Raw genomic sequence first — 144,179 nt, 5'->3', positions numbered from 1 at the left:
TTATTTTCCCACGTGTAAGAGAAGAAATTGGACCCCAAAAGTTGTTGTATAATTTGTCCTGAGTACGCGGATACCCCATATGTGGGGGTAAACCACTGTTTGGGCGCATGGGAGAGCTCGGAAGGGAGGGAGCGCCGTTTGACTTTCCAATGCAAAATTGACAGGAATTGAGATGGGACGCCATGTTGCATTTAAAGAGCCACTGATGTGCCTCGGAAGGGAAGGAGTGCCATTTGGAATGCAGACTTAGATGGAATGGTCTGCAGGCGTCACATTGCGTTTGCAGAGCCCCTAATGTACCTAAACAGTAGAAACCCCCCTCAAGTGACCCCATATTGGAAACTAGACCCCCCAGGGAACTCATCTAGATGTGTTGTGAGAACTTTGAACCCCCAAGTGTTTCACTACAGTTCATAATGCAGAGCCGTGAAAATAAAAAATCTTTTTTTTTTCCCCACAAAAATTATTTTTTAGCCCCCAGTTTTGTATTTTCCCAAGGGTAACAGGAAAAATTGGACCCCAAAAGTTGTTGTCCTATTTGTCCTGAGTACGCTGATACCCCATATGTTGGGGTAAACCCCTGTTTAGGCACACAGGAGAGCTCGGAAGGGAAGGAGCACTGTTTTACTTTTTCAACGCAGAATTGGCTGGAATTAAGATCGGACGCCATGTCGTGTTTGGAGAGCCCCTGATGTGCCTAAACAGTGGAAACCCCCCAATTATAACTGAAACCCTAATCCAAACACACCCCTAACCCTAATCCCAACGGTAACCCTAACCACACCTCTAACCCTGACACACCCCTAACCCTAATCCCAACCCTATTCCCAACTGTAAATGTAATCTAAACCCTAACCCTAACTTTAGCCCCAACCCTAACTGTAGCCCCAACCCTAACCCTAACCCTAGCCCTAACCCTAGCCCTAACCCTAGCCCTAACCCTAGCCCTAACCCTAGCCCTAACCCTTGCCCTAACCCTAGCCCTAACCCTAACCCTAACCCTAGCCCTAACCCTAGCCCTAATGGGAAAATGGAAATAAATACATTTTTTTAATTTTTCCCTAACTAAGGGGGTGATGAAGGGGGGTTTGATTTACTTTTATAGCGAATTTTTTAGCGGATTTTTATGATTGGCAGCCGTCACACACTGAAAGACGCTTTTTATTGCAAAAAATATTTTTTGCGTTACCACATTTTGAGAGCTATAATTTTTCCATATTTTGGTCCACAGAGTCATGTGAGGTCTTGTTTTTTGCAGGACGAGTTGACGTTTTTATTGGTAACATTTTTGGGCACGTGACATTTTTTGATCGCTTTTTATTCCGATTTTTGTGAGGAAGAATGACCAAAAACCAGCTATTCATGAATTTCTTTTGGGGGAGGCGTTTATACCGTTCCGCGTTTGGTAAAATTGATAAAGCAGTTTTATTCTTCGGGTCAGTACCATTACAGCGACACCTCATTTATATAATTTTTTTATGTTTTGGCGCTTTTATACGATAAAAACTATTTTACAGAAAAAATAATTATTTTTGCATCGCTTTATTGTCAGGACTATAACTTTTTTATTTTTTTGCTGATGATGCTGTATGACAGCTCGTTTTTTGCGGGACAAGATGATGCTTTCAGCGGTACCATGGTTATTTATATCTGTCTTTTTGATCGCGTGTTATTCCACTTTTAGTTCGGCGGTATGATAATAAAGCGTTGTTTTTTGCCTTGTTTTTTTTTTTTTCTTACGGTGTTTGCTGAAGGGGTTAACTAATGGGCCAGTTTTATAGGTCGGGTCGTTACGGACGCGGCGATACTAAATATGTGTACTTTTATTGTTTTTTTTTTTATTTAGATGAAGAAATGTATTTATGGGAATAATATTTTTTTTTTTTTTCATTATTTAGGAATATTTTTTTTTTTTTTTACACATTTGGAAAAATTTTTTTTTACTTTTTTATTTTGTCCCGGGGGGGACATCACAGATCAATGATCTGACAGTTTGCATAGCACTCTGTCAGATCACTGATCTGACTTGCAGCGCTGCAGGCTTCACAGTGCCTGCTCTGAGCAGGCTCTGTGAAGCCACCTCCCTCCCTGCAGGACCCGGATCCGCGGCCATCTTGGATCCGGGGCTCGAGCAGGCAGGGAGGGAGGTAAGACCCTCGCAGCAACGCGATCACAGGTAAGCCCGCAGGGAGCCCCCTCCCTGCGGGAAGCTTCCCTGTACGGCCGGCACATCGCGATCATCTTTGATCGCGGTGTGCCGGGGGTTAATGTGCCGGGGGCGGTCCGTGACCGCTCCTGGCACATAGTGCCGGATGTCAGCTGCGATGAGCAGCTGACACCCGGCCGCGATCGGCGGCGCTCCCCCCGTGAGCGCTGCCGATCGCATATGACGTACTATCCCGTCGGTGGTCATAGGGGCCCACCCCACCTCGACGGGATAGTACGTCTGACGTCAGAAAGGGGTTAAACTTTTTAACATCTGTCATCCTCTTTTTTTTTACAATGGTTAAAATGTCCAAACAAATGAAAATGTTCGTCATAGAAATAAAGTATCCGTTTGATCTATAACCTAAGGGTGTCCCAGCATTGTTTGACACTTTTTGTCTTTTTTTTTTGTTCCATGCTTATAATTATGCGCTCGACAAGTACGCAACATTGTATTTTTCCCTTTCAGTTAATTGTATTTTTTTTTGTTTCCCTCTTAGAACAAAAGAGCCACTCCAGAACAGTATAATAGCTACCTACGAAGAGCATGAAGACAGTGTGTATGCGGTGGAATGGTCCTCCGCAGACCCCTGGCTCTTTGCTTCCTTAAGTTATGATGGAAGGCTGGTTATTAACCGTGTCCCAAGAGTGCTCAAATATAAAATACTGCTGTAGTTTGTTTGAGCTGAAGTGATTGCATGTCACTGACAGCTTATTTCCTGTAATTTGGAGACTGGAGAGATAGTTACATAGTAACATAGTTATTAAGGTTGAAGGAAGACTTTAAGTCCATCTAATTCAACCCATAGCCTAAACTAACATGCCCTAACATGTTAATCCAGAGGAAGGCAAAAAAAAACCCATGTGGCAAAGAGTAAGCTCCACATTGGGGAAAAAAATTCCTTCCCGACTCCACATACGGCAATCATACTAATTCTCTGGATCAACGCCCTATCAAGGAATCTAGTGTATATATCCTGTAACATTATACTTTTCCAGAAAGGTATCCAGTCCCCTCTTAAATTTAAGTAACAAATCACTCATTACAACATCATACGGCATAGAGTTCCATAGTCTCACTGCTCTTACAGTAAAGAATCCGTGTCTGTTATTATGCTTAAACCTTCTTTTCTCCAGACGTAGAGGATGCCCCCTTGTCCCTGTCTCAGGTCTATGATTAAAAAGATCATCAGAAAGGTCTTTGTACTGTCCCCTCATATATTTATACATTAAAATAAGATCACCCTGTGGGTTGATGGCTGATCAGGCCAGTTTTAAAGATGCTATGATCCGCTCCCTACAATGGTGCTCGTGGAATGTTAACGGGTTAAATACTCTGATTAAGAGGAAAAAGGTTTTAAATTTTTTACATAAACAAAATTTCCACGTCATTTTCCTACAGGAAACACACTGGATAAAAAACAATCACCCCTCTCTGCTTAGTAGGAAATATACGTTTTGCGCCGAGGCTTCATACTCAAAAAAACAGTGAGGAGTAGCCATACTAATACACGATGGCATTAAATACGAGGTACTCGATACACTGGAAGACCCGCAGGGTAGATTCCTCTTGGTCAAAATCGTGATTGAGGGGATGAGTTTCAGCCTGGTTAATATCTATGCCCCTAATGCGCCTGAGGCACAGTTTCAAGTAAAAATATTGGAGAGCTTGGCAGGGTGGGATGCATCCCGGGTGGTCATGGGTGGCGACTTTTAACGAGGTGGCAGACGCTTCCATGGACAGATCTAGATCAAATGCTGCTCATCAACTAGTACAGGGAAATGGCATTCAATCATTGTCAGACCACCTTGACCTAGTTGACATATGGAGAATGCAACATCCCTTGGAGAGGGACTATTCTCACTACTCCCATGTACATGACTCCCACGCTAGGATTGACTGTTGGTTATTGCACTTGTCACTAATACCTTTAATAACACAGACAAATATACAAAATATTCATATATCAGATCATGCCCCAGTAACGTTTAATTCTAATCTAACAATCCCAATACATCAAGAGAAGAGGTGGCGTTTTCCTTCATACTTCTATCAATCGGACGATTTTAAAAAACATCTGCAGTTGTCATGGGAGGTCTATAAAAATGACAACCGCACTCATTGTGATGACGCACATTTGTTTTGGATGGCCACTAAGGCCGTGTTAAGGGGCCAAATTATTTCCTATGTTAGTCATAAAAGAAAAGATATAATGAAAAGATTGGTAGATACACAAAAATCATTGACCCAAGCCTACAAGGATTTTAAACTAAACAAAATTCCACTGACAAGGGAAAAGTTTTTGAGGGCTAAGCAAGAGGCGGATGCTCTGGCACATGAGACGGCCATGCTCAATCTAGACTACCAAAAACATAAATATTTTAAATGGGGCAACAAGCCGGGGAGGGTGCTGGCGTCCCTTACGCGTTCATACAGGAAAGCGACGAAAATACACAAAATACAACAACGCAACGGTCACATTTTAACAAACAACGAGGAGATAGTAAATGAATTTAGATCATTCTTTGGCGAGTTGTATAGATCAGAGTCTGGGGAGGGAGAGGGGAGTGGGGAGTACCTCAAGGATCACCTAGCGCCGACACTCACAGAGGATGAGAGGGGGTCCATCAATTCCCCCATAACACCCTCGGAGATTCTGCAGGTCATAAATAAACTCAAACTGTCCAAAGCATCGGGCCCAGACGGGTTCAGCAATGAACACTAAAATTCTGGGAACCTACCTAGCTTCTCACCTGTGTGAGTTGTACAACAATATAGTTAAATATGGCCACCTTCCTGATCAGTTCAACGAGGCAGTTGTCATCATTCTTCCAAAACCAGGCAAAGATCACATGCAGGTTGAGGGCTATAGACCAATATCACTACTTAATTTGGACTTTATGATCTTTATAAAAATTCTGGCTGACAGATTACAAAGAATTATCCCAAATTTAATTTTGCCACAGCAAACTGGATTTATACATGGGAAATCTATTACATATAACATCAGAACGGCTCTGGGAGCCATATCCTATAGTAGAGTGCATAAACACATGAAAACTATCGTGGTTAGCCTAGACGCCGATAAAGCGTTCGATAGGGTGGCGTGGGGCTACCTGCATGATCTGCTATCATTTAGAAAATTTGGCTCGTGGTTCTGTGAGGCCGTCAAATCAATTTATAAAAACCCGATATCTAGGATGTCCGTAAATAACACTTTATCTAGGCCCTTTGAAATCCAACGGGGAACACGCCAGGGCTGCCCTTTGTCTCCCCTGCTATTTAACTTAGCATTAGAATCATTCCTGAGGACTCTGCAAAATGAGGCGACATTTGAGGGGGTAAGAGTGGGTGCTGCATCTATAAAGATTTCGGCCTTTGCCGATGACATTCTTTTATTTATTGCTAACCCAGCTCAGGCAATCCCGGCCATCATGAATATTTTAGAGAAATTTGGCAAATGCTCTGGCTTTAAGGTTAATTATGGCAAATATGAGGCCCTGGCGGTTTTCAGGACTGGGAGGTTGGGTGATCCCTTGTTCCCATTTCACTGGAGTCAGGAATCTATTAAATATTTGGGGATACGGTTGCCTGCGGACCCATCCATTCTATATAGAGTCAATTATAAACCACTAATTTCCTCCATAATTAGTCTTCTTCATTCGTGGAAACATTTCACATTATCATTCTCCGGTAGATGTCATTTAATTAAGATGATAGTGTTTCCTAAATTGTTATATGCTTTTCAGACGCTGCCCCTCCTCCTGTCTAGAACAGATCTTAGTTTATTAAACTCAAATTTCCGTAAATTTGTTTGGGGGGTTGGAGGTAGAACGCGCATAGGCCTTGTAAAACTGCACGTGACAAGGGCAGAGGGCGGAATTAATTCCCCGACATAGGAAGATATAACCTGGCAGCTAATTTTAGATATGCCATTGATGGATAAGGGGTATTTCTCATTTCGCTAATGTTGGCCTGGAACAACAAATCTACCCACATATCTCGTTGTCGGCTTTGTTGCATCTGAATGGGGAGGGCCTTCCAGCGGAGATACAGGAAAACCCGTCATTGTGGCAAACGATACTGACTTGGAGACGCTGTAGAAGGCTTTGTAATCTACGGACTGGTCTATCCCCATATCAACCATTCCTGGGTAATCCTGGATGGGTTTATCAGAAATACAAGATCCTAACCGGCCTCTATAAGTAACATTTACTAAGGTGATAAGCAAAAAATGGTTATGGGAGGGGAAAACCACAGGATTAGCAAGGTGGTTAGGGGACATGTGGCTCGCGGTCCCATGAATTGTGGCTCGCGGCTGTCTGTAAGCTTGGTGCATTAACTCCAGTTGTAGCAAACAGGTATGAAGAGCACATCTGAAAATGGTGAATTTTGTGAGCAGCCCTGAACAAAAGAGCATATCTGGATGCACATATACTGGACTTAGGGGTTTTGAGATGATTTAAGTATGGTACGCTGGACACAAGATGACACCACCTGTCAGAGGAGGTGTTTGAAGCTGGATGTGACAGTGTCTTGGGAGTGCTTTATAGGAGAATACTGAATGGGGGTATTGTAGGAACCCATTGATCGATCTTTGAATACTGCTTTAGCGTGATTGATTTTTTGTGGAAAAGCTTTGGTTACCATTATTGTGAGGTGAATGTAGCTCGTGACCTTCTCTGAAGTCTGGATGTGGCTCACGACCCTCTCTCAGAGCTGAATGTGGCTCTCAAGGTCAGAAACCTTGGGGACCTCTGCTCTATAGAGTAGGGAAAAGTTGAGAGCGCAATTTGAAAACACCCAATGGTATTTGCTACAGCGGATAGGTGGCAATACACCAATTCCATAACACATCTCGATTGTTGTGCGCATGCAGAGAAAGGGTTTTGGGGAGGGTATGGGGCGGGACACGGGTTACAAAAAAAATTTTTGTTACTACTGTTTATTTGTCTTGTTAAAAATTTTAAAATCTAATAAACAGATTTACAAAAAAAATAAGATCACCCCTTAGTCTTCGTTTTTCCAAACTAAATAGCCCCAAGTGTAATAACCTATCTTGGTATTGCAGACCCCCCAGTCCTCTAATAACCTTGGTCGCTCTTCTCTGCACCCGCTCCAGTTCAGCTATGTCTTTCTTACACACCGGAGACCAGAACTGTGCACAGTATTCTAAGTGTGGTCGAACAAGTGACTTGTATAGAGGTAAAATTATGTTCTCCTCATGAGCATCTATGCCTCGTTTAATGCATCCCATTATTTTATTTGCCTTAGTAGCAGCTGCCTGACACTGGCCACTGAATATGAGTTTGTCATCCACCCATACACCCAGGTCTTTTTCATTGACGGTTCTGCCCAGAGTTTTAGAATTAAGAACATAGTTATACATCTTATTACTTCTACCCAAGTGCATGACCTTACATTTATCCCCATTAAAGCTCATTTGCCATTTATCAGCCCAAGCTTCTAGTTTATATAAATCATCCTGTAATATAAAATTGTCCTCCCCTGTATTCATTACCCTGCAGAGTTTAGTGTCATCTGCAAATATTGAAATTCTACTCTGAATGCAACAAGGTCATTAATAAATATGTTAAAAAGAAGAGGGCCCAATACTGACCCCTGTGGTACCCCACTGCTAACCGCGACCCAGTCCGAGTGTGCTCCATTAATAACCACCCTTTGTTTCCTATCCCTGAGCCAGCTCTCAACCCACTTACACATATTTTCCCTATCCCCATTATTCTCATTTTATGTATCAACCTTTTGTGTGGCACCGTATCAAAAGCTTTTGAAAAGTCCATATACACTACATCTACTGGGTTCCCTTGGTCCAGTCCGGAACTTACCTCTTCATAGAAGCTGATCAAATTAGTCTGACATGAACGGTCCCTAGTAAACCCGTGCTGATACTGTGTCATGAGGTTATTCCTCTTCAGATACTCCAGCATAGCATCCCTTAGAATGCCCTCCAGGATTTTACCCACAGTAGAGGTTAAGCTTACTGGCCTATAATTACCGAGTTCAGTTTTTGTCCCCTTTTTGAATATTGGCACCACATTTGCTATACGCCAGTCCTGTGGTACAGACCCTGTTATTATGGACTCTTTAAAGATTAAAAATAATTGTGAATCAATTATCAATAACTGTACTTAATTCCTGCAGTACTCGGGGGTGTATCCCATCCGGGCCCGGAGATTTGTCAATTTTAGTGATTTTTAGACGCCGCTGTACTTCTTGCTGGGTTAAGCAGGTGACACTTAATGTGGAATTTTTGTTATAACTGATCCTATTGTCTGCCATGGGATTTTCTTTTGTAAATACTGATGAAAAAAAGTAATTTAACATATTGGCTTTTTCCTCATCCTCATCCACCATTTCACCCAGACTATTTTTAAGGGGGCCAATACTATCATTTTTTAGTTTCTTACTATTTACGTAGTTAAAGAATATTTTGGGATTATTTTTACTCTCTCTGGCAATGAGTCTCTCTGTCTCAGTCTTTGCTGCCTTGATTTGCTTTTTACAGACTTTATTTAATTTTCTGTATTTATTTAATGCCTCATCACTACCTACTTCCTTTAATTCTCTAAATGCTTTCTTTTTGTCACTTATTGCACACCTTACAGCTCTATTTAGCCATATTGGTTTCCTCCTATTTCTGGTATGTTTATTCTCATACGGTATATACTGTGCACAGGTCCTGTCCAGGATGCTAATAAACGTCTCCCATTTTCTTTGTGTATTTTTATGTCTCAGGATATCGTCCCAGTTAATTGCACCAACATCATCTCTCATCCGTTGGAAATTTGCCCTCCTGAAGTTTAGTGTCCGTGTAACCCCTCTACTACACATCTTATTAAAGGATACATAAGATGGGGATCTGAAATATGCCATTATATTTGTTTATTGTAAAGCTTTGTAATAAATGACCAAATCTTGGGCCAGGCTTGACCTTTTTTAGGTTGTTTTTGTTTAGACACTGGGATCCTAATGAAATAGATGTAATCCGAGGATTGTCATCTGCGTATTTGTTCTTTTATTGGAGACTGGGCGTTTAGCCACTGGAATATTTCTATATATTTGATGCAGCTATTTTTTTTATATGATGGTGCATTCTGTAAAAAATGTATTAATAATCATGTGCTCAATGTTTGCTAGCTATGTCTGAATAGTCATCTGAAGGTGCTGTTCCTGTGAATAGTCACACAGTCAAGTCTAAAGCCGTATCTCCTGAGCTTGTGCAGGGAAGTAAGGTCTGCTTGCTCTAGCTTTACATGCACACTGTGAATGTGTCGGGTGACTGATTATCTATTTCGCGGAAAGCTGATGTAGCCAAGGCAAATATAATGTTTGAGTAGCTCAACTACTTAAATATCAAGCTTACCCCCAAGTTGTCTGTAGATAAAATGGACCACCCTTTACTTTTCAGATCCTTCTGAATAAAAAATAGAAGAATGGCCTTGTATCGTCCACTAGCGTAAATTCTTCTAAAAATGTTATACCTTTTTAGAGTCGTTCTTATTTCTGTTTTTGATTACTTCATTTAAATTGCTCAACAGCGATTAATGATGTTTGTGTAGGCATGGAATTTCCTCTGTAGACACAAATCTTATGGTGAACTTGGGCTTCTTTTTTTTTTTACTCTCCAAGCTGTTAAGATTACACTATATTAGATCCCTCTGGAAAAAACACTTTGGCTTTCAGTGGAAACCTCAATCCTTTTGATTCGTCCCCTCTTCTGAACATGTATCCCCATCTTGTTGATGAAATATTCCTAATCTGTGTGGGATAACTCTTCAGGCCTCATATCTCGCTATGTAAGCCAAGCGGCATTGCTGGGAAGCAAGCCAACTTTCTGGTGTCTTTTAGGGCTTGGAAGATTGGCCTTCGTCCACAAAACCTTTCAAATAATTTGAATGGAAAAGAGGTGAGGCCTTTCGTGACTTATATGAGCAGCTAATTTTCCCCAGATTTTTCTGGTACCTTCTGGTTAAACATACTCCAAAACAATTTAAATCAGTTTTCCAGGATTTACATAATTTGCCCAAGATTAGGACATTATATAAAATGGTTGAATACTCAGCTACACTGGTGATCCTCCCCAGTTGTACAGTGAAGACATCATTATGACCTTTATAGTCAATTTGTGGCCTCATTGGTCATGCACAACATGTGCCAAGTACCTGCTGAGGCTAGTAGTTGCATATAGCAGTTATGTGAATCATGAATGAATTATCATCACTGCAGAACTGGCAGGGACCACTGGATTGGGGGTGGGGAGGGCTTCAACTGATAAATAAGTTATTTTTTTACTTTCTCATTCTTATGGTCGATGTATATAAAATCACAGAAAACCTTTTTAGATGGTTATTCTCAAGTTGTTTCTTGAGCAGCACACAGGTTTCCAGTCTCTCTAACTTCCTTGCTGTAGAGGGGAGGGGCGGCACTCCTCCTTGAGTAACAGTTCTGGTCCAGTAGCTTCATCCTACTGCTGAGCTTGTGCTACTGTGACATATTAATGGTCTGTAAGTTTTTGATCAGACGTCTACACTGTTATCACAACATTTTTATATAGAGAGAACAAGGCCTTTGAACAAAGCACATGGCTCAGGAAAGTGATAGCAGTGATTAGGAAAACTGACCTGGAAAATTCTGATCAAGTGGGCTAGTGTTTTGCAGGATTGATAACAGCAGCTTGGTCAGAAGCTGAGAAGGGGGAAGTACGATGTTAACTGATGTATAGAAATCAATGGCCAGAGATAGGTGGCTGATTAATCAGGAGTTAACTCCACAGCCTAGAATGCAACTACTCGGCATACTAAGCCAGGGTCTGTTGGCTCATCTCTTTGCCAACAAGCTGAACTGTTATAACCTGGTTGTCAGGACGATAATGGACCTGGTGGTTAAGAGCACACGGAATGACCTGATAGTTACTGATAATAAAGGACGAGCTCTGGGACGTGGGAACTCTGCTGACCGCAATCCCTAATCCTATCAAACACACTAGAAATAGCCGTGGATTGCGCCTAACGCTCCCTATGCAACTCGGCACAGCCTAAGAAACTAGCTAGCCCTGAAGATAGAAAAATAAAGCCTACCTTGCCTCAGAGAAATTTCCCAAAGGAAAAGGCAGCCCCCCACATATAATGACTGTGAGTAAGATGAAAATACAAACACAGAGATTAAATAGATTTAGCAAAGTGAGGCCCGACTTACTGAACAGACCGAGGATAGGAAAGGTTACTTTGCGATCAGCACAAAAACCTACAAAAAGACCACGCAGAGGGCGCAAAAAGACCCTCCGCACCGACTCACGGTGCGGAGGCGCTCCCTCTGCATCCCAGAGCTTCCAGCAAGCAAGACAACAATAAAATTGCAAGCTGGACAGAAAAATAGCAAACCAAAGAAATACAAGCTGGAACTTAGCTTCTGATGGGAAGACAGGTCACAAGAACGATCCAGGAGAGAACTAAACCAATACTGGAACATTGACAGGTGGCATGGAGCAAAGATCTAAGTGGAGTTAAATAGAGCAGCAGCTAACGAATTAACCTCGTCACCTGTGGAAGGAAACTCAGAAACACCCACCAGAGGAAGTCCATGGACAGAACCAGCCGAAGTACCATTCATGACCACAGGAGGGAGCCCGACAACAGAATTCACAACAGTACCCCCCCTTGAGGAGGGGTCACCGAACCCTCACCAGAGCCCCCAGGCCGACCAGGATGAGCCAAATGAAAGGCATGAACCAGATCGGCAGCATGAACATCAGAGGCAAAAACCCAGGAATTATCTTCCTGACCATAACCCTTCCACTTGACCAGGTACTGGAGTTTCCGTCTCGAAACACGAGAATCCAAAATCTTTTCCACCACATACTCCAACTCCCCCTCAACCAACACCGGGGCAGGAGGATCAACGGATGGAACCACAGGCGCCACGTATCTCCGCAATAACGACCTATGGAACACATTATGGATGGCAAAAGAAGCTGGAAGGGCCAAACGAAATGACACAGGATTGAGAACTTCAGAAATCTTATACGGACCAATGAAACGAGGCTTAAACTTAGGAGAGGAAACCTTCATAGGAACATAACGAGACGACAACCAAACCAAATCCCCAACACGAAGTCAGGGACCCACACAGCGCCGGCGGTTAGCGAAACGTTGAGCCTTCTCCTGGGACAATGTCAAATTGTCCACCACATGAGTCCAAATCTGCTGCAACCTATCCACCACTGTATCTACACCAGGACAGTCCGAAGACTCAACCTGCCCTGAAGAGAAACGAGGATGGAAACCAGAATTGCAGAAAAACGGCGAAACCAAAGTAGCCGAGCTGGCCCGATTATTAAGGGCGAACTCAGCCAACGGCAAAAAGGACACCCAATCATCCTGATCAGCAGAAACAAAGCATCTCAGATATGTTTCCAAAGTTTGATTAGTTCGTTCGGTTTGGCCATTTGTCTGAGGATGGAAAGCCGAGGAAAAAGACAAATCAATGCCCATCCTAGCACAAAAGGATCGCCAAAACCTCGAAACAAACTGGGAACCTCTGTCAGAAACGATGTTCTCCGGGATACCATGTAAACGAACCACATGCTGGAAAAATAATGGCACCAAATCAGAGGAGGAAGGCAATTTAGACAAAGGTACCAAATGGACCATCTTAGAAAAGCGATCACAAACCACCCAAATGACCGACATCTTTTGAGAGACGGGGAGATCCGAAATAAAATCCATAGAAATATGCGTCCAGGGCCTCTTCGGGACCGGCAAGGGCAAAAGCAACCCACTGGCACGAGAACAGCAGGGCTTAGCCCGAGCACAAGTCCCACAGGACTGCACAAAAGAACGCACATCCCGTGACAAAGACGGCCACCAGAAGGATCTAGCCACCAAATCTCTGGTACCAAAGATTCCAGGATGCCCAGCCAACACTGAACAATGAATCTCAGAGATAACTCTACTAGTCCATCTATCAGGGACAAACAGTTTCTCCGCTGGGCAACGGTCAGGTCTATCAGCCTGAAATTTTTGCAGCACCCGCCGCAAATCAGGGGAGATGGCAGACAAAATTACCCCCTCTTTGAGAATACCCGCCGGCTCAGGAACACCCGGAGAGTCAGGCACAAAACTCCTTGACAGGGCATCAGCCTTCACATTCTTAGAGCCCGGAAGGTACGAAACCACAAAATCAAAACGGGAGAAAAATAACGACCATCGAGCCTGTCTCGGATTCAACCGTTTGGCAGACTCAAGATAAGTCAAATTCTTGTGATCTGTCAAGACCACCACGCGATGCTTGGCTCCTTCCAGCCGATGACGCCACTCCTCGAATGCCCACTTCATGGCCAACAACTCTCGATTGCCAACATCATAATTGCGCTCAGCAGGCGATAACTTTCTAGAAAAGAAGGCACATGGTTTCATCACCGAGCCATCAGAACTTCTTTGAGATAAAACAGCCCCTGCTCCAATCTCAGAAGCATCAACCTCGACCTGAAACGGGAGTGAAACATCTGGCTGGCACAACACAGAGGCAGAAGAAAAACGACGCTTCAACTCCTGAAAAGCCTCTACAGCCGCAGAGGACCAATTGACCACATCAGCACCTTTCTTGGTCAAATCAGTCAATGGTTTAACAACACTAGAAAAATTAGCGATGAAGCGACGGTAAAAATTAGCAAAGCCCAGGAACTTCTGCAGGCTCTTCACAGATGTAGGCTGAGTCCAATCATAAATGGCCTGAACTTTAACAGGGTCCATCTCGATAGTAGAAGGGGAAAAAATGAAACCCAAAAATGAAACCTTCTGAACTCCGAAGAGACATTTAGACCCCTTCACAAACAAGGAATTTGCACGAAGGGCCTGGAACACCATTCTGACCTGCCTCACATGAGACTCCCAATCATTCGAAAAGACCAAAATATCATCCAAATATACAATCATGAATCTATCCAGGTACTTTCGGAAGATGTCATACATAAAGGACTGAAACACAGATGGAGCATTAGAAAGCCCGAATGGCATCACCAGGTACTCAAAATGGCCCTCGGGCGTATTAAATGCTGTTTTCCATTCATCGCCCTGTTTAATACGCACAAGATTATACGCCCCTCGAAGATCTATCTTGGTGAACCAACTAGCCCCCTTAATCCGAGCAAACAAATCAGACAGTAGCGGCAAAGGGTACTGAAATTTGACCGTGATCTTATTAAGAAGCCGGTAATCAATACACAGTCTCAAAGAACCATCCTTCTTGGCCACAAAAAAGAACCCTGCTCCCAACGGTGATGACGACGGGCGAATATGCCCTTTCTCCAAGGACTCCTTTATATAACTCCGCATAGCGGCGTGTTCTGGCACAGATAAATTGAACAGTCGGCCCTTAGGAAACTTACTACCAGGAATCAAATTAATAGCACAATCGCAATCCCTATGAGGAGGTAGGGCACCGGATTTGGGCTCATCAAATACATCCCGGTAATCCGACAAAAACTCAGGGACTTCAGAAGGAGTGGAAGACGAAATTGACAGCAATGGAACATCACCATGTACCCCTTGACAACCCCAGCTGGACACAGACATTGATTTCCAATCCAACACTGGATTATGGACCTGTAGCCAAGGCAACCCCAAAACGACCACATCATGCAGATTATGCAACACCAAAAAGCGAATATCCTCCTGATGTGCAGGAGCCATGCACATGGTCAATTGAGTCCAGTACTGAGGCTTATTCTTGGCCAAAGGCGTAGCATCAATTCCTCTCAATGGAATAGGATACTGCAAGGGTTCCAAGAAAAAACCACAGCGCCTGGCAAACTCTAAGTCCATCAAATTCAGGGCAGCGCCTGAATCCACAAATGCCATAACAGAATAAGACAACAAAGAGCAAATCAGAGTAACGAACAAAAGAAATTTAGACTGTACCGTACCAATGGTGGCAGACCTAGCGAACCGCTTAGTGCGCTTAGGACAATCAGAGATAGCATGAGTGGAGTCACCACAGTAAAAACACAGCCCATTCTGACGTCTGTGTTCTTGCCGTTTAGCTCTGGTCAAAGTCCTATCACATTGCATAGGCTCAGGCCTCTGCTCAGAGAATACCGCCAAATGGTGCACAGCTTTGCGCTCACGCAAGCGCCGATCGATCTGAATGGCCAAGGACATAGACTCATTCAGACCAGCAGGCATGGGAAATCCCACCATAACATCCTTAAGGGCTTCAGAAAGACCCTTTCTGAAAATTGCCGCCAGGGCACACTCATTCCATTGAGTAAGCACAGACCACTTTCTAAACTTCTGACAATATATCTCCGCTTCATCCTGACCCTGACACAAAGCCAACAAGATTTTCTCTGCCTGATCCACTGAATTAGGTTCATCATAAAGCAATCCAAGCGCCAGAAAAAACGCATCTACATCACGCAATGCAGGATCTCCTGGCGCAAGGGAAAATGTCCAGTCTTGAGGGTCGCCATGCAACAAAGAAATAATGATTTTTACTTGCCGAACGGGGTCACCAGAGGAGCGGGGTTTCAAAGCAAGAAACAGTTTACAATTACTTTTGAAATTCAGGAACTTAGATCTATCCCCAGAAAACAAATCAGGAATTGGAATTCTAGGCTCTAACATCGGATTCTGAACTACAAAATCTTGAATGCTTTGTACCCTTGCAGTGAGATGATCCACAGAAGAGGACAGACCTTGAATGTCCATATCTACACCTGTGTCCTGAACCACCCAGAGGTTAAGGGGAAAAGAAAGACAAAACACACTGCAGAGAAAAAAAAATGGTCTCAGAACTTCTCTTATCCCTCTATTGAGATGCATTAACACTTTTGGCCAGCTGTACTGTTATGGACCTGGTGGTTAGGAGCACACGGAATGACCTGATGGTTAAACTAACACAGGACAAGCTCTGGGAAGTGGGAGCTCTGCTGACCGCAACCCCTAATCTTATCACACACACTAGAAATAGCCGTGGAGCGTACCTAACTCTGCCTAGACGCCTCTTCACAGCCTAAGAGCTAACTACCCCTAGAGAAAGGAAATAAAGCCTACCTTGCCTCAGAGAAATTCCCCAAAGGAAAAAGGCAGCCCCCCACAAATATTGACTGTGAGTTAAGATGAAAGTCACAAACACAGGAATGAAACAAGTTTCAGCAAAGGGAGGCCAGACTTACTAAACAGACTGAGGACAGAAAAGGTATCTTTGCGGTCAGCACAAAAAACTACAAAAAGACCACGCAGAGTGTGCAAAAAGACCCCCGCACCGACTCACGGTGCGGAGGTGCCACTCTGCATCCTAGAGATTCCAGCTAGCAAGGCAAAATCAAGATAGCAAGCTGGACAAGAAAACAATGAACAACAAATAAACTAGCAGGGACTTAGCTTCTGCTGGAGTAGACAGGTCACCAGAAAGATCCAAGAGCGAACTGAACCAGTACTAGAACATTGACAGCTGGCATGGAGTAACGATCTGAGTGAAGTTAAATAGAGCAGCCAGCCAAAGAATAAACTAGGTCACCTGTGGAAGGAACCTCAGAACCAGCAGCTCCACTCACAGCCACCAGAGGGAGTCCATGGACAGAACTCGCCGAAGTACCATTCATGACCACAGGAGGGAGTTCGATAACAGAATTCACAACACATTATTGAAGAAAACCTGTTGGAGTCTGCAAAAGACCTGAGACTGGGACAGAGATTTGTCTTCCAACAAGACAATGATTCCAAACATAAAGCAAAATCTACAATGGAATGGTTCACAAATAAAGGTATCCAGGTGTTAGAATGGCCACGTCAAAGTCCAGACCTCAATCCAATCGAGAATCTGTGGAAAGAGCTGAAAACTGCTGTTCACAAACGATCTCCATCAAACCTCAATGAGCTTGAGCTGTTTGCCAAGGAAGAATGGGCAAGAATATCAGTCTCTCGATGTACAAAACTGATAGAGACATACCCCAAGGGACTTGCAGCTGTAATCGCAGCAAAAGGTGGCGCAACAAAGTATTAAGTTATAGGGGCCGAATAATATTGCACGCCCCACTTTTCAGTTTTTGAATTTCCACAAAAATTTAAAATAACCAATACATTTCCTTCAACTTCACAACTGTGTTCCACTTGTTGATTCTTCACCAAAAATTTACATTTGGTATCTTTATGTTTGAAGCATGATATGTGGGAAAAAGTTGAATAGTTCCAGGGGGCCGAATACTTTCACAAGTATCATCAGTAACCTTCTTGTGTTTACGTGAGTTTCCTCCAGGGTCTCTGGTTTCCTCCCACACTACAAAGACATACTGATAGGGAATGTAGATTTTGAGCCCCAATGAGGACAGTGGTAATGTCTGTAAAATGCTGTAGAATTTTATAGCGCTTTATAAGTGAGTAAGAAGCTGGCGGCAAAATGCGCGTCGGGGTGAGGGGATGCCAGGATCATCCACTTCATAGGTAACTACTAACTCTTCACATTGCATTGGCTATGTCATATCGCTTTCAACAGCATTTTATACTAGGAGAATTATTTGGCATGTATTTCAAGGGCCACTAGGCAGTGTGGACAGAAAATAATTTTTCCTTATGTCCCTGTATGTTAATTTTAACACAGGGAATATTTGCTAATACAGACTACATTGGGGAGATTTTGGCCTGATTTATTTATCTGTGAAGGACCGTTGTGGTCAGTGATATAATAAAATGTATGTGATCAGTGTTACATGTGGCGAATTTTCCTATTGACGTTAATCTGGCGTCCCCTAGACGGCATTTTGCTTTTTTAATAATTTTTTATAGTATTTTGTCATTTGTGGATTTAATAAATAAAATTATGTTTTTTAATATGGCATGTGGATCTCTTCTTCATCCCTAATATTTAATGATGTGGGATCTTTGTTGTTTTGGACACATAATGGTACAGACACGTCATTAAATCTTCCAAACATGTCAAATTCAATGTACAAAAAATACTGCATATGAATCAAATCCACCGAGACTGTTGTAAACTGTCTATATGTAAATATATATAAATATATTTTTTAGCCAAGTGCATGTGGTCCTCAACTCTTCCCCATGAGTTTCTTCTCGAGAATCACACCCCCTTGCTAAATAAAGATGTGTTTCATACAAGGAAGAGGAGGTCATAGCTCAACAATGGAGATACGGTATGTAGGGACAAAAGAAAAACGACTCCAGATTCAGGCAAATGGCAGCATTTAGATCAGGTAATAACACGTACATATATATGGCAAGAGGTGGGTCCTCTTTAAATCCTCCTTCACCTTTATATATTGTACTAGATGGTGGCCCGATTCTAACGCATCGGGTATTCTAGAATATGCATGTCCACGTAGTATATTGCTCAGTCACGTAGTATATTGCCCAGCCACGTAGTATACAGCACAGAGTCACGTAGTATATTGCCCAGCCACGTAGTATATTGCCCAGCCACGTAGTATATTGCCCAGTGACGTAGTATATTGCCCAGCCACTTAGTATATTGCCCAGTTACGTAGTATATTGCCCATTTACGTAGTATATTGCCTAGCCACGTAGTATACAGCACAGTCACGTAGTATATTGCCCAGCCACGTAGTATACAGCAGAGCTATGTAGTATATTGCCCAGTGACGTAGTATATTGCCCAGCCACTTAGTATATTGCCCAGTTACGTAGTATATTGCCCATTTACGTAGTATATTGCCCAGCCCTGTAGTATACAGCACAGAGCCACGTAGGATATTGCTCAGTGACGTACTATATTACCGAGCCACGTATGTCACAGGTTAAAAAAATAAAAAATAAACATACTCGCCTAACGATACAAGGGCCCCTTGTAGTTGAACATACTTGCCATTCTGGTTGCTGGTCCTCAGCGTCCTGTCTCTCCGCTTCCTGGGATCCAACGGCGCTGTGCAGATGGGCGCGCGGCTGCCGCCATCTTGCGTTGGTGGCGGTCCGCCCCGGGCGGCACAATGCGGGGGGCGGCCGGCGCTGCAGGAGGAGAAAGAAAGAAAAAAAAAAAAGACGCCCCTTTAAATCTTCGGGCGGCGCCGTCCGCTGCCACGACCAGGCTCCCTCCACTCCCAGGCCCCCGCCCCCCGCTCTAATACTCACCTCTCCTGGTTCCTGCGGCAGCTACAGCGTCCTCTGACTCTGCGACGTCTCAGAGCAGAGGGCGCGATGTCTGTCCTGAGCGTCGCAGAGCCGGAGAGACGCTGACTGCACCGGACCTGCGCTAGGAACGGGAGAGGTGAGGATTTTACTTTTTTTTTTTTTCTTTATGTCTGACTCTGGGGGCAATGCTGGACACACTGGGGCAATACTGGAGACCATGGGGCAGATTGCTGGACACACCGGGGCAATACTGGAGACCATGGGGCAGATTGCTGGACACACCGGGGCAATACTGGAGACCATGGGGCAGATTGCTGGACACACCGGGGCAATACTGGAGACCATAGGGCAGATTGCTGGACACACTGGGGCAATACTGGAGACCATGGGTGGGGCAGATTGCTGGACACACTGGGGCAATACTGGAGACCATGGGGCAGATTGCTGGACACACCGGGGCAATACTGGAGACCATGGGGCAGATTGCTGGACACACCAGGGCAATACTGGAGACCATGGGGCAGATTGCTGGACACACCGGGGCAATACTGGAGACCATGGGTGGGGCAGATTGCTGGACACACTGGGGCAATACTCGAGACCATGGGGCAGATTGCTGGACACACCGGGGCAATACTGGAGACCATGGGGCAGATTGCTGGACACACCGGGGCAATACTGGAGACCATGGGGCAGATTGCTGGACACACTGGGGCAATACTGGAGACCATGGGTGGGGCAGATTGCTGGACACACTGGGGCAATACTGGAGACCATGGGGCAGAATGCTGGACACACTGGGGCAATACTGGAGACCATGGGGCAGAATGCTGGACACACCGGGGCGATACTGGAGACCATGGGGCAGATTGCTGGACACACTGGGGCAATACTGGAGGCCATGGGGCAGATTGCTGGACACACAATCTGAGAAGATAGTATTCTGCTACAGATGGATCTGGATAAGTTGGAAACTTGGGCTGAAAGGTGGCAGATGAGGTTTAACAATGATAAATGTAAGGTTATACACATGGGAAGAGGGAATCAATATCACCATTACACACTGAACGGGAAACCACTGGGTAAATCTGACAGGGAGAAGGACTTGGGGATCCTAGTTAATGATAAACTTACCTGGAGCAGCCAGTGCCAGGCAGCAGCTGCCAAGGCAAACAGGATCATGGGGTGCATTAAAAGAGGTCTGGATACACATGATGAGAGCATTATACTGCCTCTGTACAAATCCCTAGTTAGACCGCACATGGAGTACTGTGTCCAGTTTTGGGCACCGGTGCTCAGGAAGGATATAATGGAACTAGAGAGAGTACAAAGGAGGGCAACAAAATTAATAAAGGGGATGGGAGAACTACAATACCCAGATAGATTAGCGAAATTAGGATTATTTAGTCTAGAAAAAAGACGACTGAGGGGCGATCTAATAACCATGTATAAGTATATAAGGGGACAATACAAATATCTCGCTGAGGATCTGTTTATACCAAGGAAGGTGACGGGCACAAGGGGGCATTCTTTGCGTCTGGAGGAGAGAAGGTTTTTCCACCAACATAGAAGAGGATTCTTTACTGTTAGGGCAGTGAGAATCTGGAATTGCTTGCCTGAGGAGGTGGTGATGGCGAACTCAGTCGAGGGGTTCAAGAGAGGCCTGGATGTCTTCCTGGAGCAGAACAATATTGTATCATACAATTATTAGGTTCTGTAGAAGGACGTAGATCTGGGTATTTATTATGATGGAATATAGGCTGAACTGGATGGACAAATGTCTTTTTTCGGCCTTACTAACTATGTTACTATGTTACTATGTTACACTGGGGCAATACTGAAGACCATGGGGCAGAATGCTGGACACACTGGGGCAATACTGGAGACCATGAGGCAGAATGCTGGACACACTGGGGCAATACAGGAGACCATGGGGCAGATTGCTGGACACACTGGGGCAATACTGGAGACCCTGGGGCAGATTCCTGGACACATTGAGGCAATGCTGGAGACCCTGGGGCAGACTTCTGGACACACTGGGGCAGATTTCTGGACATACTGGGGCAATGCTGGAGACCCTGGGGCAGATTTCTGGACACACTGGGGCAATGCTGGACACTGGGGTAATATGCTGGACACACTGGGGGTAATATGCTGGACACACTGGGGCAGACTGCTGGACACACTGGGGCAATGCTGGACACTGGGGCAGATTGCTGGACACACTGGGGGTAATATGCTGGACACACTGGGGGTAATATGCTGGACACACTGGGGCAATGCTGGACACTGGGGGTAATATGCTGGACACACTGGGGGTAATATGCTGGACACACTGGGGCAATGCTGGACACTGGGGCAGATTGCTGGACACACTGGGGGCAGTGCTGGACATACTGGGGCAGATTTCTGGACACACTGGGGGTAATATGCTGGACACACTGGGGCAGATTGCTGGACAACATGGGGGTAATATGCTGGACACACTGGGGCAGATTGCTGGACACACTGGGGGCAGGACTTGAGGCATGGGCAGAATGTAGATACGGGGCATGATTGGAGACACGGGGCAGGATTGGATCATGGGGCAGGACGGATACGATGGAGGCTGGTGGGGCAGCATGGGGAGATCATATGGGGTAGAATGGATACTCATGAGGGCAGGATGCGAGAACATATGGCTGGAGCCAGGAATGAGATAAACGGGGCCAGGGTGGGGAATAGTGTTACCATAGGGGCTAATTAAGGGATATTATTACTGCAGTGATGTATTTATTTTATTTTTTGAGTATACTGTTTTAAATGGGGGGGGCGGTCCTGTTACTGTGCAGAGTGACACTATATCACCTTTTTTTCTTCATGTGATGTAATGTAGAAGTTGTGAAAAATTAAGCAATGTGTTCTGCAAGCGGAGCTCGAGATAACTGTGTTATTTCCTGCAGAAACGAGTCCTGGCTGGAAGGAATGATGGCGGTCTGTGCTGGATGAAAGATGAAGGACTTCACCTAGAGACGTCACTGGTGAGTCAGTGTTACCTATACACTGACACTATACACTGTATACTATATACAGCGGTCCTGTGTACAATGTCACCAGTGATCACTGTATTATCTATACATTATATACAGAGTTCCTGTGTATAATACCACCAGTGATCTCTGTATTACCTCTACACAGACACTGCATACTAAGTACAGATCTCCTGTGAATACTGGCACTTATGGTGATAGTATTGTGTTTTTTTTTCTTTTTATTACTGATCAGTATTGTAGTATTCAGTCACTATGTGGTGGTAATATGTGGTCTGGAAATGGTGTTGTGGTATTTGTCCCTTGTATGTAGTATTATTCGGTCACTATGTGGTCTGGTCATGGTGTGGTGGTATTAAGTCACAGGTTTGGCATGTGGAGGTGACACCATTAGGCCCAGTTTAAGTTCTACAAAACAGGAAAACCATTTTTGGTAACCTTTGTGTGTATTGAGCCGGGGGGGGGGGGGGCGCCAAACTCGGGAACAGCCCCGGGCGGCAAAAGCTCTAGCTACGCCTCTGTGTTGAGGGCAGAGCAAAGTACTGCAGTGCGCAGGCGCTGGGCCTCTCTGACCTTTCCGGCGCCTGCGCACTGCAGTACTTTGTTCTGCCCTCAACAGGGCAGACAAAGTACGCCTGCGCCGGAGCCGTGGCTGAAGATCAGAAGAGGACGTCTTGGAATGAAGATGGGAGGCGCCGCAGCGGACCAGAGACACCGATCCGACCGGACCAGCAGCGGGACCGCCCCTGGGTGAGTATAATCTAACGTCTTTTTCTCTTTCAGGTAACATCGGGGGCTTATCTACAGCATTACAGAATGCTGTAGATAAGCCCCTGATGCCGGTGGGCTTACCTCACCCGCGATTTTCGGGGTGACAGGTTCCCTTTAAGATGGTGACTTACAGCTGACGTTCTTTCTGATGGAATTATCCACTTTTCACATCTTTTCCATCTGGCCCAGACCGACATGACAACTTCTTCCAGCCAGGACTCTGCTGCAGAGAAAACAACAAAGACACATTTCACTTCTGATATTTTCAGCACTTTCCCCAATTAGACTATTCACAACCTGCACAATCTCCTTATTATTTTTTTTTGTATTATTATGATTTATTTAACAGGATCATGGGGTGCATTAAAAGAGGTCTGGATACACATGATGAGAGCATTATACTGCCTCTGTACAAATCCCTAGTTAGATCGCACATGGAGTACTGTGTCCAGTTTTGGGCACCGGTGCTCAGGAAGGATATAATGGAACTAGAGAGAGTACAAAGGAGGGCAACAAAATTAATAAAGGGGATGGGAGAACTACAATACCCAGATAGATTAGCGAAATTAGGATTATTTAGTCTAGAAAAAAGACGACTGAGGGGCGATCTAATAACCATGTATAAGTATATAAGGGGACAATACAAATATCTCGCTGAGGATCTGTTTATACCAAGGAAGGTGACGGGCACAAGGGGGCATTCTTTGCGTCTGGAGGAGAGAAGGGTTTTCCACCAACATAGAAGAGGATTCTTTACTGTTAGGGCAGTGAGAATCTGGAATTGCCTGCCTGAGGAGGTGGTGATGGCGAACTCAGTCGAGGGGTTCAAGAGAGGCCTGGATGTCTTCCTGGAGCAGAACAATATTGTATCATACAATTAGGTTCTGTAGAAGGACGTAGATCTGGGGATTTATTATGATATTATAGGCTGAACTGGATGGACAAATGTCTTTTTTCGGCCTTACTAACTATGTTACTATGTTACTATGTATTTATATGGCACCATTAATTCCATGGTGCTGTACATAAGAAGGGGTTACATCAAAATACAAATATAACTTACAGTAAACAAAACTAACAATGACAGACTGGTACAGAGGGAAGAGGACCCTGCCCTTGCAGGCTTACATTCTACAGGATTATGGGGAAGGAGACAGTAGGTCGAAGGTTGCAGTAGCTCCAATGGTGTTGAGGTGGCTGTGTGCTCATTACAGGCTGTAAGCTTCTTTGAAGAGTTGGTTTTTCAGGTTTCTTTTGAAGGATCCAAATGTGGTGGATAACCGGATGTGTTGGGGCACTGAATTCCAGAGGAATCCTGCTGATACCCCAATGCTGAGCCGCTGCTGTATGTGACCCTATTACTGCACCTGCTGTGTGGTATTGTGTGCCCCCGAGATTCTAGTACAACCCTCTAGAATATAGTAATGCCATGTGCAAGTGCCGTAGAAAACAGTGCCCATATATTGTCCCCTAAAAAGTAATAATGCCCCGTGTGTCCTTTTGACAGTCACAGTAAGCTGAGTTCCCCTAAAACAATGTGTCCACTTTACATTAAATAATGTCCTGAGTCTCCCCCTGTACAGCTCCCCTACACAGTACGATGCTCTCTTATACACAGTATAATGCCCCCTCACTGTATAGTACCACCCACACAGTATACTGACCCCTTAGTAACCCCAAAACTGTTTGATGGCTCCAACCCTGTATGATGCCCCCTCACTGTAATCTCTACACTGTATGATTGTGCAGCGCCCCAGAGATCTGGTCGTTGCAGTATGACACTCTGCCACTAAGGGGAGTGATGGTACGTCTGATGGCACTGAAGGAATTCTCCTGACCAGGTATCACCAGCACACATTACACTTCACACTCCGGCCACTAGGGGGAGCAAAAGGCTTTATTTATTGGGCCCCTCCTCACACTGGTAAAACTAGGGGTTGGATAGGAAGTTAGTCAGAAGCTGACTGGGTTGGATCCAGGCAACATCCCATGGCAGGGGGTGTTGCAGGGAGAAGACATAGGGGGGTCCCTGTCAGGCGTGGGAACCTGGCAGGTGCCTAGCGAACAGAACAGAACGTTACGGAACCGCGCCTGCACTACCTTGCGGCGGTATCCTAAGAAAGAGACAAGAAAGGAAGGATATTGTGGAACAGTGTAAACAAGATCTAGCAAAAAGGAGTACCAGTAGGAGTCGTGCCGTGAGACCGAGGCAACATCCTACTGAGGCGCGTAGCCGGTGGCCGGAACACCGCGGGAGTAACTGACTTCAGGCCTTACTTCAAACTCCGCAGGACAGTTAATTATAGGTTGGCTGTCTACCTTAAATTTCCTAAGAAGACATAGGGGGCAACATTGGGAGAGGGGCGTCTCTAGGGTTCCAGAAGACCTCCAAGCCTTCCCGTCATACGGGTGCGTCCTAGCCAAAACATACTGGGGGACGAGAAACTAGCAACATCTGGAACTAAAGAGAGAGAGAGCTGTAGAGAACGGTTGTAAGGACTATTCAGAATGCTCAGCAGGGTAGGACTACAACACACAGGCGCTAGTGGTGGGCAACGATTTCCATCTGCGAGGGAAACTCTGGAAGTGCCCATCGGACCGGCCGGTCTCAGACAGCCCTGTTAAACGTGCTCTGGATTGAGGATCCTGAAGTCTTCAGTAAAGAGGTAAAGAGACTGCAACCTTGTGTCCTCGTTATTGCCTGCACCTCACACCATCACCATCTACCTTACTGGGAAGCCCTGGGGACACACTTCACCTGTGGGAAGGTATACCATGTAGCTGCCATTCCATCACCCCAGCGGACCCCACAGCAGCGTCGGTCATCCTGACCGAACACCACAATTTGGCGTCACGAACCCCTGACAAACTGTACCACCTTTATTGGACGCCCCTTAGCAGGGTCGCGGACCGGGTCTAGCCACCGTGACAGCCTCAGAACCGAACCAGAGAGGCCCGGTACCGAGAACGCTTGGCCCTGTGTCTGGGGGCGATCCAATTGCCCCTTAGATAGCTGCCATATAGCATAATGCACCAGATAGTCCTCAATATAGTGTAACAAACTCCCCATAGGCATACCCTATATAGTATAATGCACCCCCATAGGCAGACTCTATAGTATAATGCACTCCCCATAGGCAGACTCTACATAGTATAATGCACGCCACCCCCCATAGGCATACTGTATAGTATAATGCACTCCCCATAAGCAAACTCTTTAGGAGGGGTGGGCAATTAATATTCTCCGAGGGGCCACATGATGGACCGTGACTGTTGTGGACGGCCGAACTAATAGGCTGAAATTAATTCTACTCAATATTAATATCAATGTATTATAATTATTATATTATTGATAGTTATTTTAAAGGGAATCTGTAACCCCCCATGCGTTGTTAACTAAAAGAGCCACATTGTGCTGCACTAATGCTGCATTCTGACAAGGTGGCTCTTTTAGTTCTGATCCCTGCCATGCTGCAATAATCGCTTTTATAATGTGCCCATCATACCTCGAATTAGACCTGGGGGCAGGTCTTTCCCCCCCTAACACAGACGCACCACAGCCGTCACTCAGGGCCTCTGCGCACTGGGCGCCGCCTCCTCTTTCTTCATTAGCGTCCTCGGCGCCTGCGCTGTAAGTTTTTTTTCGGGCATGCGAAGTTGCGCTACCCTTCGAACTTACAGCGCGGGCACCGGGGATGCTAATGAAGGAAGAGGAGGCGGGCGCCCGGCGCGCAGAGGCCCTGAGTGACGGCTGTGGTGCGTCTGTATTAGGGGGGAAAGACCTGCCCCCAGGTCTAATTCGAAGTATGATGGGCACATTATAAAAGCGATTATTGCAGCATTGGCAGGGACCCGAACTAAAATAGCCACCTTGTCAGAATGCAGCATTAGTGCAGCACAATGTGGCTCTTTTAGTTACAAATGCCTGAGGGGTGGTGACAGGTTCCCTTTAATATTAATTGTATCACTTAATATTGAGCAGAATTAAGTATGCTGAAATCCCCCTATATATCGTTTAAACCCAAGTACAGGCCCTTCAGTACATTGTATGAGCCCCCACAGCCCCTTATATACTGTGAGAGCCCTCACACAGCCTCCCTTTACACAGTATGAGCCTACACAGCCCCCTATATACAGCATGAGCCCCACACAACCTCCCCATATACAGCATGAGTCCCACACAACCTCCCCCATATGCGGCATGAGCCCCACACAACCTCCCCATATACAGCATGAGCCTCACGCACCCTCCCCATATGCGGCATGAGCCCCACATAGCCTCCCCCATATGCGGCATGAGTCCCACACAACCTCCCCATATGCGGTATGAGCCCCACACAGCCTCCCCCATATGCAGCATCAGCCCCACACAGCCTCCCCCATATACAGCATGAGCCCCACACAGCCTCCCCATATGCGGTATGAGCCCCACACAGCCTCCCCCATATACAGCATGAGCCCCACACAGCCTCCCCCATATGCAGCATGAGCCCCACACAGCTTCCCCATATGCGGTATGAGCCCCACACAGCCTCCCCATATGCAGTATGAGCCTCACACAGCCTCCCCATATGCGGTATGAGCCCCACACAGCCTCCTCCATATACAGCATGAGTCCCACACAGCCTTCCCATATGTGGTATGAGCCCCACACAGCCTCCTCCATATACAGCATGAGTCCCACACAGCCTCCCCATATGCGGTATGAGCCCCACACAGCCTCCTCCATATACAGCATGAGTCCCACACAGCCTCCCCATATGCGGTATGAGCCCCACACAGCCTCCTCCATATACAACATGAGCCCCACACAGCCTCCTCCATATACATCATGAGCCCCACACAGCCTCCCCATATGTGGTATGAACCCCACATAGCCTACCCCATATGTGGTATGAGCCCCACACAGCCTCCCCATATGCGGTAAGAGCCCCACACAGCCTCCCCATATGCGGTATGAGCCCCACACAGCCTCCTCCATATACAGCATGAGCCCCACACAGCCTCCCCATATGTGGTATGAGCCCCACATAGCCTACCCCATATGTGGTATGAGTCGCACACAGCCTCCCCATATGCGGTATGAGCTCCACACAGCCTCCCCATATGCGGTATGAGCCCCACACAGCCTCCTCCATATACAGCATGAGCCCCACACAGCCTCCTCCATATACAGCATGAGCCCCACACAGCCTCCCCATATGTGGTATGAGCCTCACATAGCCTACCCCATATGTGGTATGAGCCGCACACAGCCTCCCCATATGCGGTATGAGCCCCACACAGCCTCCTCCATATATAGCATGAGCCCCACACAGCCTCCCCATATGTGGTATGAGCCCCACACAGCCTCCCCATATGTGGTATGAGCCCTACACAGCCTCCCCATATGTGGTATGAGCCCCACACAGCCTCCCCATATGCGGTATGAGCCCCACACAGCCTCCCCATATGCGGTATGAGCCCCACACAGCCTCCTCCATATACAGCATGAGCCCCACACAGCCTCCCCATATGTGGTATGAGCCCCACACAGCCTCCCCATATGCGGTATGAGCCCCACACAGCCTCCCCATATGCAGTATGAGCCCCACACAGCCTCCTCCATATACAGCATGAGCCCCACACAGCCTCCTCCATACACAGCATGAGTCCCACACAGCCTCCCCATATGCGGTATGAGCCCCACACAGCCTCCTCCATATATAGCATGAGCCCCACACAGCCTCCCCATATGTGGTATGAGCCCCACACAGCCTCCCCATATGTGGTATGAGCCCTACACAGCCTCCCCATATGTGGTATGAGCCCCACACAGCCTCCCCATATGTGGTATGAGCCCCACACAGCCTCCTCCATATACATAACAACAAAGCCATGCAGAAGAAAAATTACACGTGGCTCATGGAATGCAAATATATATCAATTTTATTAATAATCAAATAAACATAAAATCATAACACCCGAGTACCTCAAAATGCAACAAACACCGTACGGCTAGGGCATAACAATATTGATAACTTAATGCTGCATCCTACTTTGATTGACCCATATATATATAACGTAGCCTGATGCTCAACACAGTGACACTTGCTTAAATAGCATTACCAAAACCAACTGGACCATATGGACCTAAATGGGAAGTATGCTGAAGGGATACTAATGTGTCAATGCTACTGTACTTAGAGTCACTAACCAGAGTAAGAGTCCATAGCATGGAATAAACAAAAATGTATTACCCGTGGTTTGCCTTTGCCTCGGTGAACGTCCCACCCCGACGCGCGTTTCGCCTGTTCTTCTTCCGGGGGCGTGTATGGTAAGAGAGGTAGGCGGTCTATTTAAATGCCCGGTGGCCAATGAACATTCAGCTTGGTAAGCAACAGTATCCAGGAAAAGAACAAAGGCCAATCACCAGTTAGTGTTGTTAGTGATGGTAACCATGGGTCCCTAGCGTGAGTCGCAGCTGCCGGGTATGACGGCGCATCCGGTTCTTAGTCCGTCTCCAAACAGGAACGTCCGAGCGCCGGTCAAGGAGACGCCGAGTTCCGGAGAGCAGAATGCCCAGCGGAAGTCCGGCGTCCCCACAGACGACCGAAGCAGGACGCTCCGGAGCGGACCAAGCCGCGCATGCGCACAACCCAGTGACGTGAACATATGACACATAAGTAATAACACGGGGAGGTTAAATCGTGGTACAGGGCGCAAATTAGATATATTCAATATGACCGTATATATAACGTGCATGGCCGTAAATATAAAGTGCATGGTGCATATATTATTGGTAATAATTGCAAGAAATCCTATTGTACAATAAGTGAACATTTACTACACTAAATTATTGGCCCCTAAAAATTGGGATAATTAACCCCTTATTAGACCAAATACAGATGTATTTGTCTACATAACAGTGCAAAAGACAAAAGAGACTGACAATACATTATATATATAAAAACCCGTACATATAAAAATTATACAAAACCAAAAACACATTTGTATCGCTGCTTGACTATCATATCGATCTATGATCTGTGCCACCCACTATTTCTATAGATACTGTGATGGTAACCCACACATATTCTTGTTCTTTCACTTTTCATCCACTTGCTCATTTCCTCCCAATTCTTCATCATATTTCTTGCCGTAGCACTTTTTCATGGAACTAATGGGGGTATAATTGGGCAACTTGATGAAACAACATCATCACCAGACAATGAAGACCGCAGTAGGAACAACTCTAGAAAAATAAAATACTGTAAATACACAATAAACAACAAATACAATGAAATAAAAACCCCTCCCATAAAAGACTTCATGTCTGAACAAGGAGACAACAAGAATTTACACTGGTTTCCTACAAGAATGATCCAAAGCCAAAGCTTTCGTTAAGACCCTGAGGTGCAATCGTACCCAATCGGTAGATCCACCGGCTCTCCATTTGTGCCAGCAATTTGCCAACATTGCCCCCTCTAATTCCCAGGGATACCAAATCTATACCTTTAATTTTCAAACCATGTGGGTTGCATTGATGATGCTGTCTGAAATGCCTCGGTATAGTTTTGAGTGTTGATACTTCCTGTGCAGTTTTAGCATTCATTATGTCCCTACAATGTTCACGCGTCCGAGTCTTCAATTCCCGTGTAGTCAGCCCTATAGAGACCTTGTTACACGGGCACGTGGCGTGGTATACAACGCCACGAGAAGCACATGTGATTCTCTTTCTAATGGTGAATGTTTTCGTACCATTGAAATTAGAGAAGGTTTTAGTTTTGGTATGGTTTCCGCAGGCCTTACACAGACCACACGGATAAAACCCAGTTCCAGTGCAGTCCTCTAATTGTCGCTGGAGGGTGTGCAAAATTTTTGTTTGTGATCCTATACCTCATGCCAGCCTGATTTCAGGCTGGATGAGGTATATTGATGACATTTGGTTCATTTGGGAGGGGTCCATTGAAGAATTGTCTACCTGTATGGAGGCATTAAATAAAAATGATTTAAACATCAAGCTCACGTTCCATAGTGGCAGAAGTGTCGAATTTCTGGATCTATCTATTAAAGTTGATGATAAAGGCTTTCTGTTTACAGATTTGTATAGAAAGCCCACGTCTACAAATGCCTTCCTCCATGCAACCTCTGCACACCCTCCAGCGACAATTAGAGGGCTGACTACACGGGAATTGAAGACTCGGACGCGTGAACATTGTAGGGACATAATGAATGCTAAAACTGCACAGGAAGTATCAACACTCAAAACTATACCGAGGCATTTCAGACAGCATCATCAATGCAACCCACATGGTTTGAAAATTAAAGGTATAGATTTGGTATCCCTGGGAATTAGAGGGGGCAATGTTGGCAAATTGCTGGCACAAATGGAGAGCCGGTGGATCTACCGATTGGGTACGATTGCACCTCAGGGTCTTAACGAAAGCTTTGGCTTTGGATCATTCTTGTAGGAAACCAGTGTAAATTCTTGTTGTCTCTTTGTTCAGACATGAAGTCTTTTATGGGAGGGGTTTTTATTTCATTGTATTTGTTGTTTATTGTGTATTTACAGTATTTTATTTTTCTAGAGTTGTTCCTACTGCGGTCTTCATTGTCTGGTGGTGATGTTGTTTCATCAAGTTGCCCAATTATACCCCCATTAGTTCCATGAAAAAGTGCTACGGCAAGAAATATGATGAAGAATTGGGAGGAAATGAGCAAGTGGATGAAAAGTGAAAGAACAAGAATATGTGTGGGTTACCATCACAGTATCTATAGAAATAGTGGGTGGCACAGATCATAGATCGATATGATAGTCAAGCAGCGATACAAATGTGTTTTTGGTTTTGTATAATTTTTATATGTACGGGTTATATATATATATATATATATATATATATATATATATATATATGTATTGTCAGTCTCTTTTGTCTTTTGCACTGTTATGTAGACAAATACATCTGTATTTGGTCTAATAAGGGGTTAATTATCCCAATTTTTAGGGGCCAATAATTTAGTGTAGTAAATGTTCACTTATTGTACAATAGGATTTCTTGCAATTATTACCAATAATATATGCACCATGCACTTTATATTTACGGCCATGCACGTTATATATACGGTCATATTGAATATATCTAATTTGCGCCCTGTACCACGATTTAACCTCCCCGTGTTATTACTTATGTGTCATATGTTCACGTCACTGGGTTGTGCGCATGCGCGGCTTGGTCCGCTCCGGAGCGTCCTGCTTCGGTCGTCTGTGGGGACGCCGGACTTCCGCTGGGCATTCTGCTCTCCGGAACTCGGCGTCTCCTTGACCGGCGCTCGGACGTTCCTGTTTGGAGACGGACTAAGAACCGGATGCGCCGTCATACCCGGCAGCTGCGACTCACGCTAGGGACCCATGGTTACCATCACTAACAACACTAACTGGTGATTGGCCTTTGTTCTTTTCCTGGATACTGTTGCTTACCAAGCTGAATGTTCATTGGCCACCGGGCATTTAAATAGACCGCCTACCTCTCTTACCATACACGCCCCCGGAAGAAGAACAGGCGAAACGCGCGTCGGGGTGGGACGTTCACCAAGGCAAAGGCAAACCACGGGTAATACATTTTTGTTTATTCCATGCTATGGACTCTTACTCTGGTTAGTGACTCTAAGTACAGTAGCATTGACACATTAGTATCCCTTCAGCATACTTCCCATTTAGGTCCATATGGTCCAGTTGGTTTTGGTAATGCTATTTAAGCAAGTGTCACTGTGTTGAGCATCAGGCTACGTTATATATATGGGTCAATCAAAGTAGGATGCAGCATTAAGTTATCAATATTGTTATGCCCTAGCCGTACGGTGTTTGTTGCATTTTGAGGTACTCGGGTGTTATGATTTTATGTTTATTTGATTATTAATAAAATTGATATATATTTGCATTCCATGAGCCACGTGTAATTTTTCTTCTGCATGGCTTTGTTGTTATGACTATTCTACGGAATGTGACCAAGCTGTTTTTGGCTTTAGGTCAATTGGATTAACATGTATACTCCTCCATATACAGCATGAGCCCCACACAGCCTCCCCATATGTGGTATGAGCCCCACACAGCCTCCCCATATGCGGTATGAGCCCCACACAGCCTCCCCATATGCGGTATGAGCCCCACACAGCCTCCTCCATATACAGCATGAGCCCCACACAGCCTCCCCATATGCGGTATGAGCCCCACACAGCCTCCTCCATATACAGCATGAGCCCCACACAGCCTCCTCCATACACAGCATGAGCCCCACACAGCCTCCCCATATGCGGTATGAGCCCCACACAGCCTCCTCCATATACAGCATGAGCCCCACACAGCCTCCTCCAAACACAGCATGAGTCCCACACAGCCTCCCCATATGCGGTATGAGCCCCACACAGCCTCATCCATATGCGGCATGAGGCCCACACAATCTACTCCATCCGTTTTTTGCCGGATCCATTCAAAATGTATTTTCCGGCGGATGGAGAAAACATCTATATGAACGTTTTTTCTGTCCGGCGAAAAAACGCCCAGTTACGCTTCTAGCAATAAACGGATGAAACGTGTGGTGTATTGACTGGATCCGGCTATCGATTCCGTTTTCTTTGCACTGAGCATGCCCCGTTCCTGCATTTTCCATTCTGGAGTCTCTCTCTCTCTCCCCCCCCCCCCCCCCCCTTCCCCGAAACAGGAAGTCCAAACTCTATCCCCGGGTTCACTTTAAAAAAAAAAAAAGGATCCAGCAAAAAACCGGATTGCAAAAACCTGATGTGTGAAAGTAGCCTTACCAGCCAACTGGCTTCCTTTGTTGGACTTGGACATATTGGCACCGCAGATTCCAGGTTCAGTCCTGTCTGCCCTTCCTTCAGTGATTTTACATACACCTAAAATGATGGTGCAAATGTGATATTTTAGCAGAGGAGTGACTAAGGGTATGTGCACACATCAGGATTTCTTGCAGAAATTTTCCTGACAAAAAACGGACATTCCTGCCAGAAATCCGCATGCATTTTTTTCATGCGTTTTTGATGCGTTTTTGGTGCGTTTTTGGTGCGTTTTTTTTCCAAATGCATAGAATAGCGGGAAAAACACAGAAAATCCTCAAAATTAATGAACATGCTGCTTTTTTTACCGCAATGCGTTTTTTTCGCGGAAAAAAACGCATCATGTGCACAAAACATGCAGAATGCATTCTAAATGATAGGATGCATATGTATGCATTTTTAATGAGTTTTTATAGCGTTTTTACCGCGAAAAAAACGCGAAAAAACCTAAACGTGTGCACATAGAATTTCTGCAAAGAAATCGCACAACAGGTCAAAGAGAGGAAAGGTGATGCTCCCAATTTCTTATCGCATTTCAGCCTTTTGTCTAGCTTTTGGCGTTTTTCGTGTGCACTTTAATCTTTTAATTTGCCGTGTGGTCAGATCCTCCACCCCCATTGTACATCCTGCTGTGCTGTCAGATCCTCCTCCCCCATTGTATAGCCTGCTGTGCTGTCAGATCCTCCTCCCCCATTGTACATCCTGCTGTGCTGTCAGATCCTCCTCCCCCATTGTATAGCCTGCTGTGCTGTCAGATCCTCCTCCCCCATTGTATAGCCTGCTGTGCTGTCAGATCCTCCTCCCCCATTGTATACCTGCTGTGCTGTCAGATCCTCCTCCCCCATTGTATACCTGCTGTGCTGTCAGATCCTCCTCCCCCATTGTATAGCCTGCTGTGCTGTCAGATCCTCCTCCCCCATTGTATAGCCTGCTGTGCTGTCAGATCCTCCTCCCCCATTGTATAGCCTGCTGTGCTGTCAGATCCTCCTCCCCCATTGTATACCTGCTGTGCTGTCAGATCCTCCTCCCCCATTGTATAGCCTGCTGTGCTGTCATATCCTCCTCCCCCATTGTATAGCCTGCTGTGCTGTCAGATCCTCCTCCCCCATTGTATAGCCTGCTGTGCTGTCAGATCCTCCTCCCCCATTGTATAGCCTGCTGTGCTGTCATATCCTCCTCCCCCATTGTATAGTCTGCTGTGCTGTCAGATCCTCCTCCCTCATTGTATATCCTGCTGTGCTGTCAGATCCTCCTCTCCATTGTATATCCTGTTGTGCTGTCAGGTTCTCCTCCCCATTGTATATCCTGCTGTGCTGACAGGTTCTCCTCCCCATTGTATATCCTGCTGTGCTGTCAGATCCTCCTCCCCCCATTGTATATCCTGTTATGCTGTCAGATCCTCCTCCCCACTGTATATCCTGCTGTGCTGTCAGATCCTCCTCCCCATTGTATATCCTGCTGTGCTGTCAGATCCTCCTCCCCTATTGTATATCCTGCTGTGCTGTCAGATCCTCCTCCCCCCATTGTATATCCTGTTATGCTGTCAGATCCTCCTCCCCACTGTATATCCTGCTGTGCTGTCAGATCCTCCTCCCCATTGTATATCCTGCTGTGCTGTCAGGTTCTCCTCCCCATTGTATATCCTGCTGTGCTGACAGGTTCTCCTCCCCATTGAATATCCTGCTGTGCTGTCAGATCCTGCTCCCCATTGTATATCCTGCTGTGCTGTCAGGTTCTCCTCCCCATTGTATATCCTGCTGTGCTGACAGGTTCTCCTCCCCATTGTATATCCTGCTGTGCTGACAGGTTCTCCTCCCCATTGTATATCCTGCTGTGCTGTCAGGTTCTCCTCCCCATTGTATATCCTGCTGTGCTGACAGGTTCTCCTCCCCATTGTATATCCTGCTGTGCTGACAGATCCTCCTCCCCACTGTATATCCTGCTGTGCTGTCAGATCCTCCTCCCCATTGTATATCCTGCTGTGCTGACAGGTTCTCCTCCCCATTGTATATCCTGCTGTGCTGACAGATCCTCCTCCCCACTGTATATCCTGCTGTGCTGTCAGATCCTCCTCCCCATTGTATATCCTGTTGTGCTGTCAGATCCTCCTCCCCACTGTATATCCTGCTGTGCTGTCAGATCCTCCTCCCCATTGTATATCCTGCTGTGCTGTCAGATCCTCCTCCCAATTGTATATCCTGCTGTGCTGACAGCCCACAGCGCTGACTACAGAGATCACAGCCGCACAGGCGCACACACAACCAGCATTGCAAGTCCTTACATAATACCATACATACATGCTAGCCACCTTAGGGAGAGACCCAAGTTGGGCTAAATGTAGCGGGACGAAAGAGACCGAAAAGCCCTCTACTTAAAGGAAATACATAGTGGATGCTTTCCTGAAACGGAAAGTACTTGCAAGCAGCATAATACAAAGAATAGCAGGTTTACCCAGAATCCTTTGCAGTAGGCGGAGCTATGCAAATCATCTCTTTCCACCCCTGTCTAATCCACAGCGCTTGGAATCGCCAAGCGTGCAATGCTGCGGATTAGTTTCTAAATTTACACAGCCAACCAATTCCTACCTGTGGACACGTGTTTCGGGCTTTAGGCCCTCATCAGCACAGGGCTGGAATTGGTTGGCTGTATGGAGTGGGGCTCGGTGAGCAAGCGATACATACATGCTAGCCACCTTAGGGAGAGACCCAAGTTGGGCTAAATGTAGCGGGACGAAAGAGACCGAAAAGCCCTCTACTTAAAGGAAATACATAGTGGATGCTTTCCTGAAACGGAAAGTACTTGCAAGCAGCATAATACAAAGAATAGCAGGTTTACCCAGAATCCTTTGCAGTAGGCGGAGCTATGCAAATCATCTCTTTCCACCCCTGTCTAATCCACAGCGCTTGGAATCGCCAAGCGTGCAATGCTGCGGATTAGTTTCTAAATTTACACAGCCAACCAATTCCTACCTGTGGACACGTGTTTCGGGCTTTAGGCCCTCATCAGCACAGGGCTGGAATTGGTTGGCTGTATGGAGTGGGGCTCGGTGAGCAAGCGATACATACATGCTAGCCACCTTAGGGAGAGACCCAAGTTGGGCTAAATGTAGCGGGACGAAAGAGACCGAAAAGCCCTCTACTTAAAGGAAATACATAGTGGATGCTTTCCTGAAACGGAAAGTACTTGCAAGCAGCATAATACAAAGAATAGCAGGTTTACCCAGAATCCTTTGCAGTAGGCGGAGCTATGCAAATCATCTCTTTCCACCCCTGTCTAATCCACAGCGCTTGGAATCGCCAAGCGTGCAATGCTGCGGATTAGTTTCTAAATTTACACAGCCAACCAATTCCTACCTGTGGACACGTGTTTCGGGCTTTAGGCCCTCATCAGCACAGGGCTGGAATTGGTTGGCTGTATGGAGTGGGGCTCGGTGAGCAAGCGATACATACATGCTAGCCACCTTAGGGAGAGACCCAAGTTGGGCTAAATGTAGCGGGACGAAAGAGACCGAAAAGCCCTCTACTTAAAGGAAATACATAGTGGATGCTTTCCTGAAACGGAAAGTACTTGCAAGCAGCATAATACAAAGAATAGCAGGTTTACCCAGAATCCTTTGCAGTAGGCGGAGCTATGCAAATCATCTCTTTCCACCCCTGTCTAATCCACAGCGCTTGGAATCGCCAAGCGTGCAATGCTGCGGATTAGTTTCTAAATTTACACAGCCAACCAATTCCTACCTGTGGACACGTGTTTCGGGCTTTAGGCCCTCATCAGCACAGGGCTGGAATTGGTTGGCTGTATGGAGTGGGGCTCGGTGAGCAAGCGATACATACATGCTAGCCACCTTAGGGAGAGACCCAAGTTGGGCTAAATGTAGCGGGACGAAAGAGACCGAAAAGCCCTCTACTTAAAGGAAATACATAGTGGATGCTTTCCTGAAACGGAAAGTACTTGCAAGCAGCATAATACAAAGAATAGCAGGTTTACCCAGAATCCTTTGCAGTAGGCGGAGCTATGCAAATCATCTCTTTCCACCCCTGTCTAATCCACAGCGCTTGGAATCGCCAAGCGTGCAATGCTGCGGATTAGTTTCTAAATTTACACAGCCAACCAATTCCTACCTGTGGACACGTGTTTCGGGCTTTAGGCCCTCATCAGCACAGGGCTGGAATTGGTTGGCTGTATGGAGTGGGGCTCGGTGAGCAAGCGATACATACATGCTAGCCACCTTAGGGAGAGACCCAAGTTGGGCTAAATGTAGCGGGACGAAAGAGACCGAAAAGCCCTCTACTTAAAGGAAATACATAGTGGATGCTTTCCTGAAACGGAAAGTACTTGCAAGCAGCATAATACAAAGAATAGCAGGTTTACCCAGAATCCTTTGCAGTAGGCGGAGCTATGCAAATCATCTCTTTCCACCCCTGTCTAATCCACAGCGCTTGGAATCGCCAAGCGTGCAATGCTGCGGATTAGTTTCTAAATTTACACAGCCAACCAATTCCTACCTGTGGACACGTGTTTCGGGCTTTAGGCCCTCATCAGCACAGGGCTGGAATTGGTTGGCTGTATGGAGTGGGGCTCGGTGAGCAAGCGATACATACATGCTAGCCACCTTAGGGAGAGACCCAAGTTGGGCTAAATGTAGCGGGACGAAAGAGACCGAAAAGCCCTCTACTTAAAGGAAATACATAGTGGATGCTTTCCTGAAACGGAAAGTACTTGCAAGCAGCATAATACAAAGAATAGCAGGTTTACCCAGAATCCTTTGCAGTAGGCGGAGCTATGCAAATCATCTCTTTCCACCCCTGTCTAATCCACAGCGCTTGGAATCGCCAAGCGTGCAATGCTGCGGATTAGTTTCTAAATTTACACAGCCAACCAATTCCTACCTGTGGACACGTGTTTCGGGCTTTAGGCCCTCATCAGCACAGGGCTGGAATTGGTTGGCTGTATGGAGTGGGGCTCGGTGAGCAAGCGATACATACATGCTAGCCACCTTAGGGAGAGACCCAAGTTGGGCTAAATGTAGCGGGACGAAAGAGACCGAAAAGCCCTCTACTTAAAGGAAATACATAGTGGATGCTTTCCTGAAACGGAAAGTACTTGCAAGCAGCATAATACAAAGAATAGCAGGTTTACCCAGAATCCTTTGCAGTAGGCGGAGCTATGCAAATCATCTCTTTCCACCCCTGTCTAATCCACAGCGCTTGGAATCGCCAAGCGTGCAATGCTGCGGATTAGTTTCTAAATTTACACAGCCAACCAATTCCTACCTGTGGACACGTGTTTCGGGCTTTAGGCCCTCATCAGCACAGGGCTGGAATTGGTTGGCTGTATGGAGTGGGGCTCGGTGAGCAAGCGATACATACATGCTAGCAACATGCTAGAAACTAATCCGCAGCATTGCACGCTTGGCGATTCCAAGCGCTGTGGATTAGACAGGGGTGGAAAGAGATGATTTGCATAGCTCCGCCTACTGCAAAGGATTCTGGGTAAACCTGCTATTCTTTGTATTATGCTGCTTGCAAGTACTTTCCGTTTCAGGAAAGCATCCACTACATAATACCAGACACGCCCCATCACGTGACGCAGGACGTCAGGCTCTAGCAGAGAGAGGCCTCTCTTCAGGCTGTTGTGAGCAGACCACGTGACTTCCGTACACAGCAGCGTTACCGCTCCGTCATCTCTGCTGTCTTGTTGAACAGACGCAATGGCAGGAGTGGGGCGGCTATTTTGCTCCGTGTGGAGTAGGTGTGCGACGCCAGAGCTCCGAGCCCCGTGTGCCGCCTATCACAAGAAGGTACCGTACATTGCCCGGCTGTGTTACGTGGGGTGAGGGGACGTCACCGCTGAGCGGCCGGCAGCTGTGTCCTGTCAGGTATCCTGTCAGGCCATTGGACCGTGCTGAGGCTGCTGGCGCTGCCTGTGGATGGGGGCTGTCAGGGGCGGACTGCTGCTGTCCCCCTAGGTCCCAGGTTCCCAGGTCAGGGCACCAGTGTTGGGGGCTGTCAGGGGCGGACTGCTGCTGTCCCCCCTAGGTCCGGGGTTTCCAGGTCAGGGCAAAAGTGTTGGGGGCTGTCAGGGGCGGACTGCTGCTGTCCCCCTAGGTCCCAGGTTCCCAGGTCAGGGCACCAGTGTTGGGGGCTGTCAGGGGCGGACTGCTGCTGTCCCCCCTAGGTCCGGGGTTTCCAGGTCAGGGCAAAAGTGTTGGGGGCTGTCAGGGGCGGACTGCTGCTGTCCCCCTAGGTCCCAGGTTCCCAGGTCAGGGCACCAGTGTTGGGGGCTGTCAGGGGCGGACTGCTGCTGTCCCCCCTAGGTCCGGGGTTTCCAGGTCAGGGCAAAAGTGTTGGGGGCTGTCAGGGGCGGACTGCTGCTGTCCCCCTAGGTCCCAGGTTCCCAGGTCAGGGCACCAGTGTTGGGGGCTGTCAGGGGCGGACTGCTGCTGTCCCCCCTAGGTCCGGGGTTTCCAGGTCAGGGCAAAAGTGTTGGGGGCTGTCAGGGGCGGACTGCTGCTGTCCCCCTAGGTCCCAGGTTCCCAGGTCAGGGCACCAGTGTTGGGGGCTGTCAGGGGCGGACTGCTGCTGTCCCCCCTAGGTCCGGGGTTTCCAGGTCAGGGCAAAAGTGTTGGGGGCTGTCAGGGGCGGACTGCTGCTGTCCCCCTAGGTCCCAGGTTCCCAGGTCAGGGCACCAGTGTTGGGGGCTGTCAGGGGCGGACTGCTGCTGTCCCCCCTAGGTCCGGGGTTTCCAGGTCAGGGCAAAAGTGTTGGGGGCTGTCAGGGGCGGACTGCTGCTGTCCCCCTAGGTCCCAGGTTCCCAGGTCAGGGCACCAGTGTTGGGGGCTGTCAGGGGCGGACTGCTGCTGTCCCCCCTAGGTCCGGGGTTTCCAGGTCAGGGCAAAAGTGTTGGGGGCTGTCAGGGGCGGACTGCTGCTGTCCCCCTAGATCCCAGGTTCCCAGGTCAGGGCACCAGTGTTGGGGGCTGTCAGGGGCGGACTGCTGCTGTCCCCCTAGGCCCCAGGTTCCCAGGTCAGGGCACCAGTGTTGGGGGCTGTCAGGGGCGGACTGCTGCTGTCCCCCCTAGGTCCGGGGTTCCCAGGTCAGGGCAAAAGTGTTGGGGGCTGTCAGGGGCGGACTGCTGCTGTCCCCCTAGATCTGGGGTTCCCAGGTCAGGGCACCAGTGTTGGGGGCTGTCAGGGGCGGACTGCTGCTGTCCCCCTAGGTCCCAGGTTCCCAGGTCAGGGCACCAGTGTTGGGGGCTGTCAGGGGCGGACTGCTGCTGTCCCCCCTAGGTCCGGGGTTTCCAGGTCAGGGCAAAAGTGTTGGGGGCTGTCAGGGGCGGACTGCTGCTGTCCCCCTAGGTCCCAGGTTCCCAGGTCAGGGCACCAGTGTTGGGGGCTGTCAGGGGCGGACTGCTGCTGTCCCCCTAGGTCCCAGGTTCCCAGGTCAGGGCACCAGTGTTGGGGGCTGTCAGGGGCGGACTGCTGCTGTCCCCCCTAGGTCCGGGGTTTCCAGGTCAGGGCAAAAGTGTTGGGGGCTGTCAGGGGCGGACTGCTGCTGTCCCCCTAGGTCCCAGGTTCCCAGGTCAGGGCACCAGTGTTGGGGGCTGTCAGGGGCGGACTGCTGCTGTCCCCCCTAGGTCCGGGGTTTCCAGGTCAGGGCAAAAGTGTTGGGGGCTGTCAGGGGCGGACTGCTGCTGTCCCCCTAGGTCCCAGGTTCCCAGGTCAGGGCACCAGTGTTGGGGGCTGTCAGGGGCGGACTGCTGCTGTCCCCCTAGGCCCCAGGTTCCCAGGTCAGGGCACCAGTGTTGGGGGCTGTCAGGGGCGGACTGCTGCTGTCCCCCCTAGGTCCGGGGTTCCCAGGTCAGGGCAAAAGTGTTGGGGGCTGTCAGGGGCGGACTGCTGCTGTCCCCCTAGATCTGGGGTTCCCAGGTCAGGGCACCAGTGTTGGGGGCTGTCAGGGGCGGACTGCTGCTGTCCCCCTAGGTCCCAGGTTCCCAGGTCAGGGCACCAGTGTTGGGGGCTGTCAGGGGCGGACTGCTGCTGTCCCCCCTAGGTCCGGGGTTTCCAGGTCAGGGCAAAAGTGTTGGGGGCTGTCAGGGGCGGACTGCTGCTGTCCCCCTAGGTCCCAGGTTCCCAGGTCAGGGCACCAGTGTTGGGGGCTGTCAGGGGCGGACTGCTGCTGTCCCCCTAGGTCCCAGGTTCCCAGGTCAGGGCACCAGTGTTGGGGGCTGTCAGGGGCGGACTGCTGCTGTCCCCCCTAGGTCCGGGGTTCCCAGGTCAGGGCAAAAGTGTTGGGGGCTGTCAGGGGCGGACTGCTGCTGTCCCCCTAGATCTGGGGTTCCCAGGTCAGGGCACCAGTGTTGGGGGCTGTCAGGGGCGGACTGCTGCTGTCCCCCTAGGTCCCAGGTTCCCAGGTCAGGGCACCAGTGTTGGGGGCTGTCAGGGGTGGACTGCTGCTGTCCCCCTAGGTCCCAGTTTCCCAGGTCTGGGCACCAGTGTTGGGGGCTGTCAGGGGCGGACTGCTGCTGTCCCCCCTAGGTCCGGGGTTCCCAGGTCAGGGCAAAAGTGTTGGGGGCTGTCAGGGGCGGACTGCTGCTGTCCCCCTAGATCTGGGGTTCCCAGGTCAGGGCACCAGTGTTGGGGGCTGTCAGGGGCGGACTGCTGCTGTCCCCCTAGGTCCCAGGTTCCCAGGTCAGGGCACCAGTGTTGGGAGCTGTCAGGGGCGGACTGCTGCTGTCCCCCTAGGTCCCAGGTCAGGGCACCAGTGTTGGGGGCTGTCAGGGGCGGACTGCTGCTGTCCCCCTAGGTCCCAGGTTCCCAGGTCAGGGCACCAGTGTTGGGGGCTGTCAGGGGCGGACTGCTGCTGTCCCCCCTAGGTCCGGGGTTCCCACGTCAGGGCAAAAGTGTTGGGGGCTGTCAGGGGCGGATTGCTGCTGTCCCCCTAGATCTGGGGTTCCCAGGTCAGGGCACCAGTGTTGGGGGCTGTCAGGGGCGGACTGCTGCTGTCCCCCTAGTTCCGGGGTTCCCAGGTCAGGACACCAGTGTTGGGGGCTGTCGGGGACGGACTGCTGCTCTCTCCCCTAGGTCCGGGTTCCCAGGTCAGGACACCAGTGTTGGGGGCTGTCAGGGGCGGACTGCTGCTGTCCCCCCTAGGTCCGGGGTTTCCAGGTCAGGGCAAAAGTGTTGGGGGCTGTCAGGGGCGGACTGCTGCTGTCCCCCCAGGTTCCCAGGTCAGGGCACCAGTGTTGGGGGCTGTCAGGGGCGGACTGCTGCTGTCCCCCTAGGTCCCAGGTTCCCAGGTCAGGGCACCAGTGTTGGGAGCTGTCAGGGGCGGACTGCTGCTGTCCCCCTAGGTCCCAGGTTCCCAGGTCAGGGCACCAGTGTTGGGGGCTGTCAGGGGCGGACTGCTGCTGTCCCCCTAGGTCCCAGGTTCCCAGGTCAGGGCACCAGTGTTGGGGGCTGTCAGGGGCGGACTGCTGCTGTCCCCCCTAGGTCCGGGGTTTCCAGGTCAGGGCAAAAGTGTTGGGGGCTGTCAGGGGCGGACTGCTGCTGTCCCCCTAGGTCCCAGGTTCCCAGGTCAGGGCACCAGTGTTGGGGGCTGTCAGGGGCGGACTGCTGCTGTCCCCCTAGGTCCCAGGTTCCCAGGTCAGGGCACCAGTGTTGGGGGCTGTCAGGGGCGGACTGCTGCTGTCCCCCCTAGGTCCGGGGTTTCCAGGTCAGGGCAAAAGTGTTGGGGGCTGTCAGGGGCGGACTGCTGCTGTCCCCCTAGGTCCCAGGTTCCCAGGTCAGGGCACCAGTGTTGGGGGCTGTCAGGGGCGGACTGCTGCTGTCCCCCCTAGGTCCGGGGTTTCCAGGTCAGGGCAAAAGTGTTGGGGGCTGTCAGGGGCGGACTGCTGCTGTCCCCCCAGGTCCCAGGTTCCCAGGTCAGGGCACCAGTGTTGGGGGCTGTCAGGGGCGGACTGCTGCTGTCCCCCTAGGTCCCAGGTTCCCAGGTCAGGGCACCAGTGTTGGGGGCTGTCAGGGGCGGACTGCTGCTGTCCCCCCTAGGTCCGGGGTTCCCAGGTCAGGGCAAAAGTGTTGGGGGCTGTCAGGGGCGGACTGCTGCTGTCCCCCTAGATCTGGGGTTCCCAGGTCAGGGCACCAGTGTTGGGGGCTGTCAGGGGCGGACTGCTGCTGTCCCCCTAGGTCCCAGGTTCCCAGGTCAGGGCACCAGTGTTGGGGGCTGTCAGGGGCGGACTGCTGCTGTCCCCCCTAGGTCCGGGGTTTCCAGGTCAGGGCAAAAGTGTTGGGGGCTGTCAGGGGCGGACTGCTGCTGTCCCCCTAGGTCCCAGGTTCCCAGGTCAGGGCACCAGTGTTGGGGGCTGTCAGGGGCGGACTGCTGCTGTCCCCCTAGGTCCCAGGTTCCCAGGTCAGGGCACCAGTGTTGGGGGCTGTCAGGGGCGGACTGCTGCTGTCCCCCCTAGGTCCGGGGTTCCCAGGTCAGGGCAAAAGTGTTGGGGGCTGTCAGGGGCGGACTGCTGCTGTCCCCCTAGATCTGGGGTTCCCAGGTCAGGGCACCAGTGTTGGGGGCTGTCAGGGGCGGACTGCTGCTGTCCCCCTAGGTCCCAGGTTCCCAGGTCAGGGCACCAGTGTTGGGGGCTGTCAGGGGCGGACTGCTGCTGTCCCCCCTAGGTCCGGGGTTCCCAGGTCAGGGCAAAAGTGTTGGGGGCTGTCAGGGGCGGACTGCTGCTGTCCCCCTAGATCTGGGGTTCCCAGGTCAGGGCACCAGTGTTGGGGGCTGTCAGGGGCGGACTGCTGCTGTCCCCCTAGGTCCCAGGTTCCCAGGTCAGGGCACCAGTGTTGGGGGCTGTCAGGGGCGGACTGCTGCTGTCCCCCCTAGGTCCGGGGTTTCCAGGTCAGGGCAAAAGTGTTGGGGGCTGTCAGGGGCGGACTGCTGCTGTCCCCCTAGGTCCCAGGTTCCCAGGTCAGGGCACCAGTGTTGGGGGCTGTCAGGGGCGGACTGCTGCTGTCCCCCTAGGTCCCAGGTTCCCAGGTCAGGGCACCAGTGTTGGGGGCTGTCAGGGGCGGACTGCTGCTGTCCCCCCTAGGTCCGGGGTTCCCAGGTCAGGGCAAAAGTGTTGGGGGCTGTCAGGGGCGGACTGCTGCTGTCCCCCTAGATCTGGGGTTCCCAGGTCAGGGCACCAGTGTTGGGGGCTGTCAGGGGCGGACTGCTGCTGTCCCCCTAGGTCCCAGGTTCCCAGGTCAGGGCACCAGTGTTGGGGGCTGTCAGGGGTGGACTGCTGCTGTCCCCCTAGGTCCCAGTTTCCCAGGTCTGGGCACCAGTGTTGGGGGCTGTCAGGGGCGGACTGCTGCTGTCCCCCCTAGGTCCGGGGTTCCCAGGTCAGGGCAAAAGTGTTGGGGGCTGTCAGGGGCGGACTGCTGCTGTCCCCCTAGATCTGGGGTTCCCAGGTCAGGGCACCAGTGTTGGGGGCTGTCAGGGGCGGACTGCTGCTGTCCCCCTAGGTCCCAGGTTCCCAGGTCAGGGCACCAGTGTTGGGAGCTGTCAGGGGCGGACTGCTGCTGTCCCCCTAGGTCCCAGGTCAGGGCACCAGTGTTGGGGGCTGTCAGGGGCGGACTGCTGCTGTCCCCCTAGGTCCCAGGTTCCCAGGTCAGGGCACCAGTGTTGGGGGCTGTCAGGGGCGGACTGCTGCTGTCCCCCCTAGGTCCGGGGTTCCCAGGTCAGGGCAAAAGTGTTGGGGGCTGTCAGGGGCGGACTGCTGCTGTCCCCCTAGATCTGGGGTTCCCAGGTCAGGGCACCAGTGTTGGGGGCTGTCAGGGGCGGACTGCTGCTGTCCCCCTAGTTCCGGGGTTCCCAGGTCAGGACACCAGTGTTGGGGGCTGTCGGGGACGGACTGCTGCTCTCTCCCCTAGGTCCGGGTTCCCAGGTCAGGACACCAGTGTTGGGGGCTGTCAGGGGCGGACTGCTGCTGTCCCCCCTAGGTCCGGGGTTTCCAGGTCAGGGCAAAAGTGTTGGGGGCTGTCAGGGGCGGACTGCTGCTGTCCCCCCAGGTTCCCAGGTCAGGGCACCAGTGTTGGGGGCTGTCAGGGGCGGACTGCTGCTGTCCCCCTAGGTCCCAGGTTCCCAGGTCAGGGCACCAGTGTTGGGAGCTGTCAGGGGCGGACTGCTGCTGTCCCCCTAGGTCCCAGGTTCCCAGGTCAGGGCACCAGTGTTGGGGGCTGTCAGGGGCGGACTGCTGCTGTCCCCCTAGGTCCCAGGTTCCCAGGTCAGGGCACCAGTGTTGGGGGCTGTCAGGGGCGGACTGCTGCTGTCCCCCCTAGGTCCGGGGTTTCCAGGTCAGGGCAAAAGTGTTGGGGGCTGTCAGGGGCGGACTGCTGCTGTCCCCCTAGGTCCCAGGTTCCCAGGTCAGGGCACCAGTGTTGGGGGCTGTCAGGGGCGGACTGCTGCTGTCCCCCTAGGTCCCAGGTTCCCAGGTCAGGGCACCAGTGTTGGGGGCTGTCAGGGGCGGACTGCTGCTGTCCCCCTAGGTCCCAGGTTCCCAGGTCAGGGCACCAGTGTTGGGGGCTGTCAGGGGCGGACTGCTGCTGTCCCCCCTAGGTCCGGGGTTCCCAGGTCAGGGCAAAAGTGTTGGGGGCTGTCAGGGGCGGACTGCTGCTGTCCCCCTAGATCTGGGGTTCCCAGGTCAGGGCACCAGTGTTGGGGGCTGTCAGGGGCGGACTGCTGCTGTCCCCCTAGGTCCCAGGTTCCCAGGTCAGGGCACCAGTGTTGGGGGCTGTCAGGGGCGGACTGCTGCTGTCCCCCCTAGGTCCGGGGTTTCCAGGTCAGGGCAAAAGTGTTGGGGGCTGTCAGGGGCGGACTGCTGCTGTCCCCCTAGGTCCCAGGTTCCCAGGTCAGGGCACCAGTGTTGGGGGCTGTCAGGGGCGGACTGCTGCTGTCCCCCCTAGGTCCGGGGTTTCCAGGTCAGGGCAAAAGTGTTGGGGGCTGTCAGGGGCGGACTGCTGCTGTCCCCCTAGGTCCCAGGTTCCCAGGTCAGGGCACCAGTGTTGGGGGCTGTCAGGGGCGGACTGCTGCTGTCCCCCTAGGCCCCAGGTTCCCAGGTCAGGGCACCAGTGTTGGGGGCTGTCAGGGGCGGACTGCTGCTGTCCCCCCTAGGTCCGGGGTTCCCAGGTCAGGGCAAAAGTGTTGGGGGCTGTCAGGGGCGGACTGCTGCTGTCCCCCTAGATCTGGGGTTCCCAGGTCAGGGCACCAGTGTTGGGGGCTGTCAGGGGCGGACTGCTGCTGTCCCCCTAGGTCCCAGGTTCCCAGGTCAGGGCACCAGTGTTGGGGGCTGTCAGGGGCGGACTGCTGCTGTCCCCCCTAGGTCCGGGGTTTCCAGGTCAGGGCAAAAGTGTTGGGGGCTGTCAGGGGCGGACTGCTGCTGTCCCCCTAGGTCCCAGGTTCCCAGGTCAGGGCACCAGTGTTGGGGGCTGTCAGGGGCGGACTGCTGCTGTCCCCCTAGGTCCCAGGTTCCCAGGTCAGGGCACCAGTGTTGGGGGCTGTCAGGGGCGGACTGCTGCTGTCCCCCCTAGGTCCGGGGTTCCCAGGTCAGGGCAAAAGTGTTGGGGGCTGTCAGGGGCGGACTGCTGCTGTCCCCCTAGATCTGGGGTTCCCAGGTCAGGGCACCAGTGTTGGGGGCTGTCAGGGGCGGACTGCTGCTGTCCCCCTAGGTCCCAGGTTCCCAGGTCAGGGCACCAGTGTTGGGGGCTGTCAGGGGTGGACTGCTGCTGTCCCCCTAGGTCCCAGTTTCCCAGGTCTGGGCACCAGTGTTGGGGGCTGTCAGGGGCGGACTGCTGCTGTCCCCCCTAGGTCCGGGGTTCCCAGGTCAGGGCAAAAGTGTTGGGGGCTGTCAGGGGCGGACTGCTGCTGTCCCCCTAGATCTGGGGTTCCCAGGTCAGGGCACCAGTGTTGGGGGCTGTCAGGGGCGGACTGCTGCTGTCCCCCTAGGTCCCAGGTTCCCAGGTCAGGGCACCAGTGTTGGGAGCTGTCAGGGGCGGACTGCTGCTGTCCCCCTAGGTCCCAGGTCAGGGCACCAGTGTTGGGGGCTGTCAGGGGCGGACTGCTGCTGTCCCCCTAGGTCCCAGGTTCCCAGGTCAGGGCACCAGTGTTGGGGGCTGTCAGGGGCGGACTGCTGCTGTCCCCCCTAGGTCCGGGGTTCCCAGGTCAGGGCAAAAGTGTTGGGGGCTGTCAGGGGCGGACTGCTGCTGTCCCCCTAGATCTGGGGTTCCCAGGTCAGGGCACCAGTGTTGGGGGCTGTCAGGGGCGGACTGCTGCTGTCCCCCTAGTTCCGGGGTTCCCAGGTCAGGACACCAGTGTTGGGGGCTGTCGGGGACGGACTGCTGCTCTCTCCCCTAGGTCCGGGTTCCCAGGTCAGGACACCAGTGTTGGGGGCTGTCAGGGGCGGACTGCTGCTGTCCCCCCTAGGTCCGGGGTTTCCAGGTCAGGGCAAAAGTGTTGGGGGCTGTCAGGGGCGGACTGCTGCTGTCCCCCCAGGTTCCCAGGTCAGGGCACCAGTGTTGGGGGCTGTCAGGGGCGGACTGCTGCTGTCCCCCTAGGTCCCAGGTTCCCAGGTCAGGGCACCAGTGTTGGGAGCTGTCAGGGGCGGACTGCTGCTGTCCCCCTAGGTCCCAGGTTCCCAGGTCAGGGCACCAGTGTTGGGGGCTGTCAGGGGCGGACTGCTGCTGTCCCCCTAGGTCCCAGGTTCCCAGGTCAGGGCACCAGTGTTGGGGGCTGTCAGGGGCGGACTGCTGCTGTCCCCCCTAGGTCCGGGGTTTCCAGGTCAGGGCAAAAGTGTTGGGGGCTGTCAGGGGCGGACTGCTGCTGTCCCCCTAGGTCCCAGGTTCCCAGGTCAGGGCACCAGTGTTGGGGGCTGTCAGGGGCGGACTGCTGCTGTCCCCCTAGGTCCCAGGTTCCCAGGTCAGGGCACCAGTGTTGGGGGCTGTCAGGGGCGGACTGCTGCTGTCCCCCCTAGGTCCGGGGTTTCCAGGTCAGGGCAAAAGTGTTGGGGGCTGTCAGGGGCGGACTGCTGCTGTCCCCCTAGGTCCCAGGTTCCCAGGTCAGGGCACCAGTGTTGGGGGCTGTCAGGGGCGGACTGCTGCTGTCCCCCCTAGGTCCGGGGTTTCCAGGTCAGGGCAAAAGTGTTGGGGGCTGTCAGGGGCGGACTGCTGCTGTCCCCCCAGGTCCCAGGTTCCCAGGTCAGGGCACCAGTGTTGGGGGCTGTCAGGGGCGGACTGCTGCTGTCCCCCTAGGTCCCAGGTTCCCAGGTCAGGGCACCAGTGTTGGGGGCTGTCAGGGGCGGACTGCTGCTGTCCCCCCTAGGTCCGGGGTTCCCAGGTCAGGGCAAAAGTGTTGGGGGCTGTCAGGGGCGGACTGCTGCTGTCCCCCTAGATCTGGGGTTCCCAGGTCAGGGCACCAGTGTTGGGGGCTGTCAGGGGCGGACTGCTGCTGTCCCCCTAGGTCCCAGGTTCCCAGGTCAGGGCACCAGTGTTGGGGGCTGTCAGGGGCGGACTGCTGCTGTCCCCCCTAGGTCCGGGGTTTCCAGGTCAGGGCAAAAGTGTTGGGGGCTGTCAGGGGCGGACTGCTGCTGTCCCCCTAGGTCCCAGGTTCCCAGGTCAGGGCACCAGTGTTGGGGGCTGTCAGGGGCGGACTGCTGCTGTCCCCCTAGGTCCCAGGTTCCCAGGTCAGGGCACCAGTGTTGGGGGCTGTCAGGGGCGGACTGCTGCTGTCCCCCCTAGGTCCGGGGTTCCCAGGTCAGGGCACCAGTGTTGGGGGCTGTCAGGGGTGGACTGCTGCTGTCCCCCTAGGTCCCAGTTTCCCAGGTCTGGGCACCAGTGTTGGGGGCTGTCAGGGGCGGACTGCTGCTGTCCCCCCTAGGTCCGGGGTTCCCAGGTCAGGGCAAAAGTGTTGGGGGCTGTCAGGGGCGGACTGCTGCTGTCCCCCTAGATCTGGGGTTCCCAGGTCAGGGCACCAGTGTTGGGGGCTGTCAGGGGCGGACTGCTGCTGTCCCCCTAGGTCCCAGGTTCCCAGGTCAGGGCACCAGTGTTGGGAGCTGTCAGGGGCGGACTGCTGCTGTCCCCCTAGGTCCCAGGTCAGGGCACCAGTGTTGGGGGCTGTCAGGGGCGGACTGCTGCTCTCCCCCTAGGTCCCAGGTTCCCAGGTCAGGGCACCAGTGTTGGGGGCTGTCAGGGGCGGACTGCTGCTGTCCCCCTAGATCTGAGGTTCCCAGGTCAGGGCACCAGTGTTGGGGGCTGTCAGGGGCGGACTGCTGCTGTCCCCCTAGGTCCCAGGTTCCCAGGTCAGGGCACCAGTGTTGGGGGCTGTCAGGGGTGGACTGCTGCTGTCCCCCTAGGTCCCAGGTTCCCAGGTCAGGGCACCAGTGTTGGGGGCTGTCAGGGGCGGACTGCTGCTGTCCCCCCTAGGTCCGGGGTTCCCAGGTCAGGGCAAAAGTGTTGGGGGCTGTCAGGGGCGGACTGCTGCTGTCCCCCTAGATCTGGGGTTCCCAGGTCAGGGCACCAGTGTTGGGGGGCTGTCAGGGGCGGACTGCTGCTGTCCCCCTAGGTCCCAGGTTCCCAGGTCAGGGCACCAGTGTTGGGAGCTGTCAGGGGCGGACTGCTGCTGTCCCCCTAGGTCCCAGGTTCCCAGGTCAGGGCACCAGTGTTGGGGGCTGTCAGCGGCGGACTGCTGCTGTCCCCCTAGGTCCCAGGTTCCCAGGTCAGGGCACCAGTGTTGGGGGCTGTCAGGGGCTGACTGCTGCTGTTCCCCCTAGGTCCGGGGTTCCCAGGTCAGGGCAAAAGTGTTGGGGGCTGTCAGGGGCGGACTGCTGCTGTCCCCCTAGATCTGGGGTTCCCAGGTCAGGGCACCAGTGTTGGGGGCTGTCAGGGGCGGACTGCTGCTGTCCCCCTAGTTCCGGGGTTCCCAGGTCAGGACACCAGTGTTGGGGGCTGTCGGGGACGGACTGCTGCTCTCTCCCCTAGGTCCGGGTTCCCAGGTCAGGGCACCAGTGTTGGGGGCTGTCAAGGGCGGACTGCTGCTGTCACCATAGATCCGGGGTTCCCAGGTCAGGGCACCAGTGTTGGGGGCTGTCAAGGGCGGACTGCTTCTGTCCCCTTAGGCCCGGGGTTCCCAGGTCAGGGCACCAGTGTTGGGGGCTGTCAGGGGCGGACTGCTGCTGTCCCCCTAGGTCTTGGGTTCCAAGGTCAGGACACCAGTGTTGTTCTGAAAAGTCACCTGAAACGACAAGTACTCTTTAGTCGGCTAGTGATGACTGACGAGTGACATTTGCATTAAAAGCTCTTCAGTGACCGCTCAGCAGCTGTGCCAGTGACATCTTGCCCTCGAGTAAATGGTGCAATATAATCCATTTTTTGCTTTGTATTTTATTGAGTTAATTTTAACAATTGTTTAGATTTTCTCCTTACACCCATTTTTATGGTGTTGGGATGAAGCACAGTTGACACTTTATTGGTAGATAATGAACTAGCTTTCACATGCCGGAACTCCACATCCGTATGGATCTAACTGTTTGATCATAGGCGGACGTCCATTCAGTGACTGCAATAAAGCACTTTATAGTTGGTAGAAGAACATTCTGGAGTCGTGATGTTAGTTCTCCAGAAGATGCTGAATTGAATGCAGTTTTGCAGGAATAGACCCAACAACTATTGTAAATCTAAGGCTACTTTCACACTGGTGTTTTTTTCAATACGTCGCAATGCGTCGTTTAGGGGAAAAAACGCATCCTGCAAAGTTGTTTGCAGGATGCGTTTTTGCCCCATAGATTAACATTAGTGACGCATTGACACACGTTGCAACCGTCGTGCGACGGTTGCGCCGTGTTGTGGCGGACCGCCGTGAGCAAAAAACGTTACATGTTTTTGCTGCCGACGGACCACTTTTTCCGACCGCGCATGCGCAGCCGGAACTCCGCCCCCACCTCCCTGCACCTTACAATGGGGCAGCGGATGCGCCGGAAAAATGCATCCGCTGCCTCCGTTGTGCCTCCGTTTCACTGCTAACGTCGGAACCTCGGCCCGTCGCAGTGCGACGGGCCGAGTCCGACGCTAGTGTGAAAGTAGCCTAAGTGGCTCCTGAAAGCTTTCCTAGCGCTGCGTACGGGACCTCTGGGTGTCTTTAGTGTTAATATCCTGACAATTCTATAATTGAGACTTTTTTTTTTTTAATTTGAATTATAATTATTTATTTTATTTATTTTTTTATTGTGTAGTTCAGGCTTGGCGTTCTAACATTTAGTGCGTAACAAGTTGGCAAAGCTACAATGTCAAGGGCAGGAAAATCTCTTTTGACCTTCACCCAATAACACTTTCTCTATTTGGATGTTAACAGGTTGTTGACCACTATGAGAACCCACGGAACGTTGGCTCTCTCGACAAGAACGCCAAGAATGTTGGAACGGGCCTAGTGGGTGCGCCAGCGTGTGGAGATGTTATGAAACTGCAGGTTTGTAATCATGTTGCATAATACAGGGTAGGGAGTACTGCTAGGTGAAATTCATCGTTAAACATTTTCTGCGGGCACCAGATTGTACTTATTTAATATATATATAATATATATTACAGACCAAAAGTTTGGATACGCCTTCTCATATAAAAATTTTTCTGTTTTTCATGACTATGAAAATTGTAAATTCACGCTGAAGGCATCAAAACTATGAATTAACACATGTGGAATTATATACTTAACAAAAAGTGTGAAACAACTGAAAATATGTCTTATATTCTAGGTTCTTCAAAGTAGCCACCTTTTGCTTTGATGACTGCTTTGCACACTCTTGGCATTCTCTTGATGAGCTTCAAGAGGTAGTCACCGGGAATGGTCTTCCAACAATTTTGAAGGAGTTCCCAGAGATGCTTAGCACTTGTTGGCCCTTTTGCCTTCACTCTGCGGTCCAGCTCACCCCAAACCATCAGTTCATCTGGCGTAGCACCCCATCACTCTCCATCGTGGTCAAATAGCCCTTACACAGCCTGGAGGTGTGTTTGGGGTCATTGTTCTGTTGAAAAATAAATCATGGTCCAACTAAACGCAAACCGGATGGAATAGCATGCCGCTGCAAGATGCTGTGGTAGCCATGCTGGCTCAGTATGCCTTCAATTTTGAATAAATCCCCAACAGTGTCACCAGCAAAGCACCCCCACACCATCACACCTCCTCCTCCATGCTTCACGGTGGGAACCAGGCATGTAGAGTCCATCCGTTCACCTTTTCTGCGTCGCACATAGACACGGTGGTTTGAACCAAAGATCTCAAATTTGGACTCATCAGACCAAAGCACAGATTTCCACTCGTCTATTGTCCATTCCTTGTGTTCTTTAGCCCAAACAAGTCTCTTCTACTTGTTGCCTGTTCTTAGCAGTTGTTTCCTAGCAGCTATTTTACCATGAAGCAGAAATACATGGGCTACTTGCACATTGAACAAGTCTGTAGGAACCTGTTCACACACCACCAAGAAACTTGAAGACCCAAAAGAGCACAGTGAGGTCAAAAATACTGTTGTAAAAAAAAATCACAGTAATAAGCAAGTGCTAGTCAAAAGATGGAAAAAACAGGGTATTTAGTTGATACGTTTTTTTTGCAAAAAAATGTATACTAGGCTGCTCCACCAATCGTCAAGGTATACCCATATAGCAGTCCTACTTAATGTATATAATTTGTATCTGATGTATTTAAAAACCTGATCATCTGTATAGTACTTGTATAAGCAGGGTTCAGAAAGGGAATATCCGTGTGGACATGCTGGATGGAACATCTTTGATGCAAATGACCCATAAGGAGTGGTGGACTCCCTAGTCTTGTAGAAACAAGAGAACAATTATAGAATCAGAAACACATGGGCTACTTGCACATTGAACAAGTCTGTAGGAACCTGTTCACACACCACCAAGAAACTTGAAGACACAAAAGAGCACAGTGAGGTCAAAAATACTCTGTTGTAAAAAAATCACAGTAATAAGCAAGTGCTAGTCAAAAGATGGAAAAAACAGGGTATTTAGTTGATAAGTTTTTTTGCAACAGATTATTTTTTACCTCACTGTGCTCTTCTATTTTACCATGAAGGCCTGCTGCACAAAGTCTCCTCTTAAGGGCTTGTTTCCATTTGCGAGAAACACGTCCGTGTCTCGCATGTGGAAACGAAGCTCTGGTGCCGGCACTCCGGAGCGGAACGTGCGGCTCCATGTGTTGCTATGCAGCCGCACGCTCCGCTCCGGAGTGCCGGCGCCAGACCTTCGTTTCCACATGCGAGACATGGACGTATATCTCGCAAGTGGAAACAAGCCCTAACAGTTGTTGTAGAGATGCGTCTGCTGCTAGAACTCTGTGTGGCATTGACCTGGGCTCTAATCTGAGCTGCTGTTAACCTGCGATTTCTGAGGCTGGTGACTCGGATAAACTTATCCTCAGAAGCAGAGGTGACTCTTGGTCTTCCTTTCCTGAGGTGGTCCTCATGTGAGCCAGGTTCTTTGCAGCGCTTGATGGTTTTTGCAAATGCACTTGGGGACACTTTTTTAAAGTTTTCCCAATTTTTTTGACTGGCTGACCTTCATTTCTTAAGGTAATGATGGCCACTCGTTTTTCTTTACTTAGCTGCTTTTTTCTTGCTATAATACAAATTCTAACAGTCTATTCAGTAGGACTATCAGCTGTGTATCCACCAGACATCTGCACAACACAACTAATGGGCCCAACCCCATTTATAAGGCAAGAAATCCCACTTATTAAACCTGACAGGGCACACCTGTGAAATGAAAACCATTTCCGGTGACTACCTCTTGAAGCTCATCAAGAGAATGCCAAGAGTCATCAAAGCAAAAGGTGGCTACTTTGAAGAATCTAGAAAAAAAGGCATATTTTCAGTTGTTTCACACTATACTACATATATATATATATATATATATATATATATATATATATATATATATATATATATATATATATATTATTATATATTTTTAGATGGTAGCCCGATTCTAACGCATCTGGTATTCTAGAATATGCATGTCCACGTAGTATGTTGCACAGCGATGTAGTATATTGCCCAGCCACGTATGTAACAGGTTAAAGTCTTAAAATAAAAAATAAACATATGCTCCCCTTCCGAGGGCCCCTTGTAGTCCTGGCACCTGTGTACGGTGCACGCGGCAGCTTCCAGTCCCAGGGTTGGTATGAGCACAGGACCTGTGATGATGTTGCGGTCACATGACCGTGACGTCATGGCAGGTCCTTCTCGCATAGCATCCTTGGCACCGGAACCTGCCGCTTGCACTGCCGAGGACAGCGCGCCACGTCGGAGGGTGAGAATAACCTTTTTTTTTATTATTCTTATTGGTGACATTAGATCTTTTTACTATTGATGCTGCATACGCAGCATCAATAGTAAAAAGTTGGTCACACAGGGTTAATAGCTGCATTACCGGAGTGTTACACCGTGCTCCGGTAATGCTGGCATTAACCCTGCGTGAGCGCTGACTGGAGGGGAGTATGGAGCGGGCACTGACTACGGGGAGGAAAGAGCGGCCATTTTGCCGCCTGACTGTGCCCGTCGCTGATTGATCGTGGGCGTTTTGCCACGACCAATTAGCGACTTGGATTTCCATGACAGAGAGAGGCCGCGACCAATGAATATCCGTGACAGACAGAAAGACAGACGGAAGTGACCCTTAGACAATTATATAGTAGTATATCTACTATATAATTGTCTAAGGGTCACTTCCGTCTGTGTTTCTGTCTGTCATGGATATTCATTGGTCGCGGCCTCTGTCTGTCATGGAATCCAAGTCGCTGATTGGTCGTGGGCGTTTTGCCACAACCAATCAGCGACGGCCACAGTCCGGCGGCAATATGGCCGCTCTTTCCTCCCTGCATTCAGTGCCCGCTCCATACTCCCCTCCAGTCATCCAGTCAGCCCTCACACAGGGTTAATTCCAGCGTTACCGGAACGCGGTGTAACGCACTCCGGTTACGCAGCTATTAACCCTGTTTGACCAACTTTTCACTATTGATGCTGCATATGCAGCATCAATAGTAAAAAGATCTAATGTTACAAATAAGAGTAATAAAAAAAAAGGTTATTCTCACCCTCCGACGTCGCCTCCTGTCCTCGGCAGTGCAAGCGGCTGGTTCCGGTGCTAAGGATGCTATGCGAGAAGGACCTGCCATGACGTCACGGTCATGTGACCGCGACGTCATCACAGGTCCTGCGCTCATACCAACCCTGGGACCGGAAGCTGCCACGTGCACCGCACACAGGCGAGAGGACTACAAGGGGCCCTCGGAAGGTGAGTATATGTTTATTTTTTTATTTTTTTAACCTGTTACATACATGGCTGGGCAATATGCTACGTGGGCTGGGCAATATGCTATGTGGGCTGTGCAATATGCTATGTGGGCTGTGCAATATGCTATGTGGGCTGTGCAATATGCTATGTGGGCTGTGCAATATGCTATGTGGGCTGTGCAATATGCTACGTGGGCTGTGCAATATGCTACGTGGGCTGTGCAATATGCTACGTGGGCTGTGCAATATGCTACGTGGGCTGTGCAATATGCTACGTGGGCTGTGCAATATGCTATGTGGGCTGTGCAATATGCTACGTGGGCTGTGCAATATGCTACGTGGGCTGTGCAATATGCTACGTGGGCTGTGCAATATGCTACGTGGGCTGTGCAATATGCTACGTGGGCTGTGCAATATGCTACGTGGGCTGTGCAATATGCTACGTGGGCTGTGCAATATGCTACGTGGGCTGTGCAATATGCTACGTGGGCTGTGCAATATGCTACGTGGGCTGTGCAATATGCTGCGTGGGCTGTGCAATATGCTGCGTGGGCTGTGCAATATGCTGCGTGGGCTGTGCAATATGCTGCGTGGGCTGTGCAATATGCTGCGTGGGCTGTGCAATATGCTGCGTGGGCTGTGCAATATGCTGCGTGGGCTGTGCAATATGCTGCGTGGGCTGTGCAATATGCTGCGTGGGCTGTGCAATATGCTGCGTGGGCTGTGCAATATGCTGCGTGGGCTGTGCAATATGCTGCGTGGGCTGTGCAATATGCTGCGTGGGCTGTGCAATATGCTGCGTGGGCTGTGCAATATGCTGCGTGGGCTGTGCAATATGCTACGTGGGCTGTGCAATATGCTACGTGGGCTGTGCAATATGCTACGTGGGCTGTGCAATATGCTACGTGGGCTGTGCAATATGCTGCGTGGGCTGTGCAATATGCTACGTGGGCATGCATATTCTAGAATACCTGATGCATACATACATACATACATACATACATATATACATATATATATATATATATATATATATATATATATATACATACATACATACATACATACATACATACATACATACACTTTGTTATACTGAGAATGTCCTTTGTTGCCTATATTAACCAATCAGAGCTCAGATTAATTAACTGTAGCAAAATAGAAGCTGAGCTGTGATTGGTTGCTATTGGCAGTCTAATAAATGCCCAGCCAACAGGAAGCCCTCCCCCTGGCAGTATATATAAGCTCATGCATACACATAATAGACAGGTCATGTGACTGACAGCTGCCGTATTTCCTATTTGGATTTTGTTGCTCTTGTAGTTTGTCTGCTTATTAACCCCTTAGTGACGGAGCCAAATTTTTGAAATCTGACCAGTGTCATTTTATGTGGTAATAACTCTGGAACGCTTCAATAAATCCCAGTGATTTTGAGATTGTTTTTTCATGACACATTATACTTTATGATAATGGTAAATTTAGGTCAATATGTTTAGTGTTTATTTATAAGAAATATCTAAAATTTGAGAGAAATGTAAAAAAAAAATTGCAATTTTCTAAATTTGAATAATTATCCCTTTAACCCCTTCATGACCCAGCCTATTTTGACCTTAATGACCTGGCCGTTTTTTGCAATTCTGACCAGTGTCCCTTTATGAGGTAATAACTCAGGAACGCTTCAACGGATCCTAGCGGTTCTGAGATTGTTTTTTCGTGACATATTGGGCTTCATGTTAGTGGTAAATTTAGGTCAATAAATTCTGTGTTTATTTGTGATAAAAACGGAAACTTGGCGAAAATTTAGAAAATTTCGCAATTTTCACATTTTTAATTTTTATTCTGTTAAACCAGAGAGTTATGTGACACAAAATAGTTAATAAATAACATTTCCCACATGTCTACTTTACATCAGCACAATTTTGGAAACAAAATTTTTTTTTGCTAGGAAGTTATAAGGGTTAAAACTTGACCAGCGATTTCTCATTTTTACAACAAAATTTACAAAACCATTTTTTTTAGGGACCACCTCACATTTGAAGTCAGTTTGAGGGGTCTATATGGCTGAAAATACCCAAAAGTGACACCATTCTAAAAAATGCACCCCTCAAGGTACTCAAAACCACATTCAAGAAGTTTATTAACCCTTCAGGTACTTCACAGCAGCAGAAGCAACATGGAAGGAAAAAATGAACATTTAACTTTTTAGTCACAAAAATCATCTTTTAGCAACATTTTTTTTTATTTTCCCAATGGTAAAAGGAGAAACTGAACTACGAAAGTTGTTGTCCAATTTGTCCTGAGTACGCTGATACCTCATATGTGGGGGTAAACCACTGTTTGGGCGCACGGCAGGGCTTGGAAGGGAAGGAGCGCCATTTGACTTTTTGAATGAAAAATTGGCTCCACTCTTTAGCGGACACCATGTCACATTTGGAGAGCCCCCGTGTGCCTAAAAATTGGAGCTTCCCCACAAGTGACCCCATTTTGGAAACTAGACGCCCCAAGGAACTTATCTAGATGCATAGTGAGCACTTTGAACCCCCAGGTGCTTCACAAATTGATCCATAAAAATGAAAAAGTACTTTTTTTTTTCCACAAAAAAATTCTTTTAGCCTCAATTTTTTCATTTTCACATGGGCAATAGGATAAAATGGATCCTAAAATTTGTTGGGCAATTTCTCCTGAGTACACCAATACCTCACATGTGGGGGTAAACCACTGTTTGGGCACATGGTAAAGCTCGGAAGGGAAGGAGCGCCATTTGACTTTTTGAGTGGAAAATTAGCTCCAATTGTTAGTGGACACCATGTCGCATTTGGAGAGCCCCTGTGTGCCTAAACATTGGAGCTCCCCCACAAGTGACCCCATTTTGGAAACTAGACCCCCCCCAAGGAACTTATCTAGATGCATATTGAGCACTTTAAACCCCCAGGTGCTTCACAGAAGTTTATAACGCAGAGCCATGAAAATAAAAAATAATTTTTCTTTCCTCAAAAATGATTTTTTAGCCTGGAATTTCCTATTTTGCCAAGGGTAATAGGAGAAATTGGACCCCAAATGTTGTTGTCCAGTTTGTCCTGAGTACACTGATACCCCATATGTGGGGGTAAACCACTGTTTGGGCGCACGGCAGGGCTCGGAAGCCATTTGGCTTTTTAAATGGAAAATTAGCTCCAATCATTAGCGGACACCATGTCACGTTTGGAGAGCCCCTGTGTGCCTAAACATTGGAGATCCCCCACAAATGACCCCATTTTGGAAACTAGACCCCCAAAGGAACTAATCTAGATGTGTGGTGAGGACTTTGAACCCCCAAGTGCTTCACAGAAGTTTATAACGCAGAGCCATGAAAATAAAAAAAAAATATATTTTCTCAAAAATGATCTTTTAGCCTGCAATTTTTTATTTTCCCAAGGGTAACAGGAGAAATTTGACCCCAATATTTGTTGTCCAGTTTCTCCTGAGTACGGTGATACCCCATATGTGGGGGTAAACTACTGTTTGGGCACATGCCGGGGCTCGGAATTGAAGTAGTGACGTTTTGAAATGCAAACTTTGATGGAATGCTCTGCGGGCGTCACGTTGCGTTTGCAGAGCCCCTGATGTGGCTAAACAGTAGAAACCCCCCACAAGTGACCCCATTTTGGAAACTAGACCCCCAAAGGAACTAATCTAGATGTGTGGTGAGCACTTTGAACCCCCAAGTGCTTCACAGAAGTTTATAATGCAGAGCCGTGAAAATAAAAAATAATTTTTCTTTCCTCAAAAATGATGTTTTAGCAAGCATTTTTTTTATTTTCACAAGGGTAAAAGGAGAATTTGGACCCCAGTAATTGTTGCGCAGTTTATCCTGAGTATGCTGGTACCCCATATGTGGGGGTAAACCACTGTTTGGGCACACGTCAGGGCTCGGAACTGAGGGAGCACCATTTGAGTTTTTGAATACAAGATTGGCTGGAATCAATGGTGGCGCCATGTTGCGTTTGGAGACCCCTGATGTGCCTAAACAGTGGAAACCCCTCAATTCTACCTCCAACACTAACCCCAACACACCCCTAACCCTAATCCCAACTGTAGCCATAACCCTAATCACAACCCTAACCGCAACCCTAATTCCAACCCTAACCCTAAGGCTATGTGCACACGCGGATTCGTGTGAGATTTTTCAGCATCATTTTTGAAAAATCAGCGGGTAAAAGGCACTACATTTTACCTGCGGATTTTCCGCGGATTTCCAGTGTTTTTTGTGCGGATTTCACCTGCGGATTCCTGTTGAGGAACAGGTGTAAAACGCTGCGGAATCCGCACAAAGAATTGACATGCTGCGGAAAATACAACGCAGCGTTTCCGCGTGGTATTTTCTGCACCATGGGCACCACAGCGGATTTGGTTTTTCATAGGTTTACATGGAACTGTAAACCTGATGGAACACTGCTGCGAATCCGCTGCGGATCCGCAGCCAAATTCACACCGTGTGCACATGGCCTAATTCTAAAGGTATGTTCACACGCTGCGGAAAACGCTGCGGATCCGCAGCAGTTTCCCATGAGTTTACAGTTCAATGTAAACCTATGGGAAACAAAAATCGCTGTACACATGCTGCAGAAAAACTGCACGGAAACGCAGCTGTTTACATTCCGCAGCATGTCACTTCTTTCTGCGGATTCCGCAGCGGTTTTACAACTGTTCCAATAGAAAATCGCAGTTGTAAAACCGCGGTGAAATGCGCAGAAAAAACGCGGTAAATCCGCCATAAATCCGCAGCGGTTTAGCACTGCGGATTTATCAAATCCGCAGCGGAAAAATCCGCAGAGGACCAGAATACGTGTGCACATGCCCTAACCCTAGCCCTAACCCTAACCCTATTCTAACATTAGTGGAAAAAAAAAATCTTTATTTTTTTATTGTCCCTACCTATGGGGGGGTCATTTATTATTATTTTTATTTTGATCACTGTGATAGATTATATCTCAGTGATCAAAATACACTTTGGAAAGAATCTGCCGGCCGGCAGATTCGGCGGGCGCACTGCGCATGCGCCCGCCATTTTGGAAGATGGCAGCGCCCAGGGAGAAGACGGACGGACCCTGGCAGGATCGGTAAGTATGATGGGGTGGGGGGGAGCATGGGGGGGTGAATCGGAGCGCGGGGGGGGGGGGGGGGTGGAACGGAGCACGGGGAGGGTGGTTCGGAGCACGGGGGGGTGGATCGGAGCGCAGGGGGGGTGATTGGAGCACGGGGGGGGGGGGTGATTGGAGCACGGGGGGAGCGGACAAGAGCACGGGGGGAGCGGAGCACAGGCCGGAGGGGAGCCGGAGCAGTGTACCGGACAGATCGGAGGGCTGGGGGGGCGATCGGTGGGGTGGGGGCACATTAGTGTTTCCAGCCATGGCCGATGATATTGCAGCATCGGCCATGGCTGGATTGTAATATTTCACCAGTTTTAATAGGTGAAATATTACAAATCGCTCTGATTGGCAGTTTCACTTTTAACAGCCAATCAGAGCGATCGTAGCCACGGGGGGGTGAAGCCACCCCCCCTGGGCTAAACTACCACTCCCCCTGTCCCTGCAGATCGCGTGAAATGGGAGTTAACCCTTTCACCCGATCTGCAGGGACGCGATCTTTCCATGACGCCACATAGGCGTCATGGGTCGGATTGGCACCGACTTTCATGACGCCTACGTGGCGTCAAAGGTCGGGAAGGGGTTAAACCCTCAGGTGCTTCACAAATTGATCCGTAAAAATGAAAAAGTACTTTTTTTTTTCACAAAAAATTTCTTTTCGCCTCAATTTTTTCATTTTCACATGGGCAATAGGATGAAATGGATCCTAAAATTTGTTTGGCAATTTCTCCCGAGAACGTCGATACCTCACATGTGGGGGTAAACCACTGTTTGGGCACACGGCAGGGCTCGGAAGGGAAGGCACGCCATTTGGCTTTTTAAATGGAAAATTAGCTCCAATCATTAGCGGACACCATGTCGCGTTTGGAGAGCCCCTGTGTGCATAAACATTGGAGATCCCCCACAAATGACCCCATTTTGGAAACTAGACCCCCATAGGAACTAATCTAGATGTGTGGTGAGCACTTTGAACCCTCAAGTGCTTCACAGACGTTTACAACACAGAGCCATGAAAATAAAAAATCATTTTTCTTTCCTCAAAAATTATGTTTTAGCAAGCAATTTTTTATTTTCTCAAGGGTAACAGGAGAAATTGGACCCCAATAGTTGTTGCGCAGTTTGTTCTGAGTGTGCTGGTACCCCATATGTGGGGGTAAACCACTGTTTGGGCACACGTCGGGGCTCGGAAGTGAGGGAGCACCATTTGACTTTTTGAATACAAGATTGGCTGGAATCAATGGTGGCGCCATGTTGCATTTGGAGACCCCTGATGTGCCTAAACAGTGGAAACCCCTCAATTCTACCTCCAACACTAACCCCAACACACCCCTAACCCTAATCCCAACTGTAGCCATAACCCTAATTACAACCCTAACCCCAACACACCCCTAACCACAACCCTAACCTCAACACACCCCTAATTCCAACCCAACCCTAACCCTAAGGCTATGTGCCCACGTTGCGGATTCGTGTGAGATTTTTCAGCACCATTTTTGAAAAATCCGCGGGTAAAAGGCACTGCGTTTTACCTGCGGATTTACCGCGGATAGCCAGTGTTTTTTGTGCGGATTTCTCCTGTGGAAGAATTGACATGCTGCGAAAAATACAACGCAGCGTTTCCGCACGGTATTTTCCGCACCATGGGCACAGTGGATTTGGTTTTCCATATGTTTACACGGTACTGTAAACCTGATGGAACACTGCTGCGAATCCGCAGCGGCCAATCCGCTTCGGATCCGCAGTTAAATCTGCACCGTGTGCACATAGCCTAATTCTAAAGGTATGTGCACACGCTGCGGAAAACGCTATGGGAAACAAAAATCGCTGTTCACATGCTGCAGAAAAACTGCACGGAAACGCAGCGGTTTACATTCCGCAGCATGCCACTTCTTTCTGCGGATTCCGCAGCGGTTTTACAACTGCTCCAATAGAAAATCGCAGTTGTAAAACCGCAGTGAAATGCGCAGAAAAACCGCGGTAAATCCGCAGAGGACCAGAATACGTGTGCACATACCGAAACCCTAACCCTAACTTTCCTTAGTGGAAAAAAAAATTCTTTATTTTATTATTGTCCCTACCTATGGGGGTGACAAGGGGGGGGGGTCATTTACTGTTTTTTTTTTTTTATTTTGATCACTGTGAGGTTTTATCACAGTGATCAAAATTCACATTGGAACGAATCTGCCGGCCGGCAGATTCGCCGGGCGCACTGCGCATGCGCCCGCCATTTTGGAAGATGGCGGCGCCCAGGAAAGAAGACGGACGGACCTCGGGAGGCTCGATAAGTGTGATGGCGTGGGGGGGGGGGGGGGAACACGGGGGGTGGATCGGAACACGGGGGTGGTGGATTGGAGCACGGGGGTGGTGGATCGCAGTGCTGGGGGGTGGATCGCAGTGCGGGGGGGTGGATCGCAGTGCGGGGGGGTGGGATTGGAGCACAGGGGGAGCGGACAGGAGGACGGGGGAGTGGAGCACAGAACGGAAGGGAGCGGACCACAGATGGGGGGGCGATCAGTGGGGTGGGGGCACATTAGTGTTTCCAGCCATGGCCGATGATATTGCAGCATCGGCCATGGCTGGATTGTAATATTTCACCAGTTTTTTAGGTGAAATATTACAAATTGCTCTGATTGGCAGTTTCACTTTCAACAGCCAATCAGAGCGATCGTAGCCACGGGGGGGGGGGGGGCATGGGGGTGAAACCACCCCCCCTGGGCTAAAGTACAACTCCTCCTGTCCCTGCAGGCCGGGTGAAATTACGGTTAACCCTTTCACCCGGCCTGCAGGAGCCCAATCCGGCCATGACGCATATGCTGCGTCACAGGTCGGAATGGCACAGGTTTTCATGACGCATACGGTGCGTCAAAGGTCGGGAAGGGGTTAATCCAGATGGTCATACCACAGCAGACCATGAATAAATAACATTTCCCACATGTCAGCTTTATATCAGCATCATTTGTAAAATGTTGTTTTATTTTGTTAGCATTTTAGGAGGTTTAAAAATGTAGCAGCAATTTTTCATTTTTTTCAAGGAAATTTTCAAAATTTATTTTTTTAGGGACTTATCCATGTTTGAAGTGACTCTAGGGGTCTCATATTTTGGGAAACTCCCAAACATAATACCATTTTAAAAACAGTACCCCCTGACATATTGAAAACGGCTGTCAGGTAGTTTATTAACCCTTCAGGTGCTTTACAGGGATTAATGCAAAGTGGTATGACAGAAATGAAAATATGTATTTTCACCACCTAAATGCCGCCAACTTCTGAACAGATTACTACAGCCGTCAGACTCTAAGGCCACTATTTGGTTGTGAAGTGCCGTGGCAAACATCAGGACCACACAATCATGATCTGAGGCAGGGTCGGCGTCAGGACCTGGCGTACCTGGGCAAGTGCCGGGGCCCTGGCGAGACGGGGGGGCCCACTCACGCTGTCTGGGATACATTGGCCACTTGCCAGCTATTTTTCCTGCCACCGGCCCTTTAAATCCGCTGGCATGGCGGTTCTACAGGTGCAGACAGCGGGAGCTGGCCTGGCACAAGCATCTCAGACTCAGTCAGGGCAGGCACATAGGGGTTAAGAACACAGCGTGACTGTTTGTGGGCAGAGAGAGCACGTTCTCCTGCTCTGCTCTCAGGCCCCTGGCTGCACTGCTGAACATAGATTCTGGAGGAGCTCCTACCCACGTGCCTGAGTGAGTGCAATCAATGTGATATCGCTGTATTCTGACGGCCCCCAGCACCTGTCCTGTATATGTATATACTTTGTGTATATACAGTCAAGGCCAAAAGTATTGACACCCCTGCAATTCTGTCAGATAATACTCATTTTCTTCCTGAAAATGATTGCAAACACAAATTCTTTGGTATTATTATCTTCATTTAATTTGTCTTAAATGAAAAAACACAAAAAAGAATTGTCCTAAAGCCAAATTGGATATAATTCCACACCAAACATAAAATAGGGGGTGGACAAAAGTATTGGCACTGTTCGAAAAATCATGTGATGCCTCTCTAATTTGTGTAATTAACAGCACCTGTAACTTACCTGTGGCACCTAACAGGTGTTGGCAATAACTAAATCACACTTGCAGCCAGTTGACATGGATTAAAGTTGACTCAACCTCTGTCCTTGTGTGTACCACATTGAGCATGGAGAAAAGAAAGAAGACCAAAGAACTGTCTGAGGACTTGAGAAACCAAATTGTGAGGAAGCATGAGCAATCTCAAGGCTACAAGTCCATCTCCAAAGACCTGAATGTTCCTGTGTCTACCGTGCGCAGTGTCATCAAGAAGTTTAAAGCCCATGGCACTGTAGCTAACCTCCCTAGATGTGGACGGAAAAGAAAACTTGACAAGAGATTTCAACGCAAGATTGTGCGGATGTTGGATAAAGAACCTCGACTAACATCCAAACAAGTTCAAGCTGCCCTGCAGTCCGTGGGTACAACAGTGTAAACCCGTACTATCCGTCGGCGTCTGAATGAAAAGGGACTGTATGGTAGGAGACCCAGGAAAACCCCACTTCATACCCCGAGACATAAAAAAGCCAGGATGGAGTTTGCCAAAACTTACCTGAAAAAGCCTAAAACGTTTTGGAAGAATGTTCTCTGGTCAGATGAGACAAAAGTGGAGCTTTTTGGGCAAAGGCATCAACATAGAGTTTACAGGAGAAAAAAAGAGGCATTCAAAGAAAAGAACACGGTCCCTACAGTCAAACATGGCGGAGGTTCCCTGATGTTTTGGGGTTGCTTTGCTGCCTCTGGCACTGGACTGCTTGACCATGTGCATGGCATTATGAAGTCTGAAGACTACCAACAAATTTTGCAGCATAATGTAGGGCCCAGTGTGAGAAAGCTGGGTCTCCCTCAGAGGTCATGGGTCTTCCAGCAGGACAAATACCCAAAACACACTTCAAAAAGCTCTAGAAAATGGTTTGAGAGAAAGCACTGGAGACTTCTAAGGTGGCCAGCAATGAGTCCAGACCTGAATCCCATAGAACACCAGTGGAGAGATCTAAAAATGGCAGTTTGGAGAAGGCACCCTTCAAATATCAGGGACCTGGAGCAGTTTGCCAAAGAAGAATGGTCTAAAATTCCAGCAGAGCATTGTAAGAAACTCATTGATGGTTACCGGAAGCGGTTGGTCGCAGTTATTTTGGCTAAAGGTTGTGCAACCAAGTATTAGGCTAAGGCCGGCCTCACACTCAGCGTTGAAAAATACGGTCCGTATTTTACGGCCGTAATACGCTCCAAAATTAAAAATACGGTGGTCCGTAAGAACTCCGTAGGCAAGGTGTGGTCGCGTATTTTGCGCATGTAATGTTGCGTATGTAATCCGTATGCCCACCGTAATGCGTATTTTTCACGCAACCTGACAAAATGGACATATAACGGTTTTTGCGGATGAAATTGATTTAAATTACCCTCAGCAACCCTATTTAAGGCCTCTACAACATGTGTCTCACTCCCATATGGTCATTTTGTGGTTTTGCAACTGTTGGAGTGTTGTTGTAACATTTGGACCATGTCTGACCACCTGCAGTTCACCCCAACGCAGCGTGTTTTGTTTAACTGGCTATTGTCTCGTCGGTTTGGGCACCCATACCCTGTGATTGTGGATCCGCGAAGGAGGAGCAGAAGAATGTGGGTGCATCCTCTTCTGACTAAACGCCTCACTAAAGGCCATTTTCATCGGCTATATACAGCTCTGCGGGAACATCCAGACAAGTTTTATCTGTACTGTCGCATGTCTATACAAACCTTTGACAGATTGTTGGAGATATTACGCCCAGGAATAACATTTCAGGACACAAGGCTGCGCAAAGCCATCTCTGCTGAGGAGCGTCTTCTCCTCACGTTACGGTATGTATTCTCCATCCTCACATACTGTATGTTGATGATCTTTTTTATAAATGTTTCTTATTTTTTAAATTTTTACCCATAATATGTGTACATTAAGGCCAAAGCAGATGTGACAACGTGACGTAACTGTTATATTTCAGCCCCTTAAGGCCATTTTTCCCATTTCAGTGTTAATTTAGTAGGCCACAAATGCAAATATGATTGTGCTTATTCATGTTTTGTGTGCTCTCTTGAAACAAACCTAATTTATTGTGTTTGTTTCACTTACAGATTTCTGTCCACTGGATTGTCCTTTGCAGGTCTCCACCTTGAATTTTTGATTGGCCGCTCCACCATTTCTGGCATTGTGCGGTTAACCTGTCGCCAAATATGGGATAGACTTAAGGACCTTGTGATGCCTGAGCCCAAACAGGCTGATTGGCTCCAAATAGCCCGTGGGTTCAAGGTCAATTGTGACTTCCCAAACTGCATTGGAGCGGTGGATGGGAAACATATTAGGGTACGTAAGCCGCCGAACTCTGGCTCCCAATTCTACAACTATAAGCAGTTTTTCTCTGTAGTTCTGTTAGCTGTAGTTGACAGTAACTACAGGTTTATAATTGTAGATATTGGGGCCTATGGACGAACTGGAGACTCTAGGGTCTTCAATTCGTCTATAATGGGTCGGCGGCTAGGTGAAAACCAGTTAGACCTCCCACCACCACAACAACTCCCAGGCTCCACTGCAGAAGCACTGCCTTTTTTTTTTTGTTGGAGATGAGGCCTTCCAACTCACCAGACACGTCATGAGGCCTTATCCCCGGCGCAACCTGGACCACCGTCGGAGGATATTTAATTTGCGCCTTTCTAGGGCGCGCAGACTGGTGGAGTGCACCTTTGGTATTCTGGTGGCCAAATGGCGTGTCCTACAGACTGCCATGCAGCTCAGTGAGGCTACAGTCAATGAAGTAATCAAAGCATCTGTAATTTTGCACAACTATACCCGCATACATGATTGCTTCTCAGATGGTAATGATGAACACATGTTGCGTAGTGTCAGTAGTCCAACACCACATGGCCCACCTCCGCGCCGTCCCCTTTCTGGTATCAAAGTTAGGGATGTTTTGACCAATTATTTTGTTTCTCCTCAGGGTTCTACTCCCTGGCAAGATTATGCTGTTTCTCAGTTGTGATTTTTGTTATTTTAAAGATATGTTTTTGTAATATATTATTATCAACCACTGAAAACGTACTGTGTGTGTTTTTTTCCTTAATTACCATATGTTTCTGTTTTCTGAATATGTGTGTGATGCAAAAATGATTAGTCTACAAACATCAATTGTCTTTTTTGTAAACTTTTTACTAACTTTGCAACCCTTTTTTTTTGGGTTGTTAACCCCATATTTTTGCCATATGGTTTTGAGAAGCCTTTTTTATGGGTTGCTTTATACCAAGGATCCACAACAAAGTGGAAATGTTTTGAAAACACAACATTAACATGGTAGCCAGCTACCAAAACAAAACACAAAAAACAAAACTAAATTACAGATCCCTGTAAGTTGGTGGGGGAGATGTTGGCAGCTCTGGGTCCTGGTCTGGTGGCCTTTGTTGGGCCGATGGCAGTTCATCCTGTGAGGATGCAGTGGCTTGCGGCCCAGAATACTGGCCTTGTCCATATTGGCCAGATGTGTGTTGACCAAAAGCCATTTGGCTCTGGGCATCATGCTGAGGTACAGATTGCCTTGCATCATACCCCAACCCAAAATGGCCATGTTGTCCAAACCCAGGTTGGGACCAGCCAACATCACTGTGTCTGGAGAAGTGGCCATGTTGGGATTGGGGGTTGAAGCCTGCCATTTGGTACTCTAATGGCCTTTGTAGATTTTGGGATGGAAGGGGTTGAAGGGGAGGCATACGTGGAGTAGGTGCAGCAAATCCTGATTGATTTGGCTCCTGTTGAGGGAATTGAAGGCGCAAGAGGTTTGTTTGGCCAAGCTGCCTTCGCTCCAGGTATTCAAAAACCTCATAGGGGTTATTTGGAGGGGTGCTTAAATCAATCAGGATTTGCATACACCCTCTGACACGTAGCCTCACCTCACGGGGAAGGGGTCTAAGGTATCGGGCAAGGCTGCGGGCAAAGGCCTCCTCGCCATCATCTGTGGCTGCCCTGGCCAAATAGTTGAGGACCCCAGCATCAACTTCACTTCTTCTGCCTTCAAGCTCTCTCCTTCGCCGGGATCTCCGTAAAGGCCCAGCTGCCTGTGGGGATGACACCAGTGGGCCTGTAGGGCTGCTGCTGTGCCCATGTTCCACAGGCCTTGGTACATGTGCTGCTGAGGGTGATGGTGCAGCATCTTCATCACTTGCTGCTGCCTGCAGTGATGATGCTGCTGATGGGTCCTCAATGATGGATCCTGATGCAGCCACAGATGGTCCTGCAACCTCTTCCTCCACACTTACAGGATCAATGATAGGGTCTGATTCTGATCCGGTTTCCCTCTCTGTGAGGTTTGACTGTGTTCTGTAAAGAAAACAATAAAATAAAATTTTTATTTTGACATTGTTTAATTAGACATCGGTGTGCAATATTAAAATAAAACAAAAAAAAAACAAAAAACACAACATCTCCTTCTCTACTCCCCTATTATCTCATATTCACACAAGAATATCCAAGATTTGTCTTGTAGAGCCCCACAAATGTAACAAACACTATCACGACACATCATAATGTGGCATACCATTTCAAGCTACACAAAAACCAGGCACAACCACCTCTTCAAACAATAAGATACCATGCAGTAACAACCCATACCACAAAACACTGCCTGAACATCTCTAAACTCGCATACTACATTCTCACCCATCCCTTGTTGAATCTTGGGATGCTTGGCGGCCAGGGTCCTCTCTCCTCCAGGACACTTTTGGAATTTATGCTTGTTTACATTATTGTTGGCACTATATTGACACATCCTTACATGGAACTTGCAATGTCATAACCCTAATCCACAAAAAAAATAAAAATTTAGTTACATTACAAATGTCTAGAGTGGTTTGTACTTACTGCCTAAGATCCATACTGGCATCCAAAAAGGAAAGACGGTCGTAATATATATACTTCCTCTTCTTCAGTGGGGCTGCTGACCCACTCCTAGCCCGCTGCTGTCTTTCCCGCCGGTATTGGTCCCGGATGCTGCGCCATCTTGTCATAACATCATCCACTGCAATTACAAGGGCACAAATAATGTTCTATATCATTCTGAACATAGCTTAGTCCAGTTGTCAGACATATTTGTATTGTTAAAGCAAAAAGTGGCTATAGCACAATAATTTCCATGGTGAGTCAGATGATAAAGGGGTTACATGCAGAGGTCTATATATCGCCCACAGTTAAGAACTTGACAGTATCAGACTGGTAGAGAGGGGAGAGAACCCTGTTCTTGCAAACATACATTAGGTAAGATATGCTAGGATAGGAAAGGAAAATGACTTGTGCTATAATGAGAATAATGCTCAAAAATATCTAAAAATAAGACAAGGGACAACAACCCTCTGGACGGGGTATGAGGCCAAGAAAATATTTAGCAGGGCAAGATCAACATGAACTATGTCCAGAAACACTTTGGCATGTTCCTCAGCTTTAGAAAATGACAAATAAGGCCATAAATGACATATAAAGATAAAAATGATTGCTCAAGTAATCATGTAGGGAAAGCATCTTTTAAAGTTAAATCTTGTGAATACATGAGTGTACTTACATAGACTTGTCTGCTCCGCACGTGGCCGTTGGGCATAATCAGGGAATAGTAGCCCACAGATGGCCCTCCAAGCTGCCTCTTTCCTGGCCCGGTTGGAGTAGTTGGGATCCCTCTGGTCCCATATTTCAGGCCTTTCTTGGACCAGGATGAGGAGCATATCAACATTGATGATGTTTGCCATGCTGCTTGGAACTCTGTGGAGGCGAGCACCAGACTTCCGGGATGTCTGTGTGGCTTTTTGAGCTAATTAGCATGTCTGAGTTTCATGATTGAGGGCTTGGCTCAATTCCTTGCACCTGGCGATGTCTGGAGATGTCTGGCGTATTTTACGCAAGTCACACTGTTGGTCCGTGTGTAATCCGTATATTTCTCGCCCCCATAGACTTTCATTGGCGATTTTTTTGCGCAATACGGTGACAAACGCAGCATGCTGCGATTTTCTACGACCGTATAATACGGAACCGTAAAATACGGCAGATAGAAGCTTGGCCATAGAGATGCATTGTACCGTGTGCAATCCGTATTTTCTGCACCTCTCTTACGTCCGTAAAACTCGTGAGTGTGAAGCCGGCCTAAGGGTGGCAATACTTTTGTCTGGCCCATTTTTGGAGTTTTGTGTGAAATCATCAATGTTTTGCTTTTTGCTTCATTCTCTTTTGTGTTTTTTCATTTAAGACAAATTAAATGAAGATAATAATACCAAAGAATTCGTGTTTGCAATCATTTTCGGGAAGAAACAGAGTATTATCTTACAGAATTGCAGGGGTGTCAATACTTTTGGATAGAGATAGATAGATATATCTATATATCTATATCACACACACACACCACACACCACACACCACACACCACACACACACACACACACACACACACACACACACGGTGCTGGGGGCCTGGGCAGCTGCTGAAGCATATACAGGTGCTGGGGGTCTGGGGTTTGCTGAAGCATATACAGGTGCTGGGGGCCTGGGGTTTGCTGAAGCATATACAGGTGCTGGGGGCCTGGGGTCTGCTGACGTCTATACAGGTGCTGGGGGCCTGTGGTCTGCTGACGTCTATACAGGTGCTGGGGGTCTGCTGACGTATATACAGGTGCTGGGGATCTGGGGTCTGCTGAGGTATATACACTGTGACTGCACAGTACTGCTCCTCCTGTATATATACACTGCACAGTACCGCTCCTCCTGTCCTGTATATATTCACTGATGCAATGCAAGGCTTGTGCATCGCACTCGCATAATTGGCATATAAGGGGTTGACTTATATAAAGCCCCTCTGCTGTATGGTATTGTAGAATTTACAATAGCTATCACTCATGTAAGAAGTGAAATCTGGCATTGTACTATACCTATATTTCTCTGCTGTATCTGTGCATCATGAATCGTGGTATGTGTTTATATGTGTTTAAAGGGGGGGCCCACTGAGACTTTCGCCCAGGGCCCTCAAAAACCTGGAGCCGGCCCTGATCTGAGGACACCAATTTTGATAAAGTGGAAGCTCTCACACTGTTAACCATTTATAATGATGCAGTCACTATTTACAGCAGCATCTAAGGGGTTAAACAGATTTGGATGGTGCAAACACTGATCTTGGCTGATACAGCAAGTTGTCAGCTATAGTGTACAGCTAACAGCTGCTGGATTGTCACCTGTATGGGGAGGCAATTCTCTTATATCTCAGGTCAGTTAAAAGACGTATTGGCTGTCATTAAGGGGTTAATCAGATTTTTATTTTTGAAGGATAATACCAGACTTGTGTGGGGTTTTTTTTAGGGAGAGTTTCATGTGTCAAGTTGTGTTGAGTTGCTTGTGGCGTCATGCATATAGCGGCTTTTGTGAGATGAGTTTTGTGTGGCGACATGCGTGTACAACTTTTTGTGTGTCGAGTTGTATGTGACAGGTTAGTGTAGCAAGTTGTGTGCAGCAAGTTTTGCACATGGCGAGTTTTATGTGTGGTGCGTTTTTTGTGTATGTGCAAGTTTTGTGTGAGGCAATATTTGCATGTGTTGCAACTTTTGTGCATGTGGCAATTTTTCCGCGTGTGCAAGTTTTGCGTGTGGCGAGTTTTCCATGAGGTGAGTTTTGCACGTTGTGGTGAGTTTTGCGTGAGTCTAGTTTTGCATGTGGCGAATTTTGCGCGTGGCGAGTTTTGAGTGGCGACTTTTGTGTTTTGACTTTTATGTGGCGAGGTTGGTGTATGTGTGGTGAGATGTAACATAGTAACATAGTAACATAGTTAGTAAGGCCGAAAAAAGACATTTGTCCATCCAGTTCAGCCTATATTCCATCATAATAAATACCCAGATCTACGTCCTTCTACAGAACCTAATAATTGTATGATACAATATTGTTCTGCTCCAGGAAGACATCCAGGCCTCTCTTGAACCCCTCGACTGAGTTCGCCATCACCACCTCCTCAGGCAAGCAATTCCAGATTCTCACTGCCCTAACAGTAAAGAATCCTCTTCTATGTTGGTGGAAAAACCTTCTCTCCTCCAGACGCAAAGAATGCCCCCTTGTGCCCGTCACCTTCCTTGGTATAAACAGATCCTCAGCGAGATATTTGTATTGTCCCCTTATATACTTATACATGGTTATTAGATCGCCCCTCAGTCGTCTTTTTTCTAGACTAAATAATCCTAATTTCGCTAATCTATCTGGGTATTGTAGTTCTCCCATCCCCTTTATTAATTTTGTTGCCCTCCTTTGTACTCTCTCTAGTTCCATTATATCCTTCCTGAGCACCGGTGCCCAAAACTGGACACAGTACTCCATGTGCGGTCTAACTAGGGATTTGTACAGAGGCAGTATAATGCTCTCATCATGTGTATCCAGACCTCTTTTAATGCACCCCATGATCCTGTTTGCCTTGGCAGCTGCTGCCTGGCACTGGCTGCTCCAGGTAAGTTTATCATTAACTAGGATCCCCAAGTCCTTCTCCCTGTCAGATTTACCCAGTGGTTTCCCGTTCAGTGTGTAATGGTGATATTGATTCCTTCTTCCCATGTGTATAACCTTACATTTATCATTGTTAAACCTCATCTGCCACCTTTCAGTCCAAGTTTCCAACTTATCCAGATCCATCTGTAGCAGAATACTATCTTCTCTTGTATTAACTGCTTTACATAGTTTTGTATCATCTGCAAATATCGATATTTTACTGTGTAAACCTTCTACCAGATCATTAATGAATATGTTGAAGAGAACAGGTCCCAATACTGACCCCTGCGGTACCCCACTGGTCACAGCGACCCAGTTAGAGACTATACCATTTATAACCACCCTCTGCTTTCTATCACTAAGCCAGTTACTAACCCATTTACACACATTTTCCCCCAGACCAAGCATTCTCATTTTGTGTACCAACCTCTTGTGCGGCACGGTATCAAACGCTTTGGAAAAATCGAGATATACCACGTCCAATGACTCACCGTGGTCCAGTCTATAGCTTACCTCTTCATAAAAACTGATTAGATTGGTTTGACAGGAGCGATTTCTCATAAACCCATGCTGATATGGAGTTAAACAGTTATTCTCATTGAGATAATCCAGAATAACATCCCTCAGAAACCCTTCAAATATTTTACCAACAATAGAGGTTAGACTTACTGGCCTATAATTTCCAGGTTCACTTTTAGAGCCCTTTTTGAATATTGGCACCACATTTGCTATGCGCCAGTCCTGCGGAACAGACCCTGTCGCTATAGAGTCACTAAAAATAAGAAATAATGGTTTATCTATTACATTACTTAGTTCTCTTAGTACTCGTGGGTGTATGCCATCCGGACCCGGAGATTTATCTATTTTAATCTTATTTAGCCGGTTTCGCACCTCTTCTTGGGTTAGATTGGTGACCCTTAATATAGGGTTTTCATTGTTTCTTGGGATTTCACCTAGCATTTCATTTTCCACCGTGAATACCGTGGAGAAGAAGGTGTTTAATATGTTAGCTTTTTCCTCGTCATCTACAACTATTCTTTCCTCACTATTTTTTAAGGGGCCTACATTTTCAGTTTTTATTCTTTTACTATTGATATAGTTGAAGAACAGTTTGGGATTAGTTTTACTCTCCTTAGCAATGTGCTTCTCTGTTTCCTTTTTGGCAGCTTTAATTAGTTTTTTAGATAAAGTATTTTTCTCCCTATAGTTTTTTAGAGCTTCAATGGTGCCATCCTGCTTTAGTAGTGCAAATGCTTTCTTTTTACTGTTAATTGCCTGTCTTACTTCTTTGTTTAGCCACATTGGGTTTTTCCTATTTCTAGTCCTTTTATTCCCACAAGGTATAAACCGCTTACACTGCCTATTTAGGATGTTCTTAAACATTTCCCATTTATTATCTGTATTCTCATTTCTGAGGATATTGTCCCAGTCTACCAGATTAAGGGCATCTCTAAGCTGGTCAAACTTTGCCTTCCTAAAGTTCAGTGTTTTTGTGACTCCCTGACAAGTCCCCCTAGTGAAAGACAGGTGAAACTGCACAATATTGTGGTCGCTATTTCCTAAATGCCCAACCACCTGCAGATTTGTTATTCTGTCAGGTCTATTAGATAGTATTAGGTCTAAAAGTGCTGCTCCTCTGGTTGGATTCTGCACCAATTGTGAAAGATAATTTTTCTTGGTTATTAGCAGAAACCTGTTGCCTTTATGGGTTTCACAGGTTTCTGTTTCCCAGTTAATATCCGGGTAGTTAAAGTCCCCCATAACCAGGACCTCATTATGGGTTGCAGCTTCATCTATCTGCTTTAGAAGTAGACTTTCCATGGTTTCTGTTATATTTGGGGGTTTGTAACAGACCCCAATGAGAATTTTGTTACCATTTTTCCCTCCATGAATTTCGACCCATATGGACTCGACATCCTCATTCCCTTCGCTAATATCCTCCCTTAAAGTGGACTTTAGACAAGACTTTACATAGAGACAAACCCCTCCTCCTCTCCGATTTTTACGATCCTTTCTAAACAGACTGTAACCCTGTAAGTTAACTGCCCAGTCATAGCTTTCATCTAACCATGTCTCGGTTATTCCCACTATGTCAAAGTTACCTGTAGATATTTCTGCTTCTAGTTCTTCCATCTTGTTTGTCAGGCTTCTGGCGTTTGCGAGCATGCAGTTTAGAGGATTTTGTTTTGTTCCAATCTCCTCACTGTGGATTGTTTTAGAAATGTTCTTACCTCCCTTCTGAGTATGTTTTCCTGGGTCGTCTTTGTTCGAGTCTAATGTTTTTCTTCCCGTCCCCTCTTCTTCTAGTTTAACGCCCTCCTGATGAGTGTAGCGAGTCTTCTGGCGAATGTGTGTTTCCCAGGTTTGTTGAGGTGTAGTCCGTCTCTGGCGAGGAGTCCATCATACCAGTAATTCACACCGTGGTCCAGGAATCCAAATCCTTGTTGTCTGCACCATCGTCTTAGCCAGTTGTTTGCATCAAGGATCCTGTTCCATCTCCTGGTGCCATGCCCGTCTACTGGAAGGATAGAAGAAAAAACTACCTGTGCATCCAGTTCCTTTACTTTCTTCCCCAACTCTTCAAAGTCCTTGCAGATTGTCGGTAGGTCCTTCCTTGCCGTGTCATTGGTGCCAATATGTATCAGAAGAAATGGGTGGACGTCCTTGGAGCTGAAGAGCTTTGGTATCCTATCGGTCACATCCTTGATCATCGCACCTGGAAGGCAGCATACTTCTCTTGCAGTTATGTCCGGTCTGCAGATGGCTGCTTCGGTGCCTCTCAGTAGTGAGTCTCCCACCACCACCACTCTTCGTTGCTTCTTGGCTGTACTTTTTGCTGTCACTTGTTGCTGTGTGCCCTTTTCTTTTTTGCTTGCTGGTATTGCTTCATTCTTAGGTGTGCCATCTTCATCCTCTACAAAGATTTGATATCGGTTCTTCAGTTGTGTGGTTGGTGATTTCTCCATGGTCTTCTTGCTTCTTTTGGTCACATGCTTCCACTCATCTGCTTTTGGAGGTTCTCTGACACTTTTTGCACCTTCTGTGACCAGTAGAGATGCTTCTGTTCTGTCTAGAAAGTCTTCATTCTCTTTGATGAGTTTCAAAGTTGCTATTCTTTCTTCCAGACCCCGCACCTTTTCTTCTAAAAGGGCCACTAGTCTACACTTCTGACAGGTGAAATTGGATTCTTCTTCTGGTCGATCTGTGAACATGTAGCACATGCTGCAGCTCACCATGTAGGTTGTCACATCTGCCATGTTGCTCCTAGATCCTGCTGACTTGCTGTGTGTTTTCCTTCTTGTGTAATCTACTCACTCAGCCAAGCTCTCTTGCAATAATGTCCTACAGGCAAAAATTCGCGCGCCGTAAGGCGCGCGGTTTGGTGATGCTTTCGAAGCAGCTGGTCCCGGCTGTACCCAACGATCTTCTAGCTTAGGGAGACTTCGCTTCTCCCAGAAGGCACCTGGAATATGCAAATTAGCCTCCTGAAGCTTGAATCCCTGGTTTGGTGATGCTTTCGAAGCAGCTGGTCCCGGCTGTACCCAACGATCTTCTAGCTTAGGGAGACTTCGCTTCTCCCAGAAGGCACCTGGAATATGCAAATTAGCCTCCTGAAGCTTGAATCCCTGGTTTGGTGATGCTTTCGAAGCAGCTGGTCCCGGCTGTACCCAACGATCTTCTAGCTTAGGGAGACTTCGCTTCTCCCAGAAGGCACCTGGAATATGCAAATTAGCCTCCTGAAGCTTGAATCCCTGGTTTGGTGATGCTTTCGAAGCAGCTGGTCCCGGCTGTACCCAACGATCTTCTAGCTTAGGGAGACTTCGCTTCTCCCAGAAGGCACCTGGAATATGCAAATTAGCCTCCTGAAGCTTGAATCCCTGGTTTGGTGATGCTTTCGAAGCAGCTGGTCCCGGCTGTACCCAACGATCTTCTAGCTTAGGGAGACTTCGCTTCTCCCAGAAGGCACCTGGAATATGCAAATTAGCCTCCTGAAGCTTGAATCCCTGGTTTGGTGATGCTTTCGAAGCAGCTGGTCCCGGCTGTACCCAACGATCTTCTAGCTTAGGGAGACTTCGCTTCTCCCAGAAGGCACCTGGAATATGCAAATTAGCCTCCTGAAGCTTGAATCCCTGGTTTGGTGATGCTTTCGAAGCAGCTGGTCCCGGCTGTACCCAACGATCTTCTAGCTTAGGGAGACTTCGCTTCTCCCAGAAGGCACCTGGAATATGCAAATTAGCCTCCTGAAGCTTGAATCCCTGGTTTGGTGATGCTTTCGAAGCAGCTGGTCCCGGCTGTACCCAACGATCTTCTAGCTTAGGGAGACTTCGCTTCTCCCAGAAGGCACCTGGAATATGCAAATTAGCCTCCTGAAGCTTGAATCCCTGGTTTGGTGATGCTTTCGAAGCAGCTGGTCCCGGCTGTACCCAACGATCTTCTAGCTTAGGGAGACTTCGCTTCTCCCAGAAGGCACCTGGAATATGCAAATTAGCCTCCTGAAGCTTGAATCCCTGGTTTGGTGATGCTTTCGAAGCAGCTGGTCCCGGCTGTACCCAACGATCTTCTAGCTTAGGGAGACTTCGCTTCTCCCAGAAGGCACCTGGAATATGCAAATTAGCCTCCTGAAGCTTGAATCCCTGGTTTGGTGATGCTTTCGAAGCAGCTGGTCCCGGCTGTACCCAACGATCTTCTAGCTTAGGGAGACTTCGCTTCTCCCAGAAGGCACCTGGAATATGCAAATTAGCCTCCTGAAGCTTGAATCCCTGGTTTGGTGATGCTTTCGAAGCAGCTGGTCCCGGCTGTACCCAACGATCTTCTAGCTTAGGGAGACTTCGCTTCTCCCAGAAGGCACCTGGAATATGCAAATTAGCCTCCTGAAGCTTGAATCCCTGGTTTGGTGATGCTTTCGAAGCAGCTGGTCCCGGCTGTACCCAACGATCTTCTAGCTTAGGGAGACTTCGCTTCTCCCAGAAGGCACCTGGAATATGCAAATTAGCCTCCTGAAGCTTGAATCCCTGGTTTGGTGATGCTTTCGAAGCAGCTGGTCCCGGCTGTACCCAACGATCTTCTAGCTTAGGGAGACTTCGCTTCTCCCAGAAGGCACCTGGAATATGCAAATTAGCCTCCTGAAGCTTGAATCCCTGGTTTGGTGATGCTTTCGAAGCAGCTGGTCCCGGCTGTACCCAACGATCTTCTAGCTTAGGGAGACTTCGCTTCTCCCAGAAGGCACCTGGAATATGCAAATTAGCCTCCTGAAGCTTGAATCCCTGGTTTGGTGATGCTTTCGAAGCAGCTGGTCCCGGCTGTACCCAACGATCTTCTAGCTTAGGGAGACTTCGCTTCTCCCAGAAGGCACCTGGAATATGCAAATTAGCCTCCTGAAGCTTGAATCCCTGGTTTGGTGATGCTTTCGAAGCAGCTGGTCCCGGCTGTACCCAACGATCTTCTAGCTTAGGGAGACTTCGCTTCTCCCAGAAGGCACCTGGAATATGCAAATTAGCCTCCTGAAGCTTGAATCCCTGGTTTGGTGATGCTTTCGAAGCAGCTGGTCCCGGCTGTACCCAACGATCTTCTAGCTTAGGGAGACTTCGCTTCTCCCAGAAGGCACCTGGAATATGCAAATTAGCCTCCTGAAGCTTGAATCCCTGGTTTGGTGATGCTTTCGAAGCAGCTGGTCCCGGCTGTACCCAACGATCTTCTAGCTTAGGGAGACTTCGCTTCTCCCAGAAGGCACCTGGAATATGCAAATTAGCCTCCTGAAGCTTGAATCCCTGGTTTGGTGATGCTTTCGAAGCAGCTGGTCCCGGCTGTACCCAACGATCTTCTAGCTTAGGGAGACTTCGCTTCTCCCAGAAGGCACCTGGAATATGCAAATTAGCCTCCTGAAGCTTGAATCCCTGGTTTGGTGATGCTTTCGAAGCAGCTGGTCCCGGCTGTACCCAACGATCTTCTAGCTTAGGGAGACTTCGCTTCTCCCAGAAGGCACCTGGAATATGCAAATTAGCCTCCTGAAGCTTGAATCCCTGGTTTGGTGATGCTTTCGAAGCAGCTGGTCCCGGCTGTACCCAACGATCTTCTAGCTTAGGGAGACTTCGCTTCTCCCAGAAGGCACCTGGAATATGCAAATTAGCCTCCTGAAGCTTGAATCCCTGGTTTGGTGATGCTTTCGAAGCAGCTGGTCCCGGCTGTACCCAACGATCTTCTAGCTTAGGGAGACTTCGCTTCTCCCAGAAGGCACCTGGAATATGCAAATTAGCCTCCTGAAGCTTGAATCCCTGGTTTGGTGATGCTTTCGAAGCAGCTGGTCCCGGCTGTACCCAACGATCTTCTAGCTTAGGGAGACTTCGCTTCTCCCAGAAGGCACCTGGAATATGCAAATTAGCCTCCTGAAGCTTGAATCCCTGGTTTGGTGATGCTTTCGAAGCAGCTGGTCCCGGCTGTACCCAACGATCTTCTAGCTTAGGGAGACTTCGCTTCTCCCAGAAGGCACCTGGAATATGCAAATTAGCCTCCTGAAGCTTGAATCCCTGGTTTGGTGATGCTTTCGAAGCAGCTGGTCCCGGCTGTACCCAACGATCTTCTAGCTTAGGGAGACTTCGCTTCTCCCAGAAGGCACCTGGAATATGCAAATTAGCCTCCTGAAGCTTGAATCCCTGGTTTGGTGATGCTTTCGAAGCAGCTGGTCCCGGCTGTACCCAACGATCTTCTAGCTTAGGGAGACTTCGCTTCTCCCAGAAGGCACCTGGAATATGCAAATTAGCCTCCTGAAGCTTGAATCCCTGGTTTGGTGATGCTTTCGAAGCAGCTGGTCCCGGCTGTACCCAACGATCTTCTAGCTTAGGGAGACTTCGCTTCTCCCAGAAGGCACCTGGAATATGCAAATTAGCCTCCTGAAGCTTGAATCCCTGGTTTGGTGATGCTTTCGAAGCAGCTGGTCCCGGCTGTACCCAACGATCTTCTAGCTTAGGGAGACTTCGCTTCTCCCAGAAGGCACCTGGAATATGCAAATTAGCCTCCTGAAGCTTGAATCCCTGGTTTGGTGATGCTTTCGAAGCAGCTGGTCCCGGCTGTACCCAACGATCTTCTAGCTTAGGGAGACTTCGCTTCTCCCAGAAGGCACCTGGAATATGCAAATTAGCCTCCTGAAGCTTGAATCCCTGGTTTGGTGATGCTTTCGAAGCAGCTGGTCCCGGCTGTACCCAACGATCCTCTAGCTTAGGGAGACTTCGCTTCTCCCAGAAGGCACCTGGAATATGCAAATTAGCCTCCTGAAGCTTGAATCCCTGGTTTGGTGATGCTTTCGAAGCAGCTGGTCCCGGCTGTACCCAACGATCTTCTAGCTTAGGGAGACTTCGCTTCTCCCAGAAGGCACCTGGAATATGCAAATTAGCCTCCTGAAGCTTGAATCCCTGGTTTGGTGATGCTTTCGAAGCAGCTGGTCCCGGCTGTACCCAACGATCTTCTAGCTTAGGGAGACTTCGCTTCTCCCAGACTTCGCTTCTCCCAGAAGGCACCTGGAATATGCAAATTAGCCTCCTGAAGCTTGAATCCCTGGTTTGGTGATGCTTTCGAAGCAGCTGGTCCCGGCTGTACCCAACGATCTTCTAGCTTAGGGAGACTTCGCTTCTCCCAGAAGGCACCTGGAATATGCAAATTAGCCTCCTGAAGCTTGAATCCCTGGTTTGGTGATGCTTTCGAAGCAGCTGGTCCCGGCTGTACCCAACGATCTTCTAGCTTAGGGAGACTTCGCTTCTCCCAGACTTCGCTTCTCCCAGAAGGCACCTGGAATATGCAAATTAGCCTCCTGAAGCTTGAATCCCTGGTTTGGTGATGCTTTCGAAGCAGCTGGTCCCGGCTGTACCCAACGATCTTCTAGCTTAGGGAGACTTCGCTTCTCCCAGAAGGCACCTGGAATATGCAAATTAGCCTCCTGAAGCTTGAATCCCTGGTTTGGTGATGCTTTCGAAGCAGCTGGTCCCGGCTGTACCCAACGATCTTCTAGCTTAGGGAGACTTCGCTTCTCCCAGAAGGCACCTGGAATATGCAAATTAGCCTCCTGAAGCTTGAATCCCTGGTTTGGTGATGCTTTCGAAGCAGCTGGTCCCGGCTGTACCCAACGATCTTCTAGCTTAGGGAGACTTCGCTTCTCCCAGAAGGCACCTGGAATATGCAAATTAGCCTCCTGAAGCTTGAATCCCTGGTTTGGTGATGCTTTCGAAGCAGCTGGTCCCGGCTGTACCCAACGATCTTCTAGCTTAGGGAGACTTCGCTTCTCCCAGAAGGCACCTGGAATATGCAAATTAGCCTCCTGAAGCTTGAATCCCTGGTTTGGTGATGCTTTCGAAGCAGCTGGTCCCGGCTGTACCCAACGATCTTCTAGCTTAGGGAGACTTCGCTTCTCCCAGACTTCGCTTCTCCCAGAAGGCACCTGGAATATGCAAATTAGCCTCCTGAAGCTTGAATCCCTGGTTTGGTGATGCTTTCGAAGCAGCTGGTCCCGGCTGTACCCAACGATCTTCTAGCTTAGGGAGACTTCGCTTCTCCCAGAAGGCACCTGGAATATGCAAATTAGCCTCCTGAAGCTTGAATCCCTGGTTTGGTGATGCTTTCGAAGCAGCTGGTCCCGGCTGTACCCAACGATCTTCTAGCTTAGGGAGACTTCGCTTCTCCCAGACTTCGCTTCTCCCAGAAGGCACCTGGAATATGCAAATTAGCCTCCTGAAGCTTGAATCCCTGGTTTGGTGATGCTTTCGAAGCAGCTGGTCCCGGCTGTACCCAACGATCTTCTAGCTTAGGGAGACTTCGCTTCTCCCAGAAGGCACCTGGAGTATGCAAATTAGCCTCCTGAAGCTTGAATCCCTGGTTTGGTGATGCTTTCGAAGCAGCTGGTCCCGGCTGTACCCAACGATCTTCTAGCTTAGGGAGACTTCGCTTCTCCCAGAAGGCACCTGGAATATGCAAATTAGCCTCCTGAAGCTTGAATCCCTGGTTTGGTGATGCTTTCGAAGCAGCTGGTCCCGGCTGTACCCAACGATCTTCTAGCTTAGGGAGACTTCGCTTCTCCCAGAAGGCACCTGGAATATGCAAATTAGCCTCCTGAAGCTTGAATCCCTGGTTTGGTGATGCTTTCGAAGCAGCTGGTCCCGGCTGTACCCAACGATCTTCTAGCTTAGGGAGACTTCGCTTCTCCCAGAAGGCACCTGGAATATGCAAATTAGCCTCCTGAAGCTTGAATCCCTGGTTTGGTGATGCTTTCGAAGCAGCTGGTCCCGGCTGTACCCAACGATCTTCTAGCTTAGGGAGACTTCGCTTCTCCCAGACTTCGCTTCTCCCAGAAGGCACCTGGAATATGCAAATTAGCCTCCTGAAGCTTGAATCCCTGGTTTGGTGATGCTTTCGAAGCAGCTGGTCCCGGCTGTACCCAACGATCTTCTAGCTTAGGGAGACTTCGCTTCTCCCAGAAGGCACCTGGAATATGCAAATTAGCCTCCTGAAGCTTGAATCCCTGGTTTGGTGATGCTTTCGAAGCAGCTGGTCCCGGCTGTACCCAACGATCTTCTAGCTTAGGGAGACTTCGCTTCTCCCAGAAGGCACCTGGAATATGCAAATTAGCCTCCTGAAGCTTGAATCCCTGGTTTGGTGATGCTTTCGAAGCAGCTGGTCCCGGCTGTACCCAACGATCTTCTAGCTTAGGGAGACTTCGCTTCTCCCAGACTTCGCTTCTCCCAGAAGGCACCTGGAATATGCAAATTAGCCTCCTGAAGCTTGAATCCCTGGTTTGGTGATGCTTTCGAAGCAGCTGGTCCCGGCTGTACCCAACGATCTTCTAGCTTAGGGAGACTTCGCTTCTCCCAGAAGGCACCTGGAATATGCAAATTAGCCTCCTGAAGCTTGAATCCCTGGTTTGCTGTATGCTGAGGGTGGTATGTGTTCAAGCATGTGGTAGTGTGTGGCGCATTTTGTGTGTGTGTTCATATCCCCGTGTGTGGTGAGTATCCCATGTCGGGGCCCCATCTTAGCAACTGTATGGTATATACTCTTTGGCGCCATCGCTCTCACTCTTTTAAGTCCCCCTTGTTCACATCTGGCAGTTGTCAATTTGCCTCCAACACTTTCCTTTCACTTTTTCCCCAAGTGTAGATAGGGGCAAAATTGTTTGGTGAATTGGAACGCGCAGGGTTAAAATTTCGCCTCACAACATAGCCTATGACGCTCTCGGGGTCCAGACGTGTGACTGTGCAAAATTCTGTGGCTGTAGCTGCGACGGTGCAGATGCCAATCCCGGACACACACGCATGCGCATACACGCGTGCACATACACACGCGTGCACATACACACGCATGCACGCACACGCATGCACGCGCGTACGCACACACGCGCGCGCATACACGCACATTCAGCTTTATTTATTAGATATTAGTGTCACTTTATGATTGTACTTGTGTATAATTTTTAGGCTGCACCTGTCTGCAATATTTGGGTTACCTTTCATTTTGTGGGTCAGTACAAATGTATAACGTTATTGTTTTCTACAATTTTTACTTTTAAAACCTTTTTAATTTTACCGATGGATCTGAGTGAGGGTTTTTTTTTTTACCTGAATTAGTTGGTTTTAATTGGTGCGTATTACTTTTCAACGTTGTTACTTTTCAGAAGAGATAACTTGTGTTCGTCATCTTGCAGATTGAAGTGGATGCAAATGGGAAAATTGTTGATGCCAGATTCAAAACATTTGGCTGTGGTTCTGCAATTGCTTCCAGCTCTCTGGCTACAGAATGGGTGAAGGGCAAAACGGTAAAAATTATTGGCTTATTTTACATTTTCCTTTTGTATGGTTTAGGGCTGTCCACTCCCCTCCCTCCTTGGATAGTCACTAGGGATGAGCGAATAACTTCGGATAACTCCTTATCCGAATAGCTGCATCGACGGATACCTGGAGCGCTCCCGATAATCAGGTGTTTGGCGCCGCAGCTGCTTGTGTCACGGCTGTGTGACTGTCACAACACATGCATGGAGACCCTGTTAGTTGGGAGCACTCCAGGTATCCGGGTTCCCGATGCAGCTATTCGGATAAGGAGTTATTTGCTCATCCCTAATAGTCACATCTTATTAGTGAATGTAATGAAGGAAAACAAATTTGCTAATGTTCTTGTCAGTAATATTGTATCCTTTCATAGGTTGATGAGGCAATGACCATCAAGAATACTGATATTGCCAAAGAGCTCTGCCTTCCACCAGTGAAGCTACATTGTTCTAGTAAGTATTTTATCACCATGCCTGTGGGGGTACTGGGTGGCAGACGACATGCTAGTCTACTTTTTTATCCAATATGCATTCTAATACTCTTTTATAATGGTTGACTGGCCTAAAATGTCAAGGCTTATTTCAGTTTTATCAAATGCTGTTTCTTTCTATTCTCAATTCCCTGATTTCAAGATCTCTTACTCATGCAGACGGGACTTAGACTATGTTCACACACACAGCATTTTTGCTGCTTTTTTCCCCTGCAGCCAAAACCTGCTCTTTTGGCAGTAAAAATGCTATGTTCAAAACACGTTTTTGACGTGTAAAATATAACAGAAAAGGACGGCACTAGAGCGGCAAAATATCAGACGTTTTCATTAACCATGCTGGATCCAATTCAGGACGTGAGTAGGCACGTAGTTTGTAACAGCAATTAAAGGGTGGTGCACAACCATAAACAGAAGTGTACTGACAATCCACTTGCATAGAGAAAAGAAAGAGGCGGCACTCACCCCGATGTTGCTTGAAGGTGATGTTCTTTATTCAATACATGAATACATGAACACAAGGCAGAGGGCCGGCTGGTGACAGATCAGGTGCGGGAAGGAGGTGAGGGACTTTTCGTTTTTGACGTGTGTTTTGTCACATTTTTTGCTTCATGCCATTGCCATTACTTTGTTATATTTCCATCAATATAGCTGTATGAGTTCTTGCGGGATGAGTTGCACTTTTGACTAACACCATTGATTTTACCTTATAATGTACTGGAAAATGCAATTCCAAAATTGAGGATTTTTTTTAAATTTACCATGTTCACTATATGGTAAAATTGCCAATATGAATCCTCAAGTCAGTACGACTATGCAGATGCCAAACAGGTATATTTTTATTTTAGTGGTGAAAAAAAAATGTGAAATTTGTATGAAAAACAAATTTTTGCATTTGTCGCCATTTTCGGAGACCTGTAGTGCTTCCATTTTTCAGGATCTGGGGCTTATTTTTTTGGTCCCTGACCTGATGTATTTATTGATAACATATTAGGCTGGATGCAACATTTTGATTGCCTTTCATTGCAATGTTATGGCAGCCACAAAAAACATAATTCTGGCTTTGATTTTTTTTTTTCTCGCTTTACGCTGTTTACCAGTTGTATTAATTTTATATTTCGATCTGACACTTCTGAATGCAACAATACAAAAATGTTGTTTTTTTTTTATTATTTTTTTTTATTTTTTTTATTTTAAATGGGGCAAAAAGGGGGAAGTTTGAACTTTTTTTTTTTTTTCCCTTGTTTACCTTATTTAACCCCTTTACCCCCAAGGGTGGTTTGCACGTTAATGACCAGGCCAATTTTTACAATTCTGACCACTGTCCCTTTATGAGGTTATAACTCCGAAACGCTTCAACGGATCCTGGTGATTCTGACATTGTTTTCTCGTGACATATTGTACTTCATGATAGTGGTAAAATTTCTTTGATAGTACCTGCGTTTATTTGTGAAAAAAACGGAAATTTGGCGAAAATTTTGAAAATTTCGCAATTTTCAAACTTTGAATTTTTATGCAATTAAATCACAGAGATATGTCACACAAAATACTTAATAAGTAACATTTCCCACATGTCTCCTTTACATCAGCATAATTTTGGAACCAATTTTTTTTTTTGTTAGGGAGTTATAAGGGTTAAAAGTTGACCAGCAATTTCTCATTTTTACAACACCATTTTTTTTTAGGGCCCACGTCTCATTTGAAGTCATTTTGAGGGGTCTATATGATAGAAAATGCCCAAGTGTGACACCATTCTAAAAACTGCACCCCTCAAGGTGCTCAAAACCACATTCAAGAAGTTTATTAACCCTTCAGGTGTTTAATAGGAATTTTTGGAATGTTTAAATAAAAATGAACATTTAACTTTTTTACACAAAAAATTTACTTCAGCTCCAATTTGTTTTATTTTACCAAGGGTAACAGGAGAAATTGGACCCAAAAAGTTGTTGTCCAATTTGTCCTGAGTACGCTGATACCCCATATGTGGCAGTAAACCACTGTTTGGGCGCATGGGAGAGCTCGGAAGGGAAGGAGCGCTATTTGACTTTTCAATGCAAAATTGACAGGAATTGAGATGGGACGCCATGTTGCGTTTGGAGAGCCACTGATGTGCCTAAACATTGAAACCCCCCACAAGTGACACCATTTTGGAAAGTAGACCCCCTAAGGAACTTATCTAGAGGTGTGGTGAGCACTTTGACCCACCAAGTGCTTCACAGAAGTTTATAATGCAGAACCGTAAAAATAAAAAATCATATTTTTTCACAAAAATTATATTTTTGCCCCCAATTTTTTATTTTTCCAAGGGTAAGAGAAGAAATTGGACCTCAAAGGTTGTTGTCCAATTTGTCCTGAGTACGCTGATACCCCATATGTGGCAGTAAACCACTGTTTGGGCGCATGGGAGAGCTCGGAAGGGAAGGAGCGCAGTTTGACTTTTCAATGCAAAATTGACAGAAATTGAGATGGGACGCCATGTTGCGTTTGGAGAGCCACTGATGTGCCTAAACATTGAAACCCCCCACAAGTGACACCATTTTGGAAAGTAGACCCCCTAAGGAACTTATCTAGAGGTGTGGTGAGCACTTTGACCCACCAAGTGCTTCACAGAAGTTTATAATGCAGAACCGTAAAAATAAAAAATCATATTTTTTCACAAAAATTATATTTTTGCCCCCAATTTTTTATTTTTCCAAGGGTAAGAGAAGAAATTGGACCTCAAAAGTTGTTGTCCAATTTGTCCCGAGTACGCTGATACCCCATATGTGGCAGTAAACCACTGTTTGGGCGCATGGGAGAGCTCGGAAGGGAAGGAGCGCCGTTTGACTTTTCAATGCAAAATTGACAGGAATTGAGATGGGACGCCATGTTGCGTTTGGAGAGCCACTGATGTGCCTAAACATTGAAACCCCCCACAAGTGACACCATTTTGGAAAGTAGACCCCCTAAGGAACTTATCTGGATGTGTGGTGAGCACTTTGACCCACCAAGGGCTTCACAGAAGTTTATAATGCAGAGCCATAAAAATAAAACAAAATTTTTTTCCCACAAAAATTATTTTTTAGCCCCCAGTTTTGTATTTTCCCTAGGGTAACAGGAGAAATTGGACCCCAAAAGTTGTTGTCCAATTTGTCCTGAGTACGCTGATACCCCATATGTGGGGGGGAACCACCGTTTGGGCGCATGGGAGGGTTCGGAAGGGAAGGAGCGCCATTTGGAATGCAGACTTAGATGGAATGGTCTGCAGGCGTCACATTGCGTTTGCAGAGCCCCTAATGTACCTAAACAGTAGAAACCCCCCACAAGTGACACCATTTTGGAAAGTAGACCCCCTAAGGAACTCATCTTGATGTGTTGTGAGAGCTTTGAACCCCCAAGTATTTCACTACAGTTTATAACGTAGAGCCATGCAAATAAAAAATATTTTTTTTTCCACAAAAATTATATTTTAGCCCCCAGTTTTGTATTTTTCCAAGGTTAGCAGGAGAAATTGGACCCTAAATGTTGTTGTCCAATTTGTCCTGAGTACGCTGATACCCCATATGTGGGGGGAACCACCGTTTGGGCGCATGGGAGGGCTCGGAAGGGAAGGAGCATCATTTGGAATGCAGACTTAGATGGATTGGTCTGCAGGCGTCACATTGCGTTTGCAGAGCCCCTAATGTACCTAAACAGTAGAAACCCCCCACAAGTGACCCCATATTGGAAACTAGACCCCTCAATGAACTTATCTAGATGTGTTGTGAGAACTTTGAACCCCCAAGTGTTTCACTACAGTTTATAACGCAGAGCCGTGAAAATAAAAAATCTTTTTGTTTTCCCACAAAAATTATTTTTTAGCCCCCAGTTTTGTATTTTCCCAAGGGTAACAGGAGAAATTGGTCCACAAAAGTTGTTGTCCAATTTGTCCTGAGTATGCTGGTACCCCATATGTTGGGGTAAACCCCTGTTTGGGCACACAGGAGAGCTCGGAAGGGAAGGAGCACTGTTTTACTTTTTCAACGCAGAATTGGCTGGAATTGAGATCGGACGCCATGTCGTGTTTGGAGAGCCCCTGATGTGCCGAAACAGTGGAAACCCCCCAATTATAACTGAAACCCTAATCTAAACACACCCCTAACCCTAATTCCAACGGTAACCCTAACCACACCTCTAACCCTGACACACCCCTAACCCTAATCCCAACCCTATTCCCAACTGTAAATGTAATCTAAACCCTAACCCTAACTTTAGCCCCAACCCTAACTGTAGCCCCAACCCTAACCCTAGCCCTAACCCTAGCCCTAACCCTAGCCCTAACCCTAGCCCTAACCCTAGCCCTAACCCTAGCCCTAACCCTAACCCTAGCCCTAACCCTAGCCCTAACCCTAGCCCTAGCCCTAACCCTAGCCCTAACCCTAGCCCTAACCCTAACCCTAATCCTAGCCCTAACCCTAGCCGTAATGGGAAAATGGAAATAAATACATTTTTTTTTTATTTTTCCCTAACTAAGGGGGTGATGAAGGGGGGTTTGATTTACTTTTATAGCGAGTTTTTTAGCGGATTTTTATGATTGGCAGCCGTCACACACTGAAAGACCCTTTTTATTGCAAAAAATATTTTTTGCAATACCACATTTTGAGAGCTATAATTTTTCCATATTTTGGTCCACAGAGTCATGTGAGGTCTTGTTTTTTGCGGGACGAGTTGACGTTTTTATTGAAAACATTTTTGGGCACGTGACATTTTTTTATCGCTTTTTATTCCGATTTTTGTGAGGAAGAATGACCAAAAGCCAGCTATTCATGAATTTCTATTGGGGGAGGCGTTTATACCGTTCCGCGTTTGGTAAAATTGATAAATCAGTTTTATTCTTCGGGTCAGTACGATTACAGCGATACCTCATTTATATCATTTTTTTATGGTTTGGTGCTTTTATACGATAAAAACTATTTTACAGAAAAAATAATTATTTTTGCATCGCTTTATTCTCAGGACTATAACTTTTTTATTTTTTTGCTGATGATGCTGTTTGGCGGCTCTTTTTTTGCGGGACAATATGACGCTTTCAGCGGTACCATGGTTATTTATATCTGTCCTTTTGATCGCGTGTTATTCCACTTTTTGTTCGGCGGTATGATAATAAAGCGTTGTTTTTTGCCTCGTTTTTTTTTTTTTTTTTCTTACGGTGTTTACTGAAGGGGTTAACTAGTGGGACAGTTTTATAGGTCGGGTCGTTACGGACGCGGCGATACTAAATATGTGTACTTTTATTGGTTTTTTTTTTTTATTTAGATGAAGAAATGTATTTATGGGAATAATATATTTTTTTTTTTTTCATTATTTTGGAATATTTTTTTTTATTTTTTTTACACATTTGGAAAAATTTTTTTTAACTTTTTTACTTTGTCCCAGGGGGGGACATCACAGATCAGTGATCTGACAGTTTGCACAGCACTCTGTCAGATCACTGATCTGACATGCAGCGCTGCAGCCTTCACAGTGCCTGCTCTGAGCAGGCTCTGTGAAGCCACCTCCCTCCCTGCAGGACCCGGATCCGCGGCCATCTTGGATCCGGGGCTCGAGCAGGGAGGGAGGTGAGGAGACCCTCGCAGCAACGCGATCACATCGCGTTGCTGCGGGGGGCTCAGGGAAGCCCGCAGGGAGCCCCCTCCCTGCGCGGTGCTTCCCTGCACCGCCGGCACATCGCGATCATCTTTGATCGCGGTGTGCCAGGGGTTAATGTGCCGGGGGCGGTCCGTGACCGCTCCTGGCACATAGTGCCGGATGTCAGCTGCGATAAGCAGCTGACACCCGGCCGCGATCGGCCGCGCTCCCCCCGTCCAGGATCAGATAAGCCCAGGGCACCTCGACGGGATAGTACGTCTAAGGTCACAGAGGGGTTAATAGTCCTCTTTGGACAATGGCAGCTTCAAGTCTCCTATCACCTATGCTATACATAACAGTAATAGCAGAAATCATAATCACAGGAGTATGGTAATGACAGGCACAGGGGTCTAATGCAGACCCTCTGCTGTCATAACCCATCAGCCTCCTGAGATCATGTTAGAGGCGCCGATGGGTGGTATTAATGAAGTGCTTTAGGATGACATTTATTAAATCCTGCTGTCAGAGATTGACAGCGGGATTTAACTGACTAACAGCCACTGGTGGAGCTCAGATCCACCCATGGCTGTTTAAAGGCACTTGACAGCTGATTTAATCAGATATCGTGCTGAGAAAGATGTGGGCTAATCATGTGAACCCGCATCAAAGGCAGGGAAGATATACGATGTAAATATATGTTGTATGTTCTTAATAGGATAATAAAGATAGTTTTATTGACCAAACTGTTGCAAAAAATGCAGTTTTTCTCATTGCAGCATTTTTATACCATCCATAGAAAGCAAACAGTTTACAAAACATGCATGTGCATGAGATTTCTGAAATTTCATAGCTTTGCTGGTACTATAAAATTCTGCATGTGAACATAGCCTTAGTTTACTTTGTGTCTGAAAATGAGGGAAAATGTATTAATACATGCCAGAGATTTAGTAGATTTACTCCAGTGGACCCAGAATGTCCGTTATAAGACCCTCTGTCAGAGGTATCTGTTCTGTTTTGTAGAAGGGGCATAAGAAGCAACCATTTTGTATAATGTCCATGCATTCTAATCCTCAAGAGATGCTTTCTCTTGGCGAAGGATGATGGAGCTGTGTTCCTCCTAAACAGCTGTTACCATGTCCAGTAAAGAAATTAGGGCTCCATTTATCCAAAATATAACTCCCACCTTTAATGTAGAGTAGGACAATTATCCTCCTTAAAGCGAACCTGTCAGCAGGATTTTGCCAAGTAAACTACAGACACTGTTAGGTTGGCAGTGTTACACTGATTAAAATGATATCTGGGGTGAAGAAATCCGTCTTGTGTAAGCAATGTTAAAAGGTTGCAGTTAATGAGATGCCCGTGCTCCGTGGCCGGACTGTAGGCAGAATCTTATCTTCCTGCTCTAAGCCAGAGAAACCAAGGAAAGACATGTCCACAGGCCGCCCCAAAACAGAGAGTCTGTCTCGTTTTAACCGAAATGATAAAAATAAATTTATGTACCTCTATAGGATGTCATTCCTAAGAATGACCTGCAGGTGGTACTATCCTTCTTAACAGCTCTAGTCTTTACCCATTGCTTATAAGCACTGACCAGACTCATTTTGCCAACTTTCCCATTCACCTTTTGAGGGCTTGTAACCAACAAGCATTTTCTATAAGTGAGAGCCGCTATTTCACTCTACCTTTCCTCATCTGGCAGAAATGTCCTTCTGGTACCCTAACTAAGCTGTAGCTTCTTTGTATCATACACTAACTTCCTCTCCCATGAACAATAAGTGAGCTGACAAGTACCGTATATTGGAAGCAGGAAAAAAACAGATGGTGAGAGAGATGTTAATGTCACATCCATGCTCATCAGGCATAACATTAACACCATTGTCTAAGGGTAACCTTTATTATCTTATGGCAATGGCACTTGCCATTCTCAAAGGGTGGGATATATTGGGTCCCAAGTGAACAGTCGTCTATTTAAATGTATTGTGTTGGAAGCAGGAAAAATGGGTGAAGTAGGGATAAAGAGATCCGAGATGGACCACATTGTGATGCAGAGCTGTGAGATGTGACTGCAGTTTGGCCAGTGTCTACTCTCCCCGTCCTCTATCTCTGCCTCTTCTCATTAGATTGTGTATAAAGCATAAGGCTGTGATGTGCCTGGAGGTCAGTACATGGGGAACGGATTTCTACTACCTTAAGGGCATGTGCACACATTAAGGACTTGCTGCAGACATTTCTCCATTAAAAACGTGTCTCTTGGCAGGAAAAAAACGCTGCTTAGAAATGTGCATTTTTGACAAGTGTTTTTTTTCATTTGAATGGGTGGAAAGTGTTGCTAAACTGCATAGGAAAAAAAATGAGCAGCATGTTCTTGTGATTTCAGAAATCTTTGATTTCGTTGGTACAATGAAACTTGTTTTTTTTTCACGGCAGAGACTCGCAGAAGAAACACGCTGTAGGAAAAAAATAAAGTGTGAAGAATCTCTTAAGTATATAATAAGTATGAAGCATCAATTGCTAAATCGCTAGTGAGAAGGACCAACCTTATGTAATTTTGAGTCTAATAAGGCTTAGTAAACGGGTAGGGTGGTAGCTTCACACAGTTTTATATGGAAAATATGGCACAAAGTCACATGTATTTCAGGGTTTTTTGCTAGTCTCTTTTGACTTAAAAAAAAAAAAAAAAAAAAATATATATATATATATATATATATATATATATATATATATATATATATATATATATATATATATATATATATATATATATATATATATATATATAATTGTCTAAGGGTTTTTCCGTTTGTCTTTCTGTCTGTCTGTCTGTCTGTCTGTCCTGGAAATCCCGGCTCTCTGATTGGTCGAGGCCGCCAGCAACGGGCACAGCGACGATGATGTCATAAAGGACGTAGACATCTCACGTTTCTGATTCAGCGACGGGCACAGTATCGACGTAGATGTCATAATGGTTGCCATGGCGACGATGTCATAAAGGTTGCCTCGACCAATCAGCGACGGGCACAGTCTGCTGCGAATTCTGGAATCATCATTGTCCATATACTACGGGGACATGCATATTCTAGAATACCCGATGCGTTAGAATCGGGCCACAATCTAGTGTGTGTGTGTGTGTATATATATGTATGTATATGTATGTGTATATATATATATATATATATATATATATATACATACATACATACATACATACATACATACATACATACATACATACACACACATATATATATATATATATATATATATATATATATATATATATATATATAATAATATAATTATTTTTTTTTTTCCTAGAGTCCTTCACCCCCAGATGATTTTCTGTGTTTTTGTTTTTCTCCCCTTCTTGTAAGAGCCATAACTTATTTTATTTTTCTGTCCACACTGGGTAAATCTGACATGGGGAAGGACTTTGGGGATCCTAGTTAATGATAAACTTACCTGGAGCGGGCAACGGCTGCCAAGGCAAAAAGGATCATGGGGTGCATTAAGAGGTCTGGATACACATGTCTCTGGAAAGGTTGATTTCCCATGACTTTTCAACCCAACACACCTACCCTTCCTCCCGGCATTCCCTCCCCCTGACCCAGAAAAAAGGACAAGCCACAACCATTAGCCTTCTGGATAAGGATGGCCACAGCAGCCAATTTTTATTAATAATTAAAGACACTTGGTGGGGCCCTCGAAGCTACCACGGTCCTGGTCTGGTGATTGTTTAGTTGCCATTGCCCCTTCCCTCTCAGCCTTCCAGCCTCATTTTTTCCAGGCTCGGAAGCACCCTGAATTGAGGGAAGAGGTTGCCTCCACACTGTTAACCTGTACCCGACTTCCATTGTCAAGTACCCAAACATAGATACCGTGCGCCCGACTTCCATCGTCTGGTACCCAAACAGTTACTGTGCACCCGACTTCTATCGTCGGGTACCCAAACATAGTTACCATGCGCCCGACTTCCATCGTCGGGTACCCCCCCCCTGCATCTCATAATAGTGTGACCCTGACTTGCCTCGCCGGGTATCACCCAAGTCTCATCAGACCAACACATAACCATCCAATGAAGGGGATCCCTGCAATGCAAGCATCCCCCATAATTTTTACCAGCTTCGAGGACCCACGAACGCTCAAAATTATAATTGAATCAAGTGTAACAGAACCTCCTGCTCACGAAGAGCCATCCGACGCCAGTCATATAATGGAACTAGAGCGAGTACAAAGAAGGGCAACAAAATTAATAAAGGGGATGGGGGAACTACAATACCCAGAAAGAGTAGCATAATTAGGATTATTTAATAAAATATATATATATATATATATATATATATATATATATATATATATATATATATATATATATATATATATATATATATATAATTTGTTTAAGGGGTACTTCCGTCTGTCTGTCACGGAACTCCCGCGTCGCTGATTGATGCAGCATCAATAGTAAAAAAATCTAATGTTAAAAATAATAAAAAAAATAAAAAACCTGCTATTCTCACCTTCCGTCGTCCGTCGATGCCCGCGTGGCTGCCACCAGCTTCCGTTCCCAGAGATGCATCGCAAAATTACCCAGAAGACTTAGCGGTCTCGCGAGACCACTAAGTCATCTTGGTAATTTCACAATGCATCTCTGGGAACGGAAGCTGGCGGCAGCCGCGCGCATCAGGACCGCTTCGCTGGAGGGTGAGTATATAACTATTTTTTATTTTAATTTATTTATTTTTTTTAACAGGGATATGGTGCCCACACTGCTATATACTACGTGGGCTATGTTACGTACTGCGTGGCTGCTATATAACACAGCCCACGTAGTATATACTGAGTGGGCCGTGTTGTGCACTGCGTGGGCCGTGTTATGCACTGCGTGGGCCGTGTTGTGCACTGCGTGGGCCGTGTTGTGCACTGCGTGGGCCGTGTTGTGCACTGCGTGGGCCGTGTTGTGCACTGCGTGGGCCGTGTTGTGCACTGCGTGGGCCGTGTTGTGCACTGCGTGGGCCGTGTTGTGCACTGCGTGGGCCGTGTTGTGCACTGCGTGGGCCGTGTTGTGCACTGCGTGGGCCGTGTTGTGCACTGCGGCTGCTATATACACTGTGTGCAGAATTAGGCAAGTTGTATTTTAGAGGATTATTTTTATTATTGATCAACAACTATGTTCTCGATCAACAACTATGTTCTCAATCAACCCACAAGACTCATAAATATCAAAGCTTAATATTTTTGGAAGTTGGAGTAGGTTTTTTTTTTTAGATTTGGTTATCTTAGGAGGATATCTGTTTGTGCAGGTAACTATTACTATGCAGAATTATTAGGCAACTTAATAAAAACCAAATATATTCCCATCTCACTTGTTTATTTTCACCAGGTAAACAAATATAATTGCACAACATTTAGAAATAAACATTTCTGACATGCAAAAACAAAACCCCCAAAAATTAGTGACCAATATAGCCACCTTTCTTTATGATGACACTCAACAGCCTTCCATCCATAGATTCTCACAGTTGCTTGATCTGTTTACGATAAACATTGCGTGCAGCAGCCAACACAGCCTCCCAGACACTGTTCCGAGAGGTCTACTGTTTTCCCTCCCTGTAGATCTCACATTTTATGAGGGGCTACAGGTTCTCTATGGGGTTCAGATCAGGTGAACAAGGGTGCCATGTCATTATTTTTTCTTTTTAGACCTTTACTGGCCAGCCACACTGTGGAGTAGTTGGAGGCATGTGATGGAGCATTGTCCTGCATGAAAATCATGTTTTTCTTGAACGATACCGACTTCTTCCTGTACCACTGCTTGAAGAAGTTGTCTTCCAGAAACTGGCAGTAGGTCTGGGAGTTGATCTTCACTCCATCCTCAACCCCAAAAGGTCCCACAAGTTCATCTTTGATGATACCAGCCCATACCAGTACCCCACCTCCACCTTGCTGGCGTCTGAGTCGGAGTGGAGCTCTCTGCCCTTTACTGATCCAGCCTCTGGCCCATCAAGAGTCACTCTCATTTCATCAGTCCATAAAACCTTTGAAAAGTCAGTCTTAAGATATTTCTTGGCCTAGTCTTGACGTTTTATCTTATGTTTCTTGTTCAAAGGTGGTCGTTTTTCAGCCTTCCTTTCCTTGGCCATGTCCCTGAGTATCGCACACCTTGTGCTTTTTGTTACTCCAGTAACGTTGTATCTCTGAAATATGGCAAAACTGGTGGCAAATGGCATCTTGGCAGCTTCACGCTTGATATTCCTCAATTCATGGGCAGTTATTTTGCGCCTTTTTTGCCCAACACGCTTCTTGCGACCCTGTTGACTATTTGCCATGAAACGCTTGATTGTTTGGTGATCACGCTTCAAAAGTTTTGCAATTTCAAGACTGCTGCATCCCTCTGCAAGACATCTCACAATTTTGGACGTTTCAGAGCCCGTCAAATCTCTCTTCTGACCCATTTTGCCAAAGGAATGGAAGTTGCCTAAAAATTAAGCACACCGTATATAGGGTTTTGATGTCATTAGACAACACCCCTCCTCATTACAGAGATGCACATCACCTGATTTGGTTAATTGGTAGTTGGTTATCAAGCCTGAACAGCTTGGAGTAGGACAACATGTATAAAAAATATCATGTGATCAAAATACAACTTGCCTTATAATTCTGCACACAGTATACATACATGCATACATATTCTAGAATACCCTATGCGTTAGAATCGAGCCACCATCTGGTAAGTATATAAGGGGACAATACAAATATCTCTGCGAGGATCTGTTTACACCAAGGAATGTGACGGTCACAAGGGGACATTCTCTGCGTCTGGAGGAGAGACTGTTTTTCCACCAACATAGAAGAGGATTCTTTACTGTTAGGGCAGTGAGAATGTGGAATTCCTTGCCTGAGGAGGTGGTGATGGCGAACTCAGTCGAGGGGTTCAAGAAAGTCCTGGATGTCTTCCTGGAGCGTAACAATATTGTATCTTACAGTTATTAGGTTCTTTAGAAGGACGCAGATCTGGGGATTTATTCTGATGGGATATAGGCTGAACTGGATGGACAAATGTCTTTTCTTTATCGCCTCTCATTGGGGGACACAGGAACCATGGGTGTATGCTGCTGCCACTAGGAGGCTGACACTATGCAAATAAAAAAGTTAGCTCCTCCTCTGCAGTGTACACCCCACCGACTGGCATTATACTCTTCAGTTTAGCTTAGTGTCATCCAAATGGGCCAAAGATCTCCGTCGAGGTATCCTGGACGGGGCGCCTCCCGTGCAACGAACGGAGCTTGCCAACCAGATTTCCCACGCTGGTGAATACCTGGTCTCCGCCTCCCTGGATGCCGCGTCTTGTGCGGCTCAGGCTTCCAGCAATGCTGTTGCCATCCGCTGGACCGTTTGGCTCAAGGCCTGGCAGGCGGACTTATCTTCCAAAAAGTCCCTTACCTGTCTGCCCTTCCAGGGCTCTCGTCTCTTTGGTTCCCAGCTGGACCAAATCATTAAGGACGCCACCGGGGGTACAAGTTCTCTTCTCCCCCAGGCTAAGCCTCGTCGCCCTCCTCCTAGATGGCAGTTTCGATCCTTTCGGCCTTTTCGACGCTTCATGGCGTCAAACTCCTTTTCCCAGCAGCAGCAGAGGCCACAGGCACGTCAAGAGAAGAAGGCGGTGTCCTTTAGGCCCACTCCGTCCTGGCGTCCCCGCTACTCCCAGGGTTGATCCTCCAGGCCCAGGACTGGAAGATCTACCTCTGCATGACTCTCGGCTAGACTCCAGCCCAACTCCCAGGTTGGGCGGCCGTCTTCTCTTTTTCAGGGACGTCTGGATTTTCGCAGTAGAGGACGCATGAGTCAGGGAAGTTGTGTCCTCGGGATACAAGATAGAGTTCGTTTCACGACCCCGGGATCGTTTCTTCGAATCCCGTCCTCCAAGAGATCCCGCTCTAGTTCCGAGTTTCTTCGCAGCCATCGCTTCTCTTCTCAAAGCCGGGGTAATCATTCCCGTCTCAGAAAAAGAACGGTTCACGGGTTTCTACTCGAACCTTTTTGTGGTACCGAAAAAAGACGGCAAGGTTCGCCCCATACTGGACCTCAAATTGCTGAACAGGAGTGTTCGTCTGAGACACTTCAGGATGGAATCCCTTTGTTCAGTAATTGCTTCCATGGAGGCCCAGGAATTTCTGTGCTCAATAGACATCCAGGACGCCTACCTCCATGTCCCGATATTTCCCGGACATCACTAATTCCTGCGCTTTGCAGTGCTCCTGGAATATTTTCAGTTCGTCGCCCTGCCGTTCGGTCTCACAACCGCTCAAAGGGTGTTCACGAAGATCATGGCGGCGCTGATGGCCATCTTGAGTCAGAGGCCTGGTCCTATTTCCATACCTCGACGACATCCTCATCAAGACTCCGTCCTTTTCTCAGGCTCACGAAAGCCTGTCCAACGTTCTCGACACCTTAGCCCGTTTCGGGTGGCTGGTCAACCGGAAGAAGTCCTGCCTTATTCCTTCTCAGCGCATCATCTTTCTGGGCATGCTCTTCGACACTCGTCAGACCAGAGTCTTCCTTCCCAAAGACAAGAGATCCACTCTATGTTGGGACATACGCTTGCTCCAGGGTCCTCGGCCTCCCTCCCTCCGATCGGCCATGAAGGTTCTGGGGAGGATGGTAGCAACATTGGAAGCGATTCCCTTCGCCCAATTTCATTCGCGACCCCTTCAGCAAGCCATTCTGTCTCAGTGGGACAGGTCTGTCTTCTCCCTGGATCGGCCGATCCGACTCTCTTCTCGGGTCAAACGGTCTCTCAACTGGTGGCTGACGTCACCTCTCATCTCCCAGGGCAGGTCCTTCCTTCCAGTTCACTGGCAAGTGGTGACGACGGACGACAGCCTGCTCGGCTGAGGTGCGGTTTTTCGACACCTGACGGTTCAGTGCCGTTGGTCGACGCAGGAGTCATCTCTGCCAATCAATGTCCTCGAGATTCGGGCCATCTTTCTGTCCCTCCGCCACTGGAAAAGGATTCTCAGGGGCCTGCCAGTCCGGATCCAGACAGACAACGCCACGGCTGTGGCATGTGTCAACCATCGGGGGGGGGGGGGGACCCGGAGCTCCTTGGCCCTTGCCGAGGTATCCAAGATCCTCCTTTGGGCAGAGGCAACGGTTCCGGTGATATCTGCGGTGCATATCCCCGGCGTGGACAACTGGGCCGCCGACTTCCTCAGCCACGAGGGCCTCGCGGCAGGGGAATGGTCCTTGCAATCCTTAAGTCTTCCATCAGATTTGTCTTCGATGGTGGACTCCGGACGTGGATCTCACGGCGTCTCGAATGAACAGGAAGGTTCCGCAGTTCGTCTCCAGGTCTTGCGATCCTCTCGCAGTGGGCGTCGACGCTCTGGCCATTCCTTGGTCACAGTTCGTGCTGCCCTACCTGTTCCCACCCCTTCCATTACTTCCCAAACTGTTGAAGATCAAAGCGGAAGGGGTGCCGGTCATTCTGATCGCCCCGGATTGGCCCAGGAGAGCTTGGTTCGCGGAGCTCGTCAACCTTCTCGCGGACGCTCCCTGGCGCCTTCCAGACAGGCCCAATCTGCTGTCTCAGGGTCCCATCTGCCACCCGAATTCTCGGTCGCTCAGTTTAACGGCGTGGCCGTTGAGACCGCAGTTCTAAGAGCGTCTGGCCTTTCGGACCGGGTGATTCACATCATGATTCAGGCTAGGAAGCCTTCATCTTCCAGGATCTACTACCGTACCTGGAAGGCTTACTTCCGTTAGTGCGAGTCCAACCGCATTTCATCTATGTCCTTTTCCCTGCCTTCCATTTTGGCCTTCCTTCAGGCAGGACTGGATTCGGGCCTGGCTCTTAGCTCCCTGAAGGGCCAGGTCTCTGCGCTTTCCATCCTCTTTCAGAAGACTTTAGCTTCTCGGCCACAGGTTAAGACCTTCCTTCAAGGTGTAGCCCACGCTGTCCCGCTGTACAGGTCCCCTGTGGATGCATGGGATTTAAACCTGGTACTGGACGTTCTGAGGGTTTCCCCCTTTGAGCCTCTCAGGGAGATTCCCCTATCAGTTCTATCTTGGAAAGTGGCCTTTCTTGTGGCCATCACTTCTATTCGCCGCGTTTCCGAGTTGGCGGCCCTGTCTTGCCGACCTCCGTTCTTGGTCGTTCACCAGGACAAGGTGGTCTTCCGGCCTCCACCTTCTTTTCTTCCTAAGGTGGTTTCCACCTCAACGAGGACATCGTTCTACCTTCCTTTTGTCCAGCTCTGACTCATCCTCTGGAGCGATCTTTGAACAAGCTGGACCTCGTCAGGGCAGTGAGGATCTACCTGGATAGAACGTCCACTTTCCGGAAGACGGATTCTTTTTTCGTCATTCATGATGGCACGCGCAGAGGCCAACCGGCTTCTAAGGCGACTATTGCTCGCTGGATCAGAATGGCAATTTTGGAGGCTTACCGGGTCAAGAACAGAGTGCCCCCTCCTGGGATTAAGGCTCACTCTACCCGGGCAGTCGGCGCCTCCTGGGCGGTGCACCACAGGGCTTCCGCCCTACAGCTTTGCAAAGCGGCAACTTGGTCTTCCATCCACACGTGCGCCAAATTTAACAAGGTCCATACCTACGCTTCGGCGGACGCCAGCCTAGGCAGAAGGATCTTGCAGGCAGCAGTGGTGAGTCCTCTGACCTGATGGAAGTTTGTTTTTTCCGCCCTAGGGACTGCTTTGGGACGTCCCTTGGTTCATGTGTCCCCCAATGAGAGGCGATAAAGAAAAACAGGATTTTTGGTTGCTTACCGTAAAATCTGTTTCTTGGAGCCTCCATTGGGGGACACAGCTCCCTCCCAATGTTTCTGTTGTTTTATGTTCTATAACTGTTGTCACGTTTACAGTTCTCAAGTTTGTGGTTTATGATTTTCAACCTTGTTCATTATCTCCTACTGCTTTCTCACTAACTGAAGAGTATAATGCCAATTGGTGGGGTGTACACTGCAGAGGAGGAGCTAACTTTTTTATTTGCATAGTGTCAGCCTCCTAGTGGCAGCAGCATACACCCATGGTTCCTGTGTCGCCCAATGGAGGCTCCAAGAAACAGATTTTACGGTAAGCAACCAAAAATCCTGTTTTTTCCGCCTTGCTATGTTACACAGCCGTATGAAGGCTTGTGTTTTGCGGGACAAATTGTACTTTAAAAGTTGTTTTTTGGGGTTTTTTATTTACTATGTTGACTGTATGGTAAAACAGACATGACGATATGATTCTCCAGGCAAGTACAAATATGCAGACACCACATATATGTAGGTTTTTATTAATAATAATAATTATTATTATTATTATTATTATTTTTTGAATAGTGAAGAGAAAAAATCAGAAATTTGTGTTTAAAAAAAAAAATGCTTATGTCGCTAATTTTCCGAGGCCCGTAACGGTTTGTTTTTCCAGAATACGGGGCTGTGTGAGGTCTCATTTTTTTGCTCACTGCGCTGACATTTTTTCTAATACCATTTTGGGTAGATATGACTTTTTGATCTCCTCTTATTGAGTTCTATTGCAATGTTGCGGCGGCCAAAAAAAACCTTAAGTAGCAGTCGGATTTTTATTTTCTTTAGTTCTCACCCCTCACCTCACCCCTCACCTCCCCCATCATATTTTAAAACCTTTTTAACTTTGGACTGTTTAAACAAATCTGAGCTAAAAAAAAATGAAGTAAAAAGCAATAGTGCATATAAATAAAAGGGTACTTAGTAAACACAGTTTATAAAAAAAAAAGTGTGAAAGCCATCTCTTCAGCATCAAGGTGTCTATCTTGGGTTTTGTCTGTTTAATGGCCAGTGTGAACTTTCTCCTACACGTAGCATGTATACCAACTTGTACTCCAGTTCCTCTTTCAGTTTTGTTTTTACTGTATTTAATAGTACCCTTAGAATTCGAAGCTACCGTGATTGCTTGCACTATACATAGCAGTGCATTAGCACTGCTACGTATAATTAAAATCATGATCTCCTATGCACGCCAGCTACAGGCTGGCCTTCACAGGAGAATCGTCATGACAAGCACAGAGGTCTTCAGCAGACCTCCGGCTGTCATGTCAACCCATTGGTGCCACATGATCACGTCATAGAATGATGCATTCTCTGCCAGCGCTCGACAGAGATTGACAGAAGCATTTACAGGTTAAAAGCTGTGAGCGAAGTTTCGATCCACCTGCACCTGTTAAAGACATATGGTGGCTGATTAAATCAACCATCATCTGCCAGGAAAGATGCAAGCCTACATCAAAGGTTCTGAAGGGATTAAGGGGAAAAAGTCCACTTTCGGATCAGATTATGCTGCATCTGGGGACGCCGTATTGCATGGTATGCAGAATTTTCCCTATGCTTCATAGCAACAGTTGGTTTCTGTGTTTTAATCTTTAGATGGAATCTTGTCACTAGGATCAATCCTCCTAAGCCTTGTGGGCATGTAGGTTATGGGAATCTGAATAAAATGATACCTTGATAGCTACCATCCAATGTGTTATTACATAGAAATTCATGTTTTTAATGTATGTAAATGAGCTGTCTATGGTCCGGACACTGATCTGCATAAGATTCTGCCTCCAAGGCTTATTATACATGAAGGAGGGCGTTATCAAGGTATCTTTGTATTCAGATTCCTATTTACCTGCATGCCCATATAGACATCAGTGAGCTTGGTTTGATAGTTTGTAATTACCTTATATACTCGAGTATAAGCTGAGATTTTCATTCTATTTATTTTTTAGGCTAAAAGTGCCCCTCTCGGCTTATACTCAAGTCATTGTCCCAAGGGGTCGGCGGGGAAGCTGCAGGAGTGGCGGCTGTCACATCATTCTCACCTGCTCCCGGCAATGGTCTCCGGTTCTTGCAGCTCTTCTGTGTTCAGCGGTCACGTGGTACCGCTCATTAAAGTATTGAATATGGACGCGACTCCACTCCCATTGGTGTGGAGCGCATATTCATTACTTTAATGAGGGATACCACGTGACCGCTGAACACAGGAACAACCTGCCGGCGTGCGCCTAAGACCATAGAAGAAGCAGGAACATACAGAGAGACAGCGCCAGGAGTGGGTGAGTATGACGGGGGAGTGTGAGCCATGTAATATTCACCTGTCCCTGTTCCACCGCCGGGCTGTGTCTTCCGTGTCCTCTGGCTGTGACGTTTAGCTCAGAGGGTGCGATGACTTGGTTAGTGCGTGCCCTCTGCCTGAACAGTCACTGCAGAGACCCGGAAGTCACAGCAGCGCGTGGCAGTGGAACGGGGACAGATGAATATCGCAGAACAAGCTGGCTGATGGATTCTCAGTTAACTTCTTCAGTAGCCAGAAAAGTGCAGGAAACAGAGCCTCTAACTGTAAAATAATAAAAAATGTTTAATGACATTGTTACAAAAATTACTAGCAATATTCACACATTTGGTAAAAAAAAACACAAGTGTTGGACCAGTGGTCCTCTGTGTTTAGATGTATCACTTTTTTTTTTTTTTTTCCTGCAGTGCTAGCGGAAGATGCAATCAGAGCTGCCTTGGCGGACTACAGACTGAAGCAAGACAAGGAGGAGGCAGCAGCCAGCGGCTAGTGTCTATCCGGTCACCCATCTTGACACTTTGTAATGCCGTTCTCATAGGATATAGGGCATGCCTTTTACCATTAGAACAGCAGACTTGATAATGCGCACAATAATACAGCAGCTTGTCCAACTGTGTGAATGTTCTCTCTGTATCTTTGATTTCTGTCCGTTTGCAAAGCGTACTCTTAGAATAAGTCTTGAGTATTGGTCTTGATTGTGACCTGAGTGTACTGATTCTGTTCAAAAACAGTAGTATACAATGTGTGTGTAAAACGCTGCAACTACTTGTGAATATGCATCTTAAGACAGGTCCTCCATATCCTCCCTTAATTTTTGGTATGTAGTTTTTTTAATGTTACAAATGGTCACATTAAACCAGTATTAATATTTTATGTTCTCATGTGCTGCACACACTCCTCTATGTATGTGGAGTACATGAGACCGTAATATCTCTGTGTAAGAAGCTAAGTTCTATGTACGTAACGTGTACATTAGAATAACATGGGAGCGAAGACTACGGAAAGGGATGAAACTCTAGAGTTTGTTGTAGACCTATATATACCAAAAAGAGCCTGCGATGGACTAGGCTCACAAATGATAGCTTAGTGCAGACCTTAAAGGAAGGCACAATGTAAAGCTGATTTGGATAACTTTTTTTGTGGATAATTGGAGATAATTGAAAGCACATTAACATTGCCATGTGATTTTCTACACAAGATTTGCTTTCATCTGAAATACATCTTCCTTTCTTACTTTAGATGTCACAAGTGTTGTGGTCTGAGATTGTGTGAGGTTTGTTTTTCTTTTTCTTCATTATTATTTTCAGAGACAGATGTGGACTCTAAAGATGCTGTTGATCCAAAGTGAAAACTGAAATATATATAATTTTTTTTCTTGCAGACGAAAAGGGGCTAAATCCAAGCTTTGTAGTTTTATATGTAGTGTATAGTATAAGCAAGGAAACTTGATCGCCTGCTTTTCCTTACTGTATATATTTCATATTAAAAATGTAAAATCAATTTTTAGTTTTGAAATTCTTTCAGCTGCTATGAAGATGTGAACACAGCCTAACACATATTTACTACATGGGTTCATAACAATTCTTTAGTGGTTTTAGCACATATTTTACATATTGGAGGGACAAAATGATCTACATATCTTCACTAGTGATGAGCCAGTATACTCGTTGCTCCGGTTTTCCCAGAGCACGCTTGCGTGATCCCTGAGTATTTGTTACTGCTCAGAGATTTAGTTTTTGCCTCTGCAGCTGCATGATTTACGGCTGCTAGACAGGCTGAATACGTATGAGGAATACCTGTTTGTTAGGGAATTCCCACATGTATTCAGGCTGTCCAGCAGCCATAAATCATGCAGCTGATTAGACTAAAACTAAATCTCTGAGGACAAATACTCGGAAATCACCCGAGTGTGCTCTGGGAGACCCGATCAACAATGCTTTTCGCTCATCACTAATCTTCACCCATAGTCTTCAAGTTTTCAATATCAAATTAATCACAAATGGAGTACCCTGTATATTAAACCCAACTATGCTATGGGATGGGTGTACCATTAGATAGATAAATAAATCACCGTATTGGTGACCACAATTCAATACTGATCAAGTTTTCAATATCATAGTATTTGTAAGTTGAATGCTGCTTTATAGTAGCACAAGTAAATAATTGTGTAAACATTCTATTCATTTTGTGTTTTACAAACATCTCCATATCAGGAGCGCAAGACGAAATTGAAGATAAGGCTAAAATCTCTCTGCCCATCTCCATTGTCATGTTGGCTATGGTCAGGAGGTTCCCCTCCCTACAATGTCACAGCCTGTGCTGTGGAGCAGTTCTCTTACCCCAATACTAATGTTCCTGGTCTGTTCATGGACAGGCTGTGCAGATGTCTAATGTGCTACTACTAGGGAGAAGTGTCCTGTCAGTACTGAGCCTTTCGCTGCAGATTGCTTGTTCCTTAGCCTACTGGAGCCTTCAGATCGCATGATGAGAAGTTGGCATTTTGTGGTACATGATCACACAGCATATAATCTTGTCATATTTGAAGATTCAATACAACCTTGGCACTCAGAAAATGTTTTGATCTGAGAAAAAAGTTCCTTTTATTATGCATCCATAATTATGTGTTTTCTATCCTGGTAAGGACCTTCGTCTGAACCTCAGTCAAAGGTGCTCAGAGGTGGAAGAGGAAGGGAATTTAGGGATTCCTAAGGAGGCACACCACCGTTCCCCTCACACCATTCCAAAACGCGTTTCACTGTCAAAGCAACAGTGTCTTGTGACACTGCCAAAATACATTTGTGCATCTTTGTGTCCTTGAAGGTGAGGCCAGGTTGCACAGCCTCCAAAAGAAGGTCAAATGTAGAGACAGTACTCATAAAACTTGTCTGGATGGCTGCGTAGAGAACCATACAGTCGGTGGAAATGTCCTTTAGTCAGCCGTTGCCTCAAAAGCGGATGTACCCACATTTGTCTCCGCCTCCTCGGATCAACAATTATGGGTAAGTCTCCCCAAAACGTTGAGAAGACCCAATGTAGAAGAACCCGCTCAGTTGTTTTTAAGGTTAGACTCGTGCACCTGTTTGTCACAAACCAGCAAAAACAAGACACCAGCAGGGCCTCTATTTGAAAGACTGGAGGCGGGAACTTCTTGTGGAGCGAATATATGGGCTCCTTAATAAGGTTTTGATTCATTTGCGACCATTGATTTAATGGGGAAAATCAGTGAGGAATGTTTGGTCATACGCATGTCGTACAGATAAATGGCTGAGAGAAAATCGCATCATCACATTGCAAACGCATTACACATGGATTACCATACAGAGAACACTCTTGCGACACTCAGCAGAGAGACTGACCGATTTTTTTCATACGTTTAGGCTATGTGCACAAGTTTCGTACTTGGATGCATTTCCGCAGCGTTTTTGGACTTGCGGAATTGCATCAAATCCACATTCTAGTGCACAAGCAATGCTACTCAATGGGAAAATGATAATTGGTGTGCACATGCTGCGGAAAAAAACGTGCGGATTTGCGTTTTATTTTCCACAGCATGTCAATTCTTTTTGCGGATCTGCAGCGTTTCTGCACCTATTGACTAGCATTGTGTCAGGCAAATCTGCAACAAAACCGCAGGTTTCAAAAGATCTGCGGTTTTGCTGCAGATAGGGAGGAGGTAGAGTGTGTGGGTGGAGACTGTGTGTGCGGAGATGTGCATGTCTGTATGCGGGTGTTTGTATCTGTGTGTGCGGGGCTGTGTGTGTGTAGGCAGGCATCATCCGATGGGACTAACAGCCAGATGGGACTAGGCCTGCTACAGTGACAGCTAGCCGGATGATGGAACAGTCCCATCATCTTGCTACTGTTTAAAAAAAAAAAAAAAAAAACCATACACCTACAGTACATACAACATGCAGTATATACTCACCATAGACCTAGTCCCCGAAGCCCTCGATCACCTGTAATAAAAATAAACCAACAGTATACTCCCTGTTCCGATGTAATCTATTTAACGAGTGTCCCACTACGATCTCCCGTGGAGAGCTGTCACATCGGCAGATGTGACCGCTGTCCAGGGGCTCCGGTGATACAATGACAGGAGGTAATCCTCCGCACTGTATCACTCTGCCGAGTTCAGCAGAGTTCATACTGTTACTTGCGGCACCGCTGTGTGGGAAAATTCTCACGCAGCGGTGCCGTAAAGTGAGAGTGAACTCATCGAACCCTCAGTGATAACACTACAGGAGCCATTGTCTCCTGTCAGTGTGTCACTGGAGCCCTATCTCCGGATGTGACTGCTCTATAGGGGAGATCGTCGTGGGACACTCGTTATTAAAAGGAACCTGTCACCCCCAAAATCGCGGGTGAGGTAAGCCCACCGACATCAGGGGCTTATCTACAGCATTCTGGAATGCATTCTGGTAAGCCCCGATGTATCCTAAAAGATGAGAAAAAGATGCTAGATTATACTCACCCAGGGGCGGTCCCGCTGTTGGTCCGGGTCCGGCGCCTCCCATCTTCATCAGATGACATGGGTCGAAATTCATGGAGGGAAAAATGGTAACAAAATTCTCATTGGGGTCTGTTACAAACCCCCAAATATAACAGAAATCATGGAAAGTCTACTTCTAAAGCAGATAGATGAAGCTGCAACCCATAATGAGGTCCTGGTTATGGGGGACTTTAACTACCCGGATATTAACTGGGAAACAGAAACCTGTGAAACCCATAAAGGCAACAGGTTTCTGCTAATAACCAAGAAAAATTATCTTTCACAATTGGTGCAGAATCCAACCAGAGGAGCAGCACTTTTAGACCTAATACTATCTAATAGACCTGACAGAATAACAAATCTGCAGGTGGTCGGGCATCTAGGAAATAGCGACCACAATATTGTACAGTTTCACCAGTCTTTCACTAGGGGGACTTGTCAGGGAGTCACAAAAACACTGAACTTTAGGAAGGCAAAGCTTGACCAGCTTAGAGATGCCATTAATCTGGTAGACTGGGACAATATCCTCAGAAATAAGAATACAGATATTAAATGGAAAATGTTTAAGAACATCTTAAATAGGCACTGTAAGCGGTTTATACCTTGTGGGAATAAAAGGACTAGAAATAGGAAAAACCCAATGTGGCTAAACAAAGAAGTAAGACAGGCAATTAACAGTAAAAAGAAAGCATTTGCACTACTAAAGCAGGATGGCACCATTGAAGCTCTAAAAAAGCTATAGGGAGAAAAATACTTTATCTAAAAAACTAATTAAAGCTGCCAAAAAGGAAACAGAGAAGCACATTGCTAAGGAGAGTAAAACTAATCCCAAACTGTTCTTCAACTATATCAATAGTAAAAGAATAAAACCTGAAAATGTAGGCCCCTTAAAAAATAGGAAAGAATGGTTGTAGATGACGAGGAAAAAGCTAATATATTAAACACCTTCTTCTCCACGGTATTCACGGCGGAAAATGAAATGCTAGGTGAAATCCCAAGAAACAATGAAAACCCTATATTAAGGGTCACCAATCTAACCCAAGAAGAGGTGCGAAACCGGCTAAATAAGATCAAAATAGATAAATCTCCGGGTCCGGATGGCATACACCCACGAGTACTAAGAGAACTAAGTAATGTAATAGATAAACCATTATTTCTTATTTTTAGGGACTCTATAGCGACCGGGTCTGTTCCGCAGGACTGGCGCATAGCAAATGTGCCAATATTCAAAAAGGGCTCTAAAAGTGAACCTGGAAATTATAGGCCAGTAAGTCTAACCTCTATTGTAAGTTAGTATTATAGGCCAGTAAGTCTAACCTCTATTGTTGGTAAAATATTTGAAGGGTTTCTGAGGGATGTTATTCTGGATTATCTCAATGAGAATAACTGTTTAACTCCATATCAGCATGGGTTTATGAGAAATCGCTCCTGTCAAACCAATCTAATCAGTTTTTATGATGAGGTAAGCTATAGGCTGGACCATGGTGAGTCATTGGACGTGGTATATCTCGATTTTTCCAAAGCGTTTGATACCGTGCCGCACAAGAGGTTGGTACACAAAATGAGAATGCTTGGTCTGGGGGAAAATGTGTGTAAATGGGTTAGTAACTGGCTTAGTGATAGAAAGCAGAGGGTGGTTATAAATGGTATAGTCTCTAACTGGGTCGCTGTGACCAGTGGGGTACCGCAGGGGTCGGTATTGGGACCTGTTCTCTTCAACATATTTATTAATGATCTGGTAGAAGGTTTACACAGTAAAATATCGATATTTGCAGATGATACAAAACTATGTAAAGCAGTTAATACAAGAGAAGATAGTATTCTGCTACAGATGGATCTGGATAGGTTGGAAACTTGGGCTGAAAGGTGGCAGATGAGGTTTAACAATGATAAATGTAAGGTTATACACATGGGAAGAAGGAATCAATATCACCATTACACACTGAACGGGAAACCACTGGGTAAATCTGACAGGGAGAAGGACTTGGGGATCCTAGTTAATGATAAACTTACCTGGAGCAGCCAGTGCCAGGGAGCAGCTGCCAAGGCAAACAGGATCATGGGGTGCATTATAAGAGGTCTGGATACACATGATGAGAGCATTATACTGCCTCTGTACAAATCCCTAGTTAGACCGCACATGGAGTACTGTGTCCAGTTTTGGGCACCGGTGCTCAGGAAGGACATAATGGAACTAGAGAGAGTACAAAGGAGGGCAAAAAAATTAATAAAGGGGATGGGAGAACTACAATACCCAGATAGATTAGCGAAATTAGGATTATTTAGTCTAGAAAAAAGACGACTGAGGGGCGATCTAATAACCATGTATAAGTATATAAGGGGACAATACAAATATCTCGCTGAGGATTTGTTTATACCAAGGAAGGTGACGGGCACAAGGGGGCATTCTTTGCGTCTGGAGGAGAGAAGGTTTTTCCCCCAACATAGAAGAGGATTCTTTACTGTTAGGGCAGTGAGAATCTTGAATTGCTTGCCTGAGGAGGTGGTGATGGCGAACTCAGTCGAGGGGTTCAAGAGAGGCCTAGATGTCTTCCTGGAGCAGAACAATATTGCATCATACAATTATTAGGTTCTGTAGAAGGACATAAATCTGGGGATTTATGATGGAATATAGGCTGAACTGGATGGACAAATGTCTTTTTTCGGCCTTACTAACTATGTTACTATGTTACATCCTCTTCGGGTCTTCACGCTGCAGCCCCAGCGCAGGCGTACTTTGTCTGCCCCGTTGAGGGCAGAGCAAAGTACTGCAGTGCGTAGGCAGCGGGAAAGGTCAGAGGCCCTGCGCCTGCGCACTGCAGTACTTTGCTCTGCCCTCAACAGGGCAGACAAAGTACGCCGGAGCCACAGCGTGAAGACCCGAAGAGGACGTCATCTGATGAAGATGGGAGGTGCCGGACCAACAGTGGGAACGCCCCTGGGTGAGTATAATCGAACGTGTTTTTCTCATCTTTTAGGATACATCCGGTGCTTATCTACAGCATTCCAGAATGCTGTGGATAAGTCCCCGATGACGGTGGGCTTACCTCACCCGTGATTTTGGGGGTGACCGGTTCCCTTTAACCCCTTCCCGACCTTTGACGCATACGCTGCGTCATGAAAGTCGGTGCCATTCCGACCCATGACGCAGCATATGCGTCATGGAAAGATCGCGTCCCCCCCCCCCCCCCGTGGCTACGATCGCTCTGATTGGCTGTTGAAAGTGAAACTGCCAATCAGAGCGATTTGTAATATTTCACCTAAAAAACTGGTGAAATATTACAATCCAGCCATGGCCGATGCTGCAATATCATCGGCCATGGCTGGAAACACTAATGTGCCCCCACCCCACCCCACCGATCGCCCCCCCAGCCCCCCGATATGTGGTCCGCTCCCCTCCGTCCTGTGCTCCGCTCCCCCGTCCTCCTGTTCGCTCCCCCCGTGCTCCAATCACACCCCCTGTGCTCCAATCAATCCCCCCCGCACAGCGATCCCCCCCTGCACAGCGATCACCCCCCCGTGCTCCGATCCACCCCCCCCGCACAGCGATCCCCCGCTCCGTGCTCCAATCCACCCCCCCGTGTTCCGATCCACCCCCCCATGCTCCGATCCACCCCCACCGTGCTCCGACACGCCCCCCCCCCCCCCTTATACTTACCTGGCCTCCCGGGGTCCGTCCGTCTTCTTTCCTGGGCGCCGCCATCTTCCAAAATGGCGGGCGCATGTGCAGTGCGCCCGCCGAATCTGCCGGTAGGCAGATTCGTTCCAAAGTGAGTTTTGATCACTGAGATAGGTTATATCTCAGTGATCAAAATAAAAAAAATAGTAAATGACCCCCCCCCTTTGTCTCCCCCATAGGTAGGGACAATAAAAAAAATAAAGAATTTTTTTTTTCCCCCCCCAAGGTTGGGGTAAGAATTAGGGGTAGGGGTAGGGTTAGGGTTCGGGATGTGCACACGTATTCTGGTCCTCTGCGGATTTTTTCGCAGAGGATTTGATAAATCCGCAGTGCTAAACCGCTGTGGATTTATCGCGGATTTACCGCGGTTTTTCTGCGCATTTCACTGCGGTTTTACAACTTCAATTTTCTATTGGAGCAGTTGTAAAACCGCTGCGGAATCCGCAGAAAGAAGCGACATGCTGCGGAATGTAAACCGCTGCGTTTCCGTGCAGTTTTTCCGCAGCATGTGTACAGCGATTTTTGGTTCCCATAGGTTTACATTGAACTGTAAACTCATGGGAAACTGCTGCAGATCCGCAGCGTTTTCCGCAGCGTGTGCACATACCTTTAGAATTAGGCTATGTGCACACGGTGCGGATTTGGCTGCGGATTCGCAGCAGTGTTCCATCAGGTTTACAGTACCATGTAAACATGGAAAACAAAATCCGCTGTGCCCATGGTGCGGAAAATACCGCGCGGGAACGCTGCGTTGTATTTTCCGCAGCATGTCAATTCTTTGTGCGGATTCCGCAGCGTTTTACACCTGTTCCTCAATAGGAATCCGCAGGTGAAATCCGCACAAAAAACACTGGCAATCCGCGGTAAATCCGCAGGTTCGGGCTGGCCTCCGCTCCCAGGGTGTTCACAAAGGTCATGTCAACTGTGGTGTCCATTCTACACTCCCAGGGCATAGTTGTCTTGCCATACCTAGACGATTTGCTGATCAAGGGGCCGACTTTTCAATCTTGCAGGGAAAATGTCGGCATCACTCTAGACACCCTTTCTCGTCTAGGTTGGCTAGTAAATTTAAGGAAGTCATCCCTTCAACCATCTCGGAGAATCTCATTTCTAGGCATGATCTTCGACACCTCTCAAGCCCTATCAATCCTTCCCCAAGACAAGGTCCTAGCCCTTCGGCGGGAAGTGAGGAATCTTCAACAACCGTATTCTCATACGATCCGCTCCAGCATGAAGGTGTTAGGAAAGATGGTTGCAACTATAGAGGCAGTTTCGTTTGCGCAGCTTCATCTTCGACCTCTCCAACAAGCAATCCTAGCAGTGTGGAACAGAAATCCTCTCAACCGCAGATTTCGGTTGTCTCTCCAGGTCAGGCAGGCCCTCTCTTGGTGGCTAAACAGCTCATCTCTTCTCAGGGGGAAGCCCTTTCCCCCAACCAATTGGCTAGTGGTCACAACAGATGCCAGTCTCCTGGGTTGGGGAGCTGTGTTCTTTCACCACACAGCTCAGGGGCGCTGGTCTCCCCGGGAATCAGATCTCCCCATCAATATCTTAGAGATTCGAGCAGTTTGGCTAGCCTTGCTGCATTTCCACCATCTTCTGGCAAGTCGCCCTGTCCGAATTCAATCGGACAACGCCACAGCGGTGGCCTACATAAATCACCAGGGGGGCACCTGCAGTAAGGCAGCCATGCAGGAGGTAAAACAAATACTACTCTGGGCAGAGAGAAATCACTCAGTGATCTCAGCAGTCCACATTCCGGGCGAAGAAAACTGGGCAGCGGATTTCCTAAGCCGTCAGGGTCTGGCTTCCGGGGAATGGTCTCTCCATCCCGAGGTATTCTTGCCGATTTGCCATCTTTGGGGGACTCCGGACGTGGATCTAATGGCGTCCAAGGAGAATGCCAAGGTACCCAGATTTGTCTCTCGGTACCGAGACCCGCAGGCAATCGCTGTGAATGCTCTAGTACTGTCTTGGAACCAATTCCATCTCTCTTATCTGTTCCCTCCTCTGGCACTGCTCCCGAGGGTAATCAAGAAGATCAAATCAGAGAGAGTACCTGCTATCCTGGTCGTCCCGGATTGGCCTCGACGGACCTGGTATGCAGAACTGGTACAGCTTCTTGCCGGGGTTCCATGGCGGCTCCCCGATCGGCCGGATCTTCTATCTCAAGGGCCGATCTACCACCAGAACTCAGGGGTCCTACTTTTGACGGCCTGGCCGTTGAATCTTGGGTTTTAACTCAGGCAGGGTTCTCCCAAGAGGTAGCTGATACCATGATCAGTGCACGTAAGACTGTTTCAGCCAGAATTTATTATCACACATGGAAAGTTTTCCTTTCTTGGTGTATAGAGCGCAGGCTGCCTCCTCTGCGTTTTTCCGTTCCAAACATTCTAGCCTTCCTTCAAGCAGGCCTGGATTCTGGGCTTGCTCCAAGTACCCTTAAAAGGCAGATTTCGGCTTTATCAGTTCTTTTTCAGCGCAGGATTGCTACTAATCGTCAGGTTAAGACTTTTTTCGAGGGAGTCGCTCATAAGGTTCCTCCTTATAAGACTCCTTTGGAAGCTTGGGACCTTAATTTGGTCTTAAGGGCTTTACAGGACGCTCCTTTTGAGCCTCTTCAAGATATTTCCTTGACTCTCCTTTCCTGGAAAGTTGTTTTTTTAGTGGCCATAACCTCCATAAGGCGGGTATCAGAGCTGGCAGCCCTTTCCTGTCGTCCCCACTTTCTACGTTTTCATCAGGACAAGCTAGTGCTCAGACCAGCACCGTCTTTTTTGCCGAAGGTTGTTTCCTCATTCCACATTAATGAGGATATTGTTCTGCCCTCTTTTTGTCCGGCGCCTACGCACCGCGTAGAAAAAGCTCTCCATACGTTGGATCTGGTGAGAGCACTGAGGAGGTACATTTCCCGAACGGCCCCTTTTCGCCAGACAGATGCTCTGTTTGTCCTTCCGGAGGGTCGCAGGAAGGGATGCGCGACCTCAAAATCTACCCTGGCCAGGTGGATACGGGCGACCATTCTGGAGGCCTATCGCTCCAGGGGCGTGATGGTTCCGGCTGGAATCAAGGCTCATTCCACTAGAGCAGTGGGGGCTTCCTGGGCCATTCGGCACCAGGCCTCAGCAGAACAGGTTTGCAAGGCTGCAACCTGGTCTAGTCTGCATACGTTTGTCAAACATTATAATGTCCACTCCCAGATCTCTGCAGATGCAAGTCTGGGTAGAAGGATTCTTCAAGCAGCAGTGGCGCATTTATAGACTACTGTTATATGGATGACTATTACTGGTGAGTTAATTTCCCACCAAGGGACTGCTTTAGGACATCCCACAGTCCTGTGTCCCCCAATGAGGCGAAGGAGAAATAGGTATTTTTGTGTTACTCACCGTAAAATTCTTTTCTCCGAGACGCTCATTGGGGGACACAGCTCCCTCCCTGGTAGCTTATGGCTGCTTTGGCTGTATCTGATTTTGTTAGTCAGTAGGATCTTTTCTAGACATAAGTTTTCTGTATTTATTCTGTTATAATATTTTGCGTTTTTTTCTCCTACTGCTTTTGCACCAAACTGGATTCTCTGGTAGCCAGTGTCAGGGTGTATACGTCGGAGGAGGAGCTAACTTTTTTTCACGTTTACTTAGTGTCAGCCTCCTGGCGGCAGAAGCATACACCCACAGTCCTGTGTCCCCCAATGAGCGTCTCGGAGAAAAGGATTTCACGGTGAGTAACACAAAAATCCCTATTTTGCCAGGGGTCCACGAAAACCTGGAGTCGCCCTCACTGCGCCCCTGGCACTAACTGACAGCCGGCCCCGATGCAGTACACAGAGGGATTCCTGCTTCTAATTCCTTTCTTAGCACACAGTCAAATGCAACATCATGAAGGATATTATATAGTATTACTGTGCAATGTAGATATGGAAAAAGTTCTGAGGTGAGGCAAAAGACTTGTTAGGAAGCTCAGCACAATCCTTCTTTGTCTCCCTCTATCTGTATTTCTCACTTTGCCTCTTGCTTCGCTTCCCTCCTCCTATCTTCATAGAGTATCCTGGATGTTATAACTTGCCACTCCACTGTGTTAGCAGTCCATCATGCCTTGAGCAAAAGGGAGTCATGATGTTTTTTATGGTGAAGATATATTACAAAGGGTTTACCTTGTAAATTGAAAATATAGTTCCCATTTAAAACTGAAATAAGTTTGCTCCTTGTATGCTCTAAAGAAATTCATAGCCTTTTATAGAATGTTTAACTCATTGACTGCTGAAGAGAATTGTGTGGTTTTAGCTACCATTGTCGATAAGTAATTGCAGTATGTTGTGTTACTTAACCAAAGATTGAGTGAGTGCAGATATATTAAAGTTGCTTTCCCATGAACAAAATTAAATTTTCACTAAATCTTGAAATGAAAGTAAGGTCCACTATAGGAAGCGATTAAAAAGAACAGTTCCTGTTCTGAGATAATCTTATTATTGTGCCCCTGTGTACTGTGTAATGGCTGTGTCTGACCGTGCAGAGACATGGTCTGATCATACCACAGCTCCTGGGCAAAGAGTATACAGACATTATGACATTATTATTATTACTAGATGGTGGCCCGATTCTAACGCATAGGGTATTCTAGAATATGCATGTCCACGTAGTATATTGCACAGCCCACATAGTATATTGCCCAGTCAGGTAGTATATTATACTATTAGTATATTATATATAGCGCGAGACCGCTAAGTATTCTGGGTAATTTCGCAATGCATCTATGGGAACGGAAGATGGCGGAGGCAGCACGCGGCTCAGCGGACAACGGAAGGTGAGTATAGCAGGTTTTTTGTTTTTTTATTATTTTTAACATGACTTTTTTTACTATTGATGCCGCATAGGCAGCATCAATAGTAAAAGTTTGGGGACACACAGGGTTAATACCGGCGGTAACGGAGTGCGTTACCCGCGACATAACGCAGTCCGTTACCGCCGGCATTAACCCTGTGTTAGCGATGGCTGGACGGGAGTATGCGGGAGCCGGGCAGTGACTGCGGGGAGTAAGGAGCGGCCATTTTCTTCCGGACTGTGCCCGTCGCTGATTGGTCATGGCTGTTTTGCCGCGACCAATCAGCGACTTGGATTTCCTTGACGGACAGAGGCCGCGACCAATGAATATCCGTGACAGACAGAAGGACAGAAAGACAGACAGAAAGACGGAAGTGACCCTTAGACAATTATATAGTAGATTATTTATTTATATAGCACCATTAATTCCATGGTGCTGTACATGAGAGAGGGGTTACATACAGAGTTATAGATATCGTTTACAGTTGCAGACTGGTACAGAGGGGAGAGGACCCTGTCCTTGCGGACTTACATTCTATGGGATGGGAGCTTATTCTTTTTGTGAGGTAAAACATTTCTCTCTGTTTTTAACCCCTTAGAGACTGAGCCAATTTTGACCTTAATGACCAAGCCAAATTTTACAATTCTAACCAGTGTCACCTTATGTGGTAATAACTCTGGAACGCTTCATCAGATCACACTGATTCTGAGACTTTTTTGTTATATATTGTACTTCATGTTAGTTTTTAAACGTTCTTCAATATGACTTGCGTTTATTTGCATGCACCACATAAGCAAAGCATCACAGAAGTTAAGCATAAAGCAGTTATTCCATGGCAAAGAACTAACATCCATCTTTTCTCTTCACACAGGTACAAATCCCATTTATACGAAAAGCGGCTTAGAAAGCCTTAGCCAGCTCACCAACCAGACCAGCAGTAATGGAGCACGAGAGTCCGTCTTGATCCAAACGTCCAGCAACAGCAAATCCAACAGAAAATAGATACTCCAGCTCCGATAAAAACTTGAAATCTTTAATTATCCAAATGGTTAAAATAGATAATCCTTACATGTGGTGGACCAAACAGGTGTTTGTAATAAATAAGGCTACGCGTTTTGACCTAAATCGGTCATGAGTAAGACCGATTTAGGTCAAAACGCGTAGCCTTATTTATTACGAACACCTGTTTGGTCCACCACATGTAAGGATTATCTATTTTAACCATTTGGATTATTAAAGATTTCAAGTTTTTATCGGAGCTGGAGTATCTATTTTCTGTTGGATTCACAAATCCCATTTGCTTGCTGTCTCATCTGCTGCAATATATTCTAATGTTACAAATCCCCTTTACTTGCTGTCTCATCTGCTGCAATATATTCTAATGGTAAAAATCCCCTCTGCTTTCTGTTTCATCTGCTGCAATTTATTCTAATGGTACAAATCCACTCTGTTTGCTGTCTCATCTGCTGCAATATATTCTAATGGTACAAATCCCCTTTACTTGCTGTCTCATCTGCTGCAATATATTCTAATGGTACAAATCCCCTCTGCTTTCTGTTTCATCTGCTGCAATATATTCTAATGGTACAAATCCCCTCTGCTTGCTATCTGCTGTCTGTCATCTGTCACTTTACCATCTAGCAACATATTTTAATGTGCCTGCTAAATCATTGGAATAATTAATTTGCTGCATTGTACTTAACACTCACTGTTGCATATCCATGACTGGGATCAGTCTAGATGCTATCTGGTGGAAGGTGCTATAGCACATAGATGTAGCCAGGCCCAATGTCTTTGATTATCTAACCACTCCCTGGTGTGCTGGCCCCAGCTGCCAAATTATCCCAAACCAGTTTCCTCAATCCATCTCTCCTGAGCCTGTATTGTGGCCTATAAATTTAGAAGCATGTTAAGGGGTGCACACAGGGCAGGGTGAATGCATGCATCCCAAAAGCAAAGCATCACAGAAGCTAAGCATCGAGATAAAGCAGTTATTGCATGGCAGTCAGTCAGGGCAGGAGTCAGGCACACTTTGCTCTCCCTTCTATTCATGTGCTTTATTTCTATCCTCCTATGTTCCCTTGCCATCCAAATTCACCGCAACATCCCCCCTCCATCACGACTCACACACATCAGCCCCTCTATCCTTCCCTCTCCCATGTACACCTCCCATGCACTTCTCACCTTCCTGAAAAACCTAAGCCCATCATGCCCAAACACATTGCACAAAAAAACTTCTTACAATTCCAATAGCTACTTGCTTTTTATCTTCCTATGCCTACTGATTTATAGGGGACACCTCCCCCAACTCCGGTCCACCATCCCCCAGCCTCAACCCCTACCCCACCTCACATCAAAACCTTACTAACCTGCACTCCTTCATCTCCTTCTTTTAATTGTGCCCTTTGGAATCCACTGTCTGTATGTAGCAAGCTTCCTTTCCTACACAATTACTTTCTGAAAAACTTTCTTAATCTGTTGGCTCTCACGGAAACCTGGATTCAGGATTCTGACACTGTCTCCCCTGCTGCCATTTCCCACGGTGGTTTATAATTCTCACATTCCCCAAGACCCAGAAACAGACATGGTGGTGAAGTCGGCATACTCCTGTCCCCACAATGCACTTTCCAGGTCATCCCGCCAGTTCCATCACTCTCATTCCCTTCTTTTGACGTCCACACCATCAGGCGTTTCCATCCCCTCTCCCTCAGAAAAGTGGTCATAAACCGGCCCCCAGGCTCACCCACCCACTTCCTGGACCATTTCTCTGCCTGGCTGCCGCACTTCATGTCCTCAGAACTACCATCTAGTGATGAGCGAGCACTAAAATGCTTGGGTGCTCGTTGCTCGGGTCGAGCAGATTGGAATACTCGGGTACTTGACCAGAACAACGAGCCCAATGTAAATCTATGGGAGACCAGAGTATTTTTACCATGATCCCCCCTGGGGGTCCTTTTAAGGTCTAAAAATATCTGAAAATTATGGAAACACTGCTCAAATGACACAGGAACATCATGGGGATCGCCCCTGGACGCACCACAATACCCCTGTCATAAGATGTCCAGGGGGGACTCCTGAAAAAGTGTTGCATTGAATTCAAGGCCTGCCCTGCTAGCAATTCATATGTACCCCAATAAGCCTTTGAACCCACATACTGGATGGGCCCATGAAAATCCACTTCACAATATGCATTTTGTACTCCCGTACTCCTTTGTTTTACACATTGGCAGCAAAGCCAGCCCTGCTGCATAGTCAGTTATATGCACCCCATTAGGCCTTGGAACCCACATACTGGATGGGCCCATGAAAATCCACTTCACAATATGCATTTTGTACTCCTGTACTCCTTTGTTTTACAGGTACAGGACAGATTGCAGGAGACCAAGTTAAGATGTAGGCCCAAAGTAATGTCATGCCCAATTCCCCAATGTGTTGTCCATTTGGACTTAAAAATATATTGCCCTCACAGCCCACTTGTCCAAAATTCACTGGCCTATAACATTACAGACTACATTCACCCTGGTGATCTACTGGCAGGTACAGGACAGATTGCAGGAGACCAAGTTAAGATGTAGGCCCAAAGTAATGTCATGCCCAATTCCCCAATGTGTTGTTCATTTGGACTTAAAAATATAGTGCCATCACAGCCCACTTGCCCAAAATTCACTGGCCTATAACAGTACAGACCACGTTCACCCTGGTGATCTACTGGCAGGTACAGGACAGATTGCAGGAGACCGAGTTAAGAAGTAGGCCCAATGTAATGTCATGCCCAATTCCCCAATGTGGGATCCTTTTTTTAAAAAAACATAAGAGTGCCATCACAGCCCCCTTTGACAAAATGCATCGTACAGAGCACGTTCACCCTGATGATCTACTGGTAGGTACAGGACAGATTGCAGGAGACCGAGTTAAGAAGTAGGCCCAAAGTAACGTCATGCCCAATTCCCCAATGTGTTGTCCATTTGGACTTAAAAATATAGTGCCATCACAGCCCACTTGCCCAAAATTCACTGGCCTATAACAGTACAGAGCATGTTCACCCTGGTGATAAGTGGTTCTGGATGATGAGGATGAGGATAAGGAGGATAAGAACAAACAGACCAAATCTGGAAGCGTATACCCATGTGTGGTTGTGAAGAAGTGCATGAGAATACACATCCCCAAAAGGGAGAATGTATTTGAGGTTGTGTTTCACTGTTTTCATTTGGTGGTGTACAGACGTCTTTCCCAATCCAGCCCTTATTCATTTTTATAAGAGTCAGCCTGTCAGCATTTTCAGTTGACAGGTGGATGCGCTTATCTGTTATAATTCCACCAGCGGCACTAAAAACCCTCTCTGACAGAACGCTAGCAGTAGGGCAAGCCAGGATCTCCAAGGCGTAGAGAGCCAGTTCATGCCACGTGTCCAGCTTGGATACCCAATAATTAAAAGGTACCGAGGAATCACGGCGGACGTTTGTACGATCTGCAAGGTACTCCCTCACCATCTTTATAAATATTGCACTTCTTGTGACAGCACCCCTTGCCTCTGGGCCGCCACGATGCGAGGGTCAGAGAAAACTGTCCCAGAACTTGGCCATTGTTCCCCTGCCTGAACTGGATTGCACTTCTGTCTTTCTCGCTTGGACTCCTTGGCTGTATAACAAACTCTGACGTCTGCTGCCAGCGTTCTCACACGGGAATTTTCTAAGTAAATCCGCTACAAGGGCTCTCTGGTACTGCAACATTTTAGTACACCTCTTTGCCTCAGGCAGAAGAGATTGAAAGTTCTGCTTGTAGCATGGGTCTAGAAGTATCACCAACCAGTAATGAGTGTCACCCAAAATTTTGATAATGTGAGGGCAACGAGAAATGCAGCGCAACATAAAGTCAGCCATGCGTGCCAGACTGCTAACAGGCAAGACTTCCGTATCCTCACCAACAGGACGACTGACCAAGCTGTCCTCCTCATCCTCCTCCCTGTCCTTAGGCAATCCCTGCTGAACACACGCTAATACAGATGTATTTGTAATACCATCTAAAGGGCATGAAAGTAGCTCCTGTTATTCCTCCTCCTCCTCATTGCCTACCAATCCATATTGAGAAGGCATGAGGCTGAGCTGAGTGTAACCCCCTGTATGTTTCCTTGCTCCATGTCCTCGTGCTCTGCCTGCAATGCATCCTCTTTAATTGTGAGCAGAGAGGTTTTCAGAATGCTGAGAAGCGGGATGGTGACGCTAATTATGGCGTCATCGCCACTCACCATCTTGGTGCAGTCCTCAAAGTTTTGGAGGATGGTACATATGTCTGACATCCATGTCCACTCCTGAGGTCTTATGTGTGGAGTCTGAACTGTATATCGACGCCCTTGTTGATGTTGGTCGTCAACAACTGCCCTCTTGCCCCTGCTTACAAATCCTTTCCAACATATGCAGCGTAGAGTTCCAGCGCGTGGGGACATCACACACCAGTCGGTGAGCTGGAAGCTGCAAACGCTGCTGAAGCACGGCAAGGGTGGCTGAAGCTGTAGCTGACTTTCTAAAATGGGCAGACAGACGGTGTACTTTCACTAGCAGATGTGGCAGCTCTAGGTAGCTTTTCAGAAAACGTTGAACCATGAGGTTAAGCACATGGGCCAAGCAAGGTACGTGTGTGAGCTCAGCTTGCCACAGAGCCGCCACAAGGTTACGGCCATTGTCAGACATGACCATGCCTGGCTGTAGGTTCAGCGGTGTCATCCAAACATCTGACTGCTCTTTCAGAGCTGTCCACAACTCTTCTGCATTGTGCGGTTTGTCATCTATGCAGATTAGCTTCAGCACAGCCTGTTGCCGCTTGGCTGAGGCAGTGCTGCAGTGATTCCAGCTTCTGACTGATGTGTTGATTTCAGAGATGGAGGATGAAGAGGAGGAGGAGGAGGTGCAGGAGCTGTAGACTGTGGGGGCAACCCTGATTGACGTAGGCCCAGCAATCCTAGGCGAGGGGAGGATGTGTTCCACCCCAAGGTCCGACTGGGTCCCGGCTTCCACTATGCACCTGCACCCTTCCACTATGCACCTGCCCACAAGCTTGTCCAGGTAATGTTATGGGACACATGCTGGTGTAATGCCAGTACGGCACACCGGGAGAAATAGTGGCGACTGGGGACTGAGTACCATGGGACGGCTGCCGCCATCAGGTTACGGAAAGCTTCCATCTCAATGAGCCTAAAAGGCAGCATTTCTAGCGCAAGCAGAAGAGAAATATTAGAATTTAGGACTGTGGCCTGTGGGGCGTTGGCGGGATATTTCCGCTTGCATTCCAAAGACTGGGTTATAGACAATTGTAGGCTGTGCTGGGACAAGGATGTGGACGGGCTTGTTGATGGTGCTGCTTGACTGTGGGCCACAACAGGTGCAGGGCTAGAGGCATCTTTACATACACGGTGTACTGGGAATTGGCTTCTCTGCAAAACAGTGGAAGAAGCAGTGGTGTGACCTGCAGGCAGTGGTCCTGGAGCTTTGGGTTCGGCCCACAAAGTAGGTGCTTTGCTTGCATGTGCCTGATCATGCTCGTGGTCAGGCTGGTTGTTTTGCTACCCCTGCTGATGCGCGCATGGCAGTTGCTGCAAATGGCCTGTTTGGGGTTATCGGCAGAGCAAAAAAATAGCCAGACTCCGAAGATCTCACAGGTGGAATGCCAATTTCACTCATGTTGGTGTTATGGGGAACGGATGCACGTCTTCTGTCTGTGGCCACCACACTGCTTCTTCCTGCCTGTTGGGGGGATATGCCTCCTTCCCCCTGTGTGCTGCAGTCCTAGCTATGCATGTCCTCCTGCCAGGTTGGGTCACTCACTATGTCATCCATCCCCTCGTCTTCCTCATCCACACCCTGCTCCTCCTCCTGACTTTCTGGCAATTGTGTCTCATCATCGTCCACCTCTTGTGACACTTTCCCACCATCACCTTCGTGTGACCGAGGCTGGTCAAAGCTTTGGGCAGCTCTACGTGCGATATCATCTGTCCCCACTTGAGGTTGACTGGCAGAGAGTCCGGAATCTTGAAATGGAGAACTGAACAACTCTTCAGAGTGTCCATGTGTGGGATCAGTTGTCTCAGGGCACTCAGCATGGTGGGAAGAAGGAGGATCAGGGTGAGGAATATCCGGGCCACACTCACAGCTACTCAGACTTGACCGTGTGGAAGACATGGTGTTGGTGGTGGTGGCTAAGTGACTGGAAGCATTATCCGCGATCCAACCAACAACAGTTTCACACTGGTCTGGCTTCAATAGTGGTGTGCTGCGGTACCCTAGAAACTGGGAAAGGAAAGTCGAGCGAGAAGATGTGGGTCTTTGTTGTTGCCCACTTTCACCTTGGCCACGGCCTCATCCTCTGGATGCACCATCATCATCACGTCCACTTCCCCGTCCCTTGCCCCTTGCCTTGCCCATTTTAAATGGACTACTGCACTATTTCAAATGCTCAACAAAAATATATTTATTAGTAGTGAAATAATATCTGATCAGTATGCCTGCAAATCTACGATTTTTCTAACCAAAACACCATGCAGGCCTCAGCCTGATCTAATAGAATGTATTCAATTTTGGGGGGCTTTTTGGTGAAGTAAATGTATGGTATGCTAAATAGTGCTGTATAGAATTAGAGTATCAGACAGCAAAAAAAGAGGTACACCGGCCTACAATACACAAACTTGGAGCACACAGATATATGAGGGCTGTCAAGGAAATACCACACTGGCAAATATGTGGCCTGCTTTTTTTTTTATAAAATGCAATATACAGTACTGTTGTATAGAATTAGAGTATCAGACAGCAAAAAAAGAAGTACACCGCCCTACAATGCACAAACTTGGAACACACAGATATATGAGGGCTGTCACGGAAATACCACACTGTAAAATATGTGGCCTTTTTTTTTTAAGATGCAAAATACTGCTGCATAGAATTCGCGTATCAGGCAGCAAAAAAAGAGGTACAGTGGCCTACAATGCAGAAACTTGGAGCACACAGATATATGAGGGCTGTCACGGAAATACCACACTGGAAAATATGTGGCCTTTTTTTTTTTAAGATGCAAAATACTGCTGTATAAAATTAGAGTATCAGACAGCAAAAAAAAAAAAGTACAGTGGGATGCAGTGAAAGCAATGAACGCACATACAGTGCCTGCACGCCTTGCACTGATGTGCATATGCTGTGCCCTGCCTACCTAGCGCTGCAATATCGGGACCCACGAATTAGCCCTAAAAAGGACTGTTGGTTTCTCAGGAGTGGTGAATGTAAGAGTTGCAGACCTACACTACCTCAAAAAACCACGATTCTGACCCTATTTTGGCACCAGCACTCCCTACTCTCACTGAAACAGAAACAGAATGCGGCGAGCAGGGCAGCGCCAGGTCTCTTAGGCCGGCGTCACACTTGCGAGTTTTACGGATGTAAGAGCGCAGAATCTACGTCCGTAAAACTCGCAAAAAATACGGCACAATTATTCTCTATGCCCCTGCTCCTATTTGCCGTATTTTACTGATCAGTATTATACGGCTTTCTACGGCCGTACAAAATCGCAGCATGCTGCGTTTGTCACCGTACTGCGCAAGAAATACGCCAATGAAAGTCTATGGAAGCGTGAAAAATACGGATTACACACGGACAAGCAGTGTGACTTGCGAGAAATACGCAGCGGTGTTAGAGAGAAAAGCCGGTAATTCAGTGCGGTGTACAGTAAAATCACACTGACAGCTTACAGTCCAATAGGTAGAATAAATGTGTACACATAGAATAGGTATATATATATATATATATATGTCAGTGAGACACATATATGTATATATATTAATATTTATTCCAGCGCTATACAGCTTGAAAGCCGGTAATTCAATTACCGGCTTTTTCTTTCTCCTTCCTAAAACCCGACATGATTTGAGACATGGTTTACATACAGTAAACCATGTCTTCTCTCCATTTTTTTTGCAGATTCCACACTACTAATGTCAGTAGTGTGTATCTGCAAAATTTGGCCGTTCTAGCTCTTAAAATAAAGGGTTAAATGGCGGAAAAAATTGGCGTGGGCTCCCGCGCAATTTTCTCCGCCAGAGTAGTAAAGCCAGTGACTGAGGGCAGATATTAATAGCCTGGAGAGGGTCCACGGTTATTGGCCCCCCCCTGGCTAAAAACACCTGCCCCCAGCCACCCCAGAAAAGGCACATCTGGAAGATGCGCCTATTCTGGCACTTGGCCACTCTCTTCCCATTCCCGTGTAGCGGTGGGATATGGGGTAATGAAGGGTTAATGCCACCTTGCTATTGTAAGGTGACATTAAGCCTAATTAATAATGGAGAGGCGTCAATTATGACACCTATCCATTATTAATCCAATTGTAGTGAAGGGTTAAATAAAACACAAACACATTATTTAAAATTATTTTAATGAAATAAAAACAATGGGTGTTGCAGTATTTTATTCAACGCCCAATCCAGTCACTGAAGACCCTCGTTCTGTGAGTAAAAAAACATAATAAACCAACAATATACTTACCCTCCGCAGATCTGTAACGTCCAACGATGTAAATCCTTCTGAAGGGGTTAAAACATTTTGCAGCAAGGAGCTGTGCTAATGCAGGCTGCTCCTCGCTGCAAAACCCCAGGGAATGAGGCTAAAAATAGATCAATGATCTATATTTAGCTTTATTTGCGGTGAGGCGCCCTCTGCTGGCTGTTCATAGATCGTGGGAAATTACCTAGAAAGCCAGGGAGCTGGGGGTAATGTGTTTGTGTTTTATTTAACCCTTCACTACAATTGGATTAATAATGGATAGGTGTCATAATTGACGCCTCTCCATTATTAATTAGGCTTAATGTCACCTTACAATAGCAAGGTGGCATTAACCCTTCATTACCCCATATCCCACCGCTACACGGGAATGGGAAGAGAGTGGCCAAGTGCCAGAATAGGCGCATCTTCCAGATGTGCCTTTTCTGGGGTGGCTGGGGGCAGGTGTTTTTAGCCAGGGGGGGGCCAATAACCGTGGACCCTCTCCAGGCTATTAATATCTGCCCTCAGTCACTGGCTTTACTACTCTGGCGGAGAAAATTGCGCGGGAGCCCACGCCAATTTTTTCCGCCATTTAACCCTTTATTTTAAGAGCTAGAACGGCCAAATTTTGCAGATACACACTACTGACATTAGTAGTGTGGAATCTGCAAAAAAAATGGAGAGAAGACATGGTTTACTGTATGTAAACCATGTCTCAAATCATGTCGGGTTTTAGGAAGGAGAAAGAAAAAGCCGGTAATTGAATTACCGGCTTTCAAGCTGTATAGCGCTGGAATAAATATTAATATATATACATATATGTGTCTCACTGACATATATATATATATATATATATATATATACCTATTCTATGTGTACACATTTATTCTACCTATTCTACTGTAAGCTGTCAGTGTGATTTTACTGTACACCGCACTGAATTACCGGCTTTTCTCTCTAATATATGTGTCTACTGACATATATATATATATATATATATATATATATATAGACAGTATATATATATTTTCTTTTCTTTTTGGGACACATGGATCACTTCTATAGCGGTATGTTGGTTTTGCTAGCCTGCGAGAAAACCACGCAGTACGGATGCCATACGGATTACATACGGAGGATGCCATGCGCAAAAAACGCTGACACACCCTGCCTACGGAGGAGCTACGGACCACTTTTTTCGGGACTTTTCAGTGTATTACGGCCGTAATATACGGACCGTATTGTTTTACGCTGTGTGTGACGCCGGCCTTATACTCGGGATGATGCTGTGCGGCCAAGCCAATCATTGCACAACCACAACAAAGATGGCTGTGGCATTTCATGGCCTGGCAGACAATACCTGCACCGTGACTGGGTCTCTAAAGTCCACCAAAAATGCTGGGTGGAGACACCAGTTACTGACGAATAATCTCGGAAATGCTTGCTGCTCGCCGAGTACACCGAGCATAGTGATACTCGAGCGAGTAACGAGTAATGGCGAGCACGTTCGCTCATTACTACTACCAACCCTTATCCTGGGAGACATCAACATCTCCACTTCCACATCTGCATCCCAGTTTCTATCACTAACCACTTCTCTAGGCTTCTCACAGCAGAGGGCGCATCACCGCGACTGAAGGTAACTATAGGTCATTGACCTACATTACCTTCATTCCCCGGGGTTTTGCAGGCAGGAGCACAGCTGCATTATAGCAGAGCTCCTGCCTGTAAAATATTTTAACCCCTTCAGATGGATTTACATCGTGGGACGTTACAGATCAACGGAAGGTATGTATATTGTTGGTTTATTATTTTTTATTTGTTACAGAGCGAGGGTCTTCAGGTGGATTGAGAGAACAATAAAATATTAAAACAACCCATGTGTTTATTTCATTAAAATAATTTTTAATAATGTGTGTGTGTTTTTTTTAACCATTTCATACAATTGGATTAATAATGGATAGGTGTCAGAATTGACGCCTCTCCATTATTAATCTGGCTTAATGTCACCTTACAATAGCAAGGTGATATTAACCCTTCATTACCCCATATCCCACCGCTACACGGGAATGGGAAGAGAGTGGCCAAGTGCCAGAATAGGCGCAACTTCCAGATGTGCCTTTTCTGGGGTGGCTGGGAGCAGATGTTTTTAGCCAGGGGGGGCCAATAACCATGGACCCTCTCCAGGCTATTAATATCTGCCCTCAGTCACTGGCTTTACTACTCTGGTGGAGAAAATTGCGCGGGAGCCCACGCCAATTTTTTTCCGCCATTTAACCCTTTAATTTAATAGCTAGAGAGCCCAAATTTTGCACATACACACTACTAACATTAGTAGTGTGGAATATGCAAAAAAAATGGGGATATGAGATGGTTTACTGTATGTAAACCATGTCTCATATCATGTCGGGCTTAGGAAGGAGATAGCAATATTAATATATACATATATGTGTCTACTGACACACACACACACATATATATATATATATATATATATATATATATACAGTATATATGTTTTTATGATTTTTTTAGCCCATGGATCCATTGTATATCTGTATGTCGGTTTTGCAAGCCTGCGAGAAAAACACGCAGTACGGATGCCATACGGATTACATACGGAGGATGCCATGTGCAAAATACGCTGACACACCCTGCCTACGGAGGAGATACGGACCACTATTTTGGGGACTATTCTGCGTATTACGGCCGTAATTTACGGACCATATTTTTATACGCTGAGTGTGAGGCCGGCCTAACCGTGACCACTCTCTGCTCATTCTTATCTACCTTTCTGCAGCTTTCGACACTGTTGACCATCCTCTCCTACTCTCTAGGCTCCAGTCACTAGGCATTAAGGACACTGCTCTCTCCTGGTTCTCTTCCTATCTTTCTGACTGCACCTTCAGTCTTCTGTTTGCTGGCTCCACTTCATCTCCTCTTCCTCTCACTGTTGGGGTACCTCAGGGTTCAGTCCTTGGTCTCCTTCTCTTCTCCTTCTACACTGCCCCAATTGGACAGACCATCAGCAGATTTGGCTTTCAGTACCATCTTTATGCTGATGACACACAACTATACATGTCATTCCCTGACCTTACCCCCGCTGTATTACAGAACGCCAGTGACTGTCTGTCTGCAGTCTCCAACATCATGTCCACTCTCTATCTGAAACTCAACCGTTCCAAAACTGAACTACTTCTTCTCCCGCCATCTACTAACCTTCCTAAATCTGACTTTTCCCTCTCCGTGGGTGGCACCATAATAACGCCCCAGCAGCAGGCGTACTCTCTGGGTGTTATGTTTGACACCAATCTCTGCTTCACCTCCCACATAAAATCTCTTGCCCGCTTTTGCCGCTTACACCTAAAGAACATCTCTAGAATCCGCCCTTTTCTCACCATGGAAGCAACAAAAACTATCACTGTGGCCCTGATCCACTCTCGCCTGGACTACTGTAATGCTCTATTAATTGGCCTCCCCCTTACTTGACTTTCCCCTCTCCAGTCTATCCTTAATGCAGCAGCCAGGGTTATCCACCTGGCTAATCGTTACTTGGACGTGTCCGCTCTTCGCCAGTCGTTACACTGGCTGCCCATTCATTATAGGATCCAATTCAAAGTATTTGTTCTCTCCCACAAAGCTCTCTACAGTGCGGCACCCCCTTACATATCCTCCTTCATTTCTATTGGCCTAGCCAATTGCTGCGCTCTGTAAACGACTTTCGACTAACCTCTGCACTAATCCGTACCTCCCACCCCTGACTCCAAGACTTCTCCCACGTTGCGCCAATCCTCTGGAATCCTCTACCCCCAAGAAATTAGGACCAGCTACAACTTGCTCAGTTACAGGCACTCCCTCAAAACACATTTGTTCAGAGCGGCCTATGACGTTCCCTAAACAAAGTAATTTTATGTGTCAGTGTGTATGTGTAGCCCATTCACTATCTTCATCTATCCCCCACCCCCTGAAGATGGCTGGACCTTCACTGCAAATACATCATTGTAAATAAACACCTGTACTTTGTGTCTCCCCCACCTCATTGTAGATTGTAAGCTCTCACGAGCAGGGTTGTTTTATTTTGCTTTAATCATTATATTATTGTTAACGCTGTTACTTATGACTGTTGTGTATGAAACTGTTTAACTGTAAAGCGCTGTGGAATATGTTGGTGCTATAGAAATAAAGATTATTATTATTTGTGAAAAAAAATGGAAATTTGGTGAAAATTTTGCAATTTTCAAACTTTTCATTTTTGTGCCCTTAATTCAGAAAGTTATGTCACAAAAAAATACTTAATAAATAACATTTGCCACATATCTACTTTACATTAGCACAATTTTGGAAACATAATTTTTTTGTTAGAAAGTTATAAGGGTTGAAAGTTGACCAGTGATTTCTGATTTTCCCTACCAAATTTACAAAAGAACTTTTTTAGGGACTACATCACATTTGAAGTGACTTTGAGGGAACTATATGACAGAAAATACCCCAAAATGACACCATTCTAAAAACTGCGTGTCTAAAAGTGCTCAAAACCAAATTCAACAAGTTTATTAACTCCTTAGTTGCTTACTGAAGCAATGTGGAAAAACTTAACAATTAACTTTTTCCACAAAAAAATACTTTAGATCAAAACTTTTCTATTTTCACAAGGGTAACAAGAAAAAATGGAGCACAAAATTTGTTGTGCAATTTCTACTGAGTAAGCTGATACCCCATATGTGGGGGATATCCACTATTTGGGTGCATAGCAGGGCTCAGAAGGGAAGAAGCACCATTTGACTTTTTGAACATAAAATTGACTGGAATCTAGAGCAGACGCCATGTTGCGTTTGGAGAGCCCCTGATGTGCCTAAACAGTGAAAAAAAAACACAAGTAAGCCCATTTTAGAAACCACACCCTTCAAGAATTGTGTCCTGGGGTATAGTGAGCATTTTGAACCCACAGGTACGACACTTAATTTGATAATATTAGGGTGTCATATTGAATATGTTGTCATATGTGTTGAGCGCAAGTGTTCGCTACTCCACTTTGAATTGGGTGCTGGGGCATGCACCAAATATCGCAGGTGTTTGAGTGACAAGCTCGAGTCCCTGCCCTGCATGTTTTGCGCCTATTAGACACTCAAAAAAACAGGCGGGACCCGCGATACTCCATGCATACCTAAGCACCCGATGCAAACTCAAGTAGCGAGCACTTGCGCTCAACACTAGTCATCATATTATCATAATTTTTTTCTTACTTTTGAAAACCCCCCAATTCTAACCATAACCCTAACACAGCCCTAACCCTAAGGCCCAACCCTAGCCCCAACTGTGACTGCAAAGAATAGAAAAAAATATATATATTATAATTTTTTATCTAACTAATCTGTGATAGACCCTATGACAGTGATAACAAAGGAATCAATAGGAAAAATTCTCTATTGTTGCCGAGTACCGGCCGGCAGATCCTGGGGGGGCGCACTGCAATCACATAACAGGGGACTGTAAGGCTATGTGCACACATTCAGGATTTTTAGCGTTTTTTCGGCCGTTTTCCGCCGAAAAAAAGCTAAAAAAACGCCTACATAAGCATCCCATCATTTTCAATGCATTCCACATTTTTTGTGCGCATGCTGCATTTTTTTCCATGGTGGAATCGCATTCCGGAAAAAAAGCAGCATGTTCATTCTTTGTGTGGAATTGCGGCGATTCTGCACACATAGGAATGCATTGATCTGCTTACTTCCCGCATGGGGCTATGCCCACCATGCGGGAAGTAAGCGGATCATGTGCGGTTGGTACCCAGGGTGGAGGAGAGGAGACTCTCCTTCAGGCCCTGGGAACCATATACCTGTAAAAAAAAAAAGGAATTATAATAAAAAATCGTGATATTCTCACCTTCTGGCGGCCCCCGCAGCCTTCCCGCTCCTCGCGATGCTCCCGTTCCCAGTGATGCCTTGCGACAATGACCTGTGATGAAATAACTATGTTTGACAAGTGTGACCAACCTGTCAATCAGTTTTCCAAGCGATGCTGCAGATCGCTTGGAAAAAGCTAGCATTCTGCAAGCTAATTACGTTTGCAAAACACTAGTGTTTAGCGGGAATATGCATGCCAATTCTACATGCGTATTTCCCGTGGCAATTCTGCATCATGCGCACATAGCCTAAAATCTGTCCCTGATCATGTTCTCCAGGGTCTCAGCTACCCTCAAGATTTTCTAATGCTGGGGGGCACTATACCCTTATTTCTCAGCACCGTTAAAAAGAGGCACCGAGGAACAAGTACCCTTAACTGCGACTGTTAAAAGGCGTATCGGCGGTCATTAAGGGGTTAAACAATGTTTCACTTCCCAGAATTAACTGTGGTACTCAGCTGTCCCTTTGTATATTCTTTTGCGTCCTCCACTGCCCATGAGCTGTGGTATGATCAGACCATGTTCCAGCAAGTTAGACACAGCCATTATACAGGTCCTTCTCAAAAAATTAGCATATAGTGTTAAATTTCATTATTTACCATAATGTAATGATTACAATTAAACTTTCATATATTATAGATTCATTATCCACCAACTGAAATTTGTCAGGTCTTTTATTGTTTTAATACTGATGATTTTGGCATACAACTCCTGATAACCCAAAAAACCTAAATTCAGAAGTGAAGGACAGCATCCAATCCGGGTGAAAAAGAAATAAACACTTTATTGTGCCTTAAATGCGACGTTTCAACCCCATTGGGGTCTTTATCAAGCATGTATAACATTCAAAATGACGGCCTTATAAAGGAAGTGGATCACCACCACCTGAAGGATCCGCCTACAAAATTTACATACATAATAACTGGTGATCGTATTAACAATAAAAAACATATACAAAGTGAAACATACATAATTAAAATCTCATTGCATTCATAACACATGATCACATTGTTGGCAATATTGTTCGAGCACATACTAATATACACATGTCATTGGTGAAAGGTAAATAAACAAAACTCGCAAGTCACTCGACGGCCTATCAGAGGACACATGGGGGCTATTGTGAGCGTGAGCTGCCTATCACTATACCCATAACACCTCAATACTTAATTAGCCAATCCATGCCTCCGGTGAAAATCCAATCCAGGGCCCTAACCCATATCGAGCCCAAGCTTCGGAGCCAATCCAAGCTCCATAAACGCTTACATAGTAACACCCTCCAGGCTGACTACCGTAGTGCTACATAATCGTACACAATCGTATATAGTGACATAGGTGATAGTATTACAAGCTCCCATTACTCACCCCCGGGTGTATCCAATTAACTTGCGCAAATCTGCCGGCCACACGGCAGCGCCAGACATGTAAACACATGTAGCTACGCCGACAGCCGCCGAGAGGCACGCCCATCCAGACCGGTACACGCCCCATGTATTCGAATCACCGCAGGCTCTGCATCAGCATCCGCCCTTACTCAGGTCACATGGCCGACCAGCGCGTCACCTCACCATACTCACGTAAGTCCAGGACCGAGTACGCATGACCGCCGGCCCACCAGCGGCCCATGTAAACATAGCGCCGCTAGAAGGCCGACAGACACGCCCCCCGGACCCCATAGCGCCGCTAGAGAAGGCCGAAAAACACGCCCCCCGGACCCCACAGCCACGCTAATGTGCTAATGTTCCATCTGTGCCCTAGCTCTCACTAAAGGGCAAATGCCACTAGCTATGTGAAAATACAAAAGAAGGAGATGTGCAAATATTACGCTCCCCAGCTCAAGGTTATACAAGGAGGTCCTCATAATCACCCCTCAATCAATAAATGGGGCTATAAGTAGCTAAACTTAGCTCAGACTCGTCCTACTTGACAAACTATAGTATGGGGAAGCATAAAGATGAATCATTTTGAATAATATTACGCCATATCCATGGCTATATATCCATCAAGAAAACAAAACATCATGTCCGACAGACAGAAGAAAGATCAGCCCATCAACCTAATGTCAATTCACATTCTAGAAAAAATGCAATAAGTAATATAACCATCACCACTTTAAAAACAATCTAAACGGATGTGAGCCACACAGGACCATATATGGATATATCAAGAAACACATACTGAGAGATTGTAGTCAACATTTAACCCCCCAGGCTGTCGAGAACCCAACCTCGATATCCATCTGAGTTCTTTCTTTTTTAATAGTTTGACCCTGTCCCCACCCCTACGTAGAGGAGGCACGCCATCTATCACCCTAAATCGTAACTGACTGATCGAATGCCCACTATCAATGAAATGTTTAGGTATTGGTAATTCCAACATTTTGGTCCTGATAGTACTCTTATGTTTACTAATGCGGGCCTTGATTTCCATTGTGGTCTCACCCACATACGCAAGTCCACAAGGACAAACAATAAGATAAATAACAAAACTTGAGGTACACGTGTACCTCCCCCTGATGGAGTATCTCTCACCTGTGTGAGGATGATTAAAAAATCACCCTTGATTATATTCCCACAACACGCGCATCCCAATGAGCCCTAACCCTAAGGCCCAACCCTAGCCCCAACTGTGACTGCAAAGAATAGAAAAAAATATATATATTATAATTTTTTATCTAACTAATCTGTGATAGACCCTATGACAGTGATAACAAAGGAATCAATAGGAAAAATTCTCTATTGTTGCCGAGTACCGGCCGGCAGATCCTGGGGGGGCGCACTGCAATCACATAACAGGGGACTGTAAGGCTATGTGCACACATTCAGGATTTTTAGCGTTTTTTCGGCCGTTTTCCGCCGAAAAAAAGCTAAAAAAACGCCTACATAAGCATCCCATCATTTTCAATGCATTCCACATTTTTTGTGCGCATGCTGCATTTTTTTCCATGGTGGAATCGCATTCCGGAAAAAAAGCAGCATGTTCATTCTTTGTGTGGAATCGCGGCGATTCTGCACACATAGGAATGCATTGATCTGCTTACTTCCCGCATGGGGCTATGCCCACCATGCGGGAAGTAAGCGGATCATGTGCGGTTGGTACCCAGGGTGGAGGAGAGGAGACTCTCCTTCAGGCCCTGGGAACCATATACCTGTAAAAAAAAAAAGGAATTATAATAAAAAATCGTGATATTCTCACCTTCTGGCGGCCCCCGCAGCCTTCCCGCTCCTCGCGATGCTCCCGTTCCCAGTGATGCCTTGCGACAATGACCTGTGATGAAATAACTATGTTTGACAAGTGTGACCAACCTGTCAATCAGTTTTCCAAGCGATGCTGCAGATCGCTTGGAAAAAGCTAGCATTCTGCAAGCTAATTACGTTTGCAAAACACTAGTGTTTAGCGGGAATATGCATGCCAATTCTACATGCGTATTTCCCGTGGCAATCCTGCATCATGCGCACATAGCCTAAAATCTGTCCCTGATCATGTTCTCCAGGGTCTCAGCTACCCTGAAGATTTTCTAATGCTGGGGGGCACTATACCCTTATTTCTCAGCACCGTTAAAAAGAGGCACTGAGGAACAAGTACCCTTAACTGCGACTGTTAAAAGGCGTATCGGCGGTCATTAAGGGGTTAAACAATGTTTCACTTCCCAGAATTAACTGTGGTACTCAGCTGTCCCTTTGTATATTCTTTTGCGTCCTCCACTGCCCATGAGCTGTGGTATGATCAGACCATGTTCCAGCAAGTTAGACACAGCCATTATACAGGTCCTTCTCAAAAAATTAGCATATAGTGTTAAATTTCATTATTTACCATAATGTAATGATTACAATTAAACTTTCATATATTATAGATTCATTATCCACCAACTGAAATTTGTCAGGTCTTTTATTGTTTTAATACTGATGATTTTGGCATACAACTCCTGATAACCCAAAAAACCTGTCTCAATAAATTAGCATATTTCACCCATCCAATCAAATAAAAGTGTTTTTTAATAACAAACAAAAAAACCAACAAATAATAATGTTCAGTTATGCACTCAATACTTGGTCGGGAATCCTTTGGCAGAAATGACTGCTTCAATGCGGCGTGGCATGGAGGCAATCAGCCTGTGACACTGCTGAGATGTTATGGAGGCCCAGGATGCTTCAATAGCGGCCTTAAGCTCATCCAGAGTGTTGGGTCTTGCGTCTCTCAACTTTCTCTTCACAATATCCCACAGATTATCTATGGGGTTCAGGTCAGGAGAGTTGGCAGGCCAATTGAGCACAGTAATACCATGGTCAGTAAACCATTTACCAGTGGTTTTGGCACTGTGAGCAGGTGCCAGGTCGTGCTGAAAAATGAAATCTTCATCTCCATAAAGCATTTCAGCCGATGGAAGCATGAAGTGCTCCAAAATCTCCTGATAGCTAGCTGCATTGACCCTGCCCTTGATGAAACACAGTGGACCAACACCAGCAGCTGACATGGCACCCCACACCATCACTGACTGTGGGTACTTGACACTGGACTTCAGGCATTTTGGCATTTCCTTCTCCCCAGTCTTCCTCCAGACTCTGGCACCTTGATTTCCGAATGACATGCAAAATTTGCTTTCATCAGAAAAAAGTACTTGGGACCACTTAGCAACAGTCCAGTGCTGCTTCTCTGTAGCCCAGGTCAGGCGCCTCTGCCGCTGTTTATGGTTCAAAAGTGGCTTTACCTGGGGAATGCGGCACCTGTAGCCCATTTCCTGCACACGCCTGTGCACGGTGGCTCTGGATGTTTCCACACCAGACTCAGTCCACTGCTTCCTCAGGTTCCCCAAGGTCTGGAATCGGTCCTTCTCCACAATCTTCCTCAGGGTCCGGTCTCCTCTTCTCGTTGTACAGCGTTTTCTGCCACATTGTTTCCTTCCAACAGACTTACCATTGAGGTGCCTTGATACAGCACTCTGGGAACAGCCTATTTGTTGAGAAATTTCTTTCTGGGTCTTACCCTCTTGCTTGAGGGTGTCAATGATGGCCTTCTTGACATCTGTCAGGTCGCTAGTCTTACCCATGATGGGGGTTTTGAGTAATGAACCAGGCAGGGAGTTTATAAAAGCCTCAGGTATCTTTTGCATGTGTTTAGAGTTAATTAGTTGATTCAGAAGATTAGGGTAATAGGTCGTTTAGAGAACCTTTTCTTGATATGCTAATTTATTGAGACAGGTTTTTTGGGTTATCAGGAGTTGTATGCCAAAATCATCAGTATTAAAACAATAAAAGACCTGACAAATTTCAGTTGGTGGATAATGAATCTATAATATATGAAAGTTTAATTGTAATCATTACATTATGGTAAATAATGAAATTTAACAATATATGCTAATTTTTTGAGAAGGACCTGTACAGTACACAGCAGGGGCACATTTATAAGATTCTCTCAGCACAGGAACATTTTTTTTAATCACATCCAATTGTGGAACTTATTTTTATTTCAAGATCTAATGAATAAAATTATTTTTTTGTTTGTGGGAAAACCCCTTTAACACTTCATAGTCATTGGAGTAACTTATAGATCGTGGGCACCAATGCAAAAAAATCTCCAACAAGCTCCCCAACTTTCGTAGATTTGTATTGGACTTCTCATATACTGTAAGTTAAGAGGACCATTCTCTGCCTACCACCCTAGGCTCCAGGGCTTGAGTATGACTGTAATCTCTGTGCTCATTATAATTATGTCCCTGCTTGCATCCTACCTGTGTTACATTTTTGGAAAGTGGTTATATGTGTTGTGACAGAATTATCAAAGAATAAATTAGCCAAGCTTTAAAGTAAACATTGTCAAAAATCATATTGTAGATGTAGACATAGTCAGGCTATGTGCACACGTCCGGATTCTTTGCAGAAATTTCCTTAACAAAACCGGACTTTTTCTACAGGAAATCCGCATGCATTATTTGAGTGTTTTTTGTGCAGATTTTTTGTGTTTATTTCCGGAGCTTCCCAATGCATTAAATAGTGGGAAATCCGCGAAAAATCGGCAAAATTAAGGAACATGCTGCCCTTTTTACCGCAATGCGTTTTTTTTTTTGCGGAAAAAAATGTAACATGTGCACAAAAATTGCGGATTGCATTCTATTAATAGAATGCTTAATGGATGCGTTTTTTTTGCATTTTTATAGCAAAAAAAGCGAAAAATCCAGAACGTGTGCACACAGCCTAAGACCTTCTAAAAGCCGAGCGTTTTTTGATTTGCAAGGATGAAATCATCAGTGATATTTGCATATCCATACTTGTCTTGAAAATGTCTAGTTTCATATCCTTGTGAAGAGTATAACCTCTGTGGGACAGCTAGCAAAAGCACTTGGATTTCTCTTACTTAGATGGTATTCAGAATGAAATGCCAGAACAGCAGAATCTACTATATAATTGTCAAAGGGTCACTTCCGTCTTTCTGTCACGGAAATCCCAAGTCGCTGATTGGTCGCGGCAAAACAGCCACGACCAATCAGCGACGGGCACAGTCCAGCGGCAAAATGGCCGCTCCTTACTCCCCGCAGTCAGTGCCCGCTCCATACTCTCCTCAAGTCAGCGCTCACACAGGGTTAATGGCAGCGTTAACAGACCGCGTTATGCTGTGGTGTAACGCACTCCGTTAACGCTGCTATTAACCCTGTGTGACCAACTTTTTACTATTGATGCTGCCTATGCAGCATCAATAGTAAAAAGATCTAATGTTAAAAATATTAAATAATAAAAAAAATCATTATATACTCACCTTCCGGATCCAGCCCAGGCCTTTCCCGCTCCTCGTGACGCTCCGGTGACCGGTCCCTGCATTGCGGTCTCACGAGATGATGACATAGCGGTCTCACGAGACCGCACGTCAACATCTCGCGAGACCGCAATGCACTCTTGGGAGTGACGGGCACAGTCCAGCCGCTCCCTACGCCCCTGCAGTCAGTGCCCCCTCTATACTACCTCCCCAGTCAGCACCCACCGCCCACATAGCGTTTTAACAGTCCGTTAAACCGACTGCGTTACACTGCGGTGTAACGCAGTCTGTTAACACTGCTATTAACCCTATGTCACAAAACTTTTTACTATTGATGCTGCCTATGCAGCATCAATAGTAAAAAGATATAATGTTAAAAATAATTAAAAAAATAAAAAATCATGATATTCTCACCTTCCGTCGCCTCCGCAGCAGCTTTTCCTGCAGCTCGCGATGCTCCGGTCCCACCACTTCGCTGATTTGTCGTGCCCAGCCGGCGCGACCAATCAGCGACATTGCCACGGGATGCTGGCGTGACCAATCAGCGACATTGGAGCGGGACTTAAATCCCGCTTCGCTGATTGATGGCGCCCGGCCGGCGCGACCAATCAGCGACATTGGTGCGGGATTTAAATCACACTTGGCTGATTGCTCGTGCCCAGCCGGCGCGACCAATCAGCGGCATTGGCGCGGGATTTAAATCATGCTTCGCTGATTGCTCATGCCCAGCCGGCGCGACCAATCAGCGACATTGCTGCGGGATTTAAATCATGCTTCGCTGATTGGTCGCGCCCAGCCGGAGCGACCAATCAGCGACATTGGCGCGGGATCTAATGTTAAAAATAATTAAAAAAAGTAAAAAATCATTATATACTCACCATCCGGATCCAGCCCAGGCCTTTCCCGCTCCTTGCGACGCTCCGGTGACCGGTCCATGTATTGCGGTCTCGCGAGATGATGATGTAGCGGTCTCGAGAGACTGCATGTCAACATCTCGCGAGACCGCAATGCACTCTTGGGAGTGATGGGCACAGTCCGGCCGCTCCCCACTCCCCTGCAGTCAGTGCCCCCTCTATACTACCTACCCAGTCAGCGCTCACCGCCCACATAGCGTTGTAGCAGTCTGTTAAACCGACTGCGTTACACCGCGGTGTAATGCAGTCTGTTAACGCTGCTATTAACCCGATGTGACAAACTTTTTAGTATTGATGCTGCCTACGCAGCATCAATAGTAAAAAAATATAATTTTTAAAATAATAAAAATAATAAAAAATCGTGATATTCTCACCTTCCCTTCCGTCGCCTCCGCTGCAGCTTTTCCTGCAGTTTGCGATGCTCCGGTCCCACCGCTTCGCTGATTGGTTGCGACCAGCCGGCGCGACCAATCGGCAACATTGCCGTGGGATTTAAATCCTGCTTCGCTAATTGGTCGTGCCCTGCCGGCGCAACCAATCAGCGACATTGCCGCGGGATGGCGGCGCGACCAATCAGCAACATTGCCGCGGGATTTAAATCCCGCTTCGCTGATTGGCTGACATTGGCGCGGGATTTAAATCCCACTTCGCTGATTGGCCGCGCCCAGCCGGCGCGACCAATCAGCGACATTGGCGCGGGATCTAATGTTAAAAATTATTTTAAAAATAAAAAAATCATTATATACTCACCTTCCGGATCCAGCTCAGGCCTTTCCCGCTCCTCGCGACGCTCCGGTGACCGGTCCATGCATTGCGGTCTCGCGAGATGATGACGTAGCGGTCTCGAGAGACCGCTACGTCATCATCTCGCGAGACTGCAATGCACTCTTGGGACAGGAGCATCGAGAGGAGTATTGGTAAACGTCTCGGCTGGATCCGGGGGCCGACGGAAGGTGAGTATATAACTATTTTTTATTTTAATTCTTTTTTTAACAGAGATATGGTGCCCACATTGCTATATACTACGTGGGCTGTGTTAGATACTATGTGGGCTGTGTTATATACTACATCTCTTTGCTATATACTACGTGGCTGGGTAATATACTACGTGGCTGAGCAATATACTACGTGGCTGGGCAATATACTACGTGGCTGGGCAATATACTACGTGGCTGGGCAATATACTACGTGTCTGTGCTATTTACTACGTGGCCTGTGCTATATACTACGTGGGCTGTGCTATATACTATGTGGGCTGTGCTATATACTACGTGGCTGCGCTATATACTACGTGGCGGTGCTATATTCTACATGACTGTGCTATATACTACATGGGTTGTGTTATATACTACGTGGCTGTGCTATATACTACATGGCTGGGCAATATACTACATGGCTGGGCAATATACTACGTGGCTGGGCAATATACTACGTGGCTGGGCAATATACTACGTCGCTGGGCAATATACTACGTCGCTGGGCAATATACTACGTGGCGGGCAATATACTACGTGTCTGTGCTATTTACTATGTGGCCTGTGCTATATACTATGTGGGCTGTGCTATATACTATGTGGCTGTGCTATATACTATGTGGCTGTGCTATATACTATGTGGCTGTGCTATATACTATATGGCTGTGCTATATACTACATGGGCTGTGTTATATACTACGTGGCTGTGCTATATACTACATGGGCTGTGTTATATACTACGTGGCTGTGCTATATACTACGTGGCTGTGCTATATACTACGTGGCTGTGCTATATACTATGTGGCTGGGCAATATAGTACATGGACTGTGCTATTTACTACGTGGGCTGTGCTATATACTATGTGGCTGGGCAATATACTATGTGGCTGTGCTATATACTACATGGGCTGTTATATGCTATGTGGGCTGTGTTATATGCTACTTGGCTGTGCTATATTTCTCTGCTGTATCTGCGCATCATGAATCGTGGTATGTGTTACAGAGGAGGGCCCACTGAAACTCTTTCGCCCGGGGCCCTCAAAAACTTGGAACTGGCCCTGGCTTCACTGATTGGACCAAAAAGAAAAAGAAAAGAAACATGCAAAAATGCAGGGATCACAAAAATATAACAAAGTTTATTCATAACATGTCACAAGCCACATACATAAATTTAAAAACACTTAAAAAGAATCCACAAACAAAATAATGCAAGTAAACCCAAGATAAACCACACAGGGTAACCAGCCCCCGCCTCCCTCCCCCCCTAGAACAGAGCCCCTCCTGCTAATAATTAAGCGACAGATACCACTAAGTAATACCTAGCCCTAATGCTTCTATAGCCACTATATATATAGGTACCAACAAATACAAAAATACTAATCAGGGCAAAATAGAAACAGAGCTATTACAGAGCTAATACTATGAATGCCGCTTAGTGTAGAACCCTAGACACACAAATATAGAACACCTTTGATGGACAGGTTCATTTTACATAGTCGAGGTTAAATCATACCGCTCAGGAGGCACTGAAGGGAGGAGAGGGCCGGCTCCCATGTGGTCAACCCGACGCGTGTCGTCACAAAAGTGACTTCATCAGGGGTAACATGAACAATGTGGCTCGCATCCACTAGACTATATAGTACTTACTCAATTGTTGATCACAAACAGCTGTAAGGAGATTACTGCGTGGAACCAAGCACCTCCGTACGGTCACAGACCATCAGCGTTCCGGAAGTGGTGACTGCGCATGTCCGGTAGTCGCCTAGGTAACCTGGCAACGCCGTACAGCGCACTCATAGATTTTTACTAACCCTACACCATGGGGACCATACCGATAATGTATGTCAGTGTCCCTCCGGGTCCCCCACTCAACACCCCTGCATCGCTGCTAGTGTAATGGCCCCGAATATTACCGAGCAGGATCCCCAGGTAAAGAAACACATCACTGCGCATGACCGGAAATAGCCCGTATCACCGCAGCACAGGGAGTTGGTTGCCCTGGCGACGCACCAACAAACCCCTTGTATGCACACTCCAGTCAACCACCACAGACCTGGCATCAAAACTCACCGCCCGCAGGTACAATGAAAAGGGGGACAAACACCGGGGCGATGTGCCGCTGCGACAGGCCTCATCGCGCAAGCGCACCGCCCACAATTGGCCCACATTCAAAGAAACGGACACCGCTAAGTTCAATAAGGTAACCTAATGCCCTAGACACCTCCTACCGGACTCTTAGAGCCCCCAAGCGGAGGTAAATACCTGAGCGGTATGATTTAACCTCGACTATGTAAAATGAACCTGTCCATCAAAGGTGTTCTATATTTGTGTGTCTAGGGTTCTACACTAAGCGGCATTCATAGTATTAGCTCTGTAATAGCTCTGTTTCTATTTTGCCCTGATTAGTATTTTTGTATTTGTTGGTACCTATATATATAGTGGCTATAGAAGCATTAGGGCTAGGTATTACTTAGTGGTATCTGTCGCTTAATTATTAGCAGGAGGGGCTCTGTTCTAGGGGGGGAGGGAGGCGGGGGCTGGTTACCCTGTGTGGTTTATCTTGGGTTTACTTGCATTATTTTGTTTGTGGATTCTTTTTAAGTGTTTTTAAATTTATGTATGTGGCTTGTGACATGTTATGAATAAACTTTGTTATATTTTTGTGATCCCTGCATTTTTGCATGTTTCTTTTCTTTTTCTTTTTGGTCCCATATGTCTTGTGTTTGACATGCAGCAGGTTGAGCACTGTTACTACAATATTGGATGGTGCCCTCTTTCTTGGTAGTCTATTGGCTTCACTGATTGGTCACGCCCGACCGTGAACAATCAGCGTCAGTCGCAGTCTGCCCGCGAATTGGCTCAGAATTTGAACCAGGCTTCGCTAATTGGTCGCGGCCGGCCGAATCCTGTGTATAAATTGCATTATTCTGAAAACTTCAAAAATAAATTACATACATCAGTAGCGTAGCTACCGTGGGGGCAGAGGGGGCCATCGCCCCGGGCCCCGTCACACGGAGAGGCCCTCTCGGAGCGCGGCCGCTTCAGTTATTAAGCAATAAGCGGCCGCGGCTCTCTGATGTATCAAATACATGGCGGCATGCTGCGGCGCCGCTGCCTGGTCTCCATCTGAGCGGAGACTCTGCATGCTGCACAGCAGCCAATAGCAGAGTCTCATTGCAGGGCACGGTGCGGGCTGGAGCCTGGAGCGCTGCTAACCTCAGA

General features: G+C 47.1%; 2 protein-coding genes across 2 annotated transcripts; one reads left to right on the top strand and one right to left on the bottom strand.

Annotated features, from left to right (window-relative positions):
- The first annotated feature begins 39,449 nt into the window (after nucleotides 1-39,449).
- Nucleotides 39,450-105,422, top strand: ISCU (iron-sulfur cluster assembly enzyme). Its single transcript, XM_069759691.1, has 5 exons — nucleotides 39,450-39,765; nucleotides 52,340-52,453; nucleotides 84,638-84,748; nucleotides 85,132-85,210; nucleotides 104,330-105,422. The coding sequence occupies exons 1-5, from the start codon at nucleotides 39,676-39,678 to the stop codon at nucleotides 104,410-104,412; spliced, it is 477 nt and encodes a 158-aa protein (XP_069615792.1). The 5' UTR covers nucleotides 39,450-39,675; the 3' UTR covers nucleotides 104,413-105,422.
- Nucleotides 68,660-71,422, bottom strand: LOC138671502 (uncharacterized). Its single transcript, XM_069759681.1, has 3 exons — nucleotides 71,015-71,422; nucleotides 70,321-70,477; nucleotides 68,660-69,780 (listed from the first exon to the last, which is right to left on the bottom strand). Exons 1-3 carry the CDS (start codon nucleotides 71,193-71,195, stop codon nucleotides 68,802-68,804), a joined length of 1,317 nt encoding a protein of 438 aa, XP_069615782.1. The 5' UTR covers nucleotides 71,196-71,422; the 3' UTR covers nucleotides 68,660-68,801.
- Nucleotides 105,423-144,179: the final 38,757 nt, after the last annotated feature.

Source organism: Ranitomeya imitator, chromosome 1 (assembly GCF_032444005.1).
Source record: "Ranitomeya imitator isolate aRanImi1 chromosome 1, aRanImi1.pri, whole genome shotgun sequence".
NCBI lineage: Eukaryota > Metazoa > Chordata > Amphibia > Anura > Dendrobatidae > Ranitomeya > Ranitomeya imitator.
Note: the sequence above shows the minus strand (reverse complement) of the source record. Positions and strands in the feature narration are given on the sequence as shown.

Excerpts from the sequence above, each read along its gene's own strand:
- ISCU (XM_069759691.1), top strand. The coding sequence starts at position 39,676 with ATGGCAGGAGTGGGGCGGCTATTTTGCTCCGTGTGGAGTAGGTGTGCG. Across the intron at positions 84,749-85,131 it reads AATGGGTGAAGGGCAAAACG|GTTGATGAGGCAATGACCAT; the intron begins GTAAAAATTATT and ends ATCCTTTCATAG. Across the intron at positions 85,211-104,329 it reads AGTGAAGCTACATTGTTCTA|TGCTAGCGGAAGATGCAATC; the intron begins GTAAGTATTTTA and ends TTTTTCCTGCAG.
- LOC138671502 (XM_069759681.1), bottom strand. The coding sequence starts at position 71,195 with ATGGCAAACATCATCAATGTTGATATGCTCCTCATCCTGGTCCAAGAA. Across the intron at positions 70,478-71,014 it reads TGCGGAGCAGACAAGTCTAT|TGGATGATGTTATGACAAGA; the intron begins GTAAGTACACTC and ends TTGTAATTGCAG. Across the intron at positions 69,781-70,320 it reads GCCAGTATGGATCTTAGGCA|AACACAGTCAAACCTCACAG; the intron begins GTAAGTACAAAC and ends TTTTCTTTACAG.